This window comes from Symphalangus syndactylus, chromosome 6 (assembly GCF_028878055.3).
Source record: "Symphalangus syndactylus isolate Jambi chromosome 6, NHGRI_mSymSyn1-v2.1_pri, whole genome shotgun sequence".
Classification (NCBI taxonomy): Eukaryota; Metazoa; Chordata; class Mammalia; order Primates; family Hylobatidae; genus Symphalangus; species Symphalangus syndactylus.
Genome location: NC_072428.2, coordinates 50040246 through 50184424, shown reverse-complemented (window position 1 = coordinate 50184424; position 144179 = coordinate 50040246). Strand labels below are relative to the sequence as shown.

The window sequence follows — 144179 nt, the reverse complement described above, 5'->3', positions numbered from 1 at the left end:
AATTCTAATTGTTCAAATCATTTAATCTGATAATATCACTTTTGGCAACTACCTGCTGAAATTACAGCTTAAGGACATAGAGATATATCTATAAGAATATTCTTTGGTACATTGCTGCAATGGCAAAAGAAACTGTTAAAACTTCCATATCCATCAATAGGACAATAAATAAATTATGGTACACACATTACAATGGAATGTTTTGTTTCCATTAAAAATTAAAAAGTATTCATCATGGCATACAGTTTATTTATTTATTTATCTATTTGTTTATTTATTTGAGGCACAGTCTCACTCTATTGCCCAGGCTACAGTACAGTGGCATGATCTTGGCTCACTGCAACCTCTACCACCCGGGTTCAAGTGATTCTCCTGCCTCAGCTTCCCAAGTAGCTGGGACTACAGGCGCACACCACCATGCCTGGCTAATTTTTGTATTTTTAGTAGAGACAGGGTTTGGCCATGTTGGCCAGGCTATTCTTGAATTCCTGACCTCAGGTGATCTGCCCGCCTCAGCCTCCCAAAGTGCTAGGATTACAGGTGTAATCACCATGCCCAGGCTCCTGTAGTTAAGTTTAAAAAAGCAAACTGAAGATTAAAATGTGTAAGATAATTCTTTTTTCTATCAGGATACTTTATATTATGGATTTTGGCCTGCAACAAAGGGGATATCTTTGCCCTGTAACTGAAAAATATGACTCTAGTATCAGGTTTATCTAAAGATTCAAGACATTATCGGGGGCACCATTTCTTTATAACTCTCTTAGCCCTGCAGATGTTGACTCTCCTAGGACCAGAAATAAGGTGAGATTAGTGAGACACTTACCTTGAATGCAAAATTTAAGTGGGTACCAAAAAACCACAGTAAGCAAGATAAATACTTTAATACAAAGTTTTAGAATGAAAATTGATGCAAAAAATTCACTATGAACACAATATTAAAATTTTAAATAAAGATAGGATCTGACAGTGCTATATACTGAGCTATTGTTTGGAGTCTGAAGCCCTTATAAATGTTTTCATGTATTATTAATAGCTAATTTTTTTCAATAATTTTATTTTGAATATATAATTCATTATTTTTTCCATTAAAGCCAATAAAATTTTTTTAAATTCTAATTTTTATCTAAATAAAATATTTAAACTTATACTAATGTTATGAGTTTGAATATACTTACTTTTAAATATTTCAATATATTTAAAATACTTTAATATTCCCCCAAAAAAATTAGCCCTAGTCCTAGCCCTGCATAGGAGAAATGTCTGCAGCAGTTCAAGATGTCAAGATGCACACATTAGATAGTGTGTACTTATAATACACTGTCCAGAAGAATTGTGAAGATCTTGTCTGAATCAACAGTTTATTGGATTTATTTCAAGAAAACCTAAAAATCCTAGGAAACAAACGTTTATTCCCTGCCCCAAAACTTACCCCAGTTGAAGAGAAAGTTATTCTGCAACATGGGGAAGGAGCTGCCAGATGCACAGTCTGGAGTGAAACAGGATGGTATTTGTATCTCCTCCTTAGGAATCCCTGGAGTGAGGAGACAGCTTCTACCCTACTAGGTCTTTAGGGAGTGTTTGGTTTAATTAGACAGATGCAGACCCCAGCAGAACGAGTTTCCAGTGATCACTGCCTCAGGAACCAAAGAGGATGGGTAATCTAACCGTCCTTCTTGCAGTGTTGTGTACATACTGTGTTTCCTAATGACTCCATATCTCTGACTAACATATAAACAGAGAATGGATTAGAGCTTCTACTAGTTAATATGCAGAATATTAAAGCCCAAGCTGTACCTACTAGACCTCAATATACATATAAACATGTGGAGAGATAGAAGAAATAGTAGGTCAAAAGAAGCTAAGTGTATGGGTGTGTGTGTGTGTGTGTGTGTAAGTGATTCCAGTTATAAAACTAGATAATATTTAACAAGGGTTCAGAGGTCAACCACCTCACCAATATTTCAATCCATAAATATACATATGGATGCTCTATGCTAGATATTGGAACTATAATGATGAGGAAGACATTCTCTGCCCTCACAGAACTCAAGTTCTGGTGGGTTCATAAGTAGAGTTATTAATATTTAGTCATTGGTTTGGAGGCCAAGAAGATAAGGTGATTACCTTTGAATTGGGGGGATCAGTGAAGAGTTCAAAGGACTCTACCATTTACCAGATGAGTGGCCTTGACTACTTATTCTCTCTGTGCCTTGGTTACCTCTGTGTATTAACCAGAGATAATAGCAGCACTATCTAAATGGGGTTGTATGAGAATTAAATGAAATAATGCAGCAGAGAACTGAACACGGTTTCTAGCATAGAGTCATCCCTTAATAAACATGAGTTGTTGAGAGGAGCAGAGCAAGATGGTCAAATAGAAGCCTCCACTGAGTGTCCCCCAACAGGAACATCAAATTTAACAACTATTTACACACAAAAATACAGCTTCATAAAAAACAAAAATCAGGTGAGCAATCACAGTGCCTGGTTTTAACTTTGTATCACTCAAAGAGGCACTGAAGAGTGTAGGAAAAATAGTCTTGAATCACTGCCGCCACCCCTCCCCCACCCCCAGCAGTGGCCACGTGATACAGAGAATCTGTGCACTTGTGGGAGGAAGAGCGCAGTGATTGTGGAAGGTTTTGCATTGGAACTCAGTGCTGCCCTGTCACAGCAGAAAGCAAAACCAGGTTGAACTCAGCCAATACCCACAGAGGGAGCATTTAGATAAACCCTAGCTGTCAGGCCTCTGAGCCCAAGCCAAGCCATCGCATCCCCTGTGACTTGCATGTATACATCCAGATGGCCTGAAGTAACTGCAGATCCACAAAAGAAGTAAAAATAGCCTTAACTGACGACATTCCACCAGTATGATTTGCTTCTGCCCCACCCTAACTGATCAATGTACTTTGTAATCTCCCCCCCCCTTAAGAAGGTTCTTTGTAATTCTCCCTACCCCTGAGAATGTACTTTGCGATATCCACCTCCTGCCCCCAAAACATTGCTCCTAACTCCACCGCCTATCCCAAAACCTATAAGAACTAATGATAACCCACCACCCTTTGCTGACTCTCTTTTTGGACTCAGCCCACCTGCACCCAGGTGAAATAAACAGCCATGTTGCTCACACAAAGCCTGTTTGGTGGTCTCTTCACAGGGACGTGCATGAAATTTGGTGCCGAAATTCCTCCTCCTTCTCCTGTAGCCTGTGTTCTTAAGAACTTAAAACCTCTTCAACTCTCACCTGACCTAAAATCTAAGCATCTTATTTTCTTCTGCAATGCTGCTTGACCCTAATACAAACTCGACAGTAGTTCCAAATAGCCGGAAAACAGCAGTTTCAATTTTTCCATCCTGCAAGATCTAAATAATTCTTGTCATAAAATGGGCAAATGGTCTGAGGAGCCTGATGTCCAGGCATTCTTTTACACATTGGTCCCTTCCTAGTCTCTGTGCCCAATGCAACTCATCCCAAATCCTCCTTCTTTCCCTCCCACCTGTCCCCTCAGTCCCAACCCCAAGCATCGCTGAGTCTTTCTAATCCTCCTTTTCTATGGACCCATCTGACCTCTCCCCTCCTCCCCAGGCTGCTCCTCGCCAGGTCGAGCTAGGTCCCAATTCTTCCTCAGCCTCCGCTCCTCCACTCTATAATCTTTTTATCACCTCCCCTCCTCACACCCGGTCTGGCTTACAGTTTCATTCTGTGACTAGCCCTCCCCCACCTGCTCAGCAATTTCCTCTTAAAAAGATGGCTGGAGCTAAAAGCATAATCAAGGTTAATGCTCCTTTTTCTTTATCCCAAATCAGATAGCATTTAGGCTCTTTTTCATCAAATATAAAAATCCAGCCCAGTTCATGGCTCATTTGGCAGCAACCCTGAGACGCTTTACAGCCCTAGACCCTAAAAGATCTAAAGGCCATCTTATTCTCAATATACATTTTATTACCCAATCTGCTCCCGACATTAAATAAAACTCCAAAAATTAGAATCTGGCCCTCAAATCCCACAACAGGACTTAATTAACCTCACCTTCAAGGTGTACAATAATAGAAAAAAGTTTCAATTCCTTGCCTCCACTGTGAGACAAACCCCAGCCACATCTCCAGCACACAAGAACTTCCAAACGCCTGAACCGCAGCAGCCAGTCATTCTTCCAGAACCTCCTCCCCCAGGAGCTTGTTACACCTGCCGGAAATCTGGCCACTGGGCCAAAGAATGCCCGCAGCCCGGGATTCCTCCTAAGCCGTGTCCCATCTGTGCAGGACCCCACTGGAAATCGGACTGTTCAACTCACCTGGCAGCCACTCCCAAAGCCCCTGGAACTCTGGCCCAAGGCTCTCTAACTCCTTCCCAGATCTTCTCAGCTTAGCGGCTGAAGACTGACACTGCCTGATCGCCTCGGAAGCCCCCTAAACCATCACGGACGCCGAGCTTCCGGTAACTCTCACAGTGGAAGGTAAGCCCATCCCCTTCTTAATCAATACGGAGGCTACCCACTCCACATTACCTTCTTTTCAAGGGCCTGTTTCCCTTGCCCCTGTAACTGTTGTAGGTATTGATGGCCAGGCTTCTAAACCCCTTAAAACTCCCCAACTCTGGTGCCAACTTAGACAATACTCTTTTAAGCACTCCTTTTTAGTTATCCCCACCTGCCCAGTTCCCTTTTTAGGCCGAGATATTTTAACCAAATTATCTACTTCCCTGACTATTACTGGACTACAGCTGCATCTCATTGCCACCCTTCTCCCCAACCCAAAGCCTCCTTTGCATCTTCCTCTGGTATTCCCCCACCTTAACCCACAAGTATGGGACATCTCTACTCCTTTCCTGGCAACCGATCACATGCCCATTACCATCCCATTAAAACCTAATCACCCTTACCCCGGTCAACGCCAATATCCCATCCCACAGCACGCTTTAAAAGGATTAAAGCCTGTTATCACTCACCTGCTACAGCATGGGCTTCTAAAACCTATAAACTCTCCTTACATTTCTCCCATTTTACCTGTCCAAAAACCAGACAAAGCTTACAAGTTAGTTAAGAATCTGCATCTTGCCAACCAAATTGTTTTGCCTATCCACCCCGTGGAGCCAAACCCATATACTCTCCTATCCTCAATACCTCCCTCTACTACCCATTATTCTGTTCTGGATCTCAAACATGCTTTTTTTTTACTATTCCTTTGCACCCTTCATCCTAGCCTCTCTTTGCTTTCACTTAGACTGACCCTGACACTCATTAGGCTCAGCAAATTACCTGGGCTATACTGACACAGGGCTTCACAGACAGACCCCATTACTTCAGTCAAGCCCAAATTTCATCCTCATCTGTTACCTATCAGCATAATTCTCATAAAAACACACGTGCTCTCCCTGCTGATCGTGTCCAATTAATCTCCCAAACCTTAATCCCTTACAAAACAACAACTCCTTTCCTTCCTAGGCATGGTTAGTGCGGTCAGAATTCTTACACAAGAGCCAGGACCACACCCTGTAGCCTTTCTGTGCAAATAACTTGACCTTACTGTTTTAGCCTAGCCCTCATGTCTGCATGCAGCAGCTGCCACTGCTTTCATACTTTTAGAGGCCCTAAAAATCACAAACTATGCTCAATTCACTCTCTACATTTCTCATAACTTCCAAAATCTATTTTCTTCCTCATATCTGACGCATATACTTCCTGCTCCCCGGCTCCTTCAGCTGTACTCACTCTTTGTTAAGTCCCACAATTACCATTGTTCCTGGCCCGCACCTCAATCTGGCCTCCCACATTATTCCTAATACCACACCTGCCCCCCATGACTGTATCTCTCTGATCCACCTGACATTCACCCCATTTCCCCATATTTCCTTCTTTCCTGTTCCTCACCCTGATCACGCTTGATTTATTGATGGCAGTTCCACCAGGCCTAATCGCCACACACCAGCAAAGGCAGGCTATGCTATAGTACAAGCCACTAGCCTGCCTCTTAGAACCGCTCATTTCCTTTCCATCGTGGAAATAATCCTCAAGGAAATCACTTCTCAGTGTTCCATCTGCTATTCTACTACTCCTCGGTATTATTCAGGCCCCCTCCTTTCCCTACACACCAAGCTCGAGGATTTGCCCCCGCCCAGGACTGGCAAATTAGCTTTACTCAACATGCCCCGAGTCAGATAACTAAAATACCTCTTAGTCTAAGTAGACACTTTCACTGGATAGGTACAGGCCTTTCCTACAGGGTCTGAGAAGTCCACCACAGTCATTTCTTCCCTTCTGTCAGACATAATTCCTCAGTTTAGCCTTCCCACCTCTATACAGTCTGATAACAGACCAGCCTTTATTAGTCAAATCAGCCAAACAGTTTTTCAGGCTTTTAGTATTCAGTGAAACCTTTATATCCCTTACGGTCCTCCGTCTTCAGGAAAAGTAGAACGGACTAAAGGTCTTTTAAAAACACACCTCACCAAGCTCAGCCACCAACTTAAAAAGAACTGGACAATACTTTTACCACTTTACCTTCTCAGAATTCAGGCCTGTCCTCAGAATGCTACAAGGTACAGCCCATTTGAGCTCCTTTTTATTAGGCCCCAGTCTCATTCCAGACACCGGACCAACTTAGACTGTGCCCCAAAAAAACTTGTCATCCCTACTATTTTCTGTCTAGTCATACTCCTATTCTCCATTCTCAACTACTCATACATGCCCTGCTCTTGTTTACACTGCTGGTTTACACTGTTTCTCCAAGCCATCACAGCTGATATCTCCTCGTGCTATCCCCAAACTGCCACTCTTAGCTCTTGAAGTAAATAAATAATCTTTGCTGGCAGGACTATGCTGAATCTCCTTAGGCACTCTCTAATCAGATGTCCTAGGTCCTCCCAATTCTTAGACCTTTTATACCTGTTTTTCTCCTTCTCTTATTCCATTTAGTTTTTCAATTCATACAAAACCGTATCCAGGCCATCACCAATAATTCTACATGACAAATGTTTCTTCTAACAACCCCACAATATCACCTCTTACCACAAGACCTCCCTTCAGCTTAATCTCTCCCACTCTAGGTTCCCACGCCGCCCCTAATCCCACTTGAAGCAGCCCTGAGAAACATCGCCCATTCTCTCTCCATACCACCCCCCCAAAAATTTTCCTCGCCCCAAGACTTCAACACTATTTTGTTTCATTTTTCTTGTTAATATAAGAAGGCAGGAATGTCAGGCCTCTGAGCCCAAGCCAAGCCATCGCATCCTCTGTGACTTGCATGTATACATCCAGATGGCCTGAAGTAACTGAAGATCCACAAAAGAAGTAAAAATAGCCTTAACTGATGACATTCCACCATTGTGATTTGTTTCTGCCCCACCCTAACTGATCAATGTATTTTGTAATCTCCCCCACCCTTAAGAAGGTACTTTGTAATCTCCCCCACCCTTAAGAAGGTTCTTTGTAATTCTCCCAACCCCTGAGAATGTACTTTGCAAGATCCACCCCCTGCCCCCAAAACATTGCTCCTAACTCCACCGCCTATCCCAAAACCTATAAGAACTAATGATAATCTACCACCTTTTGCTGACTCTCTTTTTGGACTCAGCCCGCCTGCACTCAGGTGAAATAAACAGCCATGTTGCTCACACAAAGCCTGTTTGGTGGTCTCTTTACACAGACGCGCATGAAACTAGCCACAGGTGAATCGTCCATGTCAGTGATTGGAACTTGAGCTTTGGTAAGTTTCACCACCACAAGCTAAAGTTCTCTGGAGTCCTAAATAAACTTGAAAGACAGTTTAGGGCACAAGTTCTGCAACTCATAGGCAAGTTCTAGAGCTGTGGTGGGCTCAGAGCTAGTGGACATGGGAGGCATGAAATCTAGTGAGACACCAGCTGAGGTGACTAAGGGAATGTTTGTACCACCCCTCCCCCAACCCCAGGCAGCACAGCTCACACAAATGAAAGTAACTCCCTTCTGCTTGAGGTGAGGGAAATGTAAAGAGGACTTTGTCTTGCAACTTGGATATCAGTTTAGCCACATTTGGATAGGACACCAGCAGAGTCATGAGGCCCTCATTCCAGGCCCTAGCTCCCAGACGACATTTCTAGACACACCCTGGGCCAGAGGGGAACCCACCATCCTGAGAGGAAAGACTAAGTTCTGGCAGGATTCATCAGCTGCTGACTAAAGAGCTTTTGGCCCCTGAATAATCAGCAACACTACACAGGTAGTACCGCAGTAGTAGCCGTGGGCTTTAGGTGAGATTCTGAGACGTGCTGGCTTCAGGTGAGACCCAGCACATTCCTAGCTGTGGCGGCTATAGTGAAAGATTCCTTCTGCTTGAGAAAAGCAGAGGGAAAAGTAAAGGGGACTTTGTCATGCATCTTAGGTACCAGGTCAACCCCAGTGAGGTAGAGCATCAAGTGGATTCAGGGTCCCCAGTTCTAGGTCTTAGCTCTTAGATAGCATTTCTGGACCTGCCCTAGGCAAGAGTGGAGCCCACTACCCTGAAGGGTGATTCCCAGGTCTGGCAGCATTCACCATAAGCTGACTGAAGAGCCCTGAGCCTTAAGTAAACATCAGTAGTAGCTTGGCAGTACTCCCCATGGGCCATGGGGTGGTGGCCATGGGAAGAAACTATTCTGCCTGTGGAAAGGAAAGAGTGGGATCTTCCCTTTCCTTCCCTGGTATCTCGTGATTTGAGTGCCAGCACAGCTGCAAAGAATGGAGCACCAGGTAAATTTACAAGGTTTTTTAGTGCAGTCCCTGGCCCTTAGCATCTCTGCACCTGTCCAGGCCCTGGGAAAACTTATCACCCTGAAGGGAAGGACCTAAGACTGGCTGGCTTCATTGCATGCTGATCATAGACCCCTAAGGCCTTGAGCAAACACAAGTGGTAGCCAGGCAGTAAATAAGGGAAGAGAACAAGAGTCTCTGCCTAATAATACAAATAATTCTTCTGGTTATTATCTAAGACTGACAAGGTGGTACTTCTATAAGTATGCAAAACACCAGTGTTACTAGGCTTGGGGTGCCTACTAATGCAGATATGGCTTAGATCAAAACACCCAAGTCTCTCCTTTGACTGGAGCAGTGAAAAAGAACAACAATAAAAAATTTTAAAACAACACCCAAGTCCCTTAACATAGCTATAAAGTCTTCCCATGAAGGATAGGTGCAAAAAAGCTCAAACTGTGAAGATTACAATAAATACCTATTTCTTCAATGCCCAAACACTGACAGACATCCACAAACATCAAGAGCATCCAGGAAAACATGACATCACCAAGCAAACTAAGTCCCCAGGGACCAATCCAGGAGAGACAGAGATATGTGACCTTTCAAAGAATTCAAAATAGCTGTTTTAAGGAAACTCAAAGAAGTTCAAGATAACACAAAGGATGAATTCAGAATCCTATCAGATAAATTTATCAAAGAAATTGAAAATAGTTTAAAAGAATCACTCAGAAATTCTGGAGTTAAAAAATTCAACTGACATACTGAAGAATGCATTAGTTTCTTAAGAGCAGAACTGAACAGGCAGAAGAAAGAACTAGTGAGCTTGAAGGCAGACTATTTGAAAAAACACAGAGGAGATAAAGAAAAAATAATAGAAAAGAAGGAAGCACACTTACAACATCTAGATAATAGCCTCAAAATTGCAAATCTGAGTCACTGGCCTTAAAGAGAAGGTAGACAAACAGATAGGATTAGAGTTTATGCAATGGGATAATTAAAAGAATTAAGAGAAAGATATCATTATTCAAGTATAAGAAGGTTACAGAACACCCAGCAGATTTAACCCAAAGAAGACTACCTCAGGACATTTAATAATCAAACTCCCAAAGGTCAAGGATAAACAAAGGATTCTAAAAGCAGCAAGATAAAAGAAAAAAAATAGCATACAGTGGTGCTCCAACATGTCTGGCAGCAGATTTTTCAGTAGAAACCTTACAGGAGAGTGGCGTTGTTACAGGACAGGGGTCCTTATCCAGACCCCAAGTGAGGGTTCTTGGGTCTCACGCAAGAAAGAATTCAGGGTGAGTCTGCAGTGCAAAGTGAAAGCAAGTTTATTAAGAAAGTAAAGGAATAAAACAATGGCTACTCCATAGACAGAGCAGCCCCAAGGGCTGCTGGTTACCCATTTTTATGGTTATTACTTGATTATATATTTTAAAAGGGGTGGATTATTCATGCCTCCCATTTTTAGACCATATAGGGTAACTTGTAAACTGTCATGGCACTGGTGGGAGTGTAGCAGTGAGAATGACCAGAGGTCACTCTCGTTGCCATTTTGGTTTTGGTGGGTTTGGCCGGCTCCTTTACTGCAACTTGTTTCATCAGCAAGGTCTTTATGATCTGTATCTTTTCTCAACCTCCTATCTCATCCTGTGACTTAGAATGCCTTAACTGTCTGGGAATGCAGCCCAGTAAGTTTCAGCCTCATTTTACCCAGCTCCTACTCAAAATGGAGTTGTTCTGGTTCACATGCCTCTGACATTTCCCCCTTCCTTTTTATAAGAGGACCCTTAATCCTAGGGTTTGCAGAGTGATGAAGGTCCATCTTCTGTAACTTCTTCAGGGTTAATAAGGGCAGACATTCCTGCATAACTATGAGGGTCTCTTGTGTTCAGGGTAGAGAGGAGCTCACTCAGAAAGCATCAGTATGGCAAGGGCCATTCATGACTCTTGAGTTTCAGCAAGAGGTGACACCTGGAAGATTAAGTGTTTAGTTTAAGAAAACATTCAGTAAGCTTGTCTGCATTCCTACACAAAGAGTACAACAGCAATATATTCCACAAGAGTAAAGCAAAATAAGTAATGTTATTTCAAGTAAACTAAATTAGAAGGCTTTTCATGAACTGGGCAACTGTTGGAACTAAACTGATATGGGGTTGTTAGCTGATTGTAATGTGCCCAGAATTAGAACACTGATCCAGATTTTTACATTACCCATCCCTCTTGCTTACTCTAAGCAGCAGTCAGAGATCACTGATTGGTTCACAGGAATAAGCAGGGTTACCCTAAATTGCAGAAACAAACTTAAAAACAACTAATGAGACTAGAATTTAATAAAAAGTGTACCATAGTTCTTGAAACATAATATTTCTCTCTCCAGTTTCCAATTTTTACTAAAGACAAATCATGATAAGACCAATTTGTTTTATTATACTTGGCCTGATTATTTTTATAAAGTACAGCAAGAATAATTATTTTTCACAAAAGCCCTTTTTAAATTGGCTTTCATGAAACTCTGTTCCATAGAAGGAATCTCAGATAAGACTTTTTTAAAGCCGAGCCCTAGCATGGGTTTTTACCCTCAAAAACCTATGAGTTGGGTAAATTCCTCTCCTTCTGAGGTCCCAAGATAACTTGGGACTCCTGGACCTGTGAGAAAGTGACCTTCTTTACTTACCATAGGTCAGATACCCTGTACAGGGACTATGTAGGCAAGGTATGAGGCCAGTTCCCCAAAGGGCTTTTATTGGCAATACAAGTCAAGTTTGATTCCTTAAAGGAAAGCATACCATTCCAGTCAAAGTGTTGGTAAAATAACCAATTTCTCCAACTGTATCCTGTTATGAAAGAAAACAAATTCTTATTGCACTTATGCAAATAACTATATTGTCACAAATTGAGAATACTCACAAATTGTTTCTGAATTTTGGAGAAATCAGGTAGAGAGAAAAAAATATGCTCCAAATTTTGTTTAGAGAAGTATACTTTACTCAATTGCTAAAAGCTGTAAATAGCTCAAAAGAAATGTTTTCTTTACTCTGAAAAACAAAACAAAGGATCAGCAGTGTTTTAAGCAAAGTTAAAAAGATTAGACTTCTTCAATTTAGTCCATGTAGTTACCTTCTGTTTGATACTTATGTACATTTTAGCTCTCTATGAGAATTCTGAAAGTTTTTTCCTGTATTCTGACATCACCATCTCCAAAGTTATCAGAAAACCTGAATTTAAGAACACCCGTTAGAGTTCTATAATTGATTATAAACCACCTTCTAAAGAGGATTAAGACAAGGAAACAATTGTTTTTGGATGACAAAACCTCTTAGGACAGCCACAATTAAAAACACGATTGACAAAGAAATTTGATTACCTCTGTGGCATACAATAATTCAACATGATTATAATTATTACTGATAATGTAAACTAAGTGATATCAGAATTATGAGTTTCCTATAATTTTGGATCACATATGCCAATTACACATTTATACAAATACAGCCCAAAGAAAACCAAACACCATTTTTACAAATTTTTGTTAAAGAGCAGTTCATAAGCAGGTTTTTGCTCTAAGAAAAACCTGTTGTGCTTTTATTCCAATGTTCAGTTTACAGAAAAATTGAATACCCCTTTAACTTTAGCCAATATATTCACACAGAATCTCTTTTATAATTAATTTTTCACAAACCTTTCACAACTTCCTTAAACATTCAGCTTTATCCTAACTTAAAACAATCCTTTAACTCTTTAATCTAGGCAAGAAAAATCCATATTCCCATGCCTTCTTATAATCTTTTTTTTTTTTACCAAAAACACATTTTGCTTTTCCTACACACCTTGCATGTAAAATTGTTTCTTCAGTAGTCTCAATTACATGTTACAATGTTAACTCTTACCAACTCTTATTTTTGGTGAAAACCTTGGTAAGTTCAAGATTTTAATTATGTACTAGGTGTGGAGCCTAGCCTAGGACACACCAGGCAGAAGTGCAGATAAGAGCTGACCCTCCAGCATAGCTAGGGGACATGGCTAACTCCACATGTGCCCAGGCTTTACCTTACTTAAGCAGGTAAATTGTACAGTAAGAGTCATAGTGGCATTTTACAAAGCATTTAGGAGGCCTAACAACCTTTGAATTGTGCAACATTTCTTGCATAAATTCCCTTTTACAAATCCTTTCACGACTTAAAAAAAACCATCTGAGACATTCTTGGACTTTCTGACTTGCCCTAAACATCCCTCCTTTTAAACAACCAGTCATTTTACTTTAGGACAAGAATTTACCATACAAGATCCTTTCTTATATAAAATCTCTTTCTTTATAATATTCTTTGTATAGCTAAGGGGCATGGCTAATTCCACATGTCGTCAGGCCTTATCTAGACTCTAACAGCTTTAAGGTAGGCAAATTGAACAATTTTTAAAAGTTAAAGAAGGAGTTTATGACCTTAAAGCATTTAGCAAACTTAATATCTAACCTACATAATTAAAACCAAATGTTTTTATTTTATCAATCATTATTAAAGCTGTTTTTATTTCCCAAAGATTACTAAAGTTACATGAACTAAAAGGTATTACAGTTTTTATTTTGCTTTCAAAATATTTGGATTTAAGTGCTTATTTTTGTTTCAGCCAGTTAATTGGAGCTCTTTTATATAAACATTACACACAACACATATATAGCTACACAGAAAGACAAAAGATTACTACAGTAGGTGTAAGATTTTTCATTTGCCAGTTTTTAAGTTTCTTTTTTTTCTCTTTGAGATGGAGTCTCACTTACCTTGTCTCCCAGGCCGGAATGCAGTGGTGTGATCTCAGCTCAATGCAACCTCCGTCTCCAAAATTAAAGTGATTCTCCTGCCTCAGCCTCCCAAGTAGCTGGGATTACAGGTGTGTGCCACCACACCTGGCTATTTTTTGTATTTTTAGTAAAGATGGAGTTTCACCATGTTGGCCAGGCTGGTATGGAATGCCTGACCCCTGGTGATCCACCCACCTTGGCCTCCCAAAATGCTGGGATTACAGGCAAGAGCCACAGCGCCCAGCCAGTTTTGAAGTTTCTTAATTGAATTACTGACTTTAGGGTTGAGCCCTTAGAAGAACAGGGCCAGGAAAGGGGTCTCTGGTGCCTCCTGTTTTTCCCAAGTAGTCCGGGCTGTTAGAGCTTGAATATCTGCTTTTAATTAAACTGACTTTCACCATAGCAGTTTTTAATAAAGTCCTTTTAGAATTTGTTATGCCAAACGGCCCATATTTTTGGCTTTTGAACTTTACCAAAGGTAACCTCCCAGGTGCTTAGAGAAAGGGAAATTTAAGACAGTCTGCGGAGAATAGAATAGACAAGGTCACACAGATAATAAACCAGAAATAACTTACTTCCTATATGGGGAATCCAACCCAGACCACCACTATGAAAGTGTAAAACCTTAGCTACTGAACTATACAGCACAGGGCAGTCTCCATTCCTTTTCCCAGAAGGAGTCTAGAGTAGTTCATTTTGAGATTGCAAAGTCTTTTAACTATTTAATATATTTTTTAGAGCTAACTATGACATGAACTCTAAAATTCCTGTTCCCTGGAAGGTGGAGACCAAGAGAAAGGACGTCACATGGTTAAAAGATCAAGCTCCTAAGGACATTAAACAAGGTGGAGACTTCATCCCACATTTTTGTTTGTTTTTGCTGGGTCATCTTGAAAAGTGGGTTTACAGGTGTTCTAAGCCCATGCTTTATGCTAAAGTACCCCTCAACACAGAAAAATGGATTCATTGCCCAAAATACACCAGCTTAAGACTAGCCTTAGAATTCTTTTTTATATTAATAAAAACTTTACAGAGGAGATAAACGTTGATTTATTTTCCATTCATTCAACTGTTTGCACAGAGAGAAAGAAGCCAGAAATCTGACTGGTAAGAAATTCTAACCCTTTGGCCGGCACGCCAGGCTTCTTGCTTCCCTTTCCCTGAGTGGCCCTAGTGATCTGGCTTGCAGCCCCATTGCCCTGGGGGCCAAGACACATCAAAAAGGAAAATTATTTTTTTTTGTTCTGGCCAGAGCAAAATACATGTGATAAAACATAAACATTAGCCACTCTGCTTAGCACCCAATAGAACGAGCAAGGCTTAAATTTGCTCCCAAATGGGCCCTGTCTTCATTAATCCAACCTCTGACTTGGAGTTTCTACACGTGGTCTCTGGGCAAGATGGTTGCCCTGAGTAACAGAAAAGACAGTAAAGGAAAAGTAGAGATGGAAAGTATTGCCTGTGGCAGGGTGGGGACAGTAAAGAGCTTAGGGAGGCCAGAGAAAGGACCCACTCATTGCCGCAACAGTGAAAAGTTCAGGCAGCCGCTTGTCAGTAGCAAAGGGATCCTTTCCAGCAGTGCCATCAGCTATCAAGTTTCCCCTCTTAGGGAAGAAAAAGCTCCCTATGTTCCATGATCCTGTACATGCCCAGCCCTGTTACCCACAGCCATCAGCAATGAGTGCAAGGCAGATTAGCCCAAAGATAATAGAAGTTAACATTCCATAGTGCCGAACCTGTTTTTAGCCGAGAGGGACTTTACCGAGAGGGGCCTCTAACGCCCTAAATCTTAGAAGGGACTCTAACCCTCCTAAGTTGGTCCTCTAATCCAAGGTCAGTCAAGCATCCTTGCCTTTTATTAAGAGGGGCCTCTAACCTACTCTGTCTTAGGAGAGACTCTAACTCCCCTAAGTAGGGCCTCTGACACAAACCCATTCTTCACCTGGGTACTCCACAACTTGCCCAAACTCATCCAATCAGTGCTGCAGTATGTTTCCTTTGGTTCAGTGGGTGGGGAGGGGGGGGTGTCTCCTCAGTATTGTCCCTTTTGTGGTTTGTGAGAAAGGCGTTACTGGACCCCACCACTTACCCAAAGTTAGCCTTTGGTTCAGGGGTTTCCACAGTATAGTCGCTTCTGTGGTCGCCAGAAAGATGTTACGGGACTCCAACCTTTACCCAAAGGTAGCCGTTGGGTCAGGATTTCTGCATTATAGTCCTTTTGTAGCCACCAGAAATATATTACAGGACAGGGGGCCCAATATAGACCCCAAGAGAGGGTTCTTGGATCTCACACAAGAAAGAATTCAGGGTGAGTCTGCAATGCAAAGTGAAAGCAAGTTTATTAAGAAAGTAAAGAAATAAAAGAATGGTTACTCCATAAACAGAGCAGCCCCGAGGGCTGCTGGTTGCCCATTTGTATGGTTATTTCTTGATGATATGCTAAAAAAAAAAAAAGGTGGGGGTGGATTATTCATCCCTCCCCTTTTTAGACCATACAGGGTAACTTCCTGATGTTGCCATGGCATTTGTAAACTGTCATGGTGCGGGTGGGAGTGTAGCAGTGAGAACGACCAGAGGTCACTCTCGTCGCCATTTTGGTTTTGGTGGGTTTTGGCCGGCTCCTTTACTGCAACATGTTTTATCATCAAAGTCTTTATGACCTGTATCTTGTGCCACCTCCTATCTCATCCTGTGACTTAGAATGCCTTAACTGTCCGCGAATGCAGCCCAGTAGGTTTCAGCCTCATTTTACCCAGCTCCTATTCAAGACGGAGTTGTTCTGATTTACATGCCTCTGGCAGCATGACATATTTAAGGTGATGAAAGAAAAAAAAAAAAGACTTTTAACCTAGAATAGTATATCTGGTGAAAATATCCGCTAAGCATTAAGTCCCCCAGGCAAACAAAAGCTGGGGGATTTCATCATCACCAGACATGTCCTACAAGAAAGGCTAAAGGGATTTTTTAATCTGAAAGAAAACAATGTTAATGAGCAAGAAGAAGTCATCTGAAGTTACGGAACTCACTGGCAATAGTAAACAGAAAAAAACACATGACAGTATGTGAACCCCAAAATCTGAGACAGGTATCAGTTAATTTTGAAAGTTTATTTTGCCAAGGTTGAGGACACAGCCTCAGGAGGTTCTGATGACATATGCCCAAGGTGGTCAAAGCACAGTTTGGTTATATACATTTTAGGGAGATATGAGACATCAATCAACACATGTAAGGTGAACACTGGTTCAGTCTGGAAAGGTAGGATGACTCAAACAGGGAGGCAGCTTCCAGGTCATATATAGAAAAGAGACAAACGGTTGCATTCTTCTGAGTTTCTGATTAGCCTCTCCAAAGCAGGTAATCAGATATGCATTTATCTCAGTAAGCAGAGGGGCAACTTTGAATAGAATGGGAGGAAGATTGGTTCTAAGCAATTCCCAGCTTGACTGTTCCCTTTAGCTTGGTGACTTTGGGGACCCAAGATATTTTTTCTTTCACAAGTATAGCACTGTAATTGTAGTGTATAATCTTCTCTTGACTTAAGTAGAAAAACTAAATTATGAAAAATAATAACTATAATAACTATAACAACTTTTTAAGACAGTACAATGACATAAAGAGAAACAACAAAAATTTAAAAAGTAGGCAAAGTTAAAGTGAAGAGTTTTTGTTAGTTTACTTTTTGCGTGTTTGTTTATGCAATCAGTATTAAGCTGTCATCAGTTTATTTTTATTTATTTATTTATTTATTTTTGAGACAGAGTGTTGCTCTGTCGCTCAGGCTGGAGTGTAATGGTGCAATCTTGGCTCACTGCAACCTCCACTTCCTGGATTCAAGCTATTCTCCTGCCTCAGCCTCCTGAGTAGCTGGGATTACAAGTGCACACCACCATGCCTGGCTAATTTTTGTATTTTTTAGTAGAGATGGGGTTTCACCACGCTGGCCAGGCTGGTCTTGAATTCCTGACCTCAGGTGATCTGCCCACCTCAGCCTCCCAAAGAGCTGGGATTACAGGCATGAGCCACCACCCCCCGCCTTGTCATCAGTTTAAAATAATGGGTTAGAAGATAGTATTTACAAGCTTCATGGCAACCTCAAATCAAAAAACATACAATAAATACACAAAAAATAAAAAGCAATAAATTAAAGCATACCACTACAGAAAATCACCTTCACTAAAAGGAAGACAGGAAAGAAAGAGGGATGAGAAGACCACAAAACAACCAGAAAAAAAATAACAAAATTGCAGGAGTAAGTTCTTACTTATCAATAATAACATTGAATGTAAATTGACTAAACTCTCCAATAAGAAACATAAAATGGCTGAATGGATTCAAAAAAGAATCAACAATGATCTGTTGCCTACAGGAAATACACTTCACCTATAAAGACACAGAGACCGAAAATAATGGGATGGGAAAAGATTTATATCAGACAAAATAGATTTCAAGGCTAAAGCTATGAGACAAAGAAGATCATTATATAATGATAAAAAGGTCAGTTCAGAAAGTGAATATAACAATTTAAAATATATATGCATCTTACACTGGAGCACCCAGATATATAAAGTAAACATTAGTAGAGCTAAAGAGAGAGATAGGTCCCATACAATAATAGCTAGAGACTTCAGCACCCCACTTTCAGCATTATCCAGACAGAAAATCAACAAAGAAATATTGAACTTAATCTGCACTATAGACCAAATATGACCTAATACATATTTACAGAACATTTCATCTAATGGCTGTAGAATACACATTCTTCTCCTCAGCACATAGATCATTCTCAAGGATAGGCCAAAAGTTAGATCATGGAACAAGTATTAAAACATTAAACAAATGAAACAAGCATCTCCTCTGACAAAAATGAAATAAAACTAGAAATCATTAACACAAGGAATTTTGGAAAGTATAAAGGCACAAAGATATTAAACAATATATTCTTGAACAACCAGTGGATCAATGAAGAGATTAAGAAGGAACATAAAAATTTTCTTGAAACAAATGATAGTGGAAATACAACTTACCAAAACCTATGGCATACGGCAAAAGCAGTACTAACAGAGAAGCTTATAGCTAAAAGTGCCTACATCAAAAAAGAAGAAAGACTTCAAATAAACAACTTAATGATGCATCTTAAAGAATTAGAAAAGCAAGAGCAAGCCAAACCCCAAATTAGCAGAAGAAAAGAAATAATAAAGATCAGAGCAGAATTACATGAATTTGAAATTAAGAAAATACAAAAGATCAATGAAACAAAAAGTTTATTTTTTGAAAACATAAACAAAATTGACAAACCTTTAGCCAGACTAAATAAGATAAAAGAGAGAAGGTCCAAATAAATAAAATCAGACATGAAAAAGGACACATTATAAAAACTGATACTGCAGAAATTCAAAGGATCATTAGTGGCTACTATAAGTAACTACATGCCAATAAATTAGAAAATCTAGAAGAAATGAATAAATTCCTAAACATATACAACCTGCCAAGATTGAACCATTAAGTGATTCAAAACATGAACAGGCCAATAACAAGTAACAAAATTGAAGCCATAGTAAAAAAAAGTCTTCCAGAATTTAAAAAAAAAAAAAAGATCTTGGGACCTTATGGCTTCACTGTTGAATTCTAGCAAACATTTAAAGAAAAAACAACACCAATTCTACTCAAATTATTCTGAAAAATAGAGGAAGAGGGAATACTTCCAAACTCATTCTATGAAGCCAGTATTACCTTTGTACCAAAACCAAAGACATATCAAAAAGAAAACTATAGGTCAATATCATTGATGAATACTGATGCAAAAATCCTCAACAAAATACTAGCATACTGAATTCAACAGCACATTGAAAAGATCATTCATCAAGACCAAGTGGGATTTATCCCAGGGATGCCAAGATGGTTCAACATATGCAAATCCATCAATGTGATACATTATATCAACAGAATGAAGGACAAAAGAAACATAATCATTTCAATTGATGCTAAAAAAGTATTTGATAAAATTCAACATCTCTTCATGATAAAAACCCTCAAGAAACTGGGGATAAAAGGAACATACCTCATGCCATATACAATGGACTCACAGATAATATTATACCGAATGGGGAAAAACTAAAAGCCTTTCTTCTAAGATCTGTAACATGACAAGAATACCCATTTTCTCTAGTGTTATTCAACATAATACTGGGAATCCTAGAAAGAGCAATCAGATAAGAGAAAAAAATAAAGGGCATATACATTGGGAAAAAAAGAAGCCAAATTATCCTTGTTTGCAGATATATGATATGATTTTATATTTGGAAAAACCTAAAGATTCCACAGAAAAATTATTCAAACTGATAAACAATTCAGTAAAGGTTCAGGATACAATATTGACATACAATAATCAGTAGCATTTCTATATGCCTCCAGTAAACAATCTCAAGGAAAAATCAGGAAAGCAATGTCATTTATAATAGCTACAGATAAAATACAATACCTAGGAATTAACCAAAGAATTAGAGGAGCTCTACAATGAAAACTATAAAACACTGATGAAAGAAATTGAAGAGGGCACACCAAAAAATGGAAGGATATTCCATGTTCATGGATTGGAAGAATCACTATTGTTAAAATGTTCATACTACCCAAAACAATCTACAGATTCAATGCAATCTCTATCAAAATACCAATGACATTCTTCACAGAAATAGAAAAAAAATTTCTATGGAAGCACAAAAGATCCAGAATAGCCAAAGCTGTACTGAGCAAAGAGAACAAAACTGGAGGAATCATATTACCTGACTTTAAATTATACTACAGAGCTACAGTAACCAAAACGGCATGGCACTGGCATAAAAACAGATAGTTGCAGCAATGGAACAGAATAAAGAACCCAGAAACAAATCCATACATCTACAGTGAACTCACATTCAACAAAGGTGCCAAAAACATACACTGGGGAAAGGACATTCCCTTCAATAAATAGTGCTGGGAAAACTGGATATCCATATACAGAAGAATAAAACTAGACCCCTATCTCTTGCCATAAACAAAATTCAAATCCAAATGGATTAAAGCTTAAATCTAAGACCTCAAACTATAAAACTACTAAAAGCAAACAATGGGAAAACTTTCCAGGATATGAGAGTAGGCAAAGATTTCTTGAGTTTTATTCCAAAAGCCCAAGCAACCAAAGCAAAAATGGACGAATGAGATCACATCAAGTTAAAAAGCTTCTGCACAGCAAAGGAAACAACAAAGTGAAGAGACAACCCAAAGAATGAGAGAAAATATTTGCAAACTCTGTATCTGATGAGGGATTAGTAACTAAAACATATAAGAAGCTCAAACAACTCCATTAAAAAAATCTAATAATGTGACCAAAAAATGGGAAAATATCTGAATAGACATTTCTCAAAAGAAAATATACCAATGGCAAACAAGTATATGAAAAGGTGCTCAACATTATTGATCATCAGAGAAATGCAAATCAAAACTACAATGAGATAACATTTCACCACAGGTAAAATGGCTTTTATCCAAGACAGGCAATATCAAATGCTGGAGACAATGTGGAGAAAAGAGAACCCTCATACACTGTTGGCAGGGACATAAATTAGTACAACCACTATGGAGAACAGTTTGGAGATTCCTCAAAAAACTGAAAATAGAGCTACTATAGGATCCAGCAATCCCACTCCTATATATACCCAAAAGAAAGAAAATCAGTATATTGAAGAGATATCTGCACACCCATTATCTGCAGCCCTATTCACAATAGCCAAGATTTGGAAGCAAACTAAGTGTCCATCAACAGGTGAATGGATATAGGAAATGTGGCACATATACACAATGGAGTACTAGAAAGCCATAAAAAATGAGATCCTGTCATTTGCAATAGCACGGATGAAACTGGAGTTCATTATGTTAAGTGAAATAAGCCCACCACAGAAGGACAAACTTAGCATGTTCTCATGTGGGAGCTAAAAATGAAAACAATTGAACTCATAGAGATAGAGAGAAGGATGGTTACCAGAGGCTGGGAAGGATAGTGGGGACAGTTAACGGGTACAAAAAAAAATAGAATGAATGAATAAGACCTAGTATATGCTAGCAAAACAGGTTGACTATAGTCAGTAATAATTTAATTGCACATTTTAAAATAACTAAAAGTATAATTGGGCCAGTCTCAGTGGCTCATGCCTGTAATCCTAACACTTTGGGAGGCCGAGGCGGGTGGATTGCCTGAGCTCAGGAGTTCAAGACTGCCCTGGGCAACATGGTGAAACCCATCTCTATTGAAAATACAAAAACTTAGCCAGACATGGTGGGGGATGCCTGTAGTCGCAGCTACCTGGGAGGCTGAGGCATGAGAATTACTTAACCTGGGAGGTAAAGGTTGCAGTGAGCCGAGATCGCACCACTGCACTCCAGCCTCAGTGACGGAGCAATACTCTGTCTCAAAAAGTAAATAAATAAAAGAGTACAATTGGATTGTTTGCCAAAATATAAATGCTTAAGGTGATTTAAATTTTTTTTAAATAAAATAAACATTAGCTGTTTATTGTAATATTGTTATCATTAATATTATCATGTTAATATTTTGTGTTATTATATAGTATGTTTTGTGATAGAGATGGAAAATAAGTTAGGACAACATTATTAAATTAATGTTTAGCTTAGAACTTACTATGTAGTCCTGTGATTTCCAAACTATGTCTAATGGAACACCAGTTTATTTTACAGATGTAAATTTATATGCTTATCAAAATTATGCCAAAATTATGTGGACATCGATATAGATATCTACAGTCACAGAAGTGTCGGAAACACTGCTAACTTTAACTTTCTCTTGGACAGCCATGTGCATGACTCACAGAATATCAGCATTTTCCACAATTATTTGATCATGGAACTTTTTAATAAAACATTTATTTATATCTGATATCTACTGCTACAGAATATTCTGTGGAAAACTCTCTGTAATTAATGAAAAACCCTCCAAAGTATTTGACAGAAAGTGCCTTGATAAGCTCTGTCTTTTAGAAAATTTAATGTAGAGTCATTTCATAGTTTAGGCTAATGTGTAAAAGATTGAAAACATTGATCTCAGCTAAGAAAGTAATGCAATATCTGAAATGAAAGATGACAAAAGTCATAAGTAATTAGTATAGGCAGTGTTGAAAAGACTAACGATACTAATAAGTATTAACAAAATATTTCTCAGAAACTATGAGCTAAAGATTATGTTAAGTATAGTCATAATGTTTATTTCATTTAATCTTCTAAATAACCCTGTGAAGGTAACCTATAAGGTACCCATTTTATAGATTTAAAAATTGAGGACTAAAAATGTTAAACGAACTGTGCAAGTTCGCATAGCTAGAAAATGATGGTGACAAGACTTGAGTCCTGATATGAGTCTAAATACTATCCATATACTTATTTAGTGGTACAATCAATATAAATATCAACCAATAACTTTTTGAGTATCAGCCCTAAGAGGAGGAAGTTGAAAAAGGCTATAGGGTTTCCAGCTCGGTGAAGTTGATGGGATCATCATAATCTAGTTCCCAAGAAATGAAATGTAGGAAGAAAAGTGGAGTGGGAGTTCTACATCCTAGGAAGAATAACCAGTTAATAGGTGGATTTATGTGTCTAACACTCAAAAGAGAGTTTTAGGCTAGAGACAGGGATATGGGACTCATTAGTGTTGGTGGTGGCTAAAGAAATGAGTGTACATGACCTTTTCTGGAAAAGCATGAAAGAATGAGGGTTGAGACTGTGAATCCCAAGAGAGTACTCCAATTTTGCCAACCTGGCCATGAACAATGTACTATAATTCCTAATTCTGGTTCTGGTCAAAAACTAGATATAAGAGAGAATCAAGAGTACCCTGTTTCCTCCTACTTTGTCTTTTCCCTGGTCCCTGAGTTACAGCAGAGAGAAGTACTGCAAATCAGCAGTTGATTTGGCTCAATTATGCCAAACTGCCTTCATGAGGAGTTGATTTACTAATCACTAGTTGTGTGAACTAATTTAGCTGGTCATTTCAGTGTACCACAGAGATGCCTGTTCTGACCTCAAGGAGATAATTGTGCTCCCATTCATTTTTCAAAAATGTAGTATGCGTCAGGCATATTGTAATGCATTGGGGATACAAATATGAATAATATGTACTCTTCTGATTTCAAGGAGTTTGCAGTCAATTGAGGGTACAAATAAATGAACAACTCATTACACTACAATTTATTATGCACATTTTGAGATTTGTACAAGATACACTAGACATGCAAAGATGGGACCCTTGGCTTGCCTGGAGAAATTAGAAAAGACTTCTCAGGGAAGGCAGTTCTTGAACTAAAATTTAAAGGAGAGGAAGTTTTTCCAGATGACCAAAGGTCATCCATGGCTCTTCCTCAAACTCACCTGCCATTGTGGTAGTGGGTGGCAGGCCACTTGATTCTGTACAAATAATCAATGTACATTTGGGATTTAAAAAAAAATTAAAACCCCTTAAAATGGTAAATATAAAATTATTTTTATCCACTTCTTTATAACCTCATTTCATGTGGTGTTCAGATCCTTGTGCTTCTGGTATCTATCCAGTCTACTGAGGGTACCAAAGCCTCATATCAAAGGCATGTACGTTTAGTCATTATTTCTGGGTTGTATGGAGGAATGTGTAAAGAGGTTAGAGAAAACAAATAAGAGAAGGAGGAAGAATTATGAGAAAAAAAAGAAAAGTGGGGGGATGAGGATGAAATAGAAAGAAGAGGAAGAAAAGCCTTCTCAGTCCAGGAAATCTCTGCATTTCACTTCTAGCTTCCTTGAGGGAGCTGGACATGAAGATTCATGAGGATCCATCAGCCCAGAGGGGAGGAACATCACCAAGTCTTGATGTCAAAGAACCGGGGTGGGCTTCACCCTCATGTATCTGCTTAGTCTTCACACCATAGACAATGCGGTTCAGCATCAGTGGCACCACCACATAACGACTGGCCAGCAAGATATGGACATGTTGAGGAATATTATGCCCAAAATGGTGGGTCAATAAGGTAAAGAAGGATGGAACATAAAACATAAGGATGACACAGAGGTGGGAGCCACAAGTGCTGAGGGCCTTGTGCCGAGCATCCTGGGAAGGCAAACGAAACACTGCTCGGAGGATCAGTGAGTAAGACACAGTGATGAGGATGACATCCAAGATGACCATGACAATGGGCACTGAGAAGCCATACCAGATGTTAACAGTGATGTCAGCACAGGCTAAACGAGCCACTCCAATATGCTAACAGTAGGAATGAGGAACAATGTTGGTTCGGCAGAAGGGCAGCCACTTCAGCAAGAATATGACAGGGAAGATGATGCAGAAGCTTCGGGAGATGATGGCCAGAGCAATCCTTCCCACAACAGGCCATGTTAGCACTGTTGTATATCTCAGCGGGGCACAAATGGCCACAAAGTGGTCAAAGGCCATGGCTAACAGAATAGCTGACTCCCCCACAAACATTATATGGACAAAGAAGACTTGGGTGACACAGGCATCAAAAGCAATGTTATGTGCATGGAGCCAAAAGATGGCTAGGGCCTTGGGCACAGTGGTGGTAGACAGCAGGATGTCCATGACGGCCAGCATGGAGAGGAAGAAATACATGGGCTCATGAAGGTTATGTTCCATGAAAATAACCACTATCAGGATGCTGTTTCCCAGGACTGCAGTGATGTAAATGAGGCAAAGAGGTATTGACAGCCAAATGTGATAAGCCTCCAACCCAGGGATGCCAAGTAGGACAAAAACTGCAGGATGGAAGATGGTAACGTTGGTGTGACTCTTGATGCACTTTATGGTCCTCTCTATAATGACTTAGAAGCTGATGAGTCTGCTGAAAGTGATAGAAACAGAAAGCACTCCTGAATATGTATAAATATCATAAAAGACGGCATGGGTTTCTAAATTGCTGGACTCTCCAGCGGCAAGTACTCCCAGAGAATGTTCACTTGGTATAGGAATGGCTTCTGGCTCATGGTGCTTCCTTTGCAGATAGAGCTTCTGTGGCAATAATGCTTCAAGTATGAACAGAAGTGGCAGCACCTGCCTCCAACCACCCTGCCCCCAGAGTTTGGCCTCACCCTCCCTTTCTGACCTCATTCTACTATTTCCACACAAGCAGCATTTTCCACCTACCTGTGTTGTACTTGTCCCTTTCCCCAAGATTTTGTTCTGCATTTACTTTTAATTTCCTTCCCCTTCTACTTCTGTTTAACAAAATTGTAACCTTAAAATAACTCCTTAAGACATAGCACTTTGTAATGGTCTGTGTTCATAGCAATATATCTCCTTCCCAAAAAACTATTAACTAAACTATATTTTAACTTGGTTATATTTAATCCTATTAAGTTTATCTGGCAATTGCCTTGAACATTTCACAGGACACTTGTACTTCTGGCCCCTTGTGCAAGGAAGTAGAGTATCAAGTGGGAATCCAGAGGAAGCCTAGAGGGGTACATTTCTCCACTCTGATCCAGATTCATATCTTCCCTAATGCAGTGAGCAATGGGGCAGCCAATGAACCTGAGACAGGCAATTTTCATCACCGGCTCCTCATGGACTTCTCATGCTCCTCCCCGAATAGTTCTATACAGGAGCCTCTTGGTTGTGTCTGGGCTTTCTTATCTGTAGAAGCCCCCCAGGAAAACGATTCTGAGCAAAAGAAATCAATATATTGCCCACCTGTAACCCCTGCTGACTCCACTAATACTGCCGTTCTTCCCACCCCACTGTTCCCTAACCCTCAGAAAGAACCATGTTTCCCTGCTGCCAAAAAGGATTAAGTATAGAGCCCTTCTTGGCTCTCCTGCCACTCAGGTAATATTTGTTTCCTTCTAAAGTTCTGAACTATCTGTCAGCTATTAGGACTAGGAAAAGAGTGTATGATTAAGAATCTAGAAGGGAACATGAAGAAAAGGGACCACAGAGACAGTAAAGAGAGAATCAGAACTATAAACGTACCAAATAAACACTAGATTGATCTTCTGATAATGGTATTCAGAGGGCCCCAAAGAAGAGATGCAAAGGAATAAAATCCTCAGTTTATTAGTCCATCCCTCTGCCTCTATGCAAATGAACTTGCTCAGAGCACGGTGGGCTGTGGGGAGGGAGCAATGGGACTCCAGATGGATACAAGGAAGGGAATAGAGCCAGATCTAGACAAATAAAGGCCACAGGCAGGCTAATAATCTGATATCATTCAAGCCAGTATATTTTAAATATTGGGGCCAGGCCCAGTGTCTCATGCGTATAATCCCAGAAGTTTGGGAGGCCAAGATGGGAGGATCGCTTGAGGCCAGGTATTCAAGACCTGCCTAGGTAACATAGCAAGACCCTGTCGCTACAAAACAATTTAAAAATTAGCCAGGAATGGTGGCACGCACCTGTAGTCCCAGCTATTTGGAGGCGGAGGCAGGAGGATCTCTTGAGCCCAGGAGTTTGGGGCTGCAGTGAGTGAGCTATGATGGCACCACTGCACTCCAGCCTAGGTGACTGAGCAAGACTCTGTCTCTTTAAAAAAAAAAAAAAAAAAAATATATATATATATATATATATATACACACACACATATATATATATACACATATATATGTATATATATAAAATACATATTATATGTACACATATATGTATATATATGTGCTTGTGTATATATATATATATATGTTCAACTTCTACTTAGAAGAGAGGCTGAGCTTTGCTGGAATGAGCACAGAGAAGAAGTCATTAGTAGCATTGCTCTGGCTCTATTTTAAAGTATTGAACTCAAATTTATACAAGCAAAAGCCCCAGCAAAAAACACATTCATTTTCCTTAGGAGGAAATTTATTGGACATTTATTTTCTCACAACTTTCCCAACCCCTCCAGTTATTAACATATTCCTTCTCAATAAAACAGTAAGACACCTGATATATGTCCTCATCAAAACAACTCTGCCCTCTGCTTATGACTCTGTGATGTTTTATCACTCCAACAGTGAGATACCAAAGGCAGGGTGGAGAGCGGGGTAATGAGGCCTAGATGGCTGTTAATGAGGTCCTGGAAAGGAGGTTACGGCCCATGGAAAGAAGGACTTTCATTTTATTCAGTGGCTTCTTAGAGCTCCATCAAAGCCCTGCTGCTTCTTCTTGAACCTTTGGAGCGTTCAAGCCTCATTTAGGAAAGAGTTAAGGGTAAGAAGAAAGGAAACTCACCGGCAAAAAGAGGAATATCCAACGTCTCCCAGAAGTACCTCCCAGAGCTCCCAAGCGAACATCCAGCTGAGCGAGAAAAAAAAGAGCCAGAATAGTAGAGATGGGGCCGGAGCCAAGCTAGCTGGGAAAGAACACAACAGAGAAGGTGTAGATATTAAGTTCCGGAGCCAGATTTTCTGCATTCATTTCCCAGTTCTTCCCTAACTAACTAGATCTTGGGCACGTCACTTTACTTCTGCATGCCTCAGTTTTTCTATTTGTAAGATGTGGATAACAAAAAAACTTCATGTGGTAATTGTGGGGATTAAATAAGTTTGTATTGACTGCTCAGAAAAGTAGGCTATTATTCTTGTTTATATCATCATCATCATCATTATTATTACCTCTGTTTGGCCATCATTCTCTTGTATTTTTTCCAGTAGGCAAAACACCTTAATGAATATTTAGCCACATTAAAGTCTTATTCTTCATCCAAATATAACCAAAGGAAACTCCTTTCCCAGGAAGAAAGAGGAGGAAAAGGAATGAAGGAAGTGCCCAATGAAAGGAAAATAGCCTGAGACCAGATCTCTCAGATGAACCTGGTGTCTCAAAAACCAGACCCAAGGGCTTTGGGTGGTGCACCAGGCATATCCACTACTGATGGACTTAGCTTGGGTGAGGACTACCTGGCAGTCTTCCTGCAAATGCTCTGAAAAACACCCACCTGTCTCAACACAAAGAGAAATTATCTCCATCATTTACAGAAGCCTCAGGAACATCGCAGAGCAATGGGAGTCAGCTTCAACTGTAGAATTAAGGACATTTGGAAGTGGGAATCATAGAGAAGATTTGGTCCACACTTTAAAGGTGAAATGGAGCCACTTCTCCACAGCTCCTGACCAGACTGCTAACCAGCTCTATTTTTTGGTAATAACTATTTCCTCTTTAGGGGCTATATAAAGGTTTTTTATGTCTTTATGCAATCTCAATTCAGAAGACTCTCCTTCCATCATAACGATGTATTCAAATGTGTTCACAAACCACATGTGATATAATTTTTAGGTAACTATACAGGAGTTGAGTTACCATTTTGCCGAGTTGTATTATCTAGATATTTATTTATACAAGTATTAATTTCACTTTGCCATTTTCCTTGTTATGTACATTTTAGATGTCAAGTATTTTTCACAAATCTTAGGTTCTTCAAAATGCACAGTCTCTGTACACTATAGCCATGTCCCTAATGGATAAAACAGCTGCAAACCTCACTACCCCACTGCCCTCTGCTTGTAAGACTGGTCTCTGTTTGCAGCACAATATATTGCAGGCTTTGTTATAATATGTGTCATAAGAAATTTGTTTCTAATAACATATAAGGTCTCAAAATTTATAAATTATTTACCCTTCTAATATTTTGGGGAAAATAAGGATTTATACCTTTAATAAGCTCACTCTTGCCCACGTGCACTTAAAGCCAGCATGTAAGAAGATGTTTTCATAATCTAAAGCCAATGCTATCCATGATGCAGAGGCACTAAAATTCCCTTAATTCAGACAACCCTTAATAGTAACTCATGGTTTTTTAATTACTTATTTTTTAGCTGACAAATAAAAATGGTATACATTTATGTTGTACAGTATGATGTTTTGATAAATGTATACATTGTGGAATGGCTAAATCAAGCCAATTCATGCTTATTACCTCACATATTTATTTTTTGTTGTTAAAACACTTAAAATCTACTCTCTTAGCAATTTTCAAGTATATAATATATTGTTATTAACTATAGTCAGCATGATGTTCAATAGATTTTTTAAACGTATTCCTCCTAATTGTATTGTTTTTTCATTTGACCAACATCTCTCTAATCACCCTTGAACCTCAAGACTCTGGAAACTAGCATGATTTACTTTTGTAATGAATAAACATCTTGAGAAAAATTCCCACCTATCCATTTGTTTTACTATCTATAAACATTTTGGGTATTTTGTCAACTTGAGTAAGCATATGGTGATGTATCATGTGTAAATATCTTCTATGTTCTTGTGATGTAGTAGCAAAAATGTGGAGAACCCCAGCTCCAAAGCACCACCTCTTCCTTCCCAATGTCTATATCTGTTCTACAAGATGCAGGACAAAAAAAAAAAAAGAAGAAGAAGAAAGGGGATTTTTCAAGTTTAGACACATCTGACACCTAGATTACCAAAAGAAAGTTTCCTTAAGACTTTGAGACTGAGGAGCTCATAGCAGTAAGTACAGAGCCTGACACATTGTAGGTTCTTAGGAAATATTTGAAAAAAATAAGCCATGGAATTAGTGAATTAATCTTTCTCCAGTAGCTTTGCTTGTTTCCCCAAAACAAGGTGTTGATCAAACCCAATCCATTTTTATGAATAGCACCCACTAATATACCCTTCCCTGGTAAAGTCTGATTCTGACGGCTCTAAAAACTGCCCTCAAACCCTTAAACAGGAAGTTTTACCTTTCTCACGTGCTCCTGGTGCTTTTCCTGGCCCCTCTCTGCATTCCTATTCCTATCTCTCATCAGTGTCTACCACCTAAACCCACTGATGTATCTCCCAATGCCCACACTCCCCACTCTATGCTCTGTCATGCTGCAATCGCTCTCTCATCCTTTGTCTCACTGACCCCTTATCTTTCTCCCACATACCCATTTCCTTCTTCACAACTGCAGCCTTTGTCCCTTACAGATACCCCTAAATACACAAACACACACACTCTCTCTCTTTCTCTCTGTTTCTCTCTCTCTCTCTCTCTGTTTCTCTCTCTCTCTCACACACACACACACACACACACACCTGCCAATCCCTCCCTCTGCCACCATCAATGCTCTTAAACTCACCTACTGTATCACAATATCAGCTGAAGGATTGAGAAAATGGTAGGGAAGAGCTGAAAAAAAAAAAAACTCACTTTGCTTGTTCTGAGGAAAGAAGAATGAAAAGAAAAGAGAAAGCTGGAGACAGTTCATGTTGGCATGAGGAGATGTCACTGTTCCTGCCCTGTACAGGACCCTTGTATCTGCAGACTGAGAAGCTACATGCTTCCTTCTTCTGGAGGCAGGTGTCAGAGTCACCCCTGGGATCATTAAGCATGGGGTCAGTGAACAAAAGGAGACACAAAAACACTTCCCCTAGTGCCAATAGGGAACCTAACTCTAGGGATAATTAGTAGCTCCAGACAGAAAGCACATAAAGTATTAGAAGACACAGCATAGAGCAATGACAGAAATCTCAACAATAAAATAACATAATAACAGCTAACATCTGTTGATCGATTACTATATCCCTGTCACTATGTTGTTTTTAACATAAATTATCTCACTTAATTATCAGAACAACCCAATGAGAAAAGGAACTATTATTATATATCCATTTTGCAGATGAGAAAATGGAGGCTTAGAAAGACTAAGTAGCTGATAAGGAGAAAGACAAAAGCCCTCAAGTGAACATGTCAAAGTGTTCTGACTCAGTCTGAAAACACTCATTAATTCCTCAGAAACTATAATTTTGGAGGAGTAATTTTGAAGCAACCCTACAGGGTCAATCACTGAAGATAAGTTCAAGAAAAAAAGAACAGAATAAATGAAGATTGATTAAAATTTTTGCACCATTCAAAGCAAAATTTATAAGCACAGAAAAAGATGCTCAACATCACTAATTATCAGGGAAACGCAAATCAAAAATCACAATGCACACCTAACACCTATTAGGATGGCTACCATAAAAAATCTAAAATTTAAATTTAAAAACAGAAAGTAAGTTTTTGCCAGGATTTGCAGACATTGGAGCCCAGTGCACTGTTGGAGGGAATGTAAAATGATACAATCACTGTGGAAAGCAGAATAGTGGTTCCTCAAAAACTTAAAAATACAATTATCATATGATATAGCAATTCTACTTCTAGGCATATATTTAAAAGAATTGAAAGCCAAGTCCTGAAAAGATAAGTGTACAACCATGTTCACAGCAGCATTTTTCATAATCGCTAAAACACGGAGGGAACTGTGTCCATCGACAGATGAATAGGTAAGCAAAATATTATATATACATGCAATGGAATATTATTCAGCTTTAAAAGGGACAGAAATTCTGACACATGCAACAATATGGATGAGCCTTGAAAACATGGTACTAAGTGAAATTAGCCAGTCACAAAAAGACAAGTGGAATCATACAATTCCACTTACATGAGCTACTTACAGTAGTGAAAATCATTGAGACAGAAAGTAGAATGGCAGTTGCCAGGGACTTAGGGGAAAGGGAATGGGGAGTCATTGCTTAGTAGGTATAGAGTTTTAGTTTTACAAGATGAAAAGAGCTCTGGAAATGGATTGTGGTGATGGTTGCACAATATAGATGTACTTAATCTCACTGAACTATACAATTAAAAAATGGTCAACATGGTAAATTTTATGATATGTATATTTTACCATAATAGAAAACTGAAGAAAAAAGCAAATTTACCTTCTATGAGCATTTAATTAAAGTACTCCAATAGTGTTGGGAGGAGAATAATTCATCCCAAATCATCTTGTAACTTTTGGAGCAATGAAATAGCTAGGAATCCAACAATGGGGAAAAGGGGGTAGAATACCAGCGTTAGATATTTACTAAAAAAAAATACACAAAAAGTCTTATACACAGATTATAGTGGCTTTATTTATAATAACCAAAAATTGAGAAAAAAAAGAAATGTCCACCAACAGGAGAATGGACAAACCAATTGTGATATATTCATACCATGAAATATTATTCAGCAATTAAAATGAGCAAACTACCAAAACATGCAACAATACAGACTAAACTCAAGATCTTTATGTCAAGTGAAAGAATCCAGATACAAAAGTCTACATGCTGTAGGATTGCATTTATATGAGGTTCTACAACATATAAAACCTAGTCTACAGTGTAGAAATAAGAATAGCAATTGTCTCTGTGGTGGGAAGAACCAGAGGACATTTCTTTGATGAAAATATTCTACATTCTGAGGTGAGTGTAAGTTACATAGGTGTCTGCAACTGTCCAAAGGACTTTTGGGGGTATTAGTAAAGAATAAACAGCAATGGAAAGAGCAGAAATATGAGTAAATTCTTCTCATCAGTTCTTTACAATATATGCAATAATTAAAACAAATTATAAACCATATGATAGTAAAGACAAGATATTTAAAAGTGGGAAGAGTAAGGGAACTTAAATAAAAGTAAAGTTTCCACAAAAGTGGTAAAATATTGATACTAGCAGACTATGATGAGTCACATATGTATATTTTAATACACAAACCAATCACTAAGAAAACTATACAAAGCAATACACTGAAAAACACTATAAATCAGGGGTCCTGTGGCCTGTTAGGAGCCAGGCCACACAGAAGGAGGTGGGAGGCAGGCAAGCAAGCATTACTGCCTGAGCTCTGCCTCCTGTCAGATCTGCCACACATTACAGTCTCACAGGAGCCTGAACCCTATTGAGAACTGAGCATGTGAGGGACTTAGGTTGCGTGCTCTTTATGAGAATCTAATGCCTGATGATCTAAGGTGAAACAGTTTCATCCTGAAACTACCCGCCCTTCCCCTGTCTGTGGAAAAATTGTCTTCCACAAAACTGATCCCTGGTGCCAAAAAACGGGTGGGGACTGGTGCTATAAATAAATCAAGAGGAAATCCTAAAAATATTCAAGTAACCCACAGAAATGGAAGAAAACAGAAACAGAGGAATAAGACACAGAAGAAACAAAGAGAAAATAATAAAATGGCAGGTAAACCATAACATATTAATAGTTGCCATAACTGTAATGGTTTAAATACACCAATTAAAAAACAGATTGGCAAAGTGGAAAAATAAAACATGATCCAACTATATGATGTTTACAAGAATTAACTTCAAATTCAATGACGTAGGTAGGTTGAAAATAGAAGTTTGCAAAAAATTTATCCAAAAAGAAAGCAAGAATGCTAATATTTCAGATAAAGTGGACTTCAGGGCAAAGAAAATTACTAGTGATAAAGTCACACATTACAAAATGATAAAGTAATAAATTCACCATGAAGATATAATCTCAAGTATGTAGGCTTCAAACAACAGAGTCTCAAAACATTTTCAGAAGCAAAAATTGAAATAACTGAAAGGAGAAATAGACAAATCCACAATTAAAATTTGGGACCTCAAAAGCCACCTTGCAGTTGAAGTTCTATCTCAGCAACTCATAACAGAACTACAGGGTTCCAAGATGGCTGAATAGGAACAGCTCCAGTCTACAACTCCCAGCGCTAGCAATGCAGAAGACAGGTGATTTCTGCATTTCCAACTGAGGTACTGGGTTCATCTCACTGGGGCTTGTCAGAAACTGGGTGCAGGACAGTGGGTGCAGCACACCAAGTGTGAGCCGAAGCAGGGCAAGGCATCACCTCACCCGGGAAGCTCAAGGGGTCAGGGAATTCCCTTTCATAGCCAAGCAAAGCTGTGACAGACAGCACCTGAAATTCGGGTCACTCCCACCCTAATACTGCGCTCTTCCAATGGTCTTAGCAAATGGCACACCAGGAGATCATATCCCGCGCCTGGCTTGGAGGGTCCCACACCACAGAGCCTCGCTTATTGCTAGCATAGCAGTCTGAGATCGAACTGCAAGGCAGCAGCGAGGCTGGGGGAGGGGCACCCACCATTGCTGAGGCTTGAGTAGGTAAACAAAGCCTCTAGGAAGCTTGAACTGGGTGGAGCCCACCACAGCTCAAGGAGGCCTGCCTGCCTCTGTAGACTCCACCTCTGGGGGCAGGGCATAGCCAAACAAAAGGCAGCAGAAACCTCTGCAGACTTAAATGTCCCTGTCTGACAGCTTTGAAGAGAGTAGTGGTTCTCCCAGCACGGAGTTTGAGATCTGAGAACGGACAGACTGCCTCCTCAAGTGGGTCCCTGACCCCCGAGTAGCCTATCTGGGAGGCACCCCCCAATAGGGGCAGACTGACACCTCACATGGCCGGGTACCCCTCTGAGATGAAACCTCCAGAGGAACGATCAGACAGCAACATTTGCTGTTCAGCAATATTCGCTGTTCTGCAGCCTCTGCTGCTGATACCCAGGCAAACAGGGTCTGGAGTGGACCTCCAGCAAACTCCAACAGACCTGCATCTGAGGGTCCTGACTGTTAAAAGGAAAACTAACAAACAGAAAGCACATCCACACCAAAACCTCATCTGTATGTCACCATCATCAAAGTCCAAAGGTAGATAAAACCACAAAGATGGGGAAAAAACAGAACAGAAAAACTGAAAATTCTAAAAATCAGAGTGCCTCTCTTCCTCCAAATAAACGCAGCTCCTCACCAGCAACGGAACAAAGCTGGATGGAGAATGACTTTGATAAGTTGAGAGAAGAAGGCTTCAGACAATCAGACTTCTCCGAGCTAAAGGAGGAAATTCAAACCCATCGCAAAGAAGTTAAAAACCTTGAAAAAAGATTAGACGAATTGCTAACTAGAATAACCAATGCAGATAAGTGCTTAAAGGACCTGATGGAGCTGAAAACCATGGCACGAGAACTACTTTAAAGTTCATGTGGAATCAAAAAAAAGCCCGCATTGCCAAGTCAGTCCTAAGCCAAAAGAACAAAGCTGGAGGCATCACACTACCTGACTTCAAACTATACTACAAGGCTACAGTAACCAAAACAGCATGGTACTGGTACCAAAACAGAGATATAGACCAATGGAACAGAACAGAGCCCTCAGAAATAGAACCACACATCTACAACTATCTGATTTTTTACAAACCTGACAAAAACAAGAAATGGGGAAAGGATTCCCTATTTAACAAATGGTGCCGGGAAAACTTGCTAGACATATGTAGAAAGCTAAAACTGGATCCCGTCCTTACACTTTATGAAAAATTAATTCAAGATGGATTAAAGACTTAAACGTTAGACCTAAAACCATAGAAACCCTAGAAGAAAACCTAGGCAATACCATTCAGGACATAGGCATGGACGAGGACTTCATGTCTAAAACACCAAAAGCAATGGCAACAAAAGCCAAAATTGACAAATGGGATCTAATTAAACTAAAGAGCTTCTGCACAGCAAAATAAACTACCATCAGAGTGAACAGGCAACCTACAGAATGGGAGAAAACTTTTGCAATCTACTCATCTGAAAAAGGGCTAATATCCAGAATCTACAAAGAACTCAAACAAATTTACAAGAAAAAAACAAACAACCCCATCAAAAAGTGGGCAAAGGATATGAATAGACACTTCTCAAAAGAAGACATTTATGCAGCCAACAGACACGTGAAAAAATGCTCATCATCACTGGCCATCAGAGAAATGCAAATCAAAACCACAATGAGATATCATCTCACACCAGTTAGAATGGTGATCATTAAAAAGTCAGGAAACAACAGGTGCTAGAGAGGATGTGAAGACATAGGAACACTTTTACACTGTTGGTGGAACTGTAAACTAGTTCAATCATTGTGGAAGTCAGTGTGGCAATTCCTCAGGAATCTAGAACTAGAAATACCATTTGACCCAGCCATCCCATTACTGGGTATATACCCAAAGGAATATAAATCATGCTGCTATAAAGACACATGCACATATATGTTTATTGCAGCACTATTCACAATAGCAAAGACTTGGAACCAACCCAAATGTCCAACAATGATAGACTGGATTAAGAAAATGTGGCACATATACACCATGGAACCCTATGCAGCCATAAAAAAGGATGAGTTCATGTCCTTTGTAGGGACATGGATGAAGCTGGAAACCATCATTCTCAGCAAACTATCGCAAGGACAAAAAAACCAAACACCGCATCTTCTCACTCATAGGTGGGAACTGAACAATGAGAACACTTGGACACAGGAAAGGGAACATCACACACCGGGGCCTGTTGTGGGGTGGGGGGGAAGGGGGAGGGATAGCTTTAGGAGATATACCTAATGTAAATGATGAGTTAATGGGTGCAGCATACCAATATGGCATATGTATACATATGTAACAAACCTGCACGTTGTGTACATGTACCCTAGAACTTAAAGTATAATAAAATATATATATATATATATATATATATATATATATATATATAAAAACAGAGCTACAAGACAGAATATCAATAAGGATATAGAACTACCAAAAAGTGAAAGTACACAGACTATGTTCCTGACAATACTGGAATCAAACTGGAAATCAATAACAGAGGGAGAACAAGAAAGTCTCTAAATAATTGGAAATTAAATAATAGACTTCTAAATAAAGTATGGGTCAAAAAAGTCATAAAATAATTTTTAAAAAAAACAGAACTGAATGGAAATGAAATTACAAGATATAAAAATGGGTGGAATGTGGCTTAAGAAATGCTGAAAGGAATTTTTAGCACTAAGTGCCTACATTAGAAAAAAGAAAAGGTCTCAAATCAATAATCAAAGTTCCTATCCCAAGAAACTAGGGGAGAAAGAGAAAAATAAGCTCAAAGCAAACAAAAACAAGAAAGTAATAAAGTTAAGAGCAGAAATTAAAGAAATTGAAAAATGGAAAAATAAAAAAATCAATAAAATTAAAAGCTGGCTCTTCAAAACATCATTAAAATTAATAAGCCATCTAGCAAGACTGACAAAGATAAAGAGAAGATACGAATCATCAATATGAGGAATAAAATTGGGGAATCTCACTATAGATTCTAGTATCACCACGGAAAATAAGGAAATAATATGAACAACTTTATGTTCACAAATTTGACTGTTTAGAAAAAACAGAGCAATTTATCAAGACCCACAAATTTTCTTTAAGCTCAAGACAAAATAGATAATCTGAGAATAGCCTCATAACTATTTTTAGAATGGAGTCTTTAATTAATAAAAAAGAAATCTCCAGGCCCAGATGGTTTCATTGAAGAATTCTACTGAACTTTAAAGAATTAACACCAATTATTACATAATTCTTTCCAGAAAATAGAAGACTAGGAAACACTTCTCAAGCAGCCAATATTGCCCCAAACCAAAATCAGATGAAGACCATACAGAAAACAACCCTCAAAACAACATTAGCAAATTAAATCCAACAATGTATTTTAAAAAATTATATGCCACAACTAAGTGAGATTTTTTTCCAGGTTTGTAAAGTTGGTTCAACATTCAACAATCAATCAGTGTAATTCATCATATGAATAAGCTCAAGAAGAAAAATCATAAAATCATATCCATTGAAGCAGGAAAAACTTTTGTCAAAACCCAATATCCATTCATAACTAAAACTCTTAGCAATGTAGAAACAGAGAACTACCATAACTTGATAAAGAGCATTAACAAAAATACCTGCAGCTAACATCGTACTAATGGTGAAAATGGAATGCTGTTTCTGTAAGGTCAGGAACATGACAAAGATATCCATTCATCAATCTTGTTCAACATCATACTGGAATTTCTGGCCACTTCAATAAGATAAGAAAAAGAAATAAAAGTCATACAGATGGGAAATTGTTGGTAGGAATGTAAATGGTATACCCACTCATAAAATAGTTTGGGTATCTTAGCTCAGACTGCTGTAACAAAAATATCATAGACTGGGTGACTTTAACATTTCTTTCTCACACTTCTGAAGGCTGGGAAATCCAAGATGAAGGCACCAGCAGATTTAGTGTCTAATAAGCAGCTTCCTGGTTCATAGCTAGCTGTCTTCTCACTGTTTCATCATATGGCAGAAGGGATAAGGGAGCTCTCTGGGGTTTCTTTTACAAGGGCACTAATCCCATTCATGAGAGTTCTGCTCTCATGACATAACCACCTCCCAAAGGCCCATTGCCAAATATCATCACATTGGGAATTAGGTTTTAACATATAAACTTGGGGTGACATAAACATTCAGTCTATAGCAGGCAGTTTCTTATAAAACTAGACATCTGAATATGCAACTATATATAACCCAGCAATTGTACCCTTGGGCATTTATCTCAGAAAAATTAAAATAATGTTCCCACAGAAAACTCATATACAACAGTTCACTGAAGCTTTATTACTCTTAGCCAAAAACCGGAAACATGCTCTATATCCTTCAACAGATGAACAGTTAAACAAACTGAGGCATATTTATACAATAAAATACCACTTGGCCAGGCACGGTGGCTGACACCTGTAATCCCAGGACTTTGGGAGGCCAAGGCAGGTGGATCACCTAGGTCAAGAGTTCGAGACCAGCCTGGCCAATATGGTGAAACCCTGTCTCTACTAAAACTACAAAATTAGCCAGGTGTGGTGGCACATGCATGTAATCCCGGCTACTTGGGAGCCTCAGGCAGGAGACTCGCTTGAACCTGGGAGGCAGAGGTTGCAGTAAGCTGAGATCATGCCACTGCACTCCAGCATGGGCAACAAGAATGAAAACTCCATCTCACACACAAAAAAAAAAAAATACACCCAGTAGTAAAATGAATGAACTATTTATATACTGAATCAAAAAAATTCCAAATGGTTACATACTGTATGATTTCATTTATATAACATTCTTGAAATGACAAAATTATAGAAATGGAAAAAAAAGAAAAGAGTAGTGGTTTCTAGGGGTTATCACTGGGGGTGTAGGAAGGAAGGAATCAGGTAGATATGCCTATAAAAGGGCAAAAGGAGGGATCTTTGCAGTGCTGCAACTATTCTGTATCTTGATTTTACCAGTGTCACTAGACTGGTTGTGGATACTGTACTACAGTTTTGCAAGGTATTATTATCGGGGGAAATTAGACAAATATTACCTGAAATCTCTCCATATTGTTTCTTACAACTGCATGCGAATATATAGCAACCTATAATAAAAAATGTATGTGTATGTGAAATTGGCTACAGTCATGCACTACTTAATGACATTTCAATCAAAGACAGATTATGTATACAATCACAGTCCCATAAGATTATAGTGTCATATTTTTGCTTTACCTTTTCTATGTTTAGAGACTTACCATTGTGTTACCACTCCCTGCTATATTTAGTACAGTAACATGCTATATAGGTGTGTACCTTTGGAGCAGTAGGCTATACCCTACAGCCTAGATGTGTAGTAGGCTATACCACCTAGGTTTGTGTAAGTATACTCTACGATGTTCGCAAAACAACTAAATCATCTAATGATGCATTTATTTTTTATTTTTATTTTTTTTTTGAGATAGAGTCTGGCTCTGTCGCCCAGGCTGGAGTGCAGTGGTGCAATCTCGGCTCACTGCAAGCTCCGCCTCCCGGGTTCATGCCATTCTCCTGCCTCAGCCTCCCCAGTAGCTAGGACTACAGGCGCCCGCCACTACGCCCGGCTAATTTTTTGTATTTTTAGTAGAGATGGGGTTTCACCATGTTAGCCACGATGGTCTCGATCTCCTGACCTCGTGATCCGCCCGCCTCGGCCTCCCAAAGTGCTGGGATTACAGGCGTGAGCCACCGCGCCCGGTATTTCTTAGAACATATCCACAACACTAAACAACACATAACTGTATTTAAAAAGAACAGCTGTATCTATTGACCTAAAGAATGTATGCAATATGTTATTGTTAAATATTTAAGTATAGTATCAGTATAAAGTAGGTGCTCATTATTTATTGAATGACTAAAAGGAAATTATGGAAAATATATATATTATTTGATTCCAAAATTATAAAAATAAAAAAACTAAAAATATTTATGTTTGTATAAGTACATATGAGCAGGGAGAAAGGTGTGAAAAGATGCATAAGAAGATGTTAATAAAAAGTACCTTAGTAGTAGAGGAGAGGCTAGAGAGAGGACAGGATGAAAAGATTATTAAAATTCTCTTTACATATCTTTATATTTTGGTTGCAGTAAATATTTGCAAAATTTGTATTTTCATAGACAATAAACAGTATTTTAAAATATATTTAAATGATTTGGAAAAAAGCAAACAACCTAATAAGATGAAAAGCAAAAAATATGAATAATATGAATATGACTGTAGGATGATTTTAGCACAGTGATGGTCAAATGTAACAAAATTTGCAAAATGAGGTAAATGCCGTTCTTCAAGGATGTTGTGGTGAGGGCCCAAGGAAAGAAGAAAGCTGAGAGGTTTCATGACAACAGATGAAGCGCAAGAAACAAACATCAAAATGAAGAAGAAAACTCTGTGATGACATGTTGGCCAGAACTAAAGAGTCTATGGAGTCCATATTCAGGCTCCATAGACTACCAAAAAACTCTATAATATTACCTTCTCCACACAAAAATGAAGAAGGATGGGCTAGGAACACATACACAAAGGTGGTTGGCCAATATGGGAAGTGGCAGTGACACATTGCAGACTTGAGTAATGTGAAAATGGACAAAACTGACATTTGCAATAAATTCTCAGCCCTGGCCAGTGACACACTTGGAGTACAGCAACATCTATAGAGTGTCTTACATTGCTGTGAGTATGCAAGAGAAGCGAGAGGAGAAAAAGGATGCTGGCCAGGAAATTACAGAACTTTTCACTAACTCTTTAGGGAAGCTGAAAATCACGGTTGTAGACCTTTGGCAGGGAGGTTTGTATGACATAGAATTCACAATAGCAACTACAAAGGGGAGGCAGAAAGTCCTAGCTGTATCATGGACAAAAAGCTATAATGGAAAAGATAAAGAAGATAATTATTTGGGTGGATGCAAAAATATTCAAATAAATTCAGAGGTCAGGAGAAAAGCCATCTTATTTCCCGACAGATTGTAGGCAAAGCTATGTGGCTGCTCCTTCAACCCTGAAGGGTGCATTGTCTAGGGAAGGGAGGGGGAAATGCAGACTGAGGAGAAATGAAATTACCCAGGAGAGAAAAGTGAAAACTAACCTGTTTAGTTTTATGAAGCCCGTATAACTCTGATACTGCATAATCATTAAGAAAACTTGTTTTGAACTCACACCGACCTAAATTCAAATTAAGACACATTAGAAGTTTTGTGATCTGAAGTAAGCCACCTATGCCTCAGCTATTTCATCTGTAAAATGGAAACAATAATAGTGTCTACTTCATAGGCATATTATATTGAATGAGATGGTATGCATAAAATGCCTGGCCCAGTGCCTCACTCACAGTAAGTGTTCAATACATCATAAATTGGGAGGCAATATTAAGTGTTGTCAAGGTCTATACACTATAAAAAGAAAATATATAATACTGTATACTTCAGGGTAAGAAAAAATAAATAATATACAGAAACCACATGTCCTTGATATGCTTTCAGCTAAAATTTAAATGTTCTGTAAGACAAATGAAACTATACATAAAATAAAATAAAAATAAATCAGATTCACAAAAACATAAGAGTCTGATAATATAGTGTTTTCAAGGATATTTAAAAAAACAGGATCTTTCATAAAATTGCTAGTGGGAATACAAATTGGAACAACTATTTTGAACAGCAATTTGATAATACCTGCTAAAGATTAAAATGTACATGCCTTATGACCTAGCCATTCCAATTCTAGATATATGAGCAAGAGAAGCTTTCACATATGTGAAAATGGAGACATGTATAAAGATATCCATAGCAGTATACATAGCAAGATAACCAGAAGCAATTTGAACTCTATCAATGATAACTATTTGGCATAATCATATGCTATAAAACTATATAACAATTCAAAGGGATAATAAAGATCTGTTTATTCACATAAAAAGAACTCAAAAACTTAACTTGCTATATACAGTAGTAAATAATTTATGTAAACACTTAAAAGCACCAAGTATTATAGCAAAAGCATTAAAAACTGAATCAGAAGAGTACACTCAAAATTCATGATAAATTATTGTTTCTAAGGTGAGAGAATGAGACACTACAGGGGATTAAAAAGATACATTTTTACCTGTAATTGTTATTGTCTTTATTAAAAAGGAATTGGAAGCAAGTAGGATAAAGTGTTAATAACCGCCAATTCTGGGTGTGTTGATACATGTGCATGTTCTTATTCTTTACACTTTTGTATCTATTTGTCACTTCTCAAAAGTATGACAAAAAATAAAATACAAAAAAGTACATTATAGACCAGAGGATCAGTCATGAGGTTGCTGCAATATTCCACAATAAGGTTGAGGTGTAAAATAGGTCATATTACACTGGAGACAGAGAGGAGTCAGATACACAGCTCTTAAGCAGATAGGTCTTAGTGGCTGTTTGGATGTTTAGTTGGCTCAGGCTTCCATAACAAAATACCATAGACTGGGTGGCTTAAACAGCAGACATTTCTTCCTCACAGTTCTGAAGGTCAGCAAGCCCAGGATCAAGCTGCCAACAGATTAGGTTCCTAGTGAGGACTCTCTTACTGTTTACAGCGTGCTGTCTTCTCACTGTGTCCTCACACAGTGTGGGAGGAGAGAGACAGAGTATATATCTCTCTCTCTTCCCCTTCCTATAAAGACACTAATCCCATTCATGAGGGCTCCACCCTCATGACCTCATCTAACCCTAATTACCTCCTGAAGGTCTCATTTGCAAATACCATAACCTTGGGGGTTGTGGCTGGAACATGTGAATTTAGTAGGGGGACACCAACATAACAAATGTAATGATAAGAGAGGCTGTTTACCCATCTGCAGTACTTTGCTTGATATGTAATGAGTTCTGAACAATGATTGCTGAATTCTGTGAATGACATTCGTACTTTTGGTGATTGTAAGAGTCACCCATGCTATGTGAATTCAGAGGGAGGGAGATAATCATGGGAAAAGATAAAAGTGTTATCTATTACCTCAGAGAACAACATCAGGGCATTAATTTCTTGAGCAATAACCTCAACCCAATCTCAACAAGATGAGTCACTTCAAAAGCCCTCTTCTAAATGCTAGAGAACCCTTATAGGGAACTACTTGTCTTCTATTTTTAAAAGTCATTGGAAGACCATCCCAACAGTGTTCTCCTCAGCCACTACTGGTCAGAGAGACTTAGTCAAAAAACATCTCTTGAAGGAATAGAATGATTTGCTAAGTTAAGAGAGTATCAGGGTCCTAACCCAATTTTACAGATATAGCGTTGCCTTGGAAACAAAGATGGCAACTGTAACCTTGGCATGCATAGAGTCACTTCTATATATGGTCAAAGTTAGTGTCAGTTCCACAGATTCTGGGATTGGAAGGAATGACCCTATTGCAAAGGAAGGAGACATGGATAAGGAGAGTAGACAAGATCAAAAGAGGTTTAATTAAAAAACAGACGTGATCTATTCCATACCCCTACCATAACCTGACTTCTGGAAGATCTTATTATGATGGAGAGGGAGAACATTTCCCTTCTCAAATCTACAACCTCAATGCAAGCACATCTACTATCCTCCTAGGAACTGGGGATGCCCAATGCTCCAGAGCTTTATGGAATACTAAGGACCTGCTCATGGAAGAGCCGGGAAGCATGAAGTAGAGGAGTAAAACCAATACTAGAAGAATGGGCATAGTGGTTCCACGACTCCTTCCACATCTCCGTAGGGTAGGGCAAACCTGATCTTACAGGGTCTACCTCTCCTGAAACTGAGTGAAGGAGGCCTGGGCTACTATGCTACCATTAGTCACAAAAGGATCTCATACTGACCCAGGAATTGGGATTTGACAATTGAGTTTGCTTTAGTAGGTTTCTGGAAGAGGATTTAGTGCTGTACGACACCACGCGGACCCAAGATTTCTGATCTGTAATCTGTCATGTAAAGTGATAAGCTACTCATATGTGTTCTTGCTCATGGATCATTTTAAGCAAAAAACAATAGAACAGGCCCACATGGAGCCAGCTGTTATCTAAGAACCCTATTCTATAGAGGTTGGTGGTAGCTGCATTAGCCAAAAATGTGGGAAAACCAGAGTCAGTCTCCAGACAGAACCCTCCTATCCTATTTTTCTTGTCAGTCTAACAGCAACTAAGAAATCCAACAAGCCTCCCCTCTCCCTACCCCACCCAACTCCTCACAGAGAGCTGACACCCTGCTCTGGGGAGCAGGCTCTGGTATATAGCCCCCAGATCACAGGTGTCAAATCTCCTTCTCTAATGGTCAATGTCACAGGAAAAGACCAGCCAGTTGGTTCCCAAGATGTGCCTAGATAGCTTCTATAAGTATGAACTGGAGCTTGGGAGACTAACCAAGGAATCTTCTAAAGACGAAGTCAATGATATCTCCCAGTGTATCTTGGATTACTGGAGAATGGGAAATGCATAACACAGTAGATTTCCAAGAACCCAGTGACTTCAAATTTGGACTTTTTGGGCTTATGGATTCTGTAATTTATCTTACAAACAATCTTTGCACAAAGAGCAAGTGTCCAAGACAGCCAAAAATTCCATTAGTGTTCTCTGGAGGCCAAGAGCACTTTTTCTTAACCCTCTCCTTCATGGCTCTTAACCCACTGCTCCCACCTGCTCAGTACTTCTCTCCTCCCTGAACTGATGACAGCTCACCATTTACTGCCAAATAATTACAGCTCTTTGTACATCTCTCCATTCAGCAATCCCTAGGATCACCTGCCAATCCCAAAATCTCCTGAACTCCTTCTCCCAGGAATGGGTGCATTTTGCTCCAACTATTCTAAAAACTCATGTTCTAAACCTCAGCTACAATTTTTGAGGTAGTGGCTAAGAGCAAGTATGCTAGAGCCAGACTGAGTTAGTATCCTAACTCTGCTATTTACTAGCTATATGATCTTGGCCAAGTTAATGTCTGTCTCATAGTTTCTTTTGTAAAATGGAAGAAAGAATTTTGCCCACCTCAAATGACTGTTGTGAGGTTAAGGCTTAGAGCAGTGCATGTACACAGGCAACTCCACAAGACTTTTAGCCACTACTATGATTCAGAGATTTCCCTGACTCCCCCAGGAAGAGTGAAAGTCTTCTTTCTCTGTGCTGCCATCGTATCTGGTATTGACTTGAGTTAAGGCAATTACCTTAACAACCCTTCAACAACTGTTTAGATCACTGTGTCCATTAGACTGTGAACTCCTTGAGAGCAGCAGTCTTATTATTGCCACTGTATTCTCACCACATGACACAAGGCCAGGCAGAAAAGAGATTCAACTAGTTCTGCTATAATGCTAGTTTTGAAATACAAATTGTTCAAAGACGATTGACATATGTATTAGGGAACTGATAATAATGTGAATTTCATGTTTGCTTGCATGTAACTCCACTTCCAAAAAAGTAGGTGAACACAGAAAACTGAACCCAGCTGAACTGAGCTAAGAAAGCTCAACATGCACACGTGCACACACCTCAAACATCGATCAGCTACTTCAGTTCACCACTTGTGTTATAAGCCACACCCATTCACATCTGGTATTACAACTTTCTGCCCAATTTCATTTTATTGTATTTATTTTTTAGAGACAGGGTCTTACTCTATCACCCAGGCTGGAGTGCGTGGCATGATTATAGCTCACTGTAGCCTTGAACTCCTGGGATCAAGTGATCCTCCTGCCTCAGCCTCTCAAGTAGGTAGAAGTACCAGTGCACACCACCATGGCTGGCTAATTTTTTAAATTTTTTGTAGAGATGGGCTCTCACTGTGTTGCACGGACTGGTCTCGAACTCCTGGGCTCAAGTGATCCTCCTGTCTTGGCCTCCCAAAGTGCTGGGATTACAGGTGTGAGCCACTGTGCCCAGCCCATCTTTTTTTTAAATGTGTCACTGATGAAGTTTTTGAGTGTTGTGCCCCTACCTTCATTTTTCCAATAGGCCCTGTGGTCTTTACTGTGTCACTTTACATAGTGTGGTGAGTTTAAGAATATGTCTCCTTATAATAGAAAGAACTGTATTCAGTAGACTTGTGGTTGATGGTAAATAACTCTTTTTCTTCATGGATACCTAAAGCTGCTGCAACTAATAGGAGCCCCTATTGGTCAGCAAAGGCTGTTTGGACTAGCAGTCTGTCCCACAGTTAAAAGCAATATGTATTTATTCATAGCTAACTACATACCAGACATTGTGGTAAGCAGTAGAGACACTGTAGCTAACAAAAAGCAATATCTGCAACTCTTTTGGTCTAGTGGGGAATTGAGAGACAAGAAATTACAACAGAGTGGGCTAGATGCTATTAAAGAATAAAGCAAGGAATTTTCTCCCGGACTTCAGTGAGCTAGCAAAGACCTCCCTGAGAAAGTGTTCCTTACCCAAACCTTTCCACCTGATAGTCTCTCTCCTGGCTTGCCCCCATCTCTGCCCCCTTACTCTACTTCCTGAGTCACCAGCCCATCAGCACTGAGCAAATAGATACAAAAAGAGTTAATGTGGCACAGGTGGGAGGGAGAAAGGCCCTGAGGGAAGCAGGTAGAACAGCCACATAAAGAGCCCCACAGGCACTGATTGAAGCGAAGAGAAGCTGCCAACACACAGTGCTCGAGATCTTTCCCAGTCAAGCCTTCTGCTGGCGATTTCTTCCTCATTCATTTATCCATTCAACATATATTAAGCTTCTTAGGTGGGCTAGATCCTGGGAGAAGTCAATCTACTTGTCCTGCCTCCTCCAGTGTCAGAGGTGCTTCTTCCTCAGATGGCTGCTACTCTGAGTTGAGTGCCATTTTCTCCCTCTATGTCACCTCCACTCCCTCTGGCATGCCAGGAATAAGACTCTAGTGGGACCCTATTTTGTATCGTGAAGAAGGAAAGGAAATGGAGAAGAAAAGTCCTATTTCATACTGCCATCTCTGTCTCTGTTGCTCCCCAGCCCCAACTTCAACTCTCCAGCTGGTGTTCAGCATCAAGTTCAGAACGTAAGCACCCTGCACCCCAAAAACCCAGCAAGTTTCCCCTTGACACACCAAGCTCCCAGATTCACTCCAGATTCCATCTGCCTCCCACTACGGTTTCTCCCTTTCTTTCTACTCTGCCTCCTCTCTTCCTGGATGGTTGGTGCCAAGAATGGGCAATTGCTCAGAGCTGGGCAAACCTTAATATCACTGTACCCACCAGCCCTATACAGCTGAAGAAGCTGAGGTCCAGAGGTCTTGCCCAAGGATACACAGGCAGGGACAGGACAGCCAGAAGCCTGATTCCCCACCCTGCCCCCAGCACTGGCTTTCTTCTCATATAGAGACTGAGACTGACTCTATTTGGACCCTGAGGAAGAAAAGTATTCATCCCCACTCCACCCTCTGCTGACATCCAATTAGAAGGCTCTCTCAGGCTATCTATATCAACCACTGCAGCAGGCAGCCTCTTCCTCACTACACGTTCCTCTTACTACAATACATAGACTTTTAGGAGCGAAGGATTCTCCTTTCTTAGCTAGAATTGCGACCTTAATTATCCATCCAAACCCCCCTAAACCAAAAGTTATAACCCTGTGATCCTCCCAGCCCTGCACTACTCCTACACATATGCCATGGATGGGTTTGTGCCACTGTGACACCCCCAAAATCCCTCCCCTTGTCTTTCATGTCAGGAGTCATGCCCCCATGAGCCCTCAAGTTGTGCCCACCACAGAATGGCAGAAACTCTACAACTCAATTCCACCTTCCTACACCCAACCTTCTTCATATTGACTGGCTTTCCAGGGCTAGGAAGTGCCCAGACTTGGCTGACACTGGTCTTTGGGCCCATTTATCTGCTGGCCCTGCTGGGCAATGGAGCACTACTGGCAGTGGTGTGGATAGACTCCACACTGCACCAGCCCATGTTTCTACTCTTGGCCATGCTGGCAGCCACAGACCTGGGCTTAGCCACATCTATAGCCCCAGGGTTGCTGGCTGTGCTGTGGCTTGGGCCCCGATCTGTGCTATATGCTGTGTGCCTGGTCCAGGTGTTCTTTGTACATGCACTGACTCCCATGGAATCAGGTGTGCTTTTGGCCATGGCCTATGATCGTGCTGCGGCAATAGGGGGTCCACTGCACTACCCTGTCCTGGTCACCAAAGCCCATGTGGGTTATGCAGCCTTGGCACTGGCACTGAAAGCTGTGGCTATTGTTGTACCTTTCCCACGGCTGGTGGCAAAGTTTGAGCACTTCCAAGCCAAGACCATAGGCCATACCTATTGTGCACACATGGCGGTGGTAGAATTGGTGGGTAACACACGGGCCAACAACTTATATGGTCTGGCACTTTCACTGGCCATCTCATGTATGGATATTCTGGGTATCACTGGCTCCTATGGACTCATTGCCCATGCTGTGCTGCAGCTGCCTACCCGGGAGGCCCGTGCCAAGGCCTTTGGTACATGTAGTTCTCACATCTGTGTCATTCTGGCCTTCTACATACCTGGTCTCTTCTCCTACCTCACACACCGCTTTGGTCATCACACTGTCCCAAAGCCTGTGCACATCCTTCTCTCCAACATCTACTTGCTGCTGCCACCTGCCCTCAACCCCCTCATCTATGGGGCCCACACCAAGCAGATCAGGGACCGACTCCTGGAAACCCTCACATTCAGAAAAAGCCCATTGTAATGTCCAGTGGTAACAATGGAGCCTAAGAGTGGAGGTGAAGGGACAATCGGAGGGGAGTCTGGGGGTGTGGATTATGTTGTCTTCATCCCACTGTCTGCATATGACTGTTATCATCATTTAACAGGTAGTTGCTGTGGAGTCCCTACTATTTGCAACACTGGCATCTGTAGACTTTGACTTAAACATGTATTCTGCTTGGGAGGAGGCAGGAGGTAGAGGTCAGGGGGTTACACTACCACACAGGAAAAATTAGTGAAGGATCATAATAAACAAGATCTAACTTAACTCCCTTTCCTGCTCCCCACTTCCATTATTTCAACCTAAGTCTGCCCATGTTCCCAGGCAAAAGCTCCTCTATAGATCCCAAACTTAAGGGAAGTGCTTGCCACTGCTGCAGATGGTAGTGCTGTCCCTGGAGTCAAGTGCTCGGGTACCTGTCTGAAACCACAGCCCTCTCTACTCCTGGAGCCAGATTCTGTTTTCAGACTGCCCTCAGGAAACGAATTATACAGGCTCTTCTCCCACCTTCTGATAATCTAAATAATGTGCCCTGTGGTACCAATTTGGCCACTTCAAATTCAAAGAATCCTCTTTTGGTCTCGTGGAATTACTATTCCTCCTTCCCCCAACTCCCACCAAAGCCCCCCAAATTAACAGCTATTTCTTCCCCTGTGACTGCAGCTGCAGAGGTCAGGGGTACACTGAAAGAAATGTTGATATCCCAGAAAATCACTGCAGCCACATCATCTGATTGCCTGAGGCTGAATTACTATGGTTTCTTGTCAATCTGCCCTTTCGTGCACCCTCAACAAGAAGGTACAATTCCCAAATAAAATCCCCATCAGCACCCCCATTTGTCTTAGCCAACATCATTAGAAGCACATGATGTTAGCGCAATATGATGAAATGAAACATTTCACACTTCTGTAACTGCCAGGGCAGCAAGAACAGGAAGTGTGGTGGTGTTGCCCAACAGGGGATTCATTTTCAGCTAAGATACCACACTGGAAGGGACATTACATAACAAAAGGTCTTTAATACCATCATAGAGTTCAGAAGAAGTATAATCTGACAGAAGGCAGGGAGTCACCGTTATGAGATCAGAAAAATCTGCAGACTGCAAAGGCAAACCCAAGCTCTCCAGGAAAACGATCATAACCAAGGTATTGGAGTTAGCCATGAAAACCTGAAGCCAGGAGCAACCCAGTCCACTCAGCACAGATAGCTGGACCAAGCTGGACCATGAAAACCTGAAGCCAGGAGCAACCCAGTCCACTCAGCACAGATAGCTGGACCAAGCTGGACCACGGAACACCACACAGATAAGGAGGCTGCAGATCAGAAAAAGCAGATGATGCCATCTCCAGTGCCACACTGGGTCTTAGCAGGTCATCAATAACAAGCACTCAAGAGCCCAGAAGCTCTGTATGATTTTCAGAGGCATCATCACACTGCATACAAGTAGATACAGAGGAAATCTAGTCAACCTAAGTGTGGGCTCATTCATTCTCAAGACTAATTTTTTTCATGAGGTTCTAAGTTTAAATGGCCTCCAAGCAATGATTTTGCAGATAACTGTGACACAATTCTAATCCTAATGAGTCACAAGTCTTGAAGATGTTCATATCCTTCTCTTACTCTAAATTCCCCTTTATTGCAGTGAGCTGTGATCACACCACTGCACTCCAGCCTGGTGACAGTGAGACCTTGTCTCAAAAATAAGTAAGTTCTCCCTTAATAAATCTATCCTAAGAAAATAATTGAGATGTGAACAAGCATATATGCAGTAAAATATTTATTGATTATAAATATATGTGTGATAATCCTGTGTCTCACATACATACAGGTATACCATTTTTTGCCTTTCCCCTCTGATACATGAAAGGGAAATCATCTGCAGCCAACGTTCATAAACAATGAATTCTGTCACCCTCCCACCACAGGAAGACTCTCTTCTAAGGCACCTTCAACCCCTGGTTGTGCACAACTTTTCAAGGTAGCTGGTTCCAGAGTTGTACGTTGTCCACTGTAGCAACTTTCTTCCTTCAAGCTAAAAATCCACTCCCTTGGACATTTGTATCTTGTTCCAAATTGAGATTGCATACATACCTACCATACGACATGTTTCAAGAGCTTTACACACTCTCATTCTTCATGACAACCTGAGAATTAATTATAACCCCACAATCCCTCATCCATAATTCCAAAATAAAAAAAAACTCTGAAGAAACAATATTTTTTATAACTTTGGCCCAAAACCTGACACCTCAACCATCATGACCCTATTTATAATCTTTATTTATTTAGTGTAAATATTCATACATCAAATAGAAATGTTGATGTGTTTGATTATAGGGCACTGTCCTGAATCCCACTGGGGTATTCCTTAATATATGATATATATATATATTATATTCCTTTTCTATAATCTGAAAAAGACTGAATTCCAAACTATCTGTCCCTAAAAGTTTCAAAAGGGGTCTGTGTGATTATCCTTGAAGTCTGAGAGACGTGAAGAGACTTGCTAGGGCTCTTTATCACTCTAAAGTCTTTGTTGTCAATACTATTCTGTACTGCCCTACAGGTTCATACTGAGAACCTCATGTTCTCTGGATAAAAAGATCCATCTCTTTATTCCCCTCATGCTCTCCATTCAGATCACCCTCAGATACCCTGTCTCTCATGCCACACCAGAGGCAAATCCTATAAGCAGGATATGGCCCAAAGAGCCCAGCCCTTAGGCTCATCATCTCCATCCAGGACCCAGTTGTCATCCATTTTCCTTCAGTAACTTTTAGGGTCAGTCTCTCTCTGAGTCAAAAGGAAAGACCGACTTACTTAGTGTTGGGGTAGATCAGTAGGGAATTTAGGGATCCTAGGGAATCATGATAATCAGGCAGCAGAAGAATGTATGGGCTTCTAACTGAGGAGTAATCAGTCAGAAGTTTTCAGTCACAATTTCCCCTCTGAGCCCCTCTCCCAAAAGTCCTAAAGAGATCCTCCTCGTCCTTTTTTTTTTTTTGTATAAATTCAAAGGGCACAAGTGCAATTTTGTTATATGCATAGACTGCATAGTGGTAAAGTCACCACAATCCACCATCCCTGCACCTACCTCATCCCTCTCCTTCTCATTATGGAATCCCCTCGGGATCTGGATGTACACCATTCTCTATCAGTCACTCTCATTGTCTCTGTACCACTGCATCTGTCTCCTTGTACCATTTGTCAGTTTTATCTCATATCTATGTCTCTTGTCCTTGTGTATGTCTCTCTCTTGCTCTATATCCACCTGCCTCACTCAGAATTCTTTCCTGGAGAGAACAGAGGTGCAGCTATACTACACCAGGTGACCTCTTTTTGTCAACCATAATCAAAATGTGCTAAAGGAAGGAATTTGGTTTCACTTGTCTTAATAAGAAACTTGGGGTTTCTGATTTGGCCCATCGTGGCTCCTCTCTTATCCTGCCCATTTCCTTTTCACTAAACCACTTGGTACTTTCCATCTGGCAGACACTCCTCCCACCACACACTAAAGTGAGCCAAAGGAATGTGTTGGTTAAAGGTTCAGTCAAGCAGACTTTTACCTAAATCCTAGATCCTCTATAAACTCACCATATGATTTGGAGTAATTATTTAACCTCTCTAAGCCTGTTTCTTTGCTTGTAAAATGAGATAATAGTAGTAACTACTTCAAGAGGATACCAAATGGATTAACTAATATAATGAATTCAAAGTATTTGGCACAGCCCCTAGCACAAAAGAGCTCAACATTAATATTTGGTATAACTCCTCTCCTGGAAATATCTGATATTAACTCCTCTCGGAAAATAGGACCACACCCACTATAAAACCTTTGCTCAAAGACCCAGCACCCATATCCATAGCTCTATCTAAGGACACCTGCCCTCCCGAGGCCAGTTACATCCCCTTTAGGAAAACTTTCCTAACACTCTTTCTCACCACTGCAGGATCTTTGCCTATGCCCCCACTCATACCACCTCAGCCAGCTCAGATGACAGCCAACTTTGTGGGACTGCTCTACAGAGCTATGCTGGGCTGGGCTAGGGGAGGATACCTCCTACACACAAGAGGTCTTCCTGGGCACAAAAGAGACTCTCCAAAGGGACTCAGAGAAAGGACTCCTTGAACAGATAAGGTACGGAGTAGAAAAGTTAACTATAGGAAAGGCTCTCTAGAATGGTTCTTCTTTAGCAAAACACAGTTGAGATCTCTGGACAAAGATGCAAAGGAGATAACACATAGCTAATATTCCAGCTCTTATCTAGCTACTAGGCACAAATCAGACTAGGACAGGGAGTGGAGCATAAAGAAATTTTTCCTCAAACTTACCTGGGTAATTCTGGCTTCCTGAAAATTCTCTCGTTACTAAGGCAACATTATCCCAATTATATTCTTACCCTCCACATTGTCACACTGCTCAGCACAGAAACCTCCTACACACACCTGGTTTTCATTGCAATTGTAACCCACCCATTAATAATGGTTTTCAACCTAAGTTATGCAATAAAATTGCCTGAAGAACTTTTAGAAATTGTGAGGTCCAGGCACACCCCAGACCAATTAAATCAGAATCTCTGGCACCAGTAATTGATCCAAGCACCAGTTATTTTTAAGCTCCCAGGCAAGTCCAAAGTGCAGCCAAGGTTGGGAACCACTGCTTGGTTCTCAGTATAAGCCCTGATCTATATAGTCATGCATTGCTTAACAACAGGGTATGTTCTGAGAAATGCATCCTTAGGCAATTTTATCACTGCGCAAATATCATAGAGTGTACTTACACAAACCTAGATGGTATAGCCTATTACACAGCTAGGCTCTGAGGTATAGCCTATTGCTTTTGGGCTACAAATCTGTACAGCATGTTACTGTAGTGGATACTATAAGAAATTGTAACACAATGGTATTTGTGTATCAAAACATACCTAAACATAGAAAAAGTAAAGTAAAAACATGGCATTATCCTCTTACAGTGTCAGACCACTGTCAGTCACATATCATCTTCCAAAACATTGTTATGTGGCTCATGATTGTACTTCTCCCATGTCCTTTAGGACCCCAATCCAACCTCACAGAGAAGCATCTGCAGCTAAGACAGTAAATTGCTTCAGAGATGCTGCTGAAGGGAGGAGAGGCCTGATCCTGTTTCCTTGACGAACTCAGACCAAGAACTACACAAACACATACACATATACAAACACACCCTAACAGACACCTGCATTTTCTTCCCCTAATGCAGAAGGATGGATAGGTGACTCAAGAGTATGAATTACAGGCTGCAGTGAAGCTAGGAAAGTCACTGTCCCTCCCCTATCCAAGGCACAATTATCTAGCAGGACCTCTATGATGTCATGCAGTGGCTTAGGGCCCAAGACCTCAGGTCTCACCTCCCTGGGCCGCCTGGGGTTCCTGTAGCAGCCACTTCCCCGCCCAATCCCTCCCACACCCCACCATGTTGGTGGGTACTCCCAACCTGCTGACACTGGATGAAGCTGATACCACCTGGACCCTCATCAAGGATAAGGTAGGTAAAGTAAGGAGGCTAAAGAGGAAGTAACGAAGTGTGACCTGCATGGGTCAGAGCAGCTTGAGAGTAGGATGGGGTGGGAAGTCTGAAAACAATAATAATCAACATTTACTCAGTGCTTCCACATGTGCCAGGCACTGCAGTAAAGTTATTGGCACGAACTGCCCCATTTAATGACAACTGCAAAAACAGTAAAAAAGGTTCACTGAAAAGCAACGTATAGGGAATTATGAGCAAAGAGGAGACACGCTAAGTCAGGGGTGAGACAGGAGATCAGGAAGGCTTCCTGGAAAGAGTGACATTCTAGCTAGGCAAGCAGGAGTTATTCACACAAAGAGGGAGAGGAGAACCTGACATAAAAAGTGCTTAATAAATATCTGAATTAATGAGCAGGGGGGTGGTGACTGCACAGTAATTTGATGGTAATTAAATGTAAAGCATTTGTAAAAACGAGGAGAGGAAAAAGAACAACTCATATTTGAGAACTCCTGATAATCTTCTAGAGCAGAGTTCAAAGAAGCAGTGGTAAAAATAAAGCCAAAGAGATATAGGGGCTAGTCTTAGAACCTGGACTTCCTATAGAACCAGCTTCCTATAGAATCTGAACTTTATCTGAAACTCTTTCACAGATCTCCTCCACCTTAACTTCCACAAAATAAGAAATCTGGATTTCAAGGCAAATTTATATATTTTAAGGAGCAGGACAATCTCAGCTGTATCTGGGTTGCAGATATCCAACAAATCCTACCAAATCACTTTTCAGCTGCAGACTGGAAATTTCAGATCAGAGAATTTAGAACCAGATTCTGACTGTGAGATTTGAAGGAAGGTGAATTTGAAACATTCATAGAAGTCAGCCTACCAGGCTTAAAAAAAAAAAAAATCTTAAAGCAGTGCCTACCACACTCAAAGAAGATTTAATGGCATGCTGCTTCCATTCCAAACACGGTAGCTGCTTACCACAAAGGCCAGCTTCCCAGGGAAGCAAAAACAGGAGAGCTCAAGGTCTTCCCAAGTATTAGAGCAACTGGTTTCAGCAGTATAGAAGGTTGGTCCTGGACTAGATCAAGCAGAATTAGACTGAAAATAAACAGAGTCTCCCACTATTAGAAAGCTATGCCATCTCTGAGTATCAGAAAAACTCACTATCCTATTTAAATTGAAAATTGTCAGGAAAATCGGGGTAGAGATATGCAGGATAAATCACTGGCATTACGGGGCAAATTCAAGGATTAGGTCACCTTTAAGTGACCTGGTTTCCTGTGTCCAAAACCACTGACAGTTTACTGAACATATGGTAAAACATTTGGCTAAAGAGAATGTGGCTCAAGAGCTCCACATTCAGAATTCGAAGCAACCAAGAGACATATAGGAAAACAATATTCCACCATCACTTTCCTGGGATGCCCCTGGAAAACCTAAATGTGTGGGTCTAAGGTCCATATAATTTCTATCCAGAAGCAGAAGTTCAGTAGGAGCATATAGTAGTCTTAAATAGTGATTGTACCAAGAACACAGTCTCCCTAACAAAGAACCAAGCTCCTTATTTTTCCTATTTTAGGATAACCACTGGGGCTGTCGAGGTTAAGGAGGGTTAGAATTAGGCAACTTAATGCCTGTCAGCATATAGGAAGAGCATATGGGGAATAAAGAGCCTCCAGCTAAATCAGAGATTCACCCTTTTAGCAGAAACTTGGATAATAAGCACCAGGTATTTTAAATGTCACACTCCTATCAGAGGGGCCTCTTCTAGAGACACTCCCATTTGTCTTATTTGTGCAGGATCCTTGACACCAAAGGAGCAGTTAGGGTGAGATTCTGATGTCATGCTTGGTGCCTGATTTCATGGTCATGGGGTAGAGCATTGCATCCAAAAATGTCAACCCACCAGTGTTCTGCACTCTCCCCTGGAAACCCAACTGGTCCTTCTCAGAGCCCCACCCAAAAGGAAGTGTTCCAGTGAAGCAAAGGAGAAGGAATAATGGGAAACTGTCCCATGCAGACCACAAAAGAACATCAGTTATTCCTTCAGCCAGGTGACAAGACAGTAGTCTACAAGCTACCTCAGCTTATCCAAGGTGCAGATGCAACTCCATAGTTAGCTACCTTCCTCTTACGCTAGGAGGCAGTACTTCCAAAACAGCTTTGTAGAAAAAGCAGATCAGCTTTATGGAGCCACTGGTGAATTCTACCAGAACGCCAACAAAGAGGGCAATGCCATCAGTAGGGGCATAGACATGCGAAATTTGGGCCTGGAGGTAGGGAGTAGAGTACAGCACTGTAAGCACTGGGCTCAAATATAAGAGATGCCCAAAGAGGAAATTCTGTGTGCCCTTGCTCCCTAGTAGAGCAGAGAACCAGAAACGTCAGCCACAAAATCCTGAATGGGTTGAAACCATACTTAAGTACAATTACTAGAGAGGCTCTTATATGTTTCCCAATTGGTCATGAAATAAACTTTCCAGGGTTACCAACCCCAAAAAGGCCATGACAAAACAAACAAACAAACAAAAAACAAACAAAAAAAACACACACATACACATAAGATTAACTAAAATCCCTGAAAGCATACTGTAACTAACATTATAAAGATGAGGCCTCAAATTCCCTACAAGAACTACCCCTTGCAGCTAGGGCAGAAGGTATATACTATGAGGTAAGAGATATGGTATAAGAATGGACATTCCAAATCTATTTCTGTGTAACCTACTATTGATTAAAGACATCACCCATGTAACCAGTCACCTAAGAAGAATCCTTGAAGATTCTTTTCTCTTTTTCTTGAGACTCTGTTGAGTGCAGTGGTGCCATCTCGGCTCACTGCAACCTCCGCTTCCCAGGTTCAAGCAATTCTCCTGCCTCAGTATCATGAGTAGCTGGGATTACAGGCGTGTGCCACCACGCCCGGCTAATTTTTCTATTTTTAGTAGAGACAGGGTTTCACCATGTTGGTCAGGATGGTCTCCAACTCCTGACCTCAGGTGATCCACCCATCTCGGCCTCCCAAAGTGCTGGGATTATAGGCATGAGCCAGCGTGCATGGCCAAGGATTCTTTTTTCCCTACCTCCCAAGTGACCAAGTTCTACTAATTCTATAACCTAAAAATCTCTAATATCTTCCCCCACTATTTTAGTTCAGGACCTTATTTACCTTGCCTGGAGTATTGCAATACTCTTAGCTGATCTATCGCCCCTTATTTTATGCCTTCCTATTAAAAATTAGCTTCCTGGCCAGGTGCGGTGGCTCACATCTGTAATCTCAACACTTTGGGAGGCCGAGGCAGGCGGACTGCCTGAGCTCAGTTCAAAACCAGCCTGGGCAACAGAGTGAAACCTATCTCTACTAAAAATACAAAAAACTAGCCAGGTGTGGTGGTGGGTGCCTGTAGTTCCAGCTACTTGGGAGGCTGAGCCAGGACAATCACTTGAACCCAGGAGGCAGAGGTTTCAGTTAGCTGAAATCGCACCACTGCACTCCAGCCTAGGCGACAAAGGAGACTCGACTCAAAAAAGAAAAAAAAAAAGTTAGCTTTCAAAAACACCTATTTGATCCTGTTCCTCCTACCCAGAGCCCTTCAAGCAGCTTCCCTCTGCCTTCAGGACAAAGTTCACTTGACATACATACACGCCTTTCATAATCTAGTTCCTATGTGCCTTTCCCTCCTCATACCATACATACAAGCAATATAAAATTATGTGTTCCTAAATGTGCCCCCCTTGGTTTGTAAATTCAGGTTTTTTCACCGACTGACTCTTATGCCTGAATTGACCATTCTCCTACCTAGATAATTCCTTCAAAACTCAAGTATCACCATCTAGAAACCTTCCTTGATCCTCTATGAAAGGTAAAGATTGTTCAATCACTTCTTGTCTCCTTCAAACCTTGCTCTCTACTAATATTTTACATAGCAGACTGTTTACATTTTTGTGTTCTCCAGTAGACTAAATTATATTAGGACAAAGACAAAGTCTCATTCTTTTATGTTTTCCCAGTACCTAGATAGTTTGACATGTAGACATTCAAGGTTTTGCTGCAGGAGAGCTGGGAGATAAGCAGAAAGCATAAATCTGAACACATTATAGAGATGTAACTGAACAGTGAACCTGGAGGTCAATTTAAAGTAGGCAACTAGTTAACTTCTGACCCTAAGTCCCTGACCTATAAACTGGCCACCTGCAGGTCATCGAGGAGCACTTTGGGCCCAATGCAGTACCAGTACCTTTCCTGTCAGATGCAGTCTGCTATGATCTACTGGGTGTGCTGGTAAAACAGTCCCGCCCAGCCCATACCCGCCTGGCTTTGCCAGGTCGGCAGGGCCGGAGGGCACTGAAACCAGTGGGGCCACTACCAAGCCTCCTGGAGCAGGCAGGATCTGAGGGTGCCTTCGCCCACTGCACTCGGGAATACTCACCAAATGGCCGAGAAGAGATAGCCTATGAAGAGATGCGAATGTTGGATGGACAGCCCTGCAAGATCCGCCTACATATGGGTGGCCTGCGCAAGAAGGTTGCCTTCCTGTTGCTGCCACCAGGGCAGGTGAGCCTACAGCAGACTCTTCCCTGGCTCCGAAGCAGCCACAGCATCTATGTCATCTACCAGGTCTTCTCTTGTTCCTGGCTGCAGCTGGGGCTGATGCCTACAGCCTGTGAGCCCCAGCTCCTCCGGCTACTTCGGTCATTACCTGTTGCCTTCTCCTGCCTCAAGTTTTCACTGCAGTCTAAGGGCATGCTGGGACCACAGAAGCCTCTGACTAAAGACCCATTGCCCCATGGGGCCAACTGGGTGAGATCCAACCTCAGCATCATGCCACCTCTGGCCCCCACATCAGCACCTGCTGATACAACTGAAGCTGCTGATGTGCCCCAACCTGTCCCAGCCCCACCTACGCCACCTCCCCAGGAAGGGCCAGAGGGCAAACCCACCAGATTCTCCTACAAGGGCCGAAACCCCTTCTGGAGGGGGCCCCACATACTGTCAGGTATTACTAGGGGAAATGATGATGAGATGGATGGGAGGGACAAAGTGAAGGAGGGAGAAGGCATGAGAATTAAGTATGTGGCGAATCCATTACTCAGCACAGGGCTCTGGTGAAAGACATGGAATGAGGGAGCCCGGGGAGGGTGAGATGGAATGAGGAGGCCCTAGTAAGGGGATTGGGATGGCACAGAGGACCAGAGGGAAAGCTAGGGAGGAAAAAGACCAGCCATGAGTCAAGCTGTGACCATCCCCAACCCTGGCAGAGAACTGGCTCTTCAGCCCCTGCAGCCCTCCACCAGGAGCCCACGGTGGGGGCCCCAGGGACCCCAACGGGCACTCCATGTCCCTGCCCCTGCTGCAGGGTCTATCCTCGGAGTTCGACAGCGACAACTGAAGCTGAAGCAAAAGATTCCGGGGGCAAAGCCCCCAAGATCTGGCATAGGGGTACTGGTCTCTAATAAACTTCAGCTGCTGCTCCCCCAAACCATGGGCCCATGCTGCTTATTCCTTCTGGGATCCAGAGAAGAGGGAAGAGTCCCTTCACCCTCTAAGGGCATAAGGGGTACCTTGAAACCTTGGCAGCAATGTCCTCACCAAAGAGAAAATACTTCTGACCACCTCCCCCACTATGTACAACCTCTTCTGGGGCCCCAGCCCCACAGAAAAATAATGGGAAAGAAAAATGAGCACAGAATAGAGATTTCCCTTTTATACATATTGCAACAAGTTCTCCATAAAACATTCATCTGAAATAAATTAAAAAGTCCTTTTGCCACTGCCTCCAAACATAAAAAGGAGCCTGTGCCCTAGCCCCAGCCCGGGCCACCCATGGCCCTGATTGTCCATGGAAGAAAGTTAAGGATTGAGGGGCCCACAGCCTGAGATGAGAGGGCCAGATCCTTCCTCTGAAGTCTCCAACAAGAAAGGTGAGGTGACAGCATGAGCCTGGGAGATGGCAGCCAACTCCTTGAGAAATTCAGGGAAAATGACTGCACAGTAGACAGCATTCTTGACTCGAAGAGCCTCACCTTGGCGTTCAGGGGCCCCGCCCCGGGTGGGCAGAACTGGAGTTGAAGCCCCAGGGGAGCCCCCACTTAGGCCAAGTCCTGCTCCGTCTCGCCCAGGCTGAAGGACCAATTGTGCCGCCTGCCGGGCCCTGGTTGGACTGTGTGCATGCCGCAGGAGTAACTCCCCCAAGGATGGCCTCCGGCTCTTCACTGGGAATAAACAGGGGTATCATGAAGGTGCTGGGATCAGGGAACCTCCCTTGGACTGAGAGGGGAGATTCCCCCACCCCCTAGGTTCTTGGACTTCTCCTTTAGGGTTCTGAGGAAATGGAAAAAAGGACAAAATGGACCAGAAATGAACCTTAGGTACCATTGCCTGTCCCATCCCTGAAGTTGACTCTGAGGACTAGAGTGAGGAGTTCTTTCTCACTCTAACACCAAAAATACTGCCTGCCCAGCCTTTTTCCCTCTATCCAGCCTCCCCACCCAGCCAACCATCCTTCTCAGTCTTAATCAGTCAACACTTTAGCCACTTCATTCCCAGTTAAGATCCATTCCTTCTCCATGCCCTCTCACCCTGACGAATTCTCCTATTTCCAATCACTAATCTACCACCACCAAGCTATTTCTCCTCTGTCTATAGCATGCCCTGATTTCATGCTTCCCATAACCCTTCCGAACTAGTCAACCACTTCCCTATTCCTCAGCCTATCTATAACACCCAACCCACATCCTCTGCTCCTACAACATCCACAGGGGCTATATATGCAATTATAGTTCAGTGACAATTTCACTTCTGTCACACTCTACTGTCCCTCCAAGATCTGCTCTTCACCATTCACCAGTTCACCATTCACCAGTCCCTGTCCTGCACCAAAGCCTCTCTCCCACTGGTTGCGGCCAATTTCAAGTCAGCTTAGGCTCAAGTGAGCCATTCAAAACAATGTCCTCTTGACTCTAACATTCTGCCTAGATTTCTGGGTCTGGATCCAAATCTACTATAAAGGCCTAGATCATAATAACAATTCCCATTTCCTACATCTAATACTGGCCACAGAAATACTATACTAATCTATTAAATTTGGCATTCAGAGCCCTTCACAATCAGGTTCACACTCCTTCTACAATTTCTTTTCAAACTCTCCACACCCCACCTTGCTTTTGCATCCACATCTATCATCTTGGAACCCTCCAGGCACTTTTCATGCACCTGTAGCTCCCTCTGCCTAAATTTTCTTTTCTCTACTTTTTTCATCATTTTAGGTGAAATTTTACTATCCCCACTTCTCTAGAAAGCCTCCTCTGACTTGTCTTCCACTGACTTCCAATTTTACTTCCCTTAACTCAATATACTTAATTTATTTCTATGTCTTCTACCTCATACACTAACCTGTGAGCTTAAAGGCTTAGATAGTGTCTTGTGTACCTTGTCTACCTGGCCCCTCTAAAGTGACCCCAGCACCAGAACTCTAGAAGGAAGAAATATTCACAATACCAGACCATGAAGAAATCATGCAAAAGAACTTTACCTGAGACTTCACAGCTGTGCAATAACTTTTGTGGTACTCTCTTCCCAACCTGTACACTTTTCTCATTAAGCCTCCATCTCTGCTTTTAGCATATCATTTTGCCTTCTACTTTGATTAGTAAATAAAGAATGATGTGAAATCCCTTTCTCCTTTACACTTCACAACTACATTGGCACATGTCAGTTCCTCCTTGCTCTCTGCTCATTTTCCTCAATGGGAGAAAAACAAAAAGCCTTTTCCTGTCCAAAGTTAATCCTTTTCTATTGCTCTAGATCCCATTACTCCCAACACCTTTAGGACCTTGCTCCTTTTGCTATTACATTCCTCTAGTCACTCTCCAGATTGTACATTCTTTGAAGGTAGAAATTACATCTTGTACCTCCCTGAATTCCCTGTACCAAAGACAATACCCGGCACACATGGCAAATGTTCAAGATACTTGGTAAGTGAAAAGTCTATATTTAAAACTTCATAACCATATTTAATTCTTCCTCCTTCCTTATACCACTCACCAAACTCCACCAACACTTCCTTCTCATTTCTGCCTCATTAAATGCTTCCCTTCCATGTCCACTATTCTAATTCAAGCCTCCCTGGTAACATCTACATTATAGCAGAAGCCTCCTGATGCTTCCTGACTCTTTTCTCCTAGCTTGACTTCATCTGAGCTAACATACTAATCTCTCCACTTCCAGATTTAGAACTTCCAGTGGTTTTTCACTGCCTAAAACATCCCAACTTCTACTCTGAGAAATTCAGCTCCAGCCAAATCTCTCCAGCCTTACTACCAATTATTCCACCATCTTTTAAATCCCCTACTCCAACTAAACAGTCCAGGATCTCTCCCGAAAAAAAAAAAAAAAAAAAAAGATTCCCCACTCCTTTGCCTACCTAAGTCCTATCCATCTCTCAAGGCCCACGTCAAATGTCATGTCCTTTACTAAGCTATAATAACATCACAACCTAGAGACTACTCTGTCCTCTTTCTTGTCCCCAAATTCTAGAGTAGTTTTTGCTAGAACTGCTGATCTGGCTCTTAATAGATAGAACTATGTTCTATCCTCTGACCAGAAGCCTGAGAACAAACATGAAGACTCAATTTTCTACAACTCACTAGGTCCTGGCACAACATTTCACTCTTAATAAGAGCTCAATCAACCTGGGTTAATAGGCTATCTAGGGAGGGCAGGTACGGGTGTGGTGGGATAGGCCTCACCTAGGGGATCAGAACGACGCGGGGCAGGTCCTGCTGCAGGGCCCTCAGCCCAGTCCAACTTGCCACGGGCAATGAGGTACTTCTTGGCTTTGGACAGCAGTGCTGGGAAGTCCTCCTGGGAAGCCGCAAAGTTCTCAATCTTATTCTTCACAGAGCCCAGCACCTATGAAGCACACCTTCATGACATTTCTGAGCAGCTCTAGACTGATATAGTCCTTTCTAGTCCCACTGGGCCTATTCCCAGCCCACCCAGGGTCACTCCAGCTGTGGGCCTGGCCCACCACGGAGCCTGGACGCACCCATGCATGCATGCATCGCACACCTGCAGCAGGGACTTGACACTGGGCTGGAAGACCATGTTGGTGTTGAGCAGGAAAGAGCGGAGCAGGGGCTGGGGGTGACAGGCCAGCTGGGCCACCAGCCCCGTCAGCAGGAAGTTGACATAGACGGAGTTCTGCAGCATGTTCTCGAGTTTGGCAAAGAGCACAGCCATGAAGGGGCCTGGGTTGGGGGGGAGGTGGGCACAAGGATACAAGGCCTGAACACAATGCACATCGCACGCATTCCTCCCCAAAACAAGAGACCCCCACCAGATGAAAAGTATTTGTATGTCAGCCTCTGGGTATGTTTAAATATCCCGTGGCCACCTATTCTGGAGGAAGTAAGATGGCAGACACCATATGGACCCACAAGATTCCAGATGCCAGCTTTACACACATTCGAGCTGACGAGCCAGATCTTAGGCTCTGGAGTCTGAAAGATCTGGTTTCACTGGCTTTGCCCTTTACTAGTTTGGACGGGCCAAAACTCTCCAAGCCTTAGTTTCCTAGTTCATAAAATAGGAAAATATACCTACCTCATAAGGTGATGAAGAAGATCAGAGTTATCAATATAAAGCATTTAGCCTCAGATCTGGCAAATTTTAACTGTTCAATTATAATCATAAGCTACAATTACATATTCTGTTTTTATAAAAGATTCACCTAAGAGGCACAACAGAAGAACAAATAGGCTGAGAAAGTAATTAGGCCCAAAAAGAATTAGGTTCCACAAAAAATGGAGGATAACACTATACCTGCTCAGAAAGAAAGCTAGAAGATGGTGTTGCAAAGACAAAGTAACTATGTGAGCCAATTTAAGTTAGGGAAAAAAACCTTTCGAGAACCAGAGAAGACATCAGTTTTGTCTTTCAGAAGCTGGGAACCAAGATGGTGAAACAGAGTATGTAGTAAAAGGATAGCTTAGTGCAGGGGCAGAGAAATTGACTGAGGACAGACTCTTTGATGGGACAGAACAGAAGGGAAAGGATCAGCATTATCCACTGGGAAAACTGACCTCAGCTAAGCCAGATCACCAGCAGTAGGCCTCTATAACCATCACAGTCCTTCTGATTAGGGATTTTTTTGCGGAAAGGGAGTATATCTAAGAACTGTACTATGAATTGAGACAGGAGAATGATGGAGGGCAGGAGGGAGTGAATCCTGAAAAAGATGCTAAAACATTTTTCACTCCAGGTGCACATGTCTAGCATTAGCTTCAAAACAACTCTAGCTTAACAGAGTCCTAAGATACCCCATAATTTTGTCCTATTCCTTTCATTTCCTGGAAGTTTCTTGCAAAAAAAAAAAAAAAAAATTCGAAAAGCTCAGATAAGTTTACCAAAGGAAAAAGACAAAAGCTTCAATTAATACTTCAAGACTGTGGTAAAACCTGCACGTTATCACCTAGTGGTACTGAGCTGAAAGGAGCAGAGGCTAAATAAATGGAAAGACAGACTTTCTGCAGAAGGCAAGAAGAGGGAATTGGCACAACTCCATGGCAGAAGCCCTGGTGCTGTATGAGCAGGATGGCCAGCATCTCCCAGGCCCAGTCAGGGCATGAACTTATAAAGGCATGACAATCTGACTATGAACAACTGGAAGATGAGTGTTTGCCTTAGTCAACTCAAATCTGCTATGCACCCAGAGATCCTAGTAAAAAGCTACCATTTGCTGAGTTCTCACAATGTGCCATAATTGTAGTAAATGATTTATATGCATCTATGGCAGAGATGGGAGGCTAATTAAGGTATGCCTAATCCAAGGCCTGTGATCTTGGCCTTAGCCACTGCTTCTCAGAGGTGGGTTTGTTTTGTTTGTTTGGTTTTTTGGTTTTCCTGGCCTGAGGTTTAGAATGGCGGGGTAAGCTGGCTCTCATACAAAAACAAAGAGGAGTTAGTCCAACCACTCAGCTCGAGTCTAGCTCCAGGGCATCCTTGAGAGTCCAAATGAACTCAGTCAGGGAGCTCAGGGCCACGCTTTGTCATTTGCCTTCAAAGAAATTGCACTCTATCTGCTTAAGACAGTCTTACTGCTAGTAGACAGTCACAGCAACCAAGAAGGTACAAGGAAAGTGAACAGGAAAAACTTGAAACCAAGTCCTTCTTTGAAGAGGTGGGGAGGAAGGAGCTGAGTAGGGAGAAAAATACCAGAAGGTTAACCCTAGGCCCCAGGAGAGCTGACAGAAAACCCAATACCCAGACAGATAAACTGGAGGGAATGGCATAGAGAGAGTTTAGGTGCCTCTCCATACAGGACAGCACATGTCTTCCATATGGTTCAGAAATATCACTGTGATTCACCAGGAAACACCAAACACAGAATATCCTAATTACAAATCGCAGGAAATGGCCAGACTAGGGAAAGAGGAGGAACGTGCACATAGGGCACACATACAAGGCTCAGATATAAGTCAATACTCAAACCAGCACAAGCATGGAAGACGTACAGACAGACACAGGGACACAAGTATGACATGACATGTATCTGGAAGTGATGCAAGCAGGATGGATGAGGGGCTAGGCAAGTACACAGAAATGACATGGCCAAGAGGTCCAAGAAATCAGCACAAACAGGTCGAGAACATGCAGAGTACGCAGAAGGGAAGGCCTAGGCTAAGTAGCTTACCAGTGAAGGGCTGGCTTGGCAGCTGGTTGAGAGTCCGCAAAGGGCTGCTGAGGAAGGGGCCAGGGGGCTCAGGGGGACAGGTGAAGCTCTCGTAGGCCTCCTCCTCCTCAAGGGGCAGTGGAGGTTCTAAGGGGGACTCTGAGCCAGTTCCCCCATTGCTCAATGCCACCTCTAGCTCCCGGAGCTCCTGCCCAAAGCCCTCTAGTCCTGCCATGCCCTCGGAGGTGCCCTCTAGCAGTTCCCCAGCTCCCTCCTTTGGCACCAGACGAACCTTCTTGGCCCCCTCAGGCCATGATCCTGGCACTCCATTGAGCTGGGGAGGGGGCAGGTGACTAGGGCCCTCCCCTGCACCCCCAGCCAGCCCCCTACTCCCCAGCTCTTCCTCCTCCCCTTCCCCCACATTGTTCCTGTCCTCCTCAGGCAGTAGGCTGCGTTTCTTAGTCCGGGAGCCAAAAGGACTGGGCTCAGGAGAGGGCCGCTCGCCATCATAGGGGGCAGACCAGGTACGACAGGCTCGGACACAGCGGTCCACACCACGACGTGCCTCACGCAGGTACTCCAGGTAATTGTCTTCCAGCTCTCCAGGCTCCTCTGCAGGGGTAGGCCGTCGGCCAGGGCTGGAGGCTGGGGATGCAGAAAGCCCTGGTGAGCAAGGGGCTGGGCCTGGAGACTCAGAGCCACCCAGGCTCTGCTGCCGCAGGAAGAGAGCCAGACGAGATGGTGTGGAGGGCCGGGGTACTGTCATCACAGAAGAGGAGTCCACACTTGGGCTTCCAGGACCTGCAAAGGGAAAAGATATAAGAGAAATCAAGGAGACAGAGGTTCAGGAGGAGAGATAAGACACCTCAGGAGACTAAGAAAGAAGACAATGGGGAGGCAGAAACATGTAATCTATTCAGACAGCTAACTCTCCAACCTCCTAATTAACCTTATCCTCATCCACCACCCCCACTCACCACCATCACCACTGAAGAAACAATGGAAACAGGAAGAGTATACGACTAGAGAGAAGAAAAAGAAAAGCTTTGCCCAGAAGTCCCACACTAATTTTCTTTGGTGAATGTTAAGGATCCTCCCTGCAAGACACCTTCATCAACCTCCCCAAAGACAGAATATCATTCATGGCCACCTTCCTCCCCTCACCCCAGCCCCTCCTTGCTACGCTCCCCCAGAACCCAGGCCATACCCGTGATGTCCTCCCTTCTCCCTGTCTCTCTGCTAGGCCCACCTCGTGCCCATGAGGCATGCTCTGGACGAGGCGGGCTGGGGGCGTGGTGCCGACAACAGCGTGGGATTAGGGAGAGAAACTTGTCAGCTGCTCGTCCATATAGGTCCACATCACGCACAGCCGGCTTCTGGCTCAGCATAACATGGTTACATGGAACAAGATACCTGAGAAAGACATCAGAAAGGGGACACAGGGTAGATCAGGAAGGAAGGACAGGGCCTAGAAGAACATCAGGCCAATGAGACTGCATGGTTAAGCCAGGATCCAAGTGGAAACTCATGAGCAACCCCTATACAGCCCATTGCCCCAGCAATGCACAAGACTGTGAGGCTTCAGGGTCAGCCATCCCTCAGCCCTGCCCCAACAGATACCTGAGAACCAGCTGCAGCAGGACATCCTCACAGCTGAGGTTCAGGAGGGTCCTGAAGAGACTCAGAGAGACCATGCAGAGCTGGGGGGGGTGGAGCGGAGGGAGGGAGTCACCATAAGAGCTCTCTGCCCTCCAAGCCATTCACCAAACGGGAACCCCCCAAGCCCCAAGTTGGCCCAACCAACCACTCCTAGAGGAACTCCTAGAGGCCCGTGTACCACGCCTGGCACATAAGTCATTCAAGTATTAGCTAGATGATCACAAAATCTTTGTGAGCAAGACTTTACTACTCATACAAATGGAGCATCTCAGACCCAATGGACTTTACTATAGACTCTCTAGCTATATATACACCTGGTCAGCAGAGACTCCAGCAACACTTGAACGAAAATCCATGAGAAGAGACTCTAAGAAACACTGTGATTGAGTGAATGACTAACAGGAGACAACAGAAACACGGTAATTAACTGAATGCCTGCCAGAAGGGACTGTAGCAACACAGTAACTGAATGCCTACCAATAAGAAACTAGAGGGAACCGGGAAGATTCCCAACTGGGAAGTAGGTGGGGTTGCGAACATGAAGTCTGAGTCACCTCTCTAACACTAGTGTACCTCTCACAAGACAGGATAAAGAACAACTCAAGCGCAGCTGACAGGAAAAGGAAAAAGTAGGTGGGTCAAGATTAGAGGAAACCTTTTATTTTAGAAAAGGAAGAAGGTTGGTTCATCTCTGACTAGGCAAAGAAAACACACATGTAACCTTTCCCTCACTTCCCTGAATCTTCCTAGCACTTTCTCTATACTTCCCTTACAGCAAGTGTGTCAGACACCTTGAGCTCTATGAAGACAACAAATGGGTCTTGGTCTACGGAACTACCTGAACAATTTAGGCATTCTTTATTTGCTAAATGACCATGGGAGAATTAAAAGTACACCACACAGCAAGAAAAACACGCGACAGCAGTTCACATTTTGAATAGCATGGATGTTCAGGAGGCTATCCTAAATGACCACTTTAGCTAGCAATGTAAAAATTCAGACTCACTGAAAAGTAGTAAGTGGGTAGAAAAGTGGTCCCTCAAAGATGCTCACATCCTAATCTCCAGACCCTAAAAATATTTCACCTTACATGGCAGAGACGACTTCGCAGACGTGATTATCCTGGATGAGATTATCCTAGATATCCACAGATAATAGAGATCCATAGATATCTATTATCTATGGATGAATGGGGGCCATGAGCCAAGGAATCTGGTTGCTCTACAGGCTGAGAATGTTCTTCTCAACTAGCAAGAAAACAGAGATCTCAATTCCACAACTGCTAGAAAATTAATTCTGCCAATAGAAATAAGTAAGGAAATGGATCCTCTCCTACGGCCTCCTGAAAGAACACAGACCCCACCCCCCAAAATTTTGATTTTAGCCTGGCAAGATCCATGTCATATGTATGACCTACAAAACTGTAAGACAATAAATCTGTTTTAAGCATTAGGTTTGATAATCAGTTATGACAGCAATAGGAAATTAACACAGGCTGGTTAGCCAAAATTAGTCACTTCAAGGCACACAAGACAGGCTATATAAGTTACAAAGTCAAGCCAAAGAATCAAGCTTGAAAGGACCACAGTGGAAAGGACAGCATCTACATGTTTAACACAGGCATCCTGAAATTAGAAGAGATCTGTTCCTCCAAGAACCAGGAACCAAGAAACATCCCAAGAACATGTAAGGCTCCTAAGACCAGAGGACCAAATGGGAGACTAATAGAAACAACTACTAAAAAAATGAAAGATAGTGAGTAAGAATCAAAGTTAGGATAAGTTAAGACAAAAGGAAGAAACAACAGATAAAACCTCAAAAAGAAAATCAACTGTCTCTAAACATGAACAGGACAATGTGAGGCCAATCACGGCCTAATTTCAGCATAATGAGGGAAAAAAATACTTTTGGTATCTTTGTAAAATTAAAGCTTTAATACCTATTCCCTATTGGTTCCAATAAATCTTAACCCAAGGCATCTATCATGATTACTTTTTGGAAAATTTTAAAAATACACATGTCCTGAGCCTACTCCCAAAGATTCAAGAAATCTGAGGTAGAGCTCAGAATCTGTTGTAGTTGTTAGTTGTCATCTTCAAAGATTCACAGATGTTTCTAAAGTATACACTTGGTTTAGAAACACTGGTTTAATCAGTCAGTCTGGAATATTTCTTATACACCCTAACTTAGCTTCAGAAACTGCACCTATACAAAACACAGCTATCCAGGAAACTGACCGGAAACTCTACCAAGTATCTCATTATCTAGAAGTTTTCTAGAGCCCTTAGTGATGAAAGAACTTCTATTTTGAACACATGGATCCAGGGAACTTTAACTTATAATAAAAAAAAAGGAAGCAAAAATGGTCCCAGAGGCAAAATAAATGCCATGAAGTCCATGGCAAAATTAATGCTTTATTCTCCTAGAAAGGCTTAAGTCTTTATAACTTGGAAACTATCCACTCCCATGTTATATATATTTCTATTTGTTAATATCCAAAGTTCTTGCCATGGTCTTCCAGGTCATGCATGATCTGAATTTTACCCCTCTATTTTTATCTCATTCCCTTCTTCCCCTTGCTCACTACACCTCGTCTTTCATTTCCTCAAACATGTTAAGCTCTTCCCCCATTTGATGTCCTTTGCATGCTATTCCCCTTGCTTTCCTGTACTTCTACTTGATCAGTAAGTTAACTCCTTTATAATCTTTATGTCTCAGTTCAATGTCATCTCTTCAGAGAGGTCTTCCTTAACCACCCTATTATTTCTAAGCACTCTAGTTTTTTCATAACCCTGACCACAACTTATTAATGTGTTTGCTTGTCTGTCTTCTCTACAAAGTAAACTCCATGAAGTCAGCAACAATGTCTACCTTATTTATCACTGTAACCCCAGCACCAGCAAACAGTATGACACACAGTGAACATTCAATAAAAATGTTTAGGAGGAAGGACCTAAAGTAGATAGGTGGGTGGATGAGTGCTCCAAGTTATAGTTCAAAAGCAGCAAATCCAAAGGAGAAAGAAGGTAAGCATATCAGTAGCACCTGGATCATCTACCAAAGCAAACACACAACCTAAAGTGCTCTCGAGTCACCCAAAGCAGGCCACAGAGTGATAAACAGTTTAAGAGAACTCAGGCCAATACTACATTACAAACACTGCACAGTAGCAAAACCTATAGTCATGATGAACAGCCAAAGTCATCCAGAAAAGGTGACTGTGTTCTAGATTCATCTATCATAAAAGCAGGGGAGTAGATTAAAATCTGTACCCAAAATGGTTAAAAGCTTAATGCTGGAAAGTTAATGCCACTTAATTTTGAGGTGACTGCTGGAGATACAGGCAAAAGAAGGGCAGGAATACCCTCCCAGAACAAAGGTCAGAGGAGAGAAGATGGCTCACCCAGGTAAGCCAGGACAGGGGTAAGGGCCATACCCGGGAGTTGCTGCCAATACGGGCAACAAGGGTGTCGAGGATGGTGTGGGTGTCATGCCGGTGCAACAACAGGAATCGCAGGAAGGTACGGAGCAAAGCAGGCTCTGAGATACTCCGTAGGAAAAGTTCCAGATAGGCGGTACTGGCGATCATCTCCTCCACAGAGGTCTGGACAAAAAGAAGGGAAAGTCTGGAAATGTACAGCTTCCCTGCACATACAGGGCCATTTTCCCTGGATTCTAAGAGAAATCAGGAGCAGACAGGGGAAAAGGGAGGAGTACTCTACCCACCGCCTCCTACATTAGTCCTGACACTAAGGTTACCACTGCACCTTAGCCCCTTATATGCCTTGCCACCCATGACTCTCACCTTGTGCAAGGCAGGACCCATGACAGGCACCAGGAACCCATTATGGATATAATCAACCAACTGCTTCTGTACCAGGGGGTGAGCTACCTGTAGGAGTGCCAAAGAGAAGGGGGAGGGTTATGAGGAGACCACTGCCTGGAAGGGAGTAGAACAGTACACTACAGAGAGGCATCCTACTTCCAAGATGGAAAAATGACAGAACTCCAGGGAATATACCCCCTCCTACCTCATCTCCCAAGAATGACCAAGGGCCAGACTTCCAGGAAACTCCAGTCCTACCTGAATTACTGCATTGCAGAACTCTAGGGAACTCATGAAGAGTGCAAGGGCTGGCACTCCCAGCCAGTCTTCCCGTCGCAGACAGTGCCAATCATCCCCTGGAACCTCAATCTTTCGAGGCAGTGATGAGTACAGGGCACTGAGCCCTGTGGCCAGCACCTATGAGAAGTTACCAAAGGCTCATATATAAAATATATTTACAAAATATAAAAAGTGGAACAGGGGAGCTATTAATCCAGAGTTTTGATGGGAATAGGGGTATAAGCTATTACCAAAGCAAGCATTTGGCTACCCAATGTGCCAGAAACTCACCTAGAATTCACAGGCCTATGAAGAGCCTTAGTATCTGCCCTATCCATCTAAGCCCATGATTCATCCCCACTACAACTCCAGGGGGCTGCTTTCAAATCCAAGAACTGTTCCCTAGAGGAACGGGCCCTGGTACATAGCCTCTCCCCATCTCCTGGATAGGAAGGTGCTGTCCAGTATCTACACGCCATACCCTACCCTCCAAGCCAGGGGGTGCTAACCGGGCAGAAGTAAGAGTGATCCGCGATGTAGCGGCCCACAGTGGGGCTCCCAGCTGACAAAGCCATGAGAAGAAGTAGGGCATCACGGGCCTGCTGGCCCAGGGTGCCCTCTCGATGCACAAAAGGGACAAGGCGAGAAAAGAGAAGAAGACGGGGAGCAGCTCCAGGCTCAGGAGGTGGCTGCAGGAAGAACTCGAGCAATGAAGGCTCCTGGGCCACACAAACACACAGCTGGCTGAGAAGTAGCACCAGGCCTTCATCCAGTGCTGGGCTACTGGGCACAGGGCGGCCACAAGCATCCAGCAGGGTGAGCAGAGCCTCACGAACTGGACCATGCCGCAACAGTGGCTGGCGAGCTTCGCTCACTAGCATCTCAAATAGTTTCAGTTGCTCAGCCCGCCGTTCCTCGACCCCATCCCCAAGCTCATCCCATTGCAGCTGCCATGTCAACACACGGGTCAGCAGATCCTCGCGCAGAGCAAACTCCAGCAGGGGCCCAGGGCCTGTGGGGGCCGAGGGAACTGCACGATCCTCTGCCAGCAGTGTCAACATCTGGTAAGTGTGGTTGCGCACAGCACTGAGATCGTCTGCACCCCCAGGAGCTGCCCGAGGGCCTTGCCGCTCCAGGATTCGCACCACCTAGGGAAAAAGGACAGAAGATGGAGGAATCTAATTGATAAGGTGACGAAATGGGATAAGGAGAATACAGAAGGTTGAGAGAACTCAGGTGATCAGCAGACGGGGCCCTCTGCCATACAGTCTCCTACCTGGGACCAGTGATTCTTGAAGACCATGAGGCAGGTCTCGGGATCAGCCATGACTGGGGTTTGGAGATTGGCCCCTTGAGGTATACGGTGCCCAGGGCCCCGGGAGGCCAGTCTGCTCAGCCAATTCATCCTCTCCATGAGGCAGGCTGGGCAGGACTGGCAGCCAGAGGCCTACACTCTGAAGATTTGCCAGCTGGAGGTTTTCTCCACTTGTGTCTCCAGTCTGCTTCATCCGGTCTGTAGGAGCCAGTAGCTGCCCATGGAGCCAGAGGTTATACCAGGCTGGAATGGCAAGCCCAGAGGTCACTGGCCAGTCCAGATTTCTAAATCTAATTCAGAGAAGAGATAATGGAAGGGATAAATAGAAGCTCACTTTCCAGAACTTAGAACCACCACTCCACTGAAAACTCCACACACCTATATATACATACACACACACACACACAAACACACACACACACAGTCAGCAACTGACATGTCTAAAACAGAACTCAGATTTCTACCACCAAACCTGTTACTCCTTCAACTTTCTCCATCTCAAAAGAAAATGATACCAAAATTAACCTAAATGCTCAAGCTGAAAATGTGCACGTTATCCTTGCTTTTTCTTTTCCTTACTTCCAATATCCAGTTCATCAGCAAACTCTATCATCTCTACCTTCAAAATATGTCTCACTATTGCAGTAGCTTCCAATCTGGTCTCCATGATTCCTTTATTATCCTCCTGAGAGTTATCACAACAACCAGAGTGATATTTTTAAAACCTAAATTATATGACCTGTCCTCTGCTGAATACTTTCCAATAATTTCCTAACACACTATCATAGTTCAAATTCCTTATTTTGGCCTACAGGAGCCTACATAATCTAATCTGTGTAACTTCCTACCATTCTCCTTCTCACTCACACTTTAGTGACACAGGCCTTCTTGAATACTTTTTGTTCCCTCTGCCTAGACTAGAAAGTCCTTCTCCCACTCTTCACATTGCTGTCATTGCTCGTTTTGTTTGTTTCAAATCATCTCCCCAGAGAGGCCCTGCTTAACAATTCTGTCTAAATAGCACATCTTCTCACCTTCACTCTCTAGCTTCCTAATCCTTTCTTCTTAGCAGTTTTCACTATCTGAAACTATTTATTTGTCTATGTTCCCCACATTAGGTAGCTTCTTTGAGGGCAGGGTTTGTCTTATTGTGTCTGTTGTATCCCCAGGCCATAGGAACTCAATAAATATTTGTTGAATGTATGAATGCTGAAGCAAATAAGTGAGTGAATGAATGAATGAATGAATGAACAATCAATCAAGAAATCCAGCCTTGATCTCACTCTAGCCCTCTGGGACTACTGAAGAACAAATTTCTGTCTATCACAGGTGCTTCCCTAGAAACCTACCCATCGACCTATGGGAGATGAGCAAATAGACCCTTAACTGATTGAATACTCTTAAGAGGAAGAATTCAGAGCCAACCAATAGAGAAGAGCTGTTTCCTTTCCAGTAAGGAAGACAGACACATTCCCATCTCCACTCCTGCCAGACACATCCAAAACTCGCTCCAAAGAAAATGATAAGACATCCTCACAAGACAAAGGAAAAAAGTACCAAGTAGCTATTGGAGAAGGAACCATAGTTCCTTCTCCTTTACAGCCACCACACCCTCATCAGTACTGTCTCTCACAAGTATAAAACCTTGAGAGGAAAGGGGTAGTTCAGTTGTCCTTCCTCTTTATACTCAAAAAAGGCTGAAGGAATCCAGAGACCTGGCACCAGCCCCACATTTTGCCCTAAGGTTATATTAACAATATCTCCCTTCACCCACATACTCTCTCACACAATTTCCAGCTCACAACTAAAGGAAGGTAGCCACTATGTCTAAGGAAAATTTCTATAGAATAGGTGAGTCTTATAAAGGGAGGGGCCCAGTCCCAAAGAGCAGGTAGGGCTTACTCGTTGATTAACTCAATGTACATCCATATGGATAAAATACTGGGCACTGTACTCAGTAAGCACTCGAAATAACAAAGACAGATAAAAATAGTTGAGGTAGCACAAACATAAATCCAACAAATATTGTAAACACAAGTATTTACAAAAAGTGTCATGGGGGCATGAAGGAAAGCAACTAACTCTGCCTGGGGTGCTATTAGAGGGTTCCACAGAGTTAAAATTGAACTTCTCTCTTTAATAATGAGATACTAATTAAGCAGAGGGCAGAGGAAAAGGTTTTCTTCATATTAAAAACAGTATGTACAGTCTGTGACTTTTAATTGGAGCATTTAGCCCATTTACATTTAAAGTTAATATTGTTATGTGTGAATTTGATCCTGTCATTATGATGTTAGTTGGTTATTTTGCTTGTTAGTTGATGCAGTTTCTTCCTAGCCTCGATGGTCTTTACAATTTGGCATGTTTTTGCAGTGGCTGGTACCGGTTGTTCCTTTCCATGTTTAGTGCTTCCTTCAGGAGCTCTTTTAGGGCAGGCCTGGTGGTGACAAAATCACTCAGCATTTGCTTGTCTGTAAAGTATTTTATTTCTCCTTCACTTATGAAGCTTAGTTTGGCTGGATATGAAATTCTGGGTTGAAACTTCTTTTCTTTAAGAATGTTGAATATCGGCCCCCACTCTCTTCTGGCTTGTAGAGTTTCTGCCAAGAGATCAGCTGTTAGTCTGATGGGCTTTCCTTTGTGGGTAACCCGACCTTTCTCTCTGGCCGCCCTTAACATTTTTTCCTTCATTTCAACTTAAGGAGTCAAGACCCATCAGTGTGCTGTATTCAGGAAACCCATCTCACGTGCAGAGACACACATAGACTCAAAATAAAGGGATGGAGGAAGATCTATCAAGCAAATGGAAAACAAAAAAACGCAGGGGTTGCAATCCTAGTCTCCGATAAAATAGACTTTAAACCAACAAAGATCAAAAGAGACAAAGAAGGCCATTACATAATGGTAAAGGGATCAATTCAACAAGAAGAGCTGACTATCCTAAATATATATGCACCCAACACAGGAGCACCCAGATTCATAAAGCAAGTCTTGAGCGACCTACAAAGGGACTTAAACTCCTACACAATAATAATGGGAGATTTTAACACCCCACTGTCAACATTAGACAGAACAACGAGACAGAAAGTTAACAAGGATATCCAGGAATTGAACTCAGTTCTGCACCAAGTGGACCTAATAGACATCTACAGAACTCTCCACCCCGAATCAACAGAATATACATTTTATTCAGCACCACACCACACCTATTCCAAAACTAACCACATAGTTGGAAGTAAAGCTCTTCTCAGCAAATGTAAAAGAACAGAAATTATAACAAACTGTCTCTCAGACCACAGTGCAATCAAACTAGAACTCAGGATTAAGAAACTCACTCAAAACCGCTCAACTACATGGAAACTGAACAACCTGCTCCTGAATGACTACTGGGTACATAATGAAATGAAGGCAGAAATAAAGATGTTCTTTGAAACCAACGAGAACAAAGACACAACATACCAGAATCTCTGGGACACATTCAAAGCAGTGTGTAGAGGGAAATTTATAGCACTAAATGCCCACAAGAGAAAGCAGGAAAGATCCAAAATTGACACCCTAACATCACAATTAAAAGAACTAGAAAAGCAAAAGCAAACACATTCAAAAGCTAGCAGAAGGCTAGAAATAACTAAAATCAGAGCAGAACTGAACGAAATAGAGACACAAAAAACCCTTCAAAAAATTAATGAATCCAGGAGCTGGTTTTTTGAAAAGATCAACAAAATTGATAGACTGCTAGCAAGACTAATAAAGAAGAAAAGAGGGAAGAATCAAACAGATGCAATAAAAAATGAAAAAGGGGATATCACCACCGATCCCACAGAAATACAAACTACCATCAGAGATACTACAAACACCTCTACGCAAATAAACTAGAAAATCTAGAAGAAATGGATAAATTCCTCGACAAATACACCCTCTAAAGACTAAACCAGGAAGAAGTTGAATCTCTGAATAGACCAATAACAGGCTCTGAAATTGTGGCAATAATCAATAGATTACCAATCAAAGAGTCCAGGACCTGATGGATTCACAGCCGAATTCTACCAGAAGTACAAGGAGGAACTGGTACCATTCCTTCTGAAACTATTCCAATTGATAGAAAAAAAGGGAATCCTCCCTAACACATTTTATGAGGCCAGCATCGTCCTGATACCAAAGCCTGGCAGAGACATAACCAAAAAACAGAATTTCAGACCAATATCCTCGATGAACACTGATGCAAAAATTCTCACTAAAATACTGGCAAACTGAATCCAGCAGCACATCAAAAAGCTTATCCACCATGATCAAGTGGGCTTCATCCCTGGGATGCAAGGCTGGTTCAACATATGCAAATCAATAAATGTAATCCAGCATATAAACAGAACCAAAGACAAAAACCACATGATTATCTCAATAGATGCAGAAAAGGCCTTTGACAAAATTCAACAAAGCTTCATGCTAAAAACTCTCAATAAATTAGGTATTGATGGGACGTATCTCAAAATAATAAGAGCTATCTATGACAAACCCACAGCCAATATCATACTGAAGGGGCAAAAACTGGAAGCACTCCCTTTGAAAACGGGCACAAGACAGGGATGCCCTCTCTCACTACTCCTATTTAACATAGTGCTGGAAGTTCTGGCCAGGGCAATCAGGCAGGAGAAGGAAATAAAGGGTATTCAATTAGGAAAAGAGGAAGTCAAATTGTCCCTGTTTGCAGATGACATGATTGTATATCTGGAAAACTCCATTGTCTCAGCCCAAAATCTCCTTAAGCTGATTAGCAACTTCAGCAAAGTCTCAGGATACAAAATCAATGTACAAAAATCACAAGCATTCTTGTACACCACTCACAGACAAACAGAGAGCCATATCATGAGTGAACTGCCATTCACAATTGCTTCAAAGAGAATAAAATACCTAGGAATCCAACTTACAAGGGATGTGAAGGACCTCTTCAAGGAGAACTACAAACCACTGCTCAATGGAATAAAAGAGGATACAAACAAATGGAAGAACATTCCATGCTCATGGGTTGGAAGAATCAATATCGTGAAAATGGCCATACTGCCCAAGGTAATTTATAGATTCAATGCCATCCCCACCAAGCTACCAATGACTTTCTTCACAGAACTGGAAAAAACTACTTTAAAGTTCATATGGAACCAAAAAAGAGCCTGCATCACCAAGTCAATCCTAAGCCAAAAGAACAAAGCTGGAGGCATCACGCTACCTGACTTCAAACTATACTACAAGGCTACAGTAACCAAAACAGCATGGTACTGGTACCACAACAGAGACATAGATCAATGGAACAGAACAGAGCCCTCAGAAATAATGCCGCATATCTACAACTATCTGATCTTTGACAAACCTGACAAAAACAAGAAATGGGAAAAGGATTCCCTATTTAATAAATGGTGCCGGGAAAACTGGCTAGCCATACGTAGAAAGCTGAAACTGGATCCCTTCCTTACACCTTATACAAAAATTAATTCAAGATGGATTAAAGACTTATATGTTAGACCTAAAACCATAAAAACCCTAGAAGAAAACCTAGGCAATACCATTCAGGACATAGGCGTGGGCAAGGACTTCATGTCTAAAACACCAAAAGCAATGGCAACAAAAGCCAAAATTGACAAATGGGATCTCATTAAACTAAAGAGCTTCTGCACAGCAAAAGAAACTATCATCAGAGTGAACAGGCAACCTACAGAATGGGAGAAAATTTTTGCAACCTACTCATCTGACAAAGGGCTAATATCCAAAATCTACAATGAACTCAAACAAATTTACAAGAAAAAAACAAACAACCCCATCAAAAAGTGGGCAAAGGACATGAACAGACACTTCTCAAAAGAAGATATTTATGCAGCCAAAAAACACATGAAAAAATGCTCATCATCACTGGCCATCAGAGAAATGCAAATCAAAACCACAATGAGATACCATCTCACACCAGTTAGAATGGCCATCATTAAAAAGTCAGGAAACAACAGTTGCTGGAGAGGATGTGGAGAAATAGGAACACTTTTACACTGTTGGTGGGACTGTAAACTAGTTCAACCATTGTGGAAGTCAGTGTGGCGATTCCTCAGGGATCTAGAACTAGAAATACCATTTGACCCAGCCATCCCATTACTGGGTATATACCCAAAGGACTAGAAATCATGCTGCTATAAAGACACATGCACACGTATGTTTATTGCGGCACTATTCACAATAGCAAAGACTTGGAACCAACCCAAATGTCCAACAACGATAGACTGGATTAAGAAAATGTGACACATATACACCATGGAATACTATGCAGCCATAAAAAATGATGAGTTCATGTCCTTTGTAGGGACATGGATGAAACTGGAAACCATCATTCTCAGTAAACTATCACAAGGACAAAAAACCAAACACCACATGTTCTCACTCATAGGTGGGAACTGAACAATGAGAACACATGGAGACAGGAAGGGGAACATCGCACTCTGGGGACTGCTGTGGGGTGGGGGGAGGGGGGAGGGACAGCATTAGGAGATATACCTAATGCTAAATGACGAGTTAATGGGTGCAGCAAACCAACATGGCACATGGATACATATGTAACAAACCTGCACATTGTGCACATGTACCCTAAAACCTAAAGTATAATAATAAAATTAAAAAAAAGAATTGAGAGTCCAGAAACAAACCCCAACTTAAAAGTGCTAATCTATTCCTTTTTCCTTTATTGTACCATAATGTTTATTTTATTTTTACCTTTTACATCAGTTTTGTAACTGGCATGATAATACACATGAGGTTCAATAAATTCTTTTTTCATTGTCAAAAAAAAAAACAGTATGTACAAAACTATGGTACTGTGAAAGAACACAAAAAACTCAAAGAACAGTTGCAAATTTAGTGTGCCTTAATCACAGACTATTGAGAAGAGAGGCACAACATTAGCTGAAGGGTAAATGTGGGTGAAGGTTATAAGTATCACTAAATATTATGCGAAGGAGTTTAGGTTTTAACTACTGACACCCTAGAAACAAAGGAGGTTTTTAAACAAGAAAATGGTAAGATCAGATTGTCCTTCAAAAATACATTGGGTAACAGTATCAGATGGAGCAGAGAGAGATGGATTGCAGTGGACAATTTATAAGAAGCTGTTTCAATAGTCCATTTGAAAATAAAAAAGTAACATCATGAACTAAGAGAAATATTAGGAAAGATAAATCTGAGATTCACCTATATCTTAATATGTTCCATGCAATACTGAAATTATTTATACCTGTAATACCTCTGCCAATCAATAGCAAGTTTCTTGACAAAATAAAAATATCATTCATTTTTCTTTGAAATCCCAGTGCAAACACAGAGCCTGAACTCAAATATGCTTGTGAAATTGAATGCTGAATTAATAAGTATTACAGCAAACATATTTACTACATGCCAGGCTCCATTCCAGCACGACATGAAGTAGCTAATTTAAACCTCATAAAAGCCCATTTAAGTATCATTATCCACATTTTACATATGGGGAAATCAAGGCCCAGAGAGGTTAAATAAATTGCCCAACATTACCCAGCTAGTAAGTGACAGGACTAAAATGCAAATGCAGAATATCTGCCTCCAGATTTAAATTAACCACAAAGTAAAAGTAACAAGGCCCGGCAAATAAATGGGGGATGAGAGAAGACTCTCATAGGAAGTATAGGAGATTCAGTAAAAGATAAAGCCATTAACAGACTAGAAACACAAAAGAAGGGGAACTGTGTTTTAGAAAAGAGGTTGAGTACAGTTTTGAACATGTTAAGTTTTGAGACATCTACAGGATAATCATGATGTCCAGAAAGCAAGTAGGAATACCATACTTGAGATAATGAATAAAATCAAGACAAAAGATACAAACTCAAGAGTTGGCAGCTTATAGACAACTATGAAGCTATGGAAGTAGATGGAATTATCCAAGGAGAACAGCAGATCATGAAAGGAGGTAAGGGTAAAATCCTGGGGAAAACCAGGATGTAGGAAAGTTAAAAAGGAGGAGTCTTCAAAGAAGACTTTGAAGGGAGCCCTATAGAAAGATCAAGTAGAATGAAGACTAAAAATGGCACAATCAAGTTTTTTACAAACTTAGTCAAATTAGTTGGTTAAAGATTAGGAATTGAAAAGTAAGATGTACTTTCAGGAAATTCAGTGAAATGAGAAAGGATAAAAATAGGGTAGGCCAGGCACGGTGGCTCAAGCCTGTAATCCCAGCACTTTGGGAGGCCAAGGCAGGTAGATCACTTAAGGTCAGGAGTTTGAGACCAGCCTGACCAACATGGTGAAATCCCATCTCTATTTTAAAAAATACAAAATTAGCTGGGTGTGGTGGTGCACACCTGTAATCCCAGCTACTCAGGAGGCTGAGGCAGGAGAATCGCTTGAACCCAGGAGGCAGAGGTTGCAGTGAGGCAAGAACGCGCCATTGCACTCTAGCCTGGCCAACAAGAGTGAAACTCTGTCAAAAAAAAAAAATAGGGCAATAGCTTAAAGAAGTTGTGGTAAGGGGAGTCAAGAAAAAGCGTTTTGATTCTGCTGTAGGATGGGGAGGCTCAAGGGTGTCTGTCAAGTGAGAGAAGTAGTCTGAAGAAAGTGACGAGTTATAAATAAATAAGATAGAGATAAATGGCATTAAAATCAGGTATACTCAGAAAAATAGGTAAGACACCTTCTCTGAAAAAGGAAGAAACGAGTAATAAATAAAGGATGGGTGCTACTTCAGGCAAATCTGAACGTGAAGAAAAACAGAAGCTAACATCCAATCCACCACCAATCCCGCCCCACCTTCCTTCCCTCACTCACCTAGAAGAATGGGGGTGAGAGACAAGAAAATGGGTGAGAAGGTGGCGAAGCCACAGAAGCACTGCTCAGTCTTTCATACATGGTTTCTTAATAAATCATCAACACAGCCACAAAGACTAGCAGCCATCAGCAGGGATGCACTAGAACAAATACTTATCCATCCACCCAGCTATTTATGGTCCCAACTAGGCATGGACTTTAAAAGATAGAGTCAATGGTTGAGAAAAGTGGTAAGTACTCTCCCCTATGGCTAGCCCCTCTTACAGTTATTAGCCCTGGGATACTGTACCATCCCTTGTTGGTTTCCTTAAACCCTACCCATATCTTTGTAAATATAGTCCCTTTATTAAACTCTTCCCAAACCCAGCTTGAGCTATCTGCCACCTGCAAAGGGCCTCGCTGAAAAAAAGAGTATTACTGTTTATGGAACACTTTTCTCAATCATATCTCATTTGAAGACTGAAAACAAAGACAATCAAACAAGAATAATACAGAGTAGTAGGTAAAGTCTGAACTCTGGAGTCCCTCAATGGTTCGAATCTCAGTCCACCGTTCTCCAGCTGTGTGACCTTAAATAAATCATTTCACATATCTGAGCCTCAGCTTCCTCATCTATAAATTCCTGATGAAATAAGTATTGCTAGTTTTAAAAATTAAGTCATATAATAACCTATGTAGCATTCCAACCATAAAGAAGCTACTCTGTAAATTACATTTCCCTTTCCTCCTTCCTTCTCCTGATCCTATTTGACCCAAGTGCCCATATCTCTGACTGAGAAGAGAGATATAACCTGCTCTGAAGTGTCCATCCTTATCCCCTCCCATACATACCTTAGCTGAAGAAAGGCCAAGCATTCAGTCTCAGTAAGGTCTTAACATGTCCAAAACTAAACTGCCTCCAGCTTCTGGAAATTAGTTTCAAACATTAACTGCTCCTACCTTGCAGTATAACTGAGGTGCCCATTATTGCTCCACCACTTGACCAACAAAGTGCACTGCTCATGGAACTAAGGAAGATTAGCCTCCAGGACCCTTCCTCACCCACCTACCCACCCTAGTTCTACAATCCCATTTCAAAGACCCCAAGAGAAGATGTTGGAATCAGCATCTCAGATTCCAAAAGCCAATACTTAAACTGGGCCCTGTTCACATACAACAAAAGCATAAAAGAAAGCTATAGTTTGGTATTCCTATCACCTACTTAGACTCTCTGCAATGTTCAGAACAAGACAAAGAAGAGGTTAAAATCACCACCCTCTCATGGTGTCCTTTCCTCCCATAGCAAAGTCCAAAAAAAAAAAAAAAAAAGCAGAACCCACCACTCTCCAGATTTACCTTCAGCCTCAGCCACAGTAAAAAGGGGAAGGAGCTGATCTCTCAGACCCAAAATGGCCAAGATCAGGCATTCACCTTACAGCCCAAAATACAGCCTTACAGCCACACACAGCAAGGGTGACAACCAACCTCGGAACAGCAGATACAGGGCAGGAAGTGGCTCAGCCTCACTTATGAACCTTTGCCCTGGGAGAGGCAAAGAGGAGGGAGCTGGGGGAAGGGATATACCTGCAACACCTACATTGGACAGGGAGAGACCAAAATGATCTTCCAGGAACAGGTCAGTAAAATTCTGTGGTTTCTCTCTCCTTACAGTGGCTCTTCCTAGGCAAGAAGACTAATTACTGACATAAGAAGGATGAATGGGCTGTTACCCTAAATACTGAAAGTTGAATGACCTGATTAAAATCTCATAGAAATACAAAGGGAAAAACAAACCAACCAACCAAAAACACCACCTACTAGGAATTTACTAGAGCTCAGCTTACACATATCTTCCCTGCTTTTCTATCCCTCAGACAAATGGGATGTCAGGGTATGGTCCCAACTCATTCCCTTCCCTCCCCGCAATATCACTTCTGCTTCTTGCAGGGATCTCCTCATCTGACTCCAGCGGGGTCCATCTAATTCACAAAAGTGAACCTCTATTCTACAGTGACTCCTCTTTATAGCAATGAATCCTCACGTCACACACAGTTATCTCTACCTTGACAAAGATGTCAAAAAGGAGGTTAAACTGAACTAGATCCTAAAGGATAAGGAAAGCTCACTGGGCACAGAAGAAAAGGCATTCCTAGTAGAGGAAGCAGCTATTACAAAGATTTCAAGGCTCAAAAAAGCAGCATGGTTTTAGGGAACTGTGAACAATTTATTCAAACTAGAACACAGACTAGGGAGTGGCAGATGAGACTGGAGAGGTAAGCTGAAGCTAAATGATGCCATATTAAGAAATTTGGATGTTGTCCTACAGGACACAAAGAGCCAAAAGTTTTTAAGCAGAGGAGTTCAGAAATCAGATGTGTATTTTCAGAAAAATCATTCTAGAATGAGCAAGTTTTAAGACAAAAAATTGTTTAAAAAAAATCACGAGGTGAGGGGGAGCTAAACTAAAGCTTTGACAGTGAAGATGTAGCAATGGAGATATAGAGAAGAGAGAGAACACAGAGGGAAATGTATTAAGATTTTAGCGAATGATTGAATGCAGGGAGTAAAAGAGCAGTAAGTATGAAAGATGACAATGTAGTCCTTGCCTGGACTGAGATAGGTAATATGAGGGCAAAGGTGGGCTTTTGGGGCAAAGACTATGAATTCTGTTTTGGACATGTTAATTTTGAGATACTTGTGGAGATACACAGATCAATAAACATGTATATTTGGAATATAGGGAAAGACTGACACTAGATACAGAGGAGTAATCAACTCACTATGATATATTTTTTCTTTTTTTTTTTTTTTTTTTTGAGGTGGGGCTTCACTCTGTCACCCAGGCTGGAGTGCAGTGGCGTGACCTCATCTCACTGCAACCTCTGCCTCCCAGGCTCAAGCAATCCTCCCAACTCTGCCTCCAGAGTAGCCAGGACCACAAGTACGTGCAACCACACCAGGCTAATTTTTGGTGGGTTTTTTGGTGGTGGTTTTGTTGTTGTTGTTGTTGTTGCTGTTTTGGTAGAGGCAGGGTTTCAAAATGTTGCCCAGGTTGGTCTCAAACTCCTGAGGTCAAGCGATCCGCCTGCCTCAGCCTCCCAAAATGCTAGGATTACAGGCGTGAGCCACTACGCCCAGCCTAATATGATATATTTTCACATTTCACATTATCTCTCTAAATTGAAATTATGTTTTCATGTGTCTATCTCTCCCTACTACACTGAAAATCCCTTGAGAGCTCAGATGACCATGTTTTATTCATCTTGTTATCCCATAAAATGTGAGCATCACAAGCACAAACTGTATGTTGAAGAAGTATTTGCTGAATGAATAAATGAATTAATTCTCCTAGCACTTAGTAGAGTGCCTGGCACAGAGCAGATATGGAATAAATGATTAACACAGTACCCTAAACATGTTTCTAACTCTACATCATCATCCTCATGTATGTTTCATCCTCTCAGAACTACCACTCACTATATGACACAAATCAAAATCCATTATACTTAATGCACTACTATTTCAACAGAGTTTGGGATAGCAAACAATAAGCTTATCAAATCCAGTGCTTTCTCCATTATAACCAAGAATTTAGACAGTCCCTAAGAACCATCTAATATTTGATTTGATTCATCCTATCACTATCATGATATGATCCACTATCAAGATGTGATCCAGGTATTATATATACCTGTTCCAGTGTCACTGCGACAGCATTAAACATAACCTTCATCCCTATGTCACCCTCACAGTCCCTTTTCTGTCTTTTGGAAATAGGACAATTACAAATCATTAAAAAATCTTCTCACATCACCTTCAGTGTCTATTATAAATCTTCTTTCCCAAAGTCTCTCTCACTCTGAGACAAAATTCTGGGTTCAGCTTTGCCACTGTATCCCTATATGACCTCTGGCTATTGAATTTAATTTCTCATCTATAAAATGAAAGTTCCTGTCTTTGTCTACTTTACAAGGTATCTATATAAATCAGTATAATAAAATTTGAAATCCCTATGTAAAGCGTGAATGCTGTTCAGATATCAAGTTATACAGAATCATTGTATAAATGTATGCTTCCTCAACCTAATACAACAGCCACGCCATCATCACTTTAAATTTCTGAAGTTCATAAAGCTATAGAAATAATTTTTAAAATTAAAAATTGGGTTGACACTTTTTATTTGGGTAAATTAGATCTTTTTTTTAATCCACCATCTACTATTACCTTTACTGCATCAATGAAAGAGCACTTCAACACCAAAAGAATAGGAATGATAATCTCTGAGAATAAATTTATCTTCATGAATAACTAATGATGCTGTCTTTGTTTCTCTCCCTCCATCTTGGATAGATGATAATTTTATCATGTACAAGGTCCTTGGTCCAGTGTTTAGGAACCACTACTCTAAACACTGAACTGTAAGTTCTGACTGTCTGGGCAAGTTGCCAAGGGTTCTACCAATATGGAGCCCTGTCTGGCCTCCAGAAAGAAGCAATGAGAATATACCACAGGATAGAGGAGTTGGCTCTGAAGCTAAGACTCTGGAAAAGAATGGAGACTGAGGCTGTCTAATTCTCAGGAAATGGTCTCTCCCTGTCCAATGTAGAGTTAAGGAAAGACTTAACTCTTTCTGAGTCTGTAAAGAATAGGATGTCCCGACCCCACGGCAGACCAGCAGTAGAAAGGAAAATTTAGTAGTGTGAAAGTGGTCATTATCACTGAATGCCAACCCAACTTTCTAGAGTTTCATGTGCATTTGGGTTGGTGGGGAGAAGAGGACCTAAAAAAATGCTAGTAAGATGAACCCAATTATAGGGTGTGGAGAGGAAGAGATGAATTTTCAGGTGGTTGAAATGTTCAGTATCTTGAGACTGATGGTTTCACAGATGTGTACACATGTCAGAACTCATCAGACATACATTTTACATATAATATAAACTAGCTTTTTAAAAAATTCAACTGTAAGAAAGGAGAGCAAGTCCATCCTGTTTGGGATCCTATAGTGCTGTATAGGGCAAACCATATGACCTCCATAAAAGTAGAATTAGCAACTGAATATGGTCAATCCAATCAAAGACCCACAGTTAAGCACAGGTAAGGAGCAACAGTGGAATAAGGTTGTCCAGAAGCAAGTAGAGAGAAAACACAAGCTGTCACAGCGCAAAACACTTCATGAGAGGGCCCATCTTCAACTATGCAGTCCACAAAAGGAACTCGAAGGAACTGAAGTCTCTGTGATTACTCTGTTGAAGTCTGAGCCTCAAATATGATTTTCATTACCATAGTACTATTGCCCATGACACCTTCATTTTCTCGTCCTCCAGAATATGGAAAGTCCATGGGAGCAGAGGAGTCAGGTGCACAACACTTCCATCTAAGCTTCCCTACTTTGTCTAAAACTATTGCTCTCACTGGACAGGGCAGTCCATCGAAGGAGGCCTCAGAACCAACCTCTCACCTTTATCCAAGTCTCACAGCCCTAATTCCCCCCTTCCATGCCCCGCCTTCAACTCCCTCACCAATTTGCCGCCACCCCGCAGGCTCCCACCTGCGCCTTTGACTCTCCCTCTCCTCGCGCAGGCCTTACCCCCTCACTCTAGTCCCAGGGTATCCTTCACCCCAGCCCTCAGTAGCCCCAGCCCTAGTAAACCGCGTTCAGGAGTCCCTTCAACTTGGCACCTCCGAAAGCACCCAGCCTCTCACAGCCCCTCATTTGTCCACTCACCTGTAAGCTCTCACTCTCCTTCCCTATCTTAGACACTCACACCCGGACCCTCACCACCTGCCAACCCCTCACAACCAATACAGTAACCAAACCCGGTACCGTCTTTTCCCAGTCTCTCATCCCCCCCAAACGCCTCTTCAGGCCCTCTGGCCCATGCGTACCGTTCACTCACGGAAAGCCGAACCTGGCCGGGCCCGGTTGTTGCGGCAGTGTTAGGTGAGTTCAGGCCGCCGCCATCGCTTCTCAGGCGCACCAGCCGCGCCCCGCCCCGCGCCACACGCAGCCCGCGCCCCGCCCCGCGCCACACGCAGCTCGCGCCCCCGCGCACCGCACGTAACCACCCGGCGGCGCACGACTGGGCAATGGCGTGCCAGCTCATTGGCTGAGCCCGACCAAACCCGAGCAAGGGCGCTTGTTTCCTGGCAACGGCTGAACGCAGGGGCGGGGTCGCCGACGGCTATCCGAGGGAGGAGCACCGCCTCTCCTCTTGGTTCCGCCCCTTCGTACGTAAACCCCGCCCCTCAGAAGAACTCCGGCGTGTCATAGGGGAAGGCCTCTGGGAAGGTGGAGGCCGGCAGGGCAGAGGCGGAGCCCAGGAAGGAAAGGTCGAACCAGAGGGCAGAAGGCGGGACCTAAGGAGAGACGCGACTTTTACAGGCAGGGAAAGATCAGAAGGGCGGGGCTTGGGAGAGATGGAGCCGGAAGAAAGACGAGAGAGAAAGGGGTGGGGCCATGGATTCCGGGAGACGCTTGGAGTGGAAGAGTGGGTGTGGAGGGGCGTGGCTATCACGAAAAGAGAGGAGGAATCAGTAGGTGGGCCGGGCCTGCGGAAAAGCGGAGCCCTGGAGAGGGCTGACTGCGGGCACTGTAGTTCGTTTTGCTCCATTGTCGTGCATAGCTTGGTCTCTACTTTAGTACCCCAGCGGCGACTGCCCCTGGCTCCCCCAACACCATTGTGCTGTGCTGCTCCGTGACCCCTTGAGCACTTAGTCAAGGAACATGGAATAAGTGCCTGCCTGCCCAGCTGGATTCCAGATCAATTAGAACCGGCTTCTGCTCTCCAGGACCTCAGAGAATTGCAACATAGTGTAATAAGTGCATTGCTGTGGGGGCCATCTAGGAGCAGCACTTAGCATCATTTGCATGTATAGAGGATGAGAGGAAGGTATGGTGAAGGAGCTTAGGGAAGACTTCCGGGAGGAGATGGTGTCTAAGCCGAGTCTTGGGAAACAAGCAAGAGTAAGATAAACTAAAATAGAAAAATAGAAGTTTCAGATAAGGCATGTAGTTTTAAAAGTATTTTACCGGCTGGGCGCGGTGGCTCACGCCCGTAATCCCAGCACTTTGAGAGGCCTAGGCGGGCGGATCACGAGGTCAAGAGTTCGAGACCAGCCTAACCAACATAGTGAAACCCCGACCCTACTAAAAATACAAAAATTAACTGGGCGTAATGGCGCGCGCATGGAATCCCAGCTACTTGGGAGGCTGGGGCAGGAGAATCGCTTGAACCTGGGAGGGGGAGGTTGCAGTGAGCCGACATCGCACCACTGCATTCCAGCGTGGGCGACAGGGCGAGACTCCGTCTCAAAAAAAAAAAAAAGAAAGAAAAGAAAAGAAAGTATTTTGCCAATATTAAATACCTGGTTTTTATCATTGTGCTATAGTTATATAAGATCATAACGTTAGGGGAACATGGATAAGGAATTTATAAGAACTCTGTATTATTTTTGCAACTTTTCTGTAAGCCTAAAATTAGTTCAAATAAAAAGTATTTAAAAAGAAATAGAAGTTTCAGACCAAAGGATCAGACCAGGGAAAGGAAGAATGGACAGCATGTGGGAGGTGCTATAAGAACTGCAGTCAGTACAGTGTGTCGGAACCCTAGGGAACATGTGAGGAAACATTGTGAGATGAGGTTGAAGACATGGACTGGAGAACTTTATAAACCCTGTTAAGGAATTTAGATTTTATTTTTGGGATGATAGTTATAAAGAATTTTATACATAGATTGATAGTTATACAGTAACTTTGCAAAAGACCAAACAAGCTGATAAGGCCCAAACTAGAGTAGTTAAAATGCAGAGAAGTGGACATGTGGATTTTTAGAAGGTAGATCACCATGGTTTGATGATTGGGTGGATATAAGAGGAAAATAAGAGGAAGAATTAAAAACTAATGCTTAGTTTATATAAATTCAAAAACAGGTAAAACTAAACTGTGATATTAGAATTCAGGATAGTGATTATTCTTGGAAAAACATTGACTGAAAGGGGCAGAGTGGGGCTCCTGAGGCACTGGTGATGTTCTGTTTCTTGATCTGAGTGCTTGGTTATATGGGTGTGTTCACTTTGTGAAAATGTAGTAAGCTATATACTTAAGGATTGTACACCTTTCTCTGTGTGTGTTTGTTCTGGTTACTATGCTATGTGACAAACCAACCCAAACTTAGTGTCATAAAAACAATAGCCATTTTATTATGTGCACAAATTCTGGGAATTTGGACGAGATGCAGCAGGAATGGCTTGTCTCTATTCCATGATGTCTGGGGCCTTATTTGTAAAGCTTGAACATCTAGGGGTGATTTGAGGCTGGTGGCTGGAAGCATCTGGAGGCTTCTTCAGTCACACATCTAATTCCTGGGCTGGGATAATGAAAAAGCTGAACTCATTGGGGGAACTGTCAAATAGAACTTCTCACAATGTGATGGGTAGGTTCCAAGAGGGAACATTCTGAGAGGGAGCTACCAGACAACAAGCATTCCAAGAGAACCAGAGGGAAGCTGCATGGCCTTTTATGATCTAGCCTTAGAAGTCATACAACATCACTCCTGCTATACAAACTATCACAAGGGCGTGGTGTTGGAGAATTTGTGACCATTTTTTTTTAACTGCCACAACGTTATACAGTAATAATAATAAATGCTTGTCACAGGTTTTTGCTGAAAGGGCATAGATAGGAATTCTAGAAGAAAAAGTGGAGGAAGATAATGAGCTCAGTTATAGACCCAATGGGTTGAAGGTGACTGCAGGATACCCAAGTGGGAACATCCAGTGAGCAGTTAGTCATATAGATAACCACAACTCAGGGAGAGTTCTCGGGAGCCACTATATAGGAAAGGAAGTCCTGTGGGTGACTGACGTCAACCAGACAGAGTTAGGAGGATGGCAAAAGTAGAAAGCCTAGAACAGAATCCAAGAAAAAAAAAACACCATCATAGAAGGAATAGACAGAGGAGCTTATGAAAGACACTAAAAAGAAATAAACAGAAAACCAAGCCATTATGGCATCATGAAGGATTTTATTCATTTTGTTGCATTACTTTGAATATTGTCTTTTTATTTCAACAAGCGTAATACTTTGCAAAAAGAAATTAAGAAGCCATGGGAAAAGAGAGTTTTTCAAAATTTAATTAGGGACCACAGGTTTTTCTTCTAAAAAACACTCCAAAAACACAAACCTGATTTTATCACTGAACTGTGCAAAACTCTTCGCAGGTTCTCTATTGCCATTGGGTAAAATCCAAGCTTTATAACATGGCTGACAGAACTCCTCCTGAGCTGGCCTCTGTCTATCATTCAACCTCATCTCTCACCACTACCCGCTAGTCCCTCTAAAATAAGCCAATTGATATTTGCCCAGTCACCCATGCTTTTTGATATCTCTATGCCTTTGCCCACTCTGTGCACTCTGCCTCTAGTGCTCTTCACCCTCCCATCTCTGTACCCAACTCCTATTCATCCTGCAGAACCCAGGCTCTGTAGGGACACTTCATGTGTACTATAATAGCTTTCTATGTATCCACCTAACAGAGTACTCATCAGTAGCCTGGCAATGACTGCTGCTGTTTAATTACCTAATGTGTAATTACCTGCCGGCCTGACTATTTCACCTAGCAGACTGTGAGCTTCTGGAGAGGGGTGAGTGTGTCTTATTCATCTCCAATTCCTAGTACTTAGCACAATATTGGCCTGGCACACAGAACACCTGCCTATGGGTGTTCTGATTTTGATTTGTTGACTGAGAAAGATGATAGCAGTGAAAGGAACATCAGGTTGAGGGAGAAATTATAGGGTTTTTGTTTGTTTTGATATAGGAGATATTTAAGCAGGTTCACAAAAAGAGAAAAGTTGAAAGATTGGGAACCATAAAACACATGGAATAGTTGGTAGGATCAGGCACTAGAAGTAACAGAAGGAAATGAAGACAAAAGCACCATAGGATGGCCCCTATCACACTATCTATGACAGTGGTGTGATGGGGGAAGGTATATGTGGAGGTAGATATGGGTAGGAAGTAGGTTACAAAAATAGAGCTCACTTCTCATGTGAGAGGCATCTCTTTGTCCCTGGAGAATAGTTTAGCACCTGACATAAATGAGCCATTCAGTAATAGTTGTTAAATAAATAAATAGCGAGGCCCAAAAAGAATTTGCAAAGATAAAAGAGTGAGTGTCTGATCCTACACTAAAACTCAGGTCTTCTGACCCAGAGGACACCTATGGAGCTCAGTTGCTGTGGAAAGAGGGGAGAAGGAAAACAGAGACAAGACTCAGGCTTCCCTCTGAGGCATGTACCCCCACCTTCTCCAGGGATCTCATTAGAGGTGTTTAGCTGGGCAGGTGTAAGCTCAGGCCCTGGGAGACAGGGCAGAGTGCTAGAGCTAGACTGTCTCCACCCCTTCAGTAGCGCTAGTTCTGGTTGTGTTGCTAAGAGCCTCAAAGACAAAGAAGTCACAGCCGGAGCCCAAGGGCAGCCTCCTTCAGGCAGTCAGGCACTAGTCCCCAACTCCAGAAGTCCCCTACCGGCAGAGAGGGTGGGGACATCTCACACCCCAGCACCAGACCACAGAACCATGAGCCGGGACACCAAAGTGAAGACAACAGAGTCCAGTCCCCCAGCCCCATCCAAGGCCAGGTGAGAAGTCCTGGTCCCTTGTGTGGGATCTCTCCGCACTCCTCTTGGTGCCCCAGTCACAACTGCAGCTTTGAATACCTGGTGAATAAATGAAGCAAGACTTTCCTTCTTACAGGAAGTCGCTGCCTGTCCTGGACCCATCTGGGGATTACTACTACTGGTGGCTGAACACAATGGTCTTCCCAGTTATGTATAACCTCATCATCCTCGTGTGCAGGTGTGGCAGGGGTGCTAAGGGAGGGGCTGGAAGCCAAAAAGAGGACTAAAGAGAGGTCAAGGAGAAGGGCAGACCCTTGGTGGGGCAGGGAGGAGGAGCAATTCCCATGGGAGGGCCTGAGGCAGAGGGTTAAGGGCCTTGGGGAGACGCCTCGCACAAAGAGGGTACCCTTAATCCAATCATGCTTAACCCTGCCCTGCAGAGCCTGCTTCCCCGACTTGCAGCACAGTTATCTGGTGGCCTGGTTGGTGCTGGACTACACGAGTGACCTGCTATACCTACTAGACATGGTGGTGCGCTTCCACACAGGTCAGTGAGCTTCTAGGAATGACCCTTTGTTCCACGTTCCCTTCCTAAAGACAGACACTTAAGAAGTAACAAGAAAGGCACTCCCACCATGATAGCACCTTCGCGTGCCTCTATGCCTGACAGCATCCCAGCGCTCACCCCGGAAACCCGGGAGCAGAGTTATGCCCGGCTCCACTCTGTCCTTCAGACAGTCTCCCTGGCCTGCCCTGGGCAGCTCATGCTCAGCCCAAGCTTGACTACAGCAGGTCCCCTTCCTACCGGCCCCCTCTCCGCAGGATTCTTGGAACAGGGCATCCTGGTGGTGGACAAGGGTAGGATCTCGAGTCGCTACGTTCGCACCTGGAGTTTCTTCTTGGACCTGGCTTCCCTGATGCCCACAGACGTGGTCTACGTGCGGCTGGGCCCGCACACACCCACCCTGAGGCTGAACCGCTTTCTCCGCGCGCCCCGCCTCTTCGAGGCCTTCGACCGCACAGAGACCCGCACAGCTTACCCAAATGCCTTTCGCATTGCCAAGCTGATGCTTTACATTTTTGTCGTCATCCATTGGAACAGCTGCCTATACTTTGCCCTATCCCGGTACCTGGGTTTCGGGCGTGACACATGGGTGTACCCGGACCCCGCGCAGCCTGGCTTTGAGCGCCTGCGGCGCCAGTACCTCTATAGCTTTTACTTCTCCACGCTGATCTTGACTACAGTGGGCGATACACCGCCGCCAGCCAGGGAGGAGGAGTACCTCTTCATGGTGGGCGACTTCCTGCTGGCCGTCATGGGTTTCGCCACTATCATGGGTAGCATGAGCTCTGTCATCTACAACATGAACACTGCAGATGCGGCTTTCTACCCAGATCATGCACTGGTGAAGAAGTACATGAAGCTGCAGCACGTCAACGGCAAGCTGGAGCGGCGAGTTATTAACTGGTGAGAAGGCGGGGTTCCAGACCAGGACAGGGACCAGTGTAGGTGATAGAACCCGAGGGAGGTAACTGGGTACTTAGTGCCTGGTGAGCCAGGTAAGGCTGTCAAAATGTAGCATTCAGCCGCGGGTTTGCTGGCTGGGGCTTGGAAAGAGGGAACTAATTTCAACTGAGGGAATCAGGACTTGGGGGAGGGGTAGGTAAGAGACTGATAGGGAGAGGAACTCATACTCAAAAAAGGATAACATGGAGACCAGGGAATGGGAACTGCCACTGCCTGGTAGGGCTCAGAAGGCTCTGGAAGGAGTGGGTGAAGAAGGGCAATCCCCCCTGAGAATGGTCAGCAACAAGATCATTGGCTACCTATGGTGATTCATACTGTGGACTGAACAAAAGGAAGTGTCGCAAAGTTGGGGAAGTAGAGCAGAGGGTCTCCAGAGAGGAGGGGCCCTTAGTGGCTGAGGTAGCTAAGAGTAGGAGTGGAACAAGACATCACTGATTGGTGGGTAGGGTAGAGCCTGATAGGAGGTGAAGGGTTATGTAAAGTGGTAGAGGTGTCTATGCCCTGGAAAACAGATGATCCAACTGTCAGGTACTCCCATGACCCCTGTTAGATCTCAGTATGGTGGGATTCTTGGCTGGAGCTGAGCTAAGCCCTGATGGAAGGGATGGAGGCAGGCAGGCACATAAAGGGCTGGTAAGGAAATGGCACTGTCCTTACTCTCAGGTATCAGCACCTGCAGATCAACAAGAAGATGACCAACGAGGTAGCCATCTTACAGCACTTGCCTGAGCGGCTGCGGGCAGAAGTGGCTGTGTCTGTGCACCTGTCCACTCTGAGCCGGGTGCAGATCTTTCAGAACTGTGAGGCCAGCCTGCTGGAGGAGCTGGTGCTGAAGCTGCAGCCCCAGACCTACTCACCAGGCGAATATGTATGCCGCAAAGGGGACATTGGCCGAGAGATGTACATCATCCGAGAGGGTCAACTGGCCGTGGTGGCAGATGATGGTATCACACAGTATGCTGTGCTCGGTGCAGGGCTCTACTTTGGGGAGATCAGCATCATCAACATCAAAGGTGGGTATCTCAGTATTTGTTCCAGGGACAAGGATGGGGTGGGGGAGGGGGGAACAGCAGAACCCAGCGCTGGGACCAGATAGTACTTCAGGCCTAAACTTCTGATTGAGGAAACCTGGCCTTTCTCTGAGTCACTAGATGGCTCAGGGGAAAAACAACACATAGAAGATCCATTCCCTGAGAAGAAGCTGAGCCAAGGCCAGTGAACAGGGTGGGTTCGTGGAAGAGAGAGTAGACTTGCTCTGTGGATATTCAGCTGAAGCACCAATAGACTACTGGACAGTGATAGAGATAATAATAATAATAGCTAATATTTATTACCTGCTTACTGCATGCCCTTTTCTAAGTGCTTCACATGACATTAACTCATTAAATTCCCGCAGCAGTTCTATAAGATAAGTACTATTCTTATCCCAATTTTAAAGATAAGGAAATCAAACTCAAAGAAGTTGGGTAATTTGCCCAACGTTGCACAGTTATGCACATGTGGGATGCGTGGAAAGAACAACCTTTTTACAGCCAAGTGGAAAGAGAAAGGTAGAAGAGAAGAAGTTCCCATTTACTGACCATCACCTCTAGGCCAAGCCAGGTACTACCTACTGGCTTACTTTTTCCTCTTATCAGCCCTGTGCAGTAGGAATTGTTATGCCTAATCACAGGTATTAGGCATGAGGTTGTGCAAGCAGGAAATCCTGCAAATGGGGTGAGCACACTGTCACGGACTGAGAAGCTGGATGTGCTCTGGCTCTCTCAGCATGAGAATTCTACCCTCAGGGATTCTGAAAGCCTCACATCTGTCCTCCAATGATCCCCTCAAGCTCCACATCCTGTATGTGGTAGGATGCTGTCTGTTTGACTTTGGACAAGTCATTTCCCTATTTAGGCCTCAGTTTAATCACCTATCCAATGAGGATAATAATAAAAACCCAATGAGTTATTTGTGAGAATAAATGAGCTATGTGAGTGAGACATCCAGCGCAGTGCTTGGCATACAGCAAGTGTTCAACAGATAGTACCTCCCTTTCCCTTGTCCAAGGTCCTTCTAGCTCTAAGACTTCGAAGTATTCAGCCTCACCTATCTCCCCACCCATTCTCCACCAACATCTTTCTAAACTGCAAAGGATATCATACAGCTCCCTGCTAAAAATATTTCAATAGTTTCCTACTGCCCTCAGCATAAGGCCTGAACTTCATGTCATGGCTTATGAGACCCAGCATGACCTAGATCTCCCCTCTCTCCACCCTCCCCACACACTGTGCTTCTTCCACTCTGAACTGCTTACTATTTTCTGCATCCAACTGACTCTTTTCTACCCCCTTCCCTCTGTTCCTGCTCCTCCCTCTGCCTAGATTGGCCTACCCCCACTTGTCCCCTTCCTCCTCCTAGTTAACCTCCTACTCAGTTCAGGTGTATTAGACTGTTCTTGCATTTCTATAAAGAAATATCGGAGACTGGATAATTTATAAAGAAAAGAGGTTTAATTGGCTCACAGTTCTTCATGATTTACAGGAAGCATGGTGCTGGCATTTGCTCAGCTTCTAGGGAGGCTTCAAGAAGCTTATAATTGTGGCAGAAGGCAAATTGGGAGCAGGCATGTCATATGGTGAAAGCAGGAGCAAGGGTTGGGGGAGTTGCCACACTTTCAAACAACCAAAACAACCAGATCTCGACTCACTATCTCAAGGACAGCATCAAGCCATGAAGGATTCGCCCCCATAATCCAATCACCTCCCACCAGGTCCCACCCCCAACATTGGGGATTACATTTCACAGAGATTTGGGCAGAGACAAATATTCACATTTTATCTTAGGACATCTCTTCCTCCATACTTCCCTAAATTCCCTGCCTTACAGTTTGGCAGGAGCTCTTTGCCTGCCTTTCCACAGCACCTGATGAATATGTCTTCACTGCACTAGCCATACTGTTATATATTCCAATATATGTGTATCTCCTCTAGACTGTGAATTATTTCAGGCAGGTCACTGATACCCACCCAGCATGGAGCCTGGTCCCCAGTATGTTACTAAATGAAAGAATTAATGAGGCAGAAGGAGAGGCTCAGAAGCACAAATATGGAGGTGAAGGTCCTGGTTCAGGAGTGAAATGCCACCTCCTCACCCTCCTACTAACTATCCTCCCATCTGCCCATGGGCCACAGGGAACATGTCTGGGAACCGCCGCACAGCCAATATCAAGAGCCTAGGTTATTCAGACCTATTCTGCCTGAGCAAGGAGGACCTGCGGGAGGTGCTGAGCGAGTATCCACAAGCACAGACCATCATGGAGGAGAAAGGACGTGAGATCCTGCTGAAAATGAACAAGTTGGATGTGAATGCTGAGGCAGCTGAGATTGCCCTGCAGGAGGCCACAGAGTCCCGGCTACGAGGCCTAGACCAGCAGCTGGATGATCTACAGACCAAGTTTGCTCGCCTCCTGGCTGAGCTGGAGTCCAGCGCACTTAAGATTGCTTACCGCATTGAACGGCTGGAGTGGCAGACTCGAGAGTGGCCGATGCCCGAGGACCTGGCTGAGGCTGATGACGAGGGTGAGCCTGAGGAGGGAACTTCCAAAGATGAAGAGGGCAGGGCCAGCCAGGAGGGACCCCCAGGTCCAGAGTGACCCCATCCCCATCCCTAGGATTCCCACCTCCTAGTGAATCCAGAGTTGTAGTAAAGCCTAACTGCTGCAACTCTGTCATCCTGTCTGCAAGATCACAGACACAGGAGCAAATTGGTCTGTAGATGCCCAGCTAGAGATATAGGAGTATAGCACACATTCAGCCCCCACCTACCAATACACACACACACACACACACACACACAGTTGCTCATAGACCTGTTGGCCCCAAGACTGTGCATTCCATCTAAAATGCTCTGGTATTTCCATTCTCAGCACACATAGCACACATGCTTTCTCACAAGCACCGATGTATCTTACACCCACATAATATATACACATTCAGTCATGCACCTCCTAAACACACATATGCTGACAGTCATACACCAATAGACACAGATGCCCTTCACAGGTGTGCACACACTTGTGAAAACACAAAAGCACACCCTGAGCCCTCTAGGTCTAAGATGTCTTTTGAATGTTTCCCATATGGGCGATTCAAAAGTATACCCTGAAAGTTGCACTTCAATAAAGTATTTGCCTCCTCCCTAAGCATTTATGGGGCTGGAAAGAAAAGGCAAAGTCAGTGGTGGGCCAGGATGGATTCTGTCTGAATTCTGAAGTCTGAAGCCTGAATTCTGAGTCACAGAGGTGATGAGCATGAACTGTGTAGTAGCTAGTGGGTTAGAGTCAGAGGGGAGGTACCTGAAGAATAGAGAATCAATACTCAGCCTAGGCAAAGCAGGCTCTCACATCACACTGCTGTAAGAGTGCCCATGCACACTGGTCTTTGCATCCTACACCAGAGCATATGTTCTCAATTTATAAGCTCTGAGGGGTTTCATCTAGTTAAATGGGCCAGAGCAGATACTTCTTCTTTTTCTTCCCTCTGGTCAGCCATGGAGCCTGGATCCAGGGCTTCCCTGTGTTCAGGGCTGATTCCAAGAGGAGAATAGTTCCATTCTCCCAACAGAAAGAGAGTGAATAGTTCCAACAGGACCATTCACCTGGCCCAGCCCTACCATGACAGTTGTTGGAACTGGTGTTGGTGCTGGTGGAAATCCAGCCTTTCTTCTTTGCACAGTATTCCAAAATATAAGGGAGAGTAGTGACTAGGTGCAGTGGAAGATTACAGTCAGAGGCAATTAGAGATAAGGGTGTTGGGAATTTTGGAGTTAAATCTGGTGTACTTGAAAGGAGGTCTGCACTTGGGGCAGGAAAGATATCATAGGGTCTATCGGGAGGAGTCTGGTATCATGTCTGAACCAGATTCACCCTGAGTCACCACTGCAGCTCCTCCAGGGCCTGGCCAGTCTTGAAGTCTGAGCTGTGCCAGGTGGTAGTTTAAAATGTATCGAGGATTTAACTTATAGATATAACTGAGTGATGTGTCTCTACTCTCAGGAGAGATTATGAGGGTAATCACACTTTAAATCATCTTAAAATATATAGTTTTTTTGTGATATGTCCTTCTCACAAAATATAAGATCCACAAGACCAACACTGAGTTTTTCTTGTTCATCTTTGTGTCCCCAGGGATGTGACTGGCACCTAGTAAGTACCCAAATATATATTTGGTAACCAAAGAAGACAGAGTTGAAGCAGATAGAGGACAAATGTTGGAGGAAGATGTGTGTCAATTTCTTGAAAGGTTTTTCTATCATCTCTGCCCTCATATCATCTTGAACTAGAATGGATGGGTACATCATAAAGGCCATTTGGGTGGCATCTGATGGATTTAGGGAGTTGAGAACAAGTTTTTCACTGACATATTACAATACGCACAGCTATCCCCAGTGAAGGCTGTCTTGGAAAAGTTGGCCTCTGCCATGCCATCTAATCCTGGTCTATAGCACTAGCAGGGTGATCACTGGTTATCTGGCATTTTATGGTTGCAGAAACAAAACTCTCAAAGGGCCAGCTATCCATTTTGCTCTGCCGCTGCTATTCCAGGATGAGGAGATCAGAATCTTCATGGTGGAGCCACCATATCATAAGACACCTTGAATAGCATCAGTTGCTTTCTGAAGTCCTCTAGTTGTAGAATTGTTTTTATCACTCTGTTGAAGACAATATTTGGACAATTTGGGATCAAGCTGGGTAAAATTAGGTCAGGATGTTCAGAATTGAACACAATTTTAAGTTCCTGGAATAACCAAGAAATAATAATAAATTATTTTAGTCCAAAGAATATTAACTAATGTGTATGAAGCACTAGGCTATACACTTACAAATGTGGCCAAAAATTTTATTAAAATTTTCATTTGGGTTTTGTTGATTTTATCCCTCCTCCCATCACAAGAAAGGACCTAAATCTTTGCATCTCTTAAAAGTTAAAGCTTTTGGCCAGGCACGGTGGTTCATACCTGTAATCCCAGCACTTTGGGAGGCCGAGACGGGCGGATCACGAGGTCAGGAGATCGAGACCATCCTGGCTAACACGGTGAAACCCTGAATACAAAAAAAAAATTAGCTGGGCGTGGTCGCGGGCGCCCGTAGTCCCAGCTACTCGGGAGGCTGAGTCAGGAGAATGGCGTGAACCCGGGAGGCGGAGCTTGCAGTGAGCTGAGATCGTGCCACTGCACTCCAGCCTGGGCGACAGAGCAAGACTTCGTCTCAAAAAAAAAAAAAAAAAAAAAAAGTTAAACCTTTTTGAATTATAGGATCAGAAACAGAAATTGACAGAAACTTTTTGCCAGAGATTTTGTGGGAGTCTTGGAGTTTGTTTTGTTTTGTTTTTTAGACAGGTCTCACTCTGTTGCTCAGGCTGTAGTGCAGTGGTGCCATCTTGGCTTATTGCAACCTCTACCTCCCTGGCTCAAGCAGTCCTCCCACGACAGCCTCCCAAGTGGCTGGGACCACAGGTGTGCACCACCACGTCTGACTAATTTTTGCATTTTTTGTAGAGATGGGGTTTTGCCATGTTGCCCAGGCTGGTCTCAAACTCCTGGACTCAAGAGAACTGCCTGACTCTGCTTCTCAAAGTGCTGGGATTACAGGTGTGGGCCACCACGCTCAGCCAAGATTTTGTTTTTGAAAAATAGGGCTCCTAGGATTTCACAAACGATGGAGTTAGGGGTAAAATGTGCCCTGTTGTCTGTGAGAGCTTAAGAAGAGTTTAAGAAGCAGAATTTTCTTCTGACAAGGGGAGATTCCCTAAGACAAGGAAAAGGAATGAGATTCTTGAGAGTTATATTAGTTTTTTTGTTTTTTTGCTGCTGTAACATATTACCACAAATTCAACAGCTTAAAACAGCACCCATTTATTCTCACAGTTCTGTGAGTTAGAAATCCAAGCCAGTGTCAGTCAACTAGACCTCTGTTCAGGGCCTCCAAATGCTGAAATCAAGGTGTCAGCTGGACTAGGCTGTTACCTGGAGACTGTAGGGAAGAATCTGCCTCCAAGTTCATTCAAGTTGTTGGCAGAATTCAATTCCATTGACTGTAGGAGAAAGATCTCTGATTCCTTGACACATGGCCCCTTCATCTTCAAGTCAACAAAGGTGTATTAAATCTTCCTCATTCTTCAAATCTCTAATTTTCCCCTTCTACTACCAGGCTAAGAAAGAGCTCTCCTTTTTAGGGTTCATCTGATTAGAGTAGGTTCACCTAAATAATCCAGAATAATCTCCCTATTTTAAGATCAACTAATTATTAACTAACTTAATTACATTCTCAATATCCCTTTTGCCATAACCCTGGGAATAACATCAGAGGGCAAAAGTAATAGAAGTCAGAATTCTACCACAGGATTTCTAAAGGAAAAAAGCAGCCTAGACTCCACTTTCTATGGGGGCCCAAAATAGGGAACACTAAGAGTTGAGTCTTTGGAAAGAATTGGAGAATGATCACTATGCCGGAACAGGTACTGGAGACTCAGAGCAGCATCCCCTAGAAGTGTGCAGGCTTGAACAAGGCACATACCAACATTATCAGCATGCTCCAAAGACCAGAGGCCCTGCCCCAGTTCAACATAAAAGCCCCAGAGACTTTTGCAAAGCCCTAAATTGGGAAAGACGGTGGGAAGAAAGCCCAAAACCTAACTGAGATTAAATCTCCCACATAGTGAAAACAGTATGGAGATTCCTTAAAGAATTAAAAGTAGAACTACCATTTGATCCAGCAATCTCACTACTGGGTATCTACCCAAAGGAAAAGAAGACATTATATGAAAAAGACACATGCACACACATGTTTATAGCAGCACAATTCACAATTGCAAAGATATGGAACCGACCTAAGCGCCCATTAACCAACAAATGGATAAAGAAAATGCGGTATATAAGGCCCTGGGTGCTGTGGCTTATGCCTGTAATCCAAACACTTTGGGAGGTGGAGGTGGACAAATCACTTGAGACCAGGAGTTTGAGACCAGCCTGGCCAACATGGTGAAACCCCATTTCTACTAAAAATTAAAAAAAAAATAGCTGGGCATGGTGGCACACACCTGTAATCCAAGATACTCGGGAGGCTGAGGCAAGAGAATAGCTTGAACCCGGGAGGTGGAGGTTGCAGTGAGCCAAGATCAAGCCACTGCACTCTGGCCTGGGCAACAGTGGGAGACTTGGTGAAAGAAAGAAAGAAGAAAGAAAGAAAAAGAAAGAAAGAGAGAAAGAGGAAAGAGAGAAAGAAAGAAAGAAAGAAAGAAAGAAAGAAAGAAAGAAAGAAAGAAAGAAAAAGAAGAAGAAGAAGAAGGAAGGAAGGAAGGAAGGAAGGAAGGAAGGAAGGAAGGAAGGAAGAAAGAAGAAGGAAAGAAAGAAAAGAAAAGAAAAGAAAAGAAAAGAAAGAAAGAAAGAAGGAAAGAGAGAAAATGTGGTATGTATATGCCATGGACTACTACTCAGCCATAAAAAGGAACAAAATAATGTCTTTGGCAGCTTGGATAGAGCTGAAGACTATTATTCTAAATGAAGTAACTCAGAATAGAAAACTAAATATTGTATTTCTCATAAGTGGAAGCTAAGCTATGAGGATGCATAAGAGTGATATAATCGACTTTGGGCACTCAAGGGGAAGGTTGGGAGGGGGTGAGGGATAAAAGACTATGTATTGGGTACAGTGTACACTGCTTAGGTGATGGGTGCAGTAAAATCTCAGAAATCACCACTAAGGAACTTAACCATGTAACCAAAAACCACTTGTACTCCCAGAACTATTGAAATTAAATGATAGATAGATAGATCTTTCATAAAGTATTTAAACGTTTAGACGAGAATTATCTGATTTAGACAATCAAATGTCTAATTTTTTACACACTGTTGTGGAATAATTCACAAACTGCTCTACATGTATTATCTGATTCGGTTCTTAAAACAATGTGAGGAAATTTAAATTATTATTAATACTATGATGCTGCTGCTGCTGCTGCTGATAATGATGCTCATCTTTCCAGATCGGGAATCTGAAGCCCACAGAGCCACTAAAGATATTAGATCTGATTTATTGAGAAGTTACTTTATGCCAGATCCTGGGTTAAGTGCATTGTCTCAATCCTAAAACTGTATGAGAAAGATGTCATTATTACCCCATTTTGAAATGAGGAAACCAAGATTCTGGGATTAGATAACTTGCCCAATATCACAGGTCCCTAAGTCACACGGAATGAAGCCTAGGTCTGTCACGTTGTTTCTTTTAGGGAGATAAGGAAAGGAATCACCTGGTTTGAGGCCAGGGCCAAGCAAGCTCTTCCCTTCTTGAGAATGACTATCAGAGGCAGTAACTGCAGTAACCAGGGGGAAGAAGCCAGCTGTGCCAGGGAAAGCTTGTGAGTCACTGGCAAGGCTGTCTGCCAGCAAAGATAAAGGACCACCAGCTACTCTGAATAAGAGCTCCCAATTCCAACCCCAGGGTCTGCACAAAATACAGCTGTGAGAGGAGGGCAGGAGTTTGAGAGTCACTGCTAGATTTCTACAGAGGTGTCAAGACCGTTCTAGGGCCTTCGTTCTGAGAGCCCTACTACTTCGGGCTTAGCTCTGTTCCCTCCTACAGGACCTGGATCCTCACTTACTTCTTTCCTTGGGTCCTTAGGAAACCTCAGTCTGACTAAGATTTGGGATGTAGACTCCTCCTTGGTGTTCCCAGTTAGCTACTCCCCCACAGAATCTTCTTGGACCCACCACACCCCACCCTTTCTTTCTTGGGGTTTGGCTGCTAGCCCCATAAGGCAGATGGAAATAAGGTATCAAGCTTGGGAGGAAATCAGACTCCAAGGGAAAGGGGCCATTCAATCCAGTGGAGTGTTTGCTCCTAGTGCAAACACTAGGAGCCAGAAGCAGGAGGCAGGGTGGGAGGATTCTAGTTTGGGTTAAGCTGGAGTTTGGCTTGAGGCTAGGATCAGTGGTGGTGGTCAAGCTGGGTTAGAGCTGGGATCAGAACCATGACCCAAGTCAGGGCAAATGTTAGGCTGGCCTTAAAGTACAACATATAGAAAACAGCATGCATTAGGTGCCAGCCAGACTTGTATTTTAGTTCTGAAACATCACTTCCTAGCTGGGGGACTCTCAGCCTCTTCCTCAAAATCTTTCAGGGTTGTTTAGAGAAATGCTGAAGATTTAAAAATCTAAACGAGATAATGAATGTAAACTGCCTACTAGTGCCTAGAAGGTGATAATTTCTTAATAATTAACAGTAGCTATGACTATTATTCGTGTCCCTCTAGCAGCTATTGTGTCTTTGAGGGCCCTGAGCACAGGTTGTCCTGCTCTGCTCGTCCCAGGCCTCTGGCAGGGCCTCCAGGTTGTGCAGGCAATACCAGGTCTGACCAGCAGAGAGCAGAAGGCACTTCTTCCTTCCTTCCTTCCTTCCAGCTCCCTCCCAGGCCTTTGGATTGCATTGCCTTGAAAAGCTTGGAGAATTTCTCAGGGAGAAATGGAATCTTAGGGACAGGGAACAATGTTGGGGAATTGTGATCTCAACTGCTCTTGTTTAAGCTTTTTTCACAATGACTGAGATATATCAGTGGTAATGCTGAGAGACGTTACTGAAGAGGATGTGCTAATCAGAGCCTAAAGCAGCCCTGTTGCAGGCAGCACCACTGAATGACTGGGAACATTCAGACTGCCCTCCCCACAGATGGAAAATTCTTTGTGCTTCTCACCACTAGCTCACATGAACCCTCTCTGTGTCTGTCTTCACCTTTTCAGTTCCCATACCTTGGCCTGTTGTCCTCAGCCTTTTCTTCACCAGTATGTCCAACAGACAGGGCCCCAGAGGCTATTAGCTTGTATGCGTACATGGAAGCCTTCTCTCGGAATGATCTTCTGTTGGCTCTCTTAAACTTTGAATGAGGCCCTGACCTGGGAGATCTAGGCCTCTCTTGGCCTACCCGTGAGGGTCTACATCTGAAGTCAAGTATCCAGCCAGAGCCAGCCCCTGAATGGGTGCCTCTGCTCTTCCCCAGCACAAGCCCCAGGCTTCTGAAAGGCCAGTCCTCATCCTGGTTTCTTTCGTCTGCTCAATAGCCCTGCCTGCTCTGGCTCTAGCCCATCTGCCTTCTCAGCTGGCTTCCTCTGTTTAATCATCCCAAGAGAAGGGCCTCCTGCATGGGCAGGGAATGTGTGGGCAGGAGCTCAGCACAGAAGCAAGTCTGCACATCATAGAAAGGCAGAGAACAGAAGGCCTTGAAAGATGTAAGGAGAAGGTGGCCTAATCAGACACAGAGGGCGGGGCTGAGCCAATGGGGAAAGGGCAAGCTGGGCGCCCCAAGGACTAAACTGTAGCTGATTTCTCTCCTAGCACCAGACCTCAGCTGCACGTGTGTGCGTCAGAACCAAGAGTGCTAGAGGCAGAGCATATTACGTGACCCTCACACTACTGGGAATGTAAACACTGGGTTTCCTGGTTAAAGCACTGATATTTTGTGGACCTTGTGAGCTACCTAGAATAAGCAGTCCCTTATAAAGCAGCTTATCTGGCACTGTGCATGAGGCACTATGTTCTGCTCTCTGCGGTTGTTTCCCATGAATATTTACTGAAGTTTTATTTAAATGTTCCCCTCTTATCTCAGTTGTGATATAGAGTATTGACAGAAGGATCATGTGCCCACATTTGGGCCAATGGGGCAGTACCATGGGAGACTGAGACTTCCTAAAAGGGAAAGTAAATTGTTCTAGCTACTAGAGTCAAGCTAGGTGGTCCAAAATCCCCCTCTAAAAAACCAAAACCAAAACTAAAACCAAATAACGAACTTTGGCAGGTAAAAGCTCGAGTTAGAAAGACAGAGTCCCTCAGGACTGAGCGCAGGCCTACTTCAGGACCTCTTGCATGTGCTTCCTTGACCTCTTAGTTTTCTGACTTGTTCCTGGAAAAGGGTCCAAGTCTCTTTCATACGGCTTTGCCCATATTGGCTTTGCAATTCCTTCCTTACTCTGATCTAAAGCATCCCTATTTTCTTGCCCTGAGATATCTCATTCTCTCCAAAATGCTGGCTTATGTCTAGCAAAGGAAGTATAGATGGAATTTCATGATTTCAAGAAATGAGTTCTACCCTTTTAGCCCTACATTTTCATTCCTTTCCCCTCCATCCTCTGCTCCCCCTCCCTTCTTCACTATAGCTATTACTTGTTTTTTATTTTCCCTTTTACAAAACATCTTGAAATCAATCCACACATGCCATCTCCTAGCCCTCACCTTCCATAACCCATCTGCATTTAGTTAGAGGGGAGAATATGAGCAAGATACAAAGATGATGAAAACATGGCATCCACAAGGAAAATATGAGATATTTGAGGTTCCTGAAGCCAAGTATGACCATCCAGCTAGAGCCAGTGTTTGGGTGTGAGAGTAAACAAAAGATAGAAAGTAAGTAATGACAGCAGTGTGACGAGAAGTCTGAGAGACTATTGGAGAAAGGGACATGTATTAGTCAGCTCAGGCTGCCACAGCAGGACACCAGAGACTGGATGACTTAAACAACAGAAATTTATTTTCTCACAGTTCTAGAGCCTAGAAGACCCAGATCAAGGTACCAACACATTCAATTTCTGGTGAGGGCTCTCTTCTTGGCCTGCAGAAAGCATCCTCACATGGTCTTTCCCCTGTGTGTGGCTTGCAGGGGGAAGGGGTGGCAGGGGATGAGGGAAATGGTGGATCAGAAGATATCTGGTGTCTCTTCCCTGTCTTGTAATGACAACAGTTCTAGCCCCACCCTTATAACCTTATTTAACTTTAATTACTTCTTTAAAGGCCCCATCTCCAAATACAGTAACAAGGGCAGGAGCCAGACCCTTGGAATATAATTCTCTCTTCTCCATGTCCAGCTGAGATTTTATGGCCCATTTTTTCACACTTGTCCCTTTATTTTGCCATTCCATTCATCTGGTAAAATTCCAACTTTGGATGAACTGAACCATCAACATTCTCCTTGCTTGCATCCAACCAGCTGAGCTCTGCTGAGAAATTCATCCCACTAGAAATTTGTAGTCATCAACCCTTAAGTGGGCCCTCAGTATTTTCCTATTATCTCACTACATTCCTCAGGTCTCCTTTTCCCTTCTCCCGTTATATATTGTTTTTTTAAACCATCTTGACTACTAAAAATTGTCATCACACACACACACACAAACACACACACACCACTCTCTGATAACCAGATCTCCATAGCAAAATAAAAACTATCAGACAGCAGCTCCCTACCAAAACTACAAACAACTGTCTTAGTTAAGATGCAGGTTAGGTTGCCATGACAATAGAGAAAAAAATTGTAAGGAGTTAAGACTGCAGTTTCTTTTTCATGCAGAAGAATCAGGGATGATAAAATAGTTTGAGAGTATAGGAGACCCAGACTCCTTCCATTTGGTCACTCTGCCATCCCTAATATGTTACCCTCACTGCATGATTGAAGGTGGCTTGCTTTCCAATTTACATTCCTATTGCCCTCCCACAGGGGCAAAGAGGAAGAGAAGGTCCATTTCTCTCCTTTAAGACCTTGATGTGGAAGCTGCACGTATCACTTCTACCTACAGATATGACCTAGTCATAATGTGCAGTTTTTGCACTTAGCTGCAAAAAGGTCTAGGAAATGTAGCTGTTAATTTGTAGGCCATAACTTATTTTCATCTATAATCATCTTTTTCTACTAATTTCCTCTTACAATTGAGTCTCTACTGCAATCAAAAGCTAGGATCCTCCACTTCCGCTCTGGATTGCATACATCCCTGACTTCTCAGGAACCTTGCATTGTTAATTAATCATTCTCTCTCTCCTGTTATCTTTAGTCTTTTTATATATTGGAGTAATTCCATCTGCCAAAAAAATGAAAAAGAGAAAGAAAGAAAGAAAGAAAGAAAGAAAGAAAGAAAGAAAGAAAGAAAAGAAAAGAAAAGAAAGTTCAAGTCCTCCCATCTTAAAAAAAAAAAAATCTTTCATTTGACATCCTCTTGCAGCTCTATCCCCTTTCCTTAGTAACTACATTTCTTAAAAACTTGCCTGAAGTCATTTACTCCACTTCCTCCCATCACATTCAGTTTGCAAGACATCTACCCTGCCTTCTGCCTCAACAACCTCACTAAAATGGCTCTTTCTAAGGTTGCCAAAGATCTCCAGGTTACTAATTTTGGACCACATTTCTCATTCCTCATTTTGCTTACCCAGGAGCAGCATTTGAATGAGTTCACCAGTTTCTTCTTGCACCTCTTCGCTTTTAGCTTTTATGATGTTTCACTCTCTGGGTTTCCTCCTGTCCCTCTGTCTGCTCTTTCTTGGTGTCTTTTTCAGGCTCATCTTTCTCTATCCAGTCTTTAATAATGACCTCTAAAAGTCTGACTTGATCCTTCATTTGTTCTCATTCTACACACTCTAATTCTGTGGTTTGCTTTACTTCCTATATGATCTGTTATATTTAGCTTCCTAATGGAATTCTACTTAGATATCTAACAGATATCTGAAACTTAATATGTCCAAAACAGAACAGATTTGATGGTGGGAGTTTCTCTCTGCTAGTTACTATTTTCTCTATGAAGTTGGAGTCTAGGTTGAGAGTGAAGAATGCTCTGTGTGTGTGTGTGTGTGTGTGTGTGTCAGGGTGGGAGAAGAAATTAGAGATTTTATGAGACAAGAAAATTTGAAAACAATATTGTGTAAAATGAGAGAAAGAAGGTAATCAGAGAAATTTGGTAAGACATCTACTCATTCTAAGCAGCACAGTATGAACAACTGAATTCTGATTTCCAAAATCCCTGACTTTGAATTTTGGCTCTTTCACCTAGTAGCTTTGTGGCTTTGGGCAAGTTACTTAAACTCTCTCTAAGCCATAGTTTTTTCATCTAAAATAGTGATCAACAATATTGGACCTAAATTCATGATTCTTCATGAGGATTAAATGTACCTTCAGGTAATGTGCCTTGAACATCATAGGTGATCATCAAATAGTTTTTTATTGAGTTACCAGAAACCTTATTGATTTTTTATCTCGTCCTTCTTTCTCACCCTCCACATGCAAATTACCTTTAAATTCTGTTTCTACCTCCTAGATAGGTCTTAGATCAATCTTTTCCACTACGTCTATGACTTTAGGTCAAGCCACTACCATCTCTCACCCAAATTACTGTCATAGACTCCCAATTAGTCCCACCTTTTAAGTTGCTCTCCACACTAGCTCCACTGCAATCTTTCCAAATCTTTCTAAATCTTAACAAATTTCCAATGCTCCCAATTCTTCCTTGCATGGCTTGCAAGAGTCTGCATTTGCTGCCTCATGAGATAGAAGGTGTATGATTTGTCTATTGCTGTTGTAATAAATTACCATGAATGTAGTGGCTAAAAACAACACCCATTTATTAGCTCACAGATCTATTGGCCAGAGGTCTACACAGTGTGGCTGGGTTCTTTGCTCAGGGTATGAAAAATCAAGGTTTCAGCCAGACTGAATTATTTTCTACAGACTCGGGGGAGGACCGAAGTCTCTGTTCTTTTGCTGGCTGTCAGCTAGATACTGCTGTCAACTAGAGGCCACCCTCAGGACTTGCCCTGTGCCCTCCTTCACCCTCAAGCCAGAAAACAGCCACCTGCATTCCTTGCCACATTATCCCTTCCATCTTCAAGCTATCAATAGTGTGTTGAATTCTTCTCATTCTTCCAATCTCTTTGATTTCCTCTTCTGCTACCAGCAAGAAAAAAAAGAACCCTTGGCTTTTAAAGGACTCATGTGACTTGGTTAGGACTAGCCAGATAATCTGTCTATCTTGAGATCAACTGATTAGTAGAATTAACTCCATCTGAAAAATCCCTTTTGCCATATAACATAATTGTGGGAGTAGTATCTCATCATATGCACAGGTCCATCCACACACAAAAGAAGATTATATAAGGGTGAGAGTCATTGGGGGTCATCTTCTAATTCTGCCTACCCAAGGAGAGGAAGCCAGGGGAAATATCCCTGAAGAATCATAGCTTGAGCTGAGATCAGATGGATGAGTAAGTGTTAATTAGGTAAGGAAGGAAAGAAGAAGCTTCCAGAGAGCATATGGAAAAGCCATGCAACTGGAGGACATATAGCAAAAAAAAAAAAAGAAAAAAAGAAAAACAAAAGAAAAAAAGAAAAGAAAAGAAAAGAGAAAAAAGAGGGAGTGACCAAAAAAAGGCCAGTGTGTTTACAGTGGAGAGAATAAGAATCATAGTGACTCATAGTGATTTGAAATAATGTGGCTAGAGAGGTAAGTGGGAGCCAGGCCACATAGGCTTTCTAAATTCTGTTAAAATGTTTTCTCATTCCCAAAAGCAAAGGTCAAAAGAGTGGGACAGTCAGATTTGTATTCTGAGCATAGTACTTGGGCTATAAGGTGAAGGATAGATGTAGAGAGGCATCAGTAAAATGTGGTGGCCCAGTTAGGAGGTTAGGAGTGTGGGTCAAGAGTAGGGTAATATCAGTGGACATACAAGCAGACAGATTCAAGGAAAACTCTGTAGCTAAAATGAACAGGACTTTGTGATTGATTCAATATGGGAGTGATGTAGTTATGTTCCTCAGGAAGCAGACTCTCAAACAAAGATTACTGTGGAGGATGTTTACTAAGGAGTCCTCTTGGAGTTAACACCTGTGCAAGAGAGAGGATGAAAATAGGATTGGGCAAAAGGAGAGGCTGAGCAGTAATTCAGTCCCAGCAAAGACCTCAGTCAACCCTATGAAGAGTTCTAGGGGTGTGAGCATCTTTCAGAGTTGTCCACCAGAGGGTTGAGGGGATTAAACCTTTATGCCTCTGTGCTGATTGGCCATTGGATATAGAATGCCCAAGAAAGGGAGCGTAACCTTGGATGAGCTGGCTTTCTTCTGCTTAGGCAACTCCTGAAGGGTTATGACGGCTGAGGGCCATCTTTTAGCAGCACTCTCCATAGCTGGAAAATAAATCCTTCATTTTTGAAGAGGGTTCTGGGTTTTGCATCACAGCATGCAGCACAGGGGTGAAGGAGCATAGGGGAGTAAGGCATCAATAATAATTCCTGGCCGGGCGCGGTGGCTCACGCTTGTAATCCCAGCACTTTGGGAGGCCGAGGCGGGCGGATCACGAGGTCAGGAGATCGAGACCACGGTGAAACCCCGTCTCTACTAAAAATACAAAAAAATTAGCCGGGCGTGGTGGCGGGCGCCTGTAGTCCCAGCTACTCGGAGAGGCTGAGGCAGGAGAATGGCGTGAACCCGGGAGGCGGAGCTTGCAGTGAGCCGAGATCGCGCCACTGCGCTCCAGCCTGGGCGACAGAGCGAGACTCCGTCTCAAAAAAAAAAAAAAAAAAAAAAATTCCTAAATTTATGATTTGTACATCCTGGTGGGTGCACTTAACAACCATATATTACAATCATTGGCTTACTTGGGAAAATCCCCACTAGAGTAGGTGCTACTCAGGGGCAAACTATATTGGACAACTAGTGCACACCCCTGGAACTGGCATAGTTTGCTAAATAAGTGAATGTCCATCTACTTCTATTTTCACTCCCCTCTCCCTTACATCCTTTGCTCCCTTCCTTCCTCATGGTACTGTCATCCAATGTGGGAAAACTTGAGCAGGTTATCTGAGGCCCCACCTGTGCTGGAGTTGAACAAATAGCAAATCAAGCTCTTCTGGTCCAGGCTCTCTGATGGGCAAGACAGGCAGTACCAGGAGGAAGGAAAGGGGGAGCAGTTGATGACATCTCAGGCATAAACTGTCTTTCAACTCTCTTTCGATGCTTCAGCTCCTATAAACTCAGGGCTGGCTGAACCAGGTCCTCTCCAAAAGATTAATTGGATACGGGCCTGCTGAATCCCCCATAAAGCCAGACTCCATTCTCTAATTTGCTCTTCCACTGATGCCTGCCCCCCACCTCTTACAGCTACTGCTGGGGGTCAGAAGAATTTCACATCGTATTGAAGTTCATCCGGAATCTGAAGAATGGATAGGAATCTGGGGAAGAAAAGGAATGGATAGGAGAATGCATAGGGAGCAGGGCTGAAATAGTAGAAGAGGCAAATCCTGCCCCGAGAAGCTGAACACGGTTCAGTCCTGCACCCTTCAGCCCTGTTCCCGCTGCACCCCAGTGACCCAGTCCCCTTCCAGCCCCCTCTCGTGTGAACCTGACACCCTACACAGGCAGCTCTGCCTGCACTGAGAGCAAACAGGGAGCGTTAGCGTGTCGGGTGGGTGTGGGCGCTGCCTGGAGACGGTGGAGAAAGCCAACCGTCTCCTCCTCTTTTGCCTGCGCTGGGCCGGCGTTAGAATTATATCCCATCCTCACCTTACTCGGGTTTATCCTTGTCAGTGCTTGCCACCACCCCCAACTGCCCTCAACACTCACGTCAGAAGCTTCCTCCCGGGAGCCCTTTCCCCTGGCAAGAATTCCCTGGAGCCAAATCTCGGCCCCGGCCCCACCCCCACTCCCGCCCAGCTGTGGAGGGCTCCTTGGGACACTTAAGTGGAAGCCTGAGTGTTGAGCCTCAGACAGGAGATGGAGGGTGCGGAGACAGATGCAGGAGCTACCCCAGTCCCGCAGCGAGGAGCTGCAGGGAAGTACGGTAGCAACAGTGTCACGGTCACTGCGGCCACTGCAAAACAGTACGGTAAACGCGGCTCTAGGCTCAGACTAAAGCATCCGCGCCTCAGCAGGTGACGCACGCAGACCCGGTCTCCAACGCCACCTCCACGTTCCCTGATACACCAGAGAAAGATGTTGGATCCGTGGCAGCCGTCTGTACCCAACGCCTCCTACCCTCCCTTCCCCAAAACCTCCCCCTACGCTGCCAACACTCCTGTCTTCAATCTCTCTCTCTCTCTCTGTCTCTCTCTCTCTCATTCCGGGGAATCGGGGGTGGGGGCGGGTGATAAAGAGAGGTGGGCAGGAGAGAAATCTCTAAAAGGAGATGGGACACATCTAGGGAGGGGGCGAGCCTGGAGGACAGTCGCACAGGGAGGGGCAGAACTCCCGAGCCAGGGAGGGGGTGCACAGTCACCTGGTGGGACAGAGGCTGGCGGAGGGACGGGAACCCAGGCAGGGCGAGCCGCGGGAGAGTGGAGAGGCAGGCGCCTGGGCTGGGGGCGGGGACCAGGCGGGGCAGGGGGGCGGGGGAGGAGGGCGGCGGGAGCCTGAGCCGGAATCGCAGCGTGAGCAGGTGGAGCCGCGGTGGGAGCCCGCCGGGTCGAGCTGAGTAAGGCGGCGGGCTCGGCGGGGGCCATGGAGCTGCTAAAGCTGAACCGGAGCGTGCAGGGAACCGGACCCGGGCCGGGGGCTTCCCTGTGCCGCCCGGGGGCGCCTCTCCTCAACAGCAGCAGTGTGGGCAACCTCAGCTGCGAGCCCCCTCGCATTCGCGGAGCCGGGACACGAGGTGGGTGCCTCCCTCAGCCCCCTCCACAAGCTCTTTTTCACTGTACCCCAGAACACTTATAGAGTCCCCCACGAGCCCCACACTACCTCCTCAAACGCCCACACTGTGCCCCTCATAGTACTCCCTCAGCCCCCAAACAGCTCCCCTCACACCTTCACCCCCGCAGCTTACAACTTCATCATAGCTTCACACCACCTGGTCGGAACTCCTTCACATCCTGGTCCCCTGATTACACCTAGAGCCCCTGCTCACCCCAAAGCACAGCCCCTTCCCCAACACGCAGCCCCTCCTAGACACCAGTCAGAAGGTGAGGATCTCCTCTTGCCAACCCTGCAGATCTCCTTTTCCCTCTTACATCCAGTTCACAGAGCCACAACAGAGAAGGGAAGGAAGAAAGGAAGGCAGGATTGGGAAACGAAGGGGGCTGGTTGAGGGAGGGAGCACTCTGGAAAGCTTGAATGGGAAGCTGAAGTTGTGATCACATCTGCCACCCCAGCCCCCAGCCATCCCAAAAAAAGATCTTCAAATCTGAATTAGGCTGGACACTAGGGGATGCTCCTTAGAGCTGCCTGTTTCCATTTCACTCCTTCTCAAACCCCTCTGCCTCCCTAGTTGGAGCTTTCAAGGCTCTGTGCCCTCTCTGTCTGCAAGTAATGTTTCCAGCTATCTTCCAAGCTCTCTCTCCAGCCCTAGGCTAGGTGCTGGGAGCAAAGGGCAAATTAGACCCAGTCTGGACCCACATGGCCCATAGCCAAGTGCAGAGAGAAAACAAACAAATGGAAAAATCACAGACACAAGGGAAGTCCCATGAAAGGGTCCAAACTGTGGTCACCAGAAGAACTTCACAGAGGCTAGAACGTTGGAGCTGGGTCTTGAAGTTGAGTGGGCAGAAAAGGAAGGAGTGGGATTCCAGGTGAAGGAACAATGTTAAGCAGAAGGAAATTTTTCTAAACTCAAGAAGGGAAAGTTGGAATAAATTGTAATCCAAGTATTTATTTACCCCACGAAATAATCTATGCTTTCTCAGCCGAGTTATTACACACTCACACTTGGATTGTCATTCAGCCAATATTTATTGAACCAGAGATTGTGCTAGGCAGTGGGAATGTAAGTTGAACAAAACCGACACAATTCCTGCTTCACAGAGCTCAAAGTTTAATGGGTGAGACAGACAAGCAAGGGATTGCAGCACAAAGTGGAAGAGCCTTGATAGGGAAAAGATAGTGGGAACACAAGTGGAGCACCTCTAGCCCAGCCTAGCCTCCTTGAGAATTAAAGTTGGCCTCTTGAGGAAATGAGATACAAAGTCCAAAAAATTAGGGAGACTGGCTCTAAGCTTCCTGTTGGAAAAAAAAAAAAAAAAAAAAAAATATATATATATATATACACACATACATACATATGGGAGAGCCAGCCAAGTGAACAGGCAGAAGAGGCAGAAAGCATCCCAAATAAAAGGACAAGATGTATAAAAAGCTCAAAGTTTGAATTCATGGCACTTTTATCCACTGTGAAATAGTTTTGTGTGGCTAGAACATATATCTTAAGAAGGGAATAATGAACAGGCTGGAGACCAGCCTAGAGGGTTTGCAGAGAGCCTGCTAGGCCTGACCATGGAATGTGGACTTTATCCCGAGGGCAATAGGAACTACTAAGAGATTCAGTAGTACTACCAGGATTAGTTCTATAATGTGGAGAATGGATTGGAAGACATGAGATGGAAGGCTGGGGGATACTTTAGAAGGTTACTATATTACACTGGTCTGGGTGAAAGACGATACTAGCTGAGACTAAGGTAATGGCAAGGGGGATGGAGAGAGGTGGATAGATTTGAGAGCCTCTTCTGGAAATGGAATCAACAGATTAGAAGCAGAGAGGATGGAAGAGGTCAAGGGATGACATTCAGATTTCTAACTTGGACAATTGAATGGATATTGGTGCTATAGCAATTGTATACAATGAGAAAGATAACAAAACAGCAGAAACAGGTTTGGAAGAGGGAATTATAAATTCAGTTTGGAACCCATTGAGTTTAAATGTTAGTGGGACATCCAGGTGAGGTTACCTAGTAAGCTGTTGAATCCAGGGGTCTGGAACTTACAGGAGAGGTCTGAGGTGGAAATACAGACTTGAAGAAGGTCTTTGCCTACAGGAGGTAGAAGCCATGAGAATAGTTAAAACCAGAAAATTTTGTATAGAATGAGAAGAAAATAGGTCCTGGGTCAAGACTCTGCATAAGAACATTATTTAAAAGCCTGGCAGAGAAAGGAGAATTTATGAAGGAGATTCAGATGAAACCATCAGAAAGGCAGGAGCTATGCCCTTCCAGAAAGCAAGAAAAAGAGAGTTTCAAGCAGGTTGGGGTAAGTGATGTCAAATGCTATTGACATGAGTTAGATAAATAAAAAACAGGACAGTCAGAACAGCATCCTTCACATTCAATAACAAGAAAATATTTAGGAGTTGTAGGTATTGAGGCTTGACGATGGTAGGTTGAAGATTGGGCTGGTGAGAGAGGGAGTTATGAGAAGTGAACCAGGGTATGTAGCCAAAACTTTCAAGAAGTCTAGTAGGCAAAGAAAGAGAGAGAGAGAGAGAAAGAAAGAAAAGCAGGATATTGCCAAAAATAGCATGAGATTGAGGAAGGGGAGGGGGCGGGTATGTGCGTAGGTTTGTTGTGTGTGTGCACATGTGTGCACACGCATTTTAAAACAAGAGCTTTTTAAAATGTTTGATGGTGATTGGGCCAAGAGAGGAAGATTGAAGGTGCAGATAAGAAAGGGGATAATCAATAGAGAAGATTCCCTGTGAAAGCAGGATGTGACGCAATTCAGAGCACAGGTGCAAAAATTTGCCTCACTCATCTAAATGCTCCTCACACATTTGGATGTTACCCAGCCCGTCAGATGTTACACACAGAGACCCTGTCAGCCACACTCACTCAGATATTATCCCCGCAGATGCATAGGTTACCCAGGTTCACTCCAATGTTAGCAATAGGAATTTGGATGTTACCACTTTATTCTTATATAATCCATGCAAACTTGAGTATTACCCATGTTCACTCAGATAGTACCCACAGAAAGACAAATGGTACCACACTCACTTTAATATTGTCCGAAGTCATTTTGGTATTACCCATCCATCAAACACTACTCACTTTCATTTTATTATTATCCACACACCATCAGATATTACCTATGCTCACTTCAGTAAGCTTTTCCCAGATACTACCCATAAAATTACAAATATTACTCTCACATACTCAGATAATACCCACAAAAGCTTAAATATTACTTACATTCACTCAGGTGCTCAGTTATTTCATTTACTCAGATTAACATCTTTTTTTTTTTTTTTTTTTTTTTAGACAGTCTCCCTCTGTTGCCCAGGCTGGGGTGCAGTAGCATGATCATGGCTCACTGCAGCCTTGACCTCCACAGGCTCAGGTGATCCTCCCACCTCAACCCCCTGAATAGCTGGGACTACAGGCATGTGCCACCACAAGTGGATAATTTTTTGTATTTTTTGTAGAGATAGGGTTTTTCCATGTTGCCCAGGCTGGTCTCTAAATCCTTGGCTTAAGAGATCTGCCCACCTCAGCCTTCCAACGTGCTGGGATTACAGATATGAGCCACCATGTCTGGCCCAGATTAATATCTTAATTTAGTTTAAAATGCTAACATCTAACATCCGTACTCAAATACTACCCATACACACTTGGATATTACTTCTTCCCAGTCAGCAATTTCTATCATTATTTGGATATTCCACTATTCACAAGTAGACCTCTGAATGTAATCTATGCTTCCTGAAGTTGTTACCTACAAAATGTCATCTACAGAGAGTTGGATATTAACCCCTGCTCTTTCAAATGTTACTACACTTACTCAGATATTATCTAAACTTAAATGTAAGCCATATTCAATCAGATATTACCTATAAGCATGTAGATGTTACCATTCTCCAGATATGTCCCACAGAAATAAGCGTGACTTTCACCTACCCATATACTATTTCAAAGATTAAAGTATGCCCAACACGCACTCTGATATTACCTACACACCCTTGCATATTACTTCTGCTCCCTCAGTACCTACTATGTGGATTCCCCCATTCACCCAGCCACTACCCACAGTCAGTTGGATGTGATCCCTGCTTATCGTAGAGACAAGGATATTACTTTGATGTCTGTGTGCATGGGTGAACAGATCAAACGTGCCAGTAGAACGCAGAATTTGAGGCATCAGCAGCTTCAGTGTTCTGTGGAGTTTTTCGTTAGAAAGGCTTCGTTTTCATTTTATGTCACATTGTCTGGATTTTTGCGCTCATACCTCTCTGCCATATCTAGACAGAACAAATACAGATCTTCTAAACACCAGGAGAAGAACTGAACTGTCCCAGTCTTCTGAGTCCCCTGGTCTGATGCCAATTTTCCTCTCATCCCCAGGAAGATGATGAGATGATGCTCACGGGTAGACTATCAAGGCACTTGTGGATGTACCCCAGGAGGTGCTATCTCCCATCCTTCTACCCATGCCTGTTTCCTAGTCACTGAAGCCACTGTCATCACTCATATTCCACCACGCAAACACACATCAATACACACACACACACACACACACGTACACGCATACAAGTCTAATTCTGATTTATTTTGTGCATGACTTTTTAAACTAATGGATTATTTTTAGAGCAGTTTTAAGTTTACAAAAAGTACAGAGTGCCCATACACACACAAACACACATATACACAGAATTTACCCTATTATTAACAGCTTACATTGTGTGGTACATTTGTCACAATTTATGAGCCAATATCAATACATTATTCACTAAATTCTAGAGTTTACATTGGGGTTCCCTTTTGTGTTGTATGGTTCTATAGGTTTTGACGAATGTATAATGGCATGTATCCACCATTACAGTATCACACAGAATAGTTTCACTGCCCTAAAAATCCCCTATACTTCACCTATTTATCCCTCGCTCTGCCTCCCCAAACTCCTGGCTCTAAAATTGCTTTTAATTAGAATTTTTCACATTTCTGAACTGTTCAACAACAAAGACCTGTGGAGACAGTGGTGGCTGGGAATAAGATAATAGCTAGGAATGTCCAGTAAAACAGCAAAACACTGCACAGTTGCTAGTCATTTTTACTGGGACTTTGTCTTATAAATTTCAGGAGTCCCCAAGCAAGTAAAGTTTGCAATCTTTGCAAACTTTATAAGGGTGAGATTTAGCTCCATCTTTATAGTCCATTACAATTAGCCAAGCTCAAGGGCACACACATGGGACATCAGCTGGATGAATGAATGAGAAATTGCTTTTCATGCTTCACAGTACTGTACCAATTTGAGGTGTGGCAACTGCATCAATAATTAGTTGAAGAAAGACACCCAGAGGCAGATGTAAGCAAGATAATGGAACCAGAAAGATTAAAGAGGTGGAGGCTGGGGGTGGGAGGACAATGGATTTGGAGGAGAAACAGTGAGTCCAAGATAAACCACCAGCTCTTTTCTGAGTCCAAGGACCTCTCTGACAGAGGTCTCCCTCCTAAAGATCCTTTATTCTCCACCATACACACTTACTCCCCTCAAATTTTGTCACCTATAAGCCTTCCGTAATCCTTCCTTACAGAGAGAGGCCCAGCTTCTAAAGGAAATATAGATGGTTTGCATATAAAAAACAAAAGTTACGCATCTGAAATCATAACCTCTCACTGACCCCCACAAGGACCTTCCAACATGCGTCTCCAAAAAGACAGAGGCAAAGAAGAAGAAGCGAGGGCATGCTGGAGCACCTCTGCAGAGATGACGCATGGATGAGGAGGGGGAAAGCAGATGCACTTCTGTCTTGAAAGACAGAATCATCCAAGATTCATTAACAAGCATGTGTTGACTGCCTCCTCTGTGCTAGGGATGATGAGTGCTAGGGATATACTGGAGAGCGAGATGGACCTTGCCCCTGTCCTCAAGAAGCTCCTAGTCTAGTGGGGAAGACAGAGAATTATATATATACTAACACAGTGAGAAATGCCATGGTTGAGTATAGAGAGAGGGAGAAAGAGGCATTTAGATTGAGATTTGATTAAGAAGGAGGCAGTATGGGCCGGGTATAGCGGCTCAAACCTGTAATCCCAGCACTTTGGGGGGCCAAAGCAGGTGATCACCTGAGGTCAGGAGTTCGAGACCAAGATGGAGAAACCCATCTTGGGTTTCTCCAATATGGAGAAATAGCATTTGTGTGACAAACACTCTATGATGTTTACACAATGAAATCACCTAGGGGTTAGAAGGCTAAAGGATTCAATATGGAGAAACCCATCTCTACTAAAAATACAAAATTAGCTGGGCGTGGTGGTGCATGCCTGTAATTCCAGCTACTCAGGAGGCTGAGGCAGGAGAATCGCTTGAACCCAGGAGGCAGAGGTTGCGGTGAGCCAAGATCATGCCATTGCACTCCAGCCTGGGCAACAAGAGCAAAACTCCATCTCAAAAATAAAAACAAAAACAAACAAAAAAAAACCAAGGAGGTAGTATGATGAATAACAGAGTACTGCAGGAACAAACAGTAGGAGGCAAAGCACATTAGGGATCAGGGACTTGGCTTCTATTCTGATTCAGCCCCTTATCAGGTGTGTGGTCTTGAGCAAAGAATGTTACTGCTGAGTTCAGTTTGGAAGTTTTTATAAATAGCATTTATTTGATGCCTACAATTTCTAAATAAATTGGTTTTTGTTATGAGAAAATACAGTCATGCATTAACTAATCATGGGGATACCTTCTGAGAAATGCATCATTAGGTGATTTCATTGTGTAAACATCATAGAGTGTTTGTCACACAAACCTAGAATGTATAGCCTACTACATACCTAGGCTATATGGTATAGCCTATTGCTCCCAGGCTGCAAACCTGCACAGTATATTACTGTGCTGAATATTGTAGGGAAGAGTAACACAATATTATGTATTTGTGTATCTAAACATGAAAAGGTACAGTGAAAATACAGCATAAAAGATAAATCATCACACACCTGTATAGGGCACGTACCATAAATGGAACTTGCAGGAGTAGATGTTGCTCTGGCTAAGTCAGTGAGTGAGTGGTGAGTGAATGTAAAGGCCTGGGACATTACTGTACACTATTGTAGACTTTATAAACACTGGATACTTAGGCTACACTAAATTTATTTAATAATAAATTAAACTTAGCATACTATAACTTTTTACTTTATAAACTTTTTGACTCTTTTGTAATACAGTGTAAAACAAAAAACACATTGTATGGCTATACAAAAATATTTTTTTTATATACTTTTATCCTATAAGCATTTTTCTGTTTTTAACTCAAAAAAAAAAAAAAAACCCCTTTCTGTTAAAACCAAGACACAAACACACACATTGGGCTACACAGGGTCAGGATGAATATTGCCATCTTCCACCTCTACATCTTGTCCCACTGGAAGGTCATCAGGGCAACAGCACACATGGAGCTGTCATCTCCTATAATAACAGTGCTTTATTCTGGAATACATCTTAAAGGACCTGCCTGAGCCTGTTTTATAGTTAACTTTTTTAAAAAAATAAGTAAGCATATACTCTAAAATAATGATTGAAAGTATAATGTAGTAAATACATCAACCAGTCACACAGTCATTTATTATCACTATAAAGTATTATGTACATCATTGTATGTGCTAGGCTTTTATATGACTGACAGCACGGTAGGTTTGTTTATACCAGTATCCCCACAAACACATACATAATGCATTATGCGTCAATGTTACAATAACATAACTAGGTGATAGAAACTTTTCAGCTCCATTATAATCTTTTGTTGTTGTTATTTTGGGTTTTGTTTGAGACAGAGTCTCACTCTGTTGTGCAGGCTGGAGTGCAGTGGCACTATCATAGCTCACTGCGGCCTCGAACTCCTGGGTTCAAGCAATCTTTCTGCCTCAAACTCCTGAATAGCTATGACTATAGGCACGTGTCACCACACCCAGCTAATTTGTTATGTTTTGTAGAGATGGGATTTTGCTATGTTGCTCAGGCTGATCTCAAGCTCCTGGCCTCAGGTGATCCTCCCGCCTTGGCCTCCCAAAGTGCTGGGATTACAAATATAAGCCACTGCACTCAGCTATTCATTATAATCTTATGAGACCACCATCGTATATGAAATTTGTCATTTACCAAAACATCGTTATTCAGTGCATGGCTGTAGTTTTCAATTTGGGAGCTAAAATGAGAATCAAAGTATGGGGCTCTGGAAGAGAGAGCTGCAGCCTTGAGCCTTTCCTTCTCTGCAATCTAGGAGGCTCTGTCCCCTGCCCTCTCTATCTTCGAGCTCTAATCCCTCTCATGCTGAGGCCATAGGTATGAGTGATTCAGTCCTGTTCAATCCAATTCGATTTTATCTAAATCTGCTTGGCTGTGGTGTGGTGGTCCAAAGATTAATCTATCTTTTAATAGACAATGACACAAAAGAATGGGGTCAGCCTCCCGGCCCCTCTGCCTCACACAGGTGTCCCTCCTATGAGCTCCGACAGCACCTTATACATCCTTCAGCCTCACTCCTTATCGCATCTGTTTATGTATCTGAGTTTACTTCCCCACTGTGAGCTCTCAAATGGCAGGGAGCTTGTCATGTTCATCTCTTTGTCCCCAGTGCCTACCACAAAGGGAGTCCTCTGTAAATGTTTATAGAGTGAGAATGAATGTTTGGAGAGAATTAAAATACAAGGCAGAAGTAAAATAGGCTTTAATAGTTGTGTAAGAAACAGGCATGGGTCAGAGAAAGAGGAGAGTAATACCAAATGAGGTGTCCAGAAGGGCCTTACAGAAGAAGTAGCAGTCAATTTGAGTCTTGACCAACAAGGGATGAATAGGAATTCACCAGATACAGAAAATAAGCTTGTGATGAGGGGTGGAAGTTGTGAGGAGGGTTGGTAAAAGAGTATTCCGGTCTGAGAAACCAGCTTGAGCAGGGAGAGAGTCACAAGTGCAAATGATGCATTCAAGAAACTGAGTCATCCAGTGGCTTGCTTAAATGCGTGCAGTACACAGAGGGGGTGGGAGAGAAAGAGGTCCCTTCTGGGAGGATCTTGATGATATTCTGAGGGGTTGCAGACAGTAGAGAGTAAGTGAAGTGTTTGTTTTTGCTTTTGTTTTTAAAGAATAAAGACATGATCTGATGTGATTCAAACGGTAGTGGGTTGTCAACAGTGTAGAATACTCTGGGGGTGTCAAATAGAGTAGGCTAAGAAAGGACCTTTGAATTTAGCAGTTAAAGATTAGTGTACTTGGGAAGAAGTATGCACTGATAGGGTACAGAATATTGTATTGTAATGGAATGAAGAGCAAATGAGAAGACACAAATATCCTCTTAAGAAGCCTGGCTGCAAAAAGAAGGAAAGATTTGGAACAAACCTTGAGAAGAGACAGGCTTTCTTAAGGAAGGGCAGAGTTGGGCCAATTTAACCAAACCTCAAGGGGTTAGAAGGCTAAAGGATTCAAGTTCACCATTTACTGAGCAGTTCATGGGTGGGGGATGTAGGCATCTGGCTGGGTAGTGAGGATTGGGGATAAGAGGGAAGGAGGGGGATTTGGCTGAATGAAGGCTGACCCCCTACTGCCACCTCTCCCTTTTCTTACCCAGAATTGGAGCTGGCCATTAGAATCACTCTTTACGCAGTGATCTTCCTGATGAGCGTTGGAGGAAATGTGCTCATCATCGTGGTCCTGGGACTGAGCCGCCGCCTGAGGACTGTCACCAATGCCTTCCTCCTCTCACTGGCAGTCAGCGACCTCCTGCTGGCTGTGGCTTGCATGCCCTTCACCCTCCTGCCCAATCTCATGGGCACGTTCATCTTTGGCACAGTCATCTGCAAGGCGGTTTCCTACCTCATGGGTGGGTGAGACAACCACCACACCCCCACTTGCCACTCTCCCCTCCTAAAGCTCTTGTGGATGTAGGGGTCTTCCCCAGTTGGCAGGGAGGGGTGTGAGGAAGTCCCACTGATGGTTGTGTAGTGCAAGTTTCCTAGGTGACTCCTTCCTTTCTCTTCCCTTGCTTAGGGGTGTCTGTGAGCGTGTCCACGCTAAGCCTCGTGGCCATCGCACTGGAGCGGTACAGCGCCATCTGCCGACCACTGCAGGCACGAGTGTGGCAGACGCGCTCCCACGCGGCTCGCGTGATTGTAGCCACGTGGCTGCTGTCCGGACTACTCATGGTGCCCTACCCCGTGTACACTGTCGTGCAACCAGTGGGGCCTCGTGTGCTGCAGTGCATGCATCGCTGGCCCAGTGCGCGGGTCCGCCAGACCTGGTGAGCTTGCCCACAAACTATCCTAGGAATTCCTTTCTCACCCCTATTAGATGCTTACGACCATTGCCCAGAATCTTCCTCCAGCTTCCCGGAGAATTACCACGCCAATTCCTATTCCGCATCCACCACCCTGGAGTTCCAGTTTGGGTCCCCTCCCCAGTTCTCTCTCCCTTCCAAGCGGCATCCCCAAATCCTACTCCTACTTCAGGTACCTGGCCACAGCCCTAGAAACACTAGTCCTTGGCTTTTCTCCATCTGTGATTATAGCTGGACAGAAACCCGAGTGATGTGTCTGTGTTGCCTTCAGGTCCGTACTGCTGCTCCTGCTCTTGTTCTTCATCCCGGGTGTGGTTATGGCCGTGGCCTACGGGCTTATCTCTCGCGAGCTCTACTTAGGGCTTCGCTTTGACGGTGACAGTGACAGCAACAGCCAAAGCAGGGCCCGAAACCAAGGCGGGCTGCCAGGTGGGGCTGGACCACGTGAGCAAAATCTGGGAGAGGCGGAGCTTTGGAGGGCGACGGGGCCTGCTGGAGTGGGTGGGGCTAAAATGAAGGCGAGAAGAAAGCTGGAAATGGGGTTAAGCTGGGAGCGGAGGTCAGGTGGGGATTGGGCTGGAGACTGGGAGGACTCGCCTTTTTCTCTGACCGCCCACCCTTTGTGCTCAGGTGCTGTTCACCAGAACGGGCGTTGCCGGCCTGAGACCGGCGCCGTTGGCGAAGACAACGATGGCTGCTACGTGCAACTTCCACGTTCCCGGCCTGCCCTGGAGCTGACGGCGCTGACGGCTCCTGGGCCAGGATCCGGCTCCCGGCCCACCCAGGCCAAGCTGCTGGCTAAGAAGCGTGTGGTGCGAATGTTGCTGGTGATCGTTGTGCTTTTTTTTCTGTGTTGGTTGCCAGTTTATAGTGCCAACACGTGGCGCGCCTTTGATGGCCCGGGTGCACACCGAGCACTCTCAGGTGCTCCTATCTCCTTCATTCACTTGCTGAGCTATGCCTCGGCCTGTGTCAACCCCCTGATCTACTGCTTCATGCACCGTCGCTTTCGCCAGGCCTGCCTGGAAACGTGCGCTCGCTGCTGCCCCCGGCCTCCACGAGCTCGCCCCAGGCCTCTTCCCGATGAGGACCCTCCCACTCCCTCCATTGCTTCCCTGTCCAGGCTTAGCTACACCACCATCAGCACGCTGGGCCCTGGCTGAGGAGTAGAGGGGCCGTGGGGGTTGAGGCAGGACAAATGACATGCACTGACCCTTCCAGACATACAAAACACAAACCACAACTGACACAGGAAACCAACACCCAAAGCATGGACTAACCCCAACGCACAGGAAAAGGTAGCTTACCTGACACAAGAGGAACAAGAATGGAGCAGTACACAGGAAAGGAGGCCTGCCTCTGATATGGGACTGAGCCTGGCCCATAGAAACATGACACTGACCTTGGATAGACACAGCATCCCTAGCAGTGAACTATTTCTACACGGTGGGAACTCTGACAAGGGCTGACCTGCCTCTCACACACATAGATTAGTGGCACTGATTGTTTTAGAGACTATGGAGCCTGGCACAGGGCTGACTGGGATGCTCCTAGTTTGACCTCACAATGCCCTTTCCCAATCAGCACTGAAAATACCATCAGGCCTAATCTCATACCTCTGACCAACAGGCTGTTCTGCACTGAAAAGGTTCTTCATCCCTTTCCAGTTAAGGACCATGGCCCTGCCCTCTCCTTCCTTACCCAAACTGTTAAAGAAATAATAAATTATTTGGCTTCCTCCTGAACTTCCTTTATGGATTCTTTTGGGGCAGGTAAGGAGGCATAGGATTTTGCAGTATCCTTCTGTCAGGTCTCTCCCACTGTTGCACACTGCTGTGCACAACCCCTTGCCAGAAAGCCCAGCCTCTGAGGTTCAGTATGGCTGTGCATATTCTTTCTGAGTTTTCATCCTCTACCTACATTCCAATGTTGCAATAACTGTGAATGGGGATGGAAAATGGCACATCCATGACATATCATGATTCCTGATCACATTATCCCAAAGTGGTGCCACTATTAAGGTACTATATTAATGGGTGCTTATTAAATTTTGATGAAAAGATAAAAGAGGAAGCACTGTATAATAAGACTAAGTTTATTCAATGTGTGTTTGAAACACCAGAGATCAGACCATGACAAGTATACAGAAGTTAATTAAAGAGTAGGGATTTTTTACTGTACTCTCTTCCCCAGTGTCAAAACCTGGCCAAGATTCTGCCAAATGGAAGCACTTTTAGTAGCTACAACAAAAAAGTCCTGAATAGGAGTCTGAGGACCCAGTCTCCCTTTTACTATAAGAATGATCTAGCCCCAGAGACAGGCAAAGAACAATATCACCTCCCCACAACACAATGACAAATGAGGAAGAACAGGAACTGAGGACCTCACCAAGAGGACATACGTGAATAATCAGAGGCATAGTATATTGGAGGAGGGGTCTTTTGATGCTTCATCTTGTAACAGACAGGGGAAACTGAGGCCCAGAGCAGGAATGTAAGCTGCCTAAGGTCATACAGTAAGTTAGAGCAAGATAGAATAATGGTGTTGAAGTAGACACTGGGCTGGAGATGGGGAAGAAGACCCACCCATGAGGAGCAGAGACAAGTTTTATGGGACCTAAAGTTTATAAAATTGGGTGCTCTTTTTTTAAGAAATAAAAAGAATACAAAGTTACACATACAAAATTACTGGGACCTTGACCAGGGCCTTGAAAGGGGCCTGTGCAAGTGACGAGCCCTCAATTTTAGGCCTCATTCACTTCCCAGCCAATATGCCTCTAAAATACACCCACTAACTACCCTGGAGAAGGCTGCATGGCGTAGAGGACAGTGAGAAAGGAGAGTGGTTCTTCTGTTTACCAGTGCTGGGGTTGCTCCCATCCATCGTTTCTACAGGATTCTCGGCTGCAAGAGGAAGGAAGAAGGAAGAAAAGGAGGGAGAAGGCGTTCCAAGCTGTCAACTATGACAGGGATGGTTAAAAATAGAATCCCAGCTGGTCTGAGGAGCTGCAGGCAGATATTGGGCCTTTCTTTCTCATGCCAGCTTCTCTGTGGAGTGGGAGTAGGCTGGCCCATAGGCTACTTAGCACTCCACCGTTCCTTCTAAAGACTGCCTGGGGCTGTTAGCCCCTTCTAGCTGGAGCCTGGGCTCCAGATGACCACGAAATGGCAGCCTGGAGCTGGGTAGGGGAGGGCTGGGTCTACAGAATACTTTTACCTCCATCACCCCACTCCATGCCCTATCCAGCTGTCAGATATGGACTCTTGAGCTCCTTCCATCTATTTTCCGTTTCTTGGAATCTGATAAAACATGTCAGGTCTAGATTTAATATCACTGTCCCCATGAAATCCTACTTTGTCATTCTGACAAAGCTTGTATGCGCATATGGTACTTACTGCTTTCTCTTTTTTGTCATAGTCATCTGTGTTCCTGCCTAATTTATCCTATCAGCCTGAGAGCAGCATGATGTAGTAGGAAGATGACTGAGCCTGGTCGGGTGATAGAGGAGGGTAGTGGTAAGATCTAATTCTAAGTGATAGGCATTTTATATACACTGATTCATTTCATTCTCTGAATACTTCCGCAGAACATTTCTCCTCATTCAAAAGACAAATAAAGTGAAGCTAAGAAAGCTTAAGGGAGTTATATGAGGTCCTACAGCCAGAATACAGCCAAGAGCTGAACTCGGGTATCTGACTTCAAAGCTTTTTCTCTTTCCATCATACTGTGTTGCCTTCTTTCAAGTCTTTCCAGTCCTAGTTCTATCTTTTAAAAGTTATGTGATTTTGTACACGTTATCTAAGTGAGTTTCAGGCTCTGGTGTAAAACGGTAATATTATATTAACCTTACACTGCCGTTTTGAAAATTAAGTAAAATAATGCATAGAAAGTGCTTATCATTGTATCAGGCACATAGCATAAGAAGAGTTAGATGCATCAAGACTGGGAGGAAACAAAAGCACCAGGAAACAAAGCCTTCTGTAGACAGGTAGCCACCCATAATTGAATAGGACAGAACTCTGGGTCCAAGGGGAGGCTCAGAGCTTGCTATGAGATGATATTAGAAAGTGATATGTGTAGGCAAATAAATGGTAGGAAAAAAAAGAAAGTGGTGTACACTGGAATAAAACTAGAAATCAAAAACAAGAAAAATTTTGGAAACTATACAAACACATGGAAATTAAACAATATGTTCCTGAATGACAGTGGATCAATGAAGAAATTAAGAAAAAAATGAAAAATTCCTTGAAACAAATGATAATGATAATGATAATGGAAAAACAACATACCAAAACCTATGGCATACAGCAAAAGCAGCACTAACAGAGAAGCTTATAGCTTGCCTACATCAAAAAAGAAGAAAAACTTCAAATAGACAGCCTAATGATACATATTAAAGAACTAGAAAAGCGGGGGGTGGAGCCAAGATGGCCGAATAGGAACAGCTCCGGTCTCCAGCTCCCAGCCCCAGCGACACAGAAGACTGGTGATTTCTGCTTGAGGTACCGGTTTCATCTCACTAGGGAGTGCCTAACAGTGGGTGCAGGACAGTCGGTGAAGCGCACTGTGCGCTAGCTGAAGCAGGGCGAGGCATTGCCTCACTCGGGAAGCGCAAGGGGTCAGGGAGTTCCCTTTCCTAGTCAAAGAAAGGGGAAACAGACGGCACCTGGAATATCGGGTCAGTCCCATCCTAATACTGCGCTTTTCCAACGGGCCTGGAAAACGGCACACTAGGAGATTGTGTCCCGCACCTGGCTCGGAGGGTCCTATGCCCACGGAGTCTCGCTGATTGCTAGCACAGCAGTCTGAGATCAAGCTGCAAGGCGGCAGCGAGGCTGGGGGAGGGGCGCCCGCCATTGCCCAGGCTTGCTTAGGTAAACAAAGCAGCCAGGAAGCTCGAACTGGGTGGAGACCACAACAGCTCAAGGAGGCCTGCCTGCCTCTGTAGGCTCCACCTCTGGGGGCAGGACACAGACAAACAAAAACTCAGCAAGAACCTCCACAGCCTTAAATGTCCCTGTCTGACTGACAGCTTTGAAGAGAGTAGTGGTTCTCCCAGCACGCAGCTGGAGATCTGAGAACGGACAGACTGCCTCCTAAAGTGGGTCCCTCACCCCTGAGCAGCCTAACTGGGAGGCAACCCCCCAGTAGGGACAGACTGACACCTCATTCAACCGGGTACTCCTCTGAGACAAAACTTTCAGAGGAACTATCAGACAGCTGAATTTGTGGTCTCACGAAAATCCGCTGTTCTGCAGCCACTGCTGCTGACACCCAGCCAAACAGGGTCTGGAGTGGACCTCTAGAAAACTCCAACAGAACTGCAGCTGAGGGTCCTGTCTGGTAGAAGGAAAACTAACAAACAGAAAGGACATCCACACCAAAAACCCATCTGTACATCACCATCATCAAAGACCAAAAGTAGATAAAACCACAAAGATGGGGAAAAAACAGAGCAAAAAAACTGGAAACTCTAAAAAACAGAGCACCTCTCCTCCTCCAAAGGAACGCAGTTCCTCACCAGCAACGGAACAAAGCTGGATGGAGGATGACTTTGATGAGTTGAGAGAAGAAGGCTTCAGACGATCAAACTACTCTGAGCTACGAGAGGAAATTCAAAACAATAGCAAAGAAGTTAAAAACTTTGAAAAAAAATTAGAAGAATGGATAACTAGAATAACCAATGGAGAGAAGGGCTTCAAGGAGATGATGGAGCTGAAAGCCAAGTTTCGAGAACTACGCGAAGATTGCAGAAGCCTCAGTAGCAGATGCGATCAACTGGAAGAAAGGGTATCGCTGATGGAAGAGGAAATGAATGAAATGAAGAGAGAAGGGAAGTTTAGAGAAAAAAGAATAAAAAGAAATGAACAAAGCCTCCAAGAAATTTGGGACTATGTGAAAAGACCAAACCTACGTCTGATTGGTGTACCTGAAAATGATGGGGAGAATGGAACCAAGTTGGAAAACACTCTGCAAGATATTATCCAGGAGAACTTCCCCAATCTAGCAAGGCAGGCCAGCATTCAGATTCAGGAAATACAGAGAACGCCACAAAGATACTCCTCGAGAAGGGCAACTCCAAGACACATAATTGTCAGATTCACCAAAGTTGAAATGAAGGAAAAAATGTTAAGGGCAGCCAGAGAGAAAGGTCGGGTTACCCACAAAGGGAAGCCCATCAGACTAACAGCTGATCTCTCAGCAGAAACTCTACAAGCCAGAAGAGAGTGGGGGCCGATATTCAACATTCTTAAAGAAAAGAATTTTCAACCCAGAATTTCCTATCCCACCAAACTAAGCTTCATAAGTGAAGGAGAAATAAAATACTTTACGGACAAGCAAATGCTGAGTGATTTTGTCACCACCAGGCCTGCCCTAAAAGAGCTCCTGAAGGAAGCACTAAACATGGAAAGGAACAACCGGTACCAGCCCCTGCAAAAACATGCCAAATTGTAAAGACCATCGAGGCTAGGAAGAAACTATAGCAAGTAACGAGCAAAATAACCAACTAACATCATAATGACAGGATCAGATTCACACATAACAATATTAACGTTAAATGTAAATGGGCTAAATGCTCCAATCAAAAGACACAGACTGGCAAACTGGATAAGGAGTCAGGACCCATCAGTGTGCTGTATTCAGGAAACCCATCTCACGTGCAGAGACACACATAGACTCAAAATAAAGGGATGGAGGAAGATCTATCAAGCAACTGGAAAACAAAAAAAGGCAGGGTTTGCAATCCTAGTCTCTGATAAAATAGACTTTAAACCAACAAAGATCAAAAGAGACAAAGAAGGCCATTACATAATGGTAAAGGGATCAATTCAACAAGAAGAGCTAACTATCCTAAATATATATGCACCCAACACAGGAGCACCCAGATTCATAAAGCAAGTCCTCAGTGACCTACAAAGGGACTTAAACTCCCACACAATAATAATGGGAGATTTTAACACTCCACTGTCAGCTTTAGACAGATCAATGAGACAGAAAGTTAACAAGGATATCCAGGAATTGAACTCAGCTCTACATAAAGTGGACCTAATAGACATCTACAGAACTCTCCACCCCAAGTCAACAGAATATACATCTTTTTCAGCACCACACCACACCTATTCCAAAATTGACCACATAGTTGGAAGTAAAGCTCTCCTCAGCAAATGTAAAAGAACAGAAATTAGAACAAACTGTCTCTCAGACCACAGTGCAATCAAAGTAGAACTCAGGATTAAGAAACTCACTCAAAACCGCTCAACTACATGGAAACTGAACAACCTGCTCCTGAATGACTACTGGGTACATAATGAAGGCAGAAATAAAGATGTTCTTTGAAACCAACGAGAACAAAGACACAACATACCAGAATCTCTGGGACACATTCAAAGCAGTGTGTAGAGGGAAATTTATAGCACTAAATGCCCACAAGAGAAAGCAGGAAAGATCCAAAATTGACACCCTAACATCACAATTAAAAGAACTAGAAAAGCAAGAGCAAACACATTCAAAAGCTAGCAGAAGGCTAGAAATAACTAAAATCAGAGCAGAACTGAAGGAAATAGAGACACAAAAAACCCTTCAAAAAATTAATGAATCCAGGAGCTGCTTTTTTGAAAAGATCAACAAAATTGATGGACTGCTAGCAAGACTAATAAAGAAGAAAAGAGAGAAGAATCAAATAGATGCAATAAAAAACGAAAAAGGGGATATCACCACCGATCCCACAGAAATACAATCTATCATCAGAGAATACTACAAACACCTCTATGCAAATAAACTAGAAAATCTAGAAGAAATGGATAAATTCCTCGACAAACACACCCTCCCAAGACTAAACCAGGAAGAATTTGAATCTCTGAATAGACCAATAACAGGTTCTGAAATTGTGGCAATAATCAATAGCTTACCAACCAAAAAGAGTCCAGGACCTGATGGATTCACAGCTGAATTCTACCAGAGGTACAAGGAGGAACTGGTACCATTCCTTCTGAAACTATTCCAATCGATAGAAAAAGAGGGAATCCTCCCTAACACATTTTACGAAGCCAGCATCGTCCTGATACCAAAACCTGGCAGAGACATAACCAAAAAAGAGAATTTCAGACCAATATCCTTGATGAACATTGATGCAAAAATCCTCAATAAAATACTGGCAAACCGAATCCAGCAGCACATCAAAAAGCTTATCCACCATGATCAAGTGGGCTTCATCCCTGGGATGCAAGGCTGGTTCAACATTCGCAAATCAATAAATGTAATCCAGCATATAAACAGAACCAAAGACAAAAACCACATGATTATCTCAATAGATGCAGAAAAGGCCTTTGACAAAATTCAACAACCCTTCATGCTAAAAACTCTCAATAAATTAGGTATTGATGGGACGTATCTCAAAATAATAAGAGCTATCTATGACAAACCCACAGCCATTATCATACTGAATGGGCAAAAACTGGAAGCATTCCCTCTGAAAACTGGCACAAGACAAGGATGCCCTCTCTCACCACTCTTATTCAACATAGTGCTGGAAGTTCTGGCCAGAGCAATCAGGCAGGAGAAGGAAATAAAGGGTATTCAATTAGGAAAAGAGAAGGTCAAATTGTCCCTGTTTGCAGATGACATGATTGTATATCTAGAAAACCCCATTGTCTCAGCCCAAAATCTCCTTAAGCTGATTAGCAACTTCAGCAAAGTCTCAGGATACAAAATCAATGTACAAAAATCACAAGCATTCTTGTACACCAATCACAGACAAACAGAGAGCCAAATCATGAGTGAACTCCCATTCACAATTGCTTCAAAGAGAATAAAATACCTAGGAATCCAACTTACAAGGGATGTGAAGGACCTCTTCAAGGAGAACTACAAACCACTGCTCAATGAAATAAAAGAGGATACAAACAAATGGAAGAACATTCCATGCTCATGGGTTGGAAGAATCAATATCGTGAAAATGGCCATACTGCCCAAGGTAATTTATAGATTCAATGCCATCCCCATCAAGCTACCAATGACTTTCTTCACAGAATTGGAAAAAACTACTTTAAAGTTCATATGGAACCAAAAAAGAGCCCGCATCACCAAGTCAATCCTAAGCCAAAAGAGCAAAGCTGGAGGCATCACGCTACCTGACTTTAAACTATACTACAAGGCTACAGTAACCAAAACAGCATGGTACTGGTACCACAACAGAGACATAGATCAATGGAACAGAACAGAGCCCTCAGAAATGATGCCGCATAGCTACAACTATCTGATCTTTGACAAACCTGACAAAAACAAGAAATGGGGAAAGGATTCCCTATTTAATAAATGGTGCTGGGAAAACTGGCTAGCCATATGTAGAAAGCTGCAACTGGATCCCTTCCTTACACCTTATACAAAAATTAATTCAAGATGGATTAAAGACTTATGTGTTAGACCTAAAACCATTAAAATCCTACAAGAAAACCTAGGCAATACCATTCAGGACATAGGCGTGGGCAAGGACTTCATGTCTAAAACACCAGGCCGGGCGCGGTGGCTCAAGCCTGTAATCCCAGCACTTTGGGAGGCCGAGGCGGGCGGATCACAAGGTCAGGAGATCAAGACCATCCTGCCTAACACGGTGAAACCCCGTCTCTACTAAAAATACAAAAAATAGCCAGGCGTGTTGGCGGGCGCCTGTAGTCCCAGCTACTCGGGAGGCTGAGGCAGGAGAATGGCGTGAACCCGGGAGCCGGAGCTTGCAGTGAGCCGAGATCGCGCCACTGCACTCCAGCCTGGGCAACAGAGCGAGACTCTGTCTCAAAAAAATAAAAAATAAAAAAATAAAAATAAAACACCAAAAGCAATGGCAACAAAAGCCAAAATCGACAAATGAGATCTCATTAAACTAAAGAGCTTCTGCACAGCAAAAGAAACTATCATCCGAGTGAACAGGCAACCTACAGAATGGGAGAAAATTTTTGCAACCTACTCATCTGACAAAGGGCTAATATCCAGAATCTACAATGAACTCAAACAAATTTACAAGAAAAAAACAAACAACCCCATCAAAAAGTGGGCAGAGGACATGAACAGACACTTCTCAAAAGAAGACATTTATGCAGCCAAAAAACACATGAAGAGATGCTCATCATCACTGGCCATCAGAGAAATGCAAATCAAAACCACAGTGAGGTACCATCTCACACCAGTTAGAATGGCCATCATTAAAAAATCAGGAAACAACAGTTGCTGGAGAGGATGTGGAGAAATAGGAACACTTTTACACTGTTGGTGGGACTGTAAACTAGTTCTACCATTGTGGAAGTCAGTGTGGCGATTCCTCAGGGATCTCGAACTAGAAATACCATTTGACCCAGCCATCCCATTACTGGGTATATACCCAAAGCACTATAAATCATGCTGCTATAAAGACACATGCACACGTATGTTTATCGCGGCACTATTCACAATAGCAAAGAGTTGGAACCAACCCAAATGTCCAACAACGATAGACTGGATTAAGAAAATGTGGCACATATACACCATGGAATACTATGCAGCCATAAAAAATGGTGAGTTCGTGTCCTTTGTAGGGACATGGATGAAACTGGAAAACATCATTCTCAGTAAACTATCGCAAGGACAAAAAACCAAACACCGCATGTTCTCACTCATAGGTGGGAATTGAACAATGAGAACTCATGGACACAGGAAGGGGAACATCACACTCCGGGGACTGTTGTGGGGTGGGGGGAGGGGGGAGGGACAGCATTAGGAGATACACCTAATGCTAAATGACGAGTTAATGGGTGCAGGAAATCAACATGGCACATGGATACATATGTAACAAATCTGCACATTGCGCACATGTACCCTAAAACCCTAAAGTATAATAAAAAAAAAAAAAAAAAGAAAATGTGGTACATATACACAATAGAGTACTACTATTCAGCCATAAAAAGGAATGAGATCATGTCATTTACAACAACACTGATGGATGGTCATTATGTTAAGTGAAATAAACCAGGTACAGAAAGACAAACTTTGCATGGTCTCACTTATTTGTGGGAGCTAAAATTTAAAACAATTGAACTCGTTGACATAGAGAGTAGAAGGATGGTTACCAGAGGCTGTGAAGGGTAGTGGGGGAGTTGAAGGGAAGTGAGAATGGTTAATAAGTACCAAAACAAAATTTGGAATGAATAAGACAGTATTTGCTATCACAACAGGGTGACTATAGTCAAAAATAATTTAATCGTACATTAGAAAATAACTTATTCAATTGTTTGTAACAAGAAAGATAAATGCTTGAGGTGATAGATATGCCCCATTTATTCTTAAGTGATTATTACACATTGCATTCCTGTATCAAAATATATATACCTAGTATGTACCCACAAAAAATTAAAAAATTAAATTTTTTTAAGTGATGGAGTCAGGATTTGAACCCAGGTCTGCCTGATCCCAAAGGCCATGCTCTTTTCACTATATATTCTGACTCTACCTAGAGTGATCATTCAGGGCTGGAAAGAAATGAACTGGTGGGGAGCAGTTTGGAATCACTCAAGACTCTTCCCTGAGCCCAATGTAGAAGAAAAGAGGTTTAAATTTATAGCTCTGCAGACTTCAATCCCTCAGCAAACCCCGGGTGTACTGTCCCCATCCCTGCAGGGAAGTCCCCATCTTGTTTATGGATTAACATCCATAAACAAGACGGGGAGTAGCTGTATTGGAAATCTCACGCACAACCTTCTAAGAAAGCAGGTTTCATGCTAAGGTTCAGAAACGCTGGGTGATATGGGGACAAACCAAAGACAGGGAAGTGTCACAGTAAACATGCACAGGGTGAACCTTAGGCCAGAAGCTGGCACCTGTCACAGACACTCCCAACCAGTGTCTTGAATGACCACACACTCCAGTTAGTTATTATATGTTTGACTAGTAGGGAGCAAGAGATACTTTATGGAAAAACTTCGTTCCTTCAAGTTAGCTATAGGAGAGAGCAGGTGGGAGGGAAGGAAAGAAAATAGAAGGGGTGGTGAGAAAGCAGGTACCATTTGGAGTCTAAGCTTTGTTGCTGAGACACACTGCCTACAGATGGGGCCTCCTAGAGACTATAACCCTTACTACAGATGCTAGCCATTGTCCTTTGGCTCCTTCCTGCTCTGTGAGCCTCATTTACTGCCTCTCAACCCTAGGAAGCACTTGGTCAGCCAGACTCTTGTTTCATCACTTGCAACATGCACAAAGATTAGCACCTCCATCTCAATAGGGTCCAATCCTTCGGAAACAAAATGCTAACCCAGCCATATAGCCAAATATTCAGGGCAGAAAATAGTTAACCAATTAGGCCCATTGACGTAGTACCTTGTCTTAACCAGTTTTGGGCACCAGAACCCTAATTGGGCATATAAGTAGTGAGAGATAAGACATGGAGGTCTCTTGAAAAATGTACATTTGAATGATAAGGCTGGTTTGAGTGATAAGGCTATCCAATTTTCCAGGTTGAAATAAGCAAGCTTTGAGTAACATGGGAGAGGCAGAAACCTGAGACATTCCCTACTAGGATATATGATCCCAAGTATAGTTCAAGAAACAGGGCTGTAACACTGAATGTAGGCAAGTAGGGGCAGGTGGAAAGGCCCAATCTGGAGAGGGGCAGATCCCTCCAGGTGGAATCCAGCTTGTGGGAAGGGGGAAAAAACCTCTTTATTGCCTAAAACCAGAGATAAGTCTTTTGTCCTTCCAAATTTAGCAGTATCAGCCCTCCCTGAAATAATGGGGTAGCGCTTTGGGGCATTTGAAGGCCAGCCTCCAGGTTGCCCAGATATGTGGACCTGCAGTTCAATTTAGCCCAGAAAAGGCAAGAGCAAAAGCAATGTGGTGGTTGACTTAGGAAACTTTAAGCATGGAATTTTTAGCTACTACAACCGGAGAGGTGGTGAACCCTCACATATGGCAGGAAGGAGCTGCACCCACCAACTTGGAAAGGTAATGCACGTCAGATCAGAACTAGACAGCAAATGTGGGGATCTGGCCAGAGGAAACCAATATGCAGCTACAGTGTAGGGAGCTAACACCAGTGTCAAGGTATGAACACTGGTCTGTCTCATCGGCAGAAGGCTCTAGGACCCAGTCTACTCCAATGCCACTTGCTAACTGTGGAAAGACTAGCTCTGACTGGCTATTTTTCCTTTCTTAGCCTCAGTTTCCCTCATCTGTCCCACATCTCTGTGTAGATATTTCATGGCTTGCTATGTAGTTGTGAGGGTTATGGGAGATGGACTCTCCTGGAAAGATTGGTAGAGACTCTAGCACTGAGACAATTCTGGCACCTACACTCATGTGTAATTCAAAGTAACAATGATACCGAACTGTAACATCCATGCAATGAAGTTCAATAAACTTCTGCCTTTCCCATCATGAGTACTTTAGACTAGTTTTTTGAAATGCCAAACACTGATTTACTTATTTCATTAGTCATAAATGCACATAGTTTAAAAAGTCAACTAGTTCCACCATATTAAGACAAATAGTAGTCCCAGCCCCCTACCTTGTGCCTTGCTCTACCCCAATTCTCCTCCCCCAGAAGGAATCACTTTCCAATCTTTTATCCATCTTTTTTTAAAATTTATCTCCATGTCTTTGTATAACATGTGAATATTACTTCTCATTTGTTTCTATTTGGTATTAGTTTCTATTGACTACACACCATGGAAGATGAAGGTTTAACTCTCATTCCTACCACCAGGCCATTACACACTCTACTATCCTCTTTCCTCCAAATTTAATCATATTCTAATTTTTGTTATGTGACAACCAGGCACTCCAAGAGGGCCACCAATGAGTCTCTCACCTCCTTGTATTCATGCCCCTATGTAGTGCCATCCCACAAGATCCAAATTTGGGAAAAAATTTCATCCTAGAATTCTATACTCAGGGCTTGTGTCAGGCTGCCTTCCAGTAAGTGTCTTAAGCATAGGGCCTGAAGGAAGGACCTACACAAGACAGATCAAGAGAAGATGTAAAGACGCAATGCACGCTCAAGGAAGGCAGTTCAGTGCAAGATCCCGAGACACAAGACGTGCAAAATTTTGGGTTCCCGTGGGTACTGACCTATAGGTCGCCTTTCCTTGGCAAGCCCCAAGGAAGCCAAGGATGTGCCTTCTCAGGTGCCACTCCACACCCCTGGAACCCCCATCCACATACTAAAGGCTGTGTGCTGCTGAGAGCTTTGCACTTCCAACGCCTGACTGGGAGAACCTGAATGATGCACGGAAATGGCTAAGGCCAGCATCAGCTGAGAGGAGGGAAAGAGGCTGACACGCAGTAGTGTCTCAGGCTGAAACGGGCATTCAGGACAAGGAGGTGGGAGAGAGGGGAGGAATAAGTGCAAAGAAGGGTGGCTAGGCTAGGAGGAGGAAGGGCTGGGGAAAAGCCTGTCAGGTCAATGGGACCAAGGAGGGGTAATGAGAGGAAGGGTCCAGAGTGCGGGGAACGGGCAGTTTGAGTGAGTGATCAAAAGAGAGTGGGAAATAGATGGTCAAGAAGGAGAAAGAGGAAAATGAAATCGAAGACGGACATTTGTCTTGGGAAAAAGAAAGAACTTTGGAGGAAAACCAGTGTGCTCACTTACTCCAGCAGGGACAGGAAAGACGTAGTGTTGCTGTGGAACCGAGAAGTAGCAGGCTGCTTAGGTAAGGCTTGATTCTAGTATGTGTTGATGATGGGATAGGGCTCTCAGCAGCCTGGCCAACATTACTGTAACTTTTGGGTTTCCCGTGATCTGGCAAATGCAAGTAACTGTACTAATTCCACCTCCTAGTCAGATAATAATCTTTTTTTTTTTTTTTTTTTTTCTGAGACTGAGTCTCCCTCTATCACCCAAGCTGGAGTGCAGTGGCACAATCTCAGCTCACTACAATCTCCACCTCCCAGGCTCAAGCAATTCTCTTGACTCAGCCTCCGGAGTATCTGGGATTACAGATACCCACCACCATGCCCAGATAATTTTTTTATTTTCAGTAGAGACAGGGTTTCACCATGTTGGCCAGGCTGGTCTCAAACTCCTGGCCTCAAGTGAGCCACCCGCCTCAGCCTCCCAAAGTGCTGGGATTACAGGTGGATTACACTGCACGCAGCCAGATAACAACATTTTCTAAGTGCTTTCCTTTGTTCTTATCTGGTTCCTGCAACACTTAACCAGTATGATGAGATGGTTCCATTATCCCCATTTTACAGGGAAAGAAATTAAGGCTCCGGTGAAACAACTTGCTCAGAGTCATAGATCAAGTACGTGACTGAATAGAAACAACAGGTTGGTTGTGATTTTACCAAAACCATTATTGACCAGTCTGAGATTATAGGCCGCTGTGGCTCAAGCCTGTAATCCCAGCACTTTGGAAGGCCAAGGCGGGCAGATCACCTGAGGTCAGGAGTTCGAGAGCAGCCTGGCAAACCTGGTGAAACCCCGTCTCTACTAAAAATACAAAAATTAGCCAGGCATGGTGGCAGGCTCCTGTAATCTCGGCTGCTCGGGAGGCTGAGCCAGGACAATTGCTTGAACCTGGAGGGCGGAGGTTGCAGTGAGCCAGGGTCACACCACTGTACTCCAGCCTGGGCGACAGAGTAAGACTCTATCTCAAAATAATAATAATTATTATTATAGCAGGAAGTGACCCAGTGACAAGAAGTAACATACAGGTGATGATGGGCTGAGCCCACCAAAAAATATCCCCACCCTCAAAAACCATTCCTTCTTTGTCCATAAAGTCGACGAAGGCAGATGCTTCTCACCCTAGAACTCAGGTCTCCAGGTCCCTCTGTAGCAGCTCTGAGAGTCATCAGTGTGGAGCCCCATGTCAAGCATTCCCTTAGTGAAAACAATAATCAGTTTAGTAATTTGGGAGCCATCAAGAACTCATTCATGGCTTAGATATTGTCAAATACGTGCAAGTGAAATTACTGCTCCTTGTTCTTCGTGAGTGAGGTGGTATTACACACCTCTATGTTATCTCTTAGGCTGCTTTGCTTGCCCTATTGTTTTAGAAAGTGATTAGCTTTTTCTCTGGTTGGTGTGCAAGACCCATATAACTTAGGTGGTCATTTTGTAATGCCCAACCTTGTTTTTTCCTGTATTCACCTAGCCTTGTTTCTCCCTTAGCTAAGAGAACCAGACAAACTCCATCTTGGCTCTTTCACTGGCAGCCCCTTCCTCAAGGACTTAACTTGTGCAAGCTGACTCCCAGCACATCCAAGAATGCAATTAACTGATAAGATACTGTGGCAAGCTATATCCGCAGTCCCCAAGAATTTGTCTGTTTGATAACGCCCAAAGCCCCGCGTCTATCACCTTGTAATAGTCTTAAAGCCCCTGCACCTGGAACTGTTTACTTTCCTGTAACCATTTATCCTTTTAACTTTTTGACTACTTAACTGCTGTAAAATTGTTCTAACTAGACCCCCCCACTTCCCTTCCTAAACCAAGGTATAAAAGTTAATCAAGCCCCTTCCTTGGGGCCGAGAGAATTTTGAGCGTTAGCCGTCTCTTTGGCCACCGGCTTAAATAAAGGACTCTTAATTCGTCTCAAAGTGTGGCGTTTTCTCTGACTCGTTTAGGTATAACAATTTGATCTATTGATGCTGAACACTAGGGATTCCAAAACTTTTGATTGCTGGGAGGGAGTCAGCTACCTGAAGGTCTGGGGGAAGAGTTTTCCAGGCAGATGGAACAGAGACAAAAAGGCTCTAGGGCAAGAGTGATCTTGGTGAGTTCAGGAAACAAAAGTTGGGTGAGGCTGAAATGCAGGGAGCAGCGGGAAAATGGCATGAAAAGGCCAGATGCAGTGGCTCATGCCTGTAATCTCAGCACTTTGGGAGGCTGAGGTGGGCAGATCACATGACGCCAGAAGTTTCAGAGCAGCCTGACCAACATGGTGAAATTCTGTCTCTCCTAAAAATACAAAAACTAGCCAGGTATAGTGGCACACTCTTGTAGTCTCAGCTACTCAGGAGGCTGAGGAACAAGAATTGCTTGAACCTGGGAGGTGGAGGTTGCAGTGAGCTGAGATCGCGCCGCTGCATTCCAGCCTGGGTGCTCTGTTTCTGAAAAAAAAAAAAAAAAAAAAAAAAAAAAAAAAAAAAAGAAGTCAGAGAGGAAGGCAGGGTTCAACTATGGGATCCTTGCAATGTAAGGTATGAAATCTGGACAGGGATGGCTGCCAGAAGAGATAGGAATGTCCCCTTTGGAGTCCCCAATTTAATATTATAGAATGGCAGAGAAAGTGAGACTGAGGAAACCCATTCCAACCATGCTGAGCCCCTAAACAAAGGAGGCTGTTAGAAATGAGGTGGGTGATTGGGAGGAAACACAAAGACCACCAGTTTGCAACACAAAAAGCAAGTGGCCTAAATAACTTTGTTAAGCACCACACCAACTTCTCCAACTTAGAGAACAAGGGTGGTTTGAGAGGATATTTGAGATATAATCCTGATTTAAAGCTGCAGATTGTCCCAGGTGATTTCCCTCTAGAGGGCACCTCTGGAGCAGTACAGTACCTTCCCATTGTTTTGTTTGCTTGTTTGTTTTGTCTTTTTGTTTTTTTGTTTTTTTGTTTTTTTTTTTTTGAGACGGAGTTTTGCTCTTGTTGCCCAGGCTGGAGTGCAGCGGCATGATCTTGGCTCACTGCAACCTCTGCCTCCTGGGTTCAAGCCATTCTCCTGCCTCAGCCTCCTGAGTATCTGGGATTACAGGCACCTGCCACCATGCACAGCTTATTTTTTTGTATTTTTAGTAGAGATGGGGTTTCACCATGTTGGCCAGGCTGGTCTCGAACTCCTGACCTCAGGTGATCCACCCACCTCAGCATCCCAAAGTGCTGAGATTACAGGCGTGAGCCACCTCGACCGGCCCCATTGTTCTCTTAATAGAAAAATGGGAAACATTTTATTGATGGCAGTACATGAAAGTTTATTATTACACAGTAGCTCAGGACTTGTTCTCTAAAAATGTGTAGCTAGAATATACAGGGTTTTAACATGTTGTCTGATGGTAAGTATGGTTGAAACGGAGGCTAAAGTCCTGAAAAGCAAAACAAACAAACAAAATACTGAAAGGTAACACTACCCTGTAGATCTCAGTTGTGTCACTTGAGAGAAAATGAGGATGTTAAACTCTTGGGTATTTGTTTTTAGAGGGCTTATTTGAAAATTATTTACCTCTTGCGTCTGGGGTTTCTGTATACTGTTGCCACTTTAGATGAAGCCGCCATCATCTCTCAATTGCGTTGTTGTAATATTAATAACTAACTTATCTTTCTGCTTCCACGCTTGCATCCTTACATGTGTTCCCCAAGCAGTCTCAGTGAATCTTCTAAAAACTACTAAACAAGTTTTTAGAACTTCTAAAGCCCTAAAATCAGGACTTTTTTTTCCTAATAAGTGGTTGGCTAGGTTATTTAGATCAACCCTCCTGCTGAAATAATTTTAAAAAGAAAAACTGGACAAAATATAAGAAATATTTTCTTAAAATCAATAAAGAGATGGCAAAACAATAAGGAATTATCATTTCAAAAAGTGAAGGGAAAGCTTAGAGGGTTTGGAAACCATGGAAACCACTTTTGCCCTGAAGGCACTTGCATATTCTCCCATTTCGAATATTTGACACCATCACTGGGTGCCTCAGTGTACAGAAATCAAGGCCAGGGGCTGGCAAAGTAGGGAGTCTCATGGAAGACTGTGGTGGACAGCCTCTAAGCTCCCTCTACCCCAAGTGTCAGGAAAGGGACCTGTGACTTTCATGTAACTGACAGAAAGTGGCAAAGTGATGGGATATCACTACCAGGGTAGTTATGTTATAAAAGACTAGGTCTTGTTAGTAAACTCTCTCTCCATTGCAAGCTTTGAAGAAGGAAGCTGTCGTAAAGTAAGTGGCCATAATGGAGCAGCCCACATGGCAAGGAACTTAGGGCAGCTTCCAGCAAGAAATTAATGCTACAGACTCAAGACGCCCCATTGTCAGAGACATGTGAACCAGAGCAACTCCATCTTGAATAGGAGCTGGGTAAAATAAGGCTGAGACCTGCTAGGCTGCATTCCCCGATGGTTAAGATATTCTAAGTCACAGGATGAGTTAGGAGGTCAGCACAAAATAAAGACCTTGCTGATAAAACAGGTTGCAGTAAAGAAGCCGGCTAAAACCCACCAAAAGCAAGATAGTGATGAGAGTGACCTTTGGTCATCCTCACTGCTACACTCCCACCAGCACTATGAGTTTATAAATTACCCTATATAGTCTAAAAAGGGGAGGCATGGAAAATCTACCCCTTTTTTTTAGCATATCATCAAGAAATAAACATAAAAATGGCAACCAGCTGCCCTCAGGCTGCTCTATAGAGTAGCCATTCTTTTATTCTACTTACTTTCTTAATCAACTTGCTTTCACTTTACTCTATGGACTCGCCCTGAATTATTTCTTGCACAAGATCCAAGAACCCTCTCTTGGGGTCTGAATCAGGACCCTTTCCTGTAACATCTTTCTGGCAACCACAGAAGGGAATATAGTGTGGAAACCTCTGACCCAAAGGGTAACTTTGGGTAAGTGGTGGGGTCCTGTGGCATCTTTCTCATGAGCCCCAGAAGGGACGAAACTGAGGAGACCCACCAACCCAAAGGAAATAGACTGCAGCACTGATTGGATGACTTTGGGTAAGTGGTGGAGTACCCAGGTAAAGAATGGGATTGGGTTAGAGGCCCAACTTAGGCTAGTTAGAGTCTCTCCCAAAACAGAATGAGTTAGAGGCCCCTCTTAATAAAAGGCAAGGATACTTGACTGACCTTGGGTTAGAGGCCCAACTTAGGATGGTTAGAGTCCCTTCTAAGATTTAGGGGGTTAGAGGCCCCTCTCAGTAAAGTCCCTCTCATCTAAGAAGGGTTTGGCATTATGGGATGTTAACTGCTATTTTCTTTGAATTAATCTGCCTTGCACTCTTTGCTGACGGCTATGAGTGAAGGAATTAGGCACGTACAGGATCGTGGGACATGGGGAGCTTTTTGCTTCCTAAAAGGGGAAACTTGAGAGCTGGTGGGACTGC

At 42.9% G+C, this 144179-nt stretch overlaps 6 protein-coding genes across 20 annotated transcripts; 4 read left to right on the top strand and 2 right to left on the bottom strand.

Annotated features, from left to right (window-relative positions):
• Positions 1-24356: 24356 nt before the first annotated feature.
• OR52B2 (olfactory receptor family 52 subfamily B member 2) lies at positions 24357-26085 on the bottom strand. The gene is given in 3 exon segments (XM_055284653.1): positions 24357-24404; positions 24407-25347; positions 25935-26085. Coding segments are annotated over 3 exon segments (1140 nt in total).
• A 22065-nt stretch (positions 26086-48150) lies between these two features.
• Positions 48151-49286, top strand: OR52W1 (olfactory receptor family 52 subfamily W member 1). The gene has a single exon (XM_055282654.2). The coding sequence runs from the start codon at positions 48151-48153 to the stop codon at positions 49108-49110; it is 960 nt and encodes a 319-aa protein (XP_055138629.1). The 3' UTR covers positions 49111-49286.
• A 5216-nt stretch (positions 49287-54502) lies between these two features.
• C6H11orf42 (chromosome 6 C11orf42 homolog) lies at positions 54503-60120 on the top strand. Its single transcript, XM_055282653.2, has 3 exons — positions 54503-54652; positions 58836-59634; positions 59897-60120. The coding sequence occupies exons 1-3, from the start codon at positions 54581-54583 to the stop codon at positions 60025-60027; spliced, it is 1002 nt and encodes a 333-aa protein (XP_055138628.1). The 5' UTR covers positions 54503-54580; the 3' UTR covers positions 60028-60120.
• Positions 60121-60327: 207 nt separating this feature from the next.
• FHIP1B (FHF complex subunit HOOK interacting protein 1B) lies at positions 60328-88355 on the bottom strand. 10 transcript variants are annotated; one of them, XM_063641174.1, is made up of 13 exons: positions 88074-88355; positions 75742-75988; positions 73350-73631; positions 72583-73221; positions 72053-72211; positions 71774-71860; positions 71405-71572; positions 67930-68009; positions 67517-67722; positions 66331-67110; positions 63708-63886; positions 63386-63548; positions 60328-60850 (listed from the first exon to the last, which is right to left on the bottom strand). In XM_063641174.1, the coding sequence occupies exons 3-13, from the start codon at positions 73485-73487 to the stop codon at positions 60489-60491; spliced, it is 2961 nt and encodes a 986-aa protein (XP_063497244.1). In that variant the 5' UTR covers positions 73488-73631; positions 75742-75988; positions 88074-88355; the 3' UTR covers positions 60328-60488. The 10 variants fall into 10 exon arrangements, with proteins under 10 accessions (XP_063497244.1, XP_063497246.1, XP_063497245.1 ...); XM_063641176.1 differs by having other exon boundaries at positions 67559-67722; XM_063641175.1 differs by having other exon boundaries at positions 67559-67722; positions 73350-75988.
• Positions 88356-88604: 249 nt separating this feature from the next.
• CNGA4 (cyclic nucleotide gated channel subunit alpha 4) lies at positions 88605-113161 on the top strand. Of its 4 annotated transcripts, none has more exons than XM_055282645.2 (7): positions 88605-92825; positions 92941-93042; positions 93245-93351; positions 93627-94272; positions 94996-95345; positions 97506-97892; positions 113036-113161. In XM_055282645.2, the coding sequence occupies exons 1-7, from the start codon at positions 92410-92412 to the stop codon at positions 113080-113082; spliced, it is 2055 nt and encodes a 684-aa protein (XP_055138620.1). In that variant the 5' UTR covers positions 88605-92409; the 3' UTR covers positions 113083-113161. The 4 variants fall into 4 exon arrangements, with proteins under 4 accessions (XP_055138620.1, XP_055138621.1, XP_055138624.1 ...); XM_055282646.2 differs by lacking the exon at positions 113036-113161 and adding an exon at positions 112266-113019; XM_055282649.2 differs by lacking the exon at positions 113036-113161 and adding an exon at positions 99500-99591.
• A 158-nt stretch (positions 113162-113319) lies between these two features.
• On the top strand, positions 113320-125861 carry CCKBR (cholecystokinin B receptor). Of its 3 annotated transcripts, XM_055282651.2 has the most exons (5): positions 113324-113751; positions 123412-123663; positions 123831-124080; positions 124388-124545; positions 124747-125861. In XM_055282651.2, exons 1-5 carry the CDS (start codon positions 113601-113603, stop codon positions 125277-125279), a joined length of 1344 nt encoding a protein of 447 aa, XP_055138626.1. In that variant the 5' UTR covers positions 113324-113600; the 3' UTR covers positions 125280-125861. The 3 variants fall into 3 exon arrangements, with proteins under 3 accessions (XP_055138625.1, XP_055138626.1, XP_055138627.1); XM_055282650.2 differs by having other exon boundaries at positions 113320-113751; positions 124388-125861; XM_055282652.2 differs by lacking the exon at positions 123412-123663 and having other exon boundaries at positions 113325-113751.
• The last annotated feature ends 18318 nt before the right edge of the window (positions 125862-144179 follow it).

Coding starts and splice junctions, on each gene's coding strand:
- CCKBR (XM_055282650.2), top strand. CDS start 113,601: ATGGAGCTGCTAAAGCTGAACCGGAGCGTGCAGGGAACCGGACCCGGG. Junction 123,664..123,830: donor GGCGGTTTCCTACCTCATGG/GTGGGTGAGACA, acceptor TCCCTTGCTTAG/GGGTGTCTGTGAGCGTGTCC. Junction 124,081..124,387: donor GCGCGGGTCCGCCAGACCTG/GTGAGCTTGCCC, acceptor TGTTGCCTTCAG/GTCCGTACTGCTGCTCCTGC.
- C6H11orf42 (XM_055282653.2), top strand. CDS start 54,581: ATGTTGGTGGGTACTCCCAACCTGCTGACACTGGATGAAGCTGATACC. Junction 54,653..58,835: donor GGACCCTCATCAAGGATAAG/GTAGGTAAAGTA, acceptor GGCCACCTGCAG/GTCATCGAGGAGCACTTTGG. Junction 59,635..59,896: donor GGGGCCCCACATACTGTCAG/GTATTACTAGGG, acceptor CAACCCTGGCAG/AGAACTGGCTCTTCAGCCCC.
- OR52W1 (XM_055282654.2), top strand. CDS start 48,151: ATGGCAGAAACTCTACAACTCAATTCCACCTTCCTACACCCAACCTTC.
- FHIP1B (XM_063641174.1), bottom strand. CDS start 73,487: ATGGAGAGGATGAATTGGCTGAGCAGACTGGCCTCCCGGGGCCCTGGG. Junction 73,222..73,349: donor TCAAGAATCACTGGTCCCAG/GTAGGAGACTGT, acceptor CTTTTTCCCTAG/GTGGTGCGAATCCTGGAGCG. Junction 68,010..71,404: donor GTATTGGCAGCAACTCCCGG/GTATGGCCCTTA, acceptor CACCCCCCCCAG/CTCTGCATGGTCTCTCTGAG.
- CNGA4 (XM_055282644.2), top strand. CDS start 92,410: ATGGAGCTCAGTTGCTGTGGAAAGAGGGGAGAAGGAAAACAGAGACAA. Junction 93,352..93,626: donor GGTGGTGCGCTTCCACACAG/GTCAGTGAGCTT, acceptor CCCTCTCCGCAG/GATTCTTGGAACAGGGCATC. Junction 95,346..97,505: donor CAGCATCATCAACATCAAAG/GTGGGTATCTCA, acceptor CATGGGCCACAG/GGAACATGTCTGGGAACCGC.